This window comes from Chlorocebus sabaeus, chromosome X (genome assembly GCF_047675955.1).
Source record: "Chlorocebus sabaeus isolate Y175 chromosome X, mChlSab1.0.hap1, whole genome shotgun sequence".
Classification (NCBI taxonomy): domain Eukaryota; kingdom Metazoa; phylum Chordata; class Mammalia; order Primates; family Cercopithecidae; genus Chlorocebus; species Chlorocebus sabaeus.
In genome coordinates, this window is record NC_132933.1 from 86622006 (window position 1) to 86766184 (window position 144179).

The window sequence follows — 144179 nt, forward strand, 5'->3', positions numbered from 1 at the left end:
TTGTGGTTTGAGAGTATGTTAGGTATGAATTTGATGTTTTTTTTACATTTCTTGAGAATTGTTTCATGTCTAATTTTGTGGTTGATTTTAGAGTATGTGCCATGTGGTGATAAGAATATATATCCTGTTGCTTGGGGTTGAGGGTTCTGTAAAGGTCTATCAGATGCATTTGGTCCAATGTTGAGTTTAGATCCTGAATATCTTTATTTTTTGCCTTATGATATATCTAACACTGTCAGTGGAGTATTGAAATCTCCCAGTATTATTGTGTGGGGATCTATGCCTCTTTGAAGGTCTCTAAGAACTTTTTATGAATCTGGATGCTTATGTGTTAAGTGTGTATATATTTAGGATCATTATTTCTTGTTGTTGAATTGAACTCTTTACCATTATGTAATGCCCTTCCTTGCTTTTTAAATTTTTGGTTTGAAATCTCCTTTGTCTGAATTAAGGATTGCAACACTTGCTTTTTTGTTTTGTTTTGTTTCCCATTGGCTTGGTATATTTTCCTCCATCCCTTTATTTTGAGCCTATGAGTGTCCTCACGTGTTAGATGGATCTCTTGAAGACAGCATACCATTCAGTCTTGCTTCTTTATCCAGCTTGACACTCTGTACCTTTTAAGTGAGGCATTTTGCCCATTTATATAAAAGATTAGCATTGATATGTGTGAATTTGATCCCGCAATTGTGCTGTTAGCCTTGTTTGTGCAGTTGCTATGCATTGACACTGCTCTGTGTTTGAGTGTGTTTTTGCATTAACTGGTATCAGTTTTTCCTTTCCATATTTAGTGCACCTTTCAAGATCTCTTATAAGGCAGGTCTGGTGGTAATAAGTTCCCTCAACATTTGCTTGTCTGAAAAGGACATTCTTTTTCTTTCACTTAGGAGGCTTAGTTTGGCTGGATGTGAAATTGTTGGTTGAAGATTTTTTTTTCTTTAATAATGTTGAATGCAGGCCCCAAATGACTTCTGGCTTGTAGAGTTTCAGCTAGCAGGTCTAATGTTAGCCTGATGGGGTTCCCTTTGTAGGTGACCTGCCCTTTTCTCCTAACTGATTTTAGCATTCTTTCTTTCATTTCAACCTTAGAATTTCTGAAAATTAAGTGTCCTGGAAATGATTTTCTTGTGTAGAATCTTGCAGGAGTTCTCTTCACTTGCTGAATTTGACTTTTGACATCTCTAGCAAGGTTAGTAAAGTTTTCATGGATGATATTCTGAAATATGTTTTCCAAGTTGTTTGCTATCTCCTCCTCCCTTTTAAGGATGCCAATAATTTGTAGATTTGGCTTTTTTACATAATCCCATACTTCTCAGAAAGATGCAGGTCAGCAATAGCTCAGTGCAATCAGCCCAGGATGGGGTACCTGTGCTGTGGGCCCAAGCTAGGAGTTCTCTGGTGATGAGCAGTAGCTGTGTGTGGGGGACTATGGGGGACAGACTTGCCTCCTCTCCTGTGGATAGGGGACTTAGAGTCTTTGCTCCTTCATTAGTCCATAAATGGCAGGAGCAATTCCACTGCAGAAGCAGTGGCAGAAAGGCTTTCAGTTGCTCCTGGAGACTCTGTCCAGAGAGTTGCTGAGTTGTTACTGGCTCAATAGCTCTGGCAGGAAGTGGCTGGAGGCCCAGGTCTGGAGGACCTGTCTGATGAGGAGAAACAGGAACAGGCAGTTATGTAACACTCTGGCCACTTTTCCACAGGGTTGCTGCAGTATGCTTGGAACTTGCTCCAGTCACCTCAGATTTTCCAGTACCTGGAAGTATCACCAGTAAAGGTGGTGAAACAGCAACAACGGCAGTCTGTTCCTCCCTCTGGGAGCTCTGTGTCAGGGAGATATGGGCCTATTTCTGGCCCAAACACACCTGTAGGAGGTGGCTGAAGACCCCAGTTGGGGGGTCCCACCCAGTGAGTAGGAACAGGATCAGTGATCCACTTTAAAAAGCAGTCTGGCCACATATTGGTAGAGCAGCTGTGCTGTGCTAGGGGTATGCTTAAGCACACAAGTTGCCTCAGATACTCTGAAGCCTGAAGGCTGGAATAGATATGTCACCCAGACAGAAAAGATAGTGGCCCACCCCTCCCTCTGGGAGCTCCATCCCAGGGAAGGTACAAACCTCTGTTTGCTGTAGAATACCAACAGCAAAGGCTGGAGGCTCCAGTTAGATGTTCCCAAACCAGCGAGGAGAAATGAGATCAGGCACCGGATTAAAGCAGCAGCCTGGCCACGTTTTGGTAGAGCAGCTGGGCTGTGTTGATGGATCCCTTCTGCCACCAATCAGCTTGGACTCTACAAAGCCTGAAGGTTGGAATGGCTAAGGCACCCAAACAGCAAAGATGGCAGTCCACCCCTCCTCCCAGGACCTCCTTCTTAGGGGGTGCAATGCTGTTACTGGAGGCTGGCTGGAATTACAAGCCAGTTGATCTTATCTTGTGATGTGCCATGTGCCATGGAAGTTGGGACTGCAGGCTGTTGCTGCTCAGTCCTGTAAATTTAGCCTCTTTCCCAGGGTCAATCAGTTATCCACCGATTTCCCTCATTTTCAGGTTATACACTTGACCAAAACTATGTCAAAGCCCACTTTGCCATTATATTTATAGGTGTAAATTTAACCTTCTTTCCGCAGCATTTTCTCGGCTTATCTGGAATACTCCAGCGTTATTTCGACTACCCCGATGTATGGGGGTCTAACCTCCCACTTTGCCCAAGTTGCAGCTATTTTGCCAAAAAAAAAAAAACCCAAATAACTAAGGCTCCAGGGTCTCCAAGCATACCTGAGCAGATGCCCTGCCAAGACTCCATGTAGCCCTGCATGTTCAGGCTGAAGGTCACAGTGGAGTGGCTTCACCAGGTGATATCCTGACCTGAGGGCTGTAAAGATCCTTGGGAGAACCATGGTACCTCGGGGACAAACATTCACCCACCACTTCCCTAGGTGGGAGAAGTTCCCCTGGCTCTTTGTCGCCCCCAGGTAAGCCATTGTTCTGTCTTGCTTTTCTTCATTCTCCATGGGTCAAGTTGTTTCCTTGATTAGTCCCAATGTGAGTACCTGGATATTTCAGTTTAAAGTACTGTATTTCCTCGCCCCTTCCATTCCTCTCCATGAGAGATAGAGCCATACACACTAGCTGCTTCTAGTGAGCCATCTTGGCCACTCCCTAACTTTTAGGCTTTTTTTTTTTTTTTTTTTTCTTTTTCATAAGTTCCAAACAGTTCTCTACAGTGGTTATACTAATTTACATTCCTACCAAAAGTTATGAGGGTTACCTTTTCTCCACATCCTTGCCAGCATGTTATTGCTTATCTTTTGGATATAAGACATTTTATCTTGGGTGAGATGACCGATGATGTTGAGTACCTTTTCACATGACTGTTTGCCATTTATGTGTCTTCTTTTGAGGCATGTCTATTCAAATATTTTGCCAATTTTTGATTGGATTACTAGATTTTTTTCCTGGAGACTTGTTTGAGCTCCTTATATATTCAGGTTATTAATCCCTTGTCAGATGGATAGTTTCCAAATATTTTCTTCTATTCTGTTTGGTGTCTCTTCACTTCATTGATTGCTTCCTTTGCTTTGAAGAAGCTTTTTAACTTGATGTGGTCCCATTTGTCCATTTTGGCTTTGGTTGTCTGTGCTTGTAGGGTATTCCTTGAGGTATTTCTGCCCAGACCAATGTCCTGGAGATGTTGCCTAATTTTTCTTGTAGTAGTTTCATAGTTTGGGGTCTTAAATTTAAGTCTTTAATCCATTTTTATTTGATTTATATATATGGCAAGTGATAGTGGAACCAGTTTCATTCTTCCCCATAGGGATATCCAGTTTTCCCAGCACCATTTATTGAAGAGATTTTCTTTTTCCCAGTGTATGTTCTTGGCACCTTTGTTGAAAATGAGTTCACCAGAGGTGTGTGGATTTGTTTCTGAGTTCTCTATTCTTTTCCAGTGGTCTATGTGACAACTTTTATTCCAGTACTATGCTGTTTTTGTTACTATAACTCTGTAGTATAATTTGAAATCAGGTAACGTAATTCCCCCAGTTTTCTTTTTCCTCGATAGCTGTGGGTATTCTGTGTCTTTTGTGGTTCTGTATAAATTTTAGGATTTTTTTTCTATTTCTGTGAGGAATGTCATTGGTATTTTGATAGGGATTTTATTGAATCTGTAGATTGCTTTGGGTCAGATGGTTGTGTTTTAAAGTTAAGTGGTAGCAATGGAGATGGAAACAAATGGATAGCAATGGAGATAGAAAAAATTAATAAGATAAATATATTTTGGAGATAAAAACCAAGACTCACTGATGTGTTACACTGATAATTTCCAGCTTGAGGGGGCGGAGCACGATGGCCAAATAGGAACAGGTCCAGTCTCCAACTCCCAGCGTGAGCAACACAGAAGATCGGTGATTTCTGCATTATCAACTAAAGTACTGGCTTCATCTCACTGGGGAGTGCCAGACAATCGGTGCTGGTCAGCTGTTGCAGCCCGAACAGCGAGAGCTGAAGCAGGGTGAGGCATCGCCTCACCTGGGAAGCGCAAGGGGGAAGGGAATCCCTTTTCCTAGCCAGGGGAACAGACACACACAACACTTGGAATATCAGGTAACTCCCACCCCAATACTGCACTTTAAGCAAACGGGCACACTAGGAGATTATATCCCACACCTGGCCGGAGGGTCCCATGCCCACAGACCCTCCCTCATTGCTAGCACAGCAGTCTGCGATCTAACTGCAAGGCAGCAGCGAGGTTGGGGGAGGGGCACCCGCCATTGCTGAGGCTTAAGTAGGTAAACAAAGCCCTGGGAAGATCAAACTGGGTGGAGCTCACAGCAGCTCAAGGAGGCCTGCCAGTCTCTGTAGACTGCACCTCTGAGGACAGCGCACAGCTAAACAACAACAACAACAACAACAACAAGAAATAAATAAATAGAAAGCAGCAGAAACCTCTGCAGATGCAAGCAACTGTCTGACAGCTTTGAAGAGAGCGGTGGATCTCCCAACATGGAGGTTGAGATCTGAGAACGGACAGACTGCCTGCTCAAGTGGGTCCCCTGACCCCTGAGTAGCCTAACTGGGAGACATCCTCCACTAGGGGCAGACCGACACCCCACAACTCACACGGTGGAGTACACCCCTGAGAGGAAGCGTCCAAAGCAAGAATCAGACAGGTATACTTTCTGTTCAGCAGTATTCTATCTTCTGCAGCCTCTGCTGCTGACGCCCAGGCAAACAGGTTCGGAGTGGAACTCAAGCAATCTCCAACAGACCTACAGCTGAGAGTCCTGACGGTTAGAAGGAAAACTAACAAACAGGAAGGACACCCACACCAAAACCCCATCAGTACGTCACCATCATCAAAGACCAGAGGCAGATAAAACCACAAAGATGGGGAAAAAGTAGGGCAGAAAAGCTGGAAATTCAAAAAATAAGAGTGCATCTGCCCCTCCAAAGGAACGCAGCTCATCGCCAGCAACGGATCAAAGCTGGACGGAGAATGACTTTGACGAGATGAGAGAAGAAGGCTTCAGTCCCTCAAACTTCTCAGAGCTAAAGGAGGAATTACGTACCCAGCGCAAAGAAACTAAAAATCTTGAAAAAAGAGTGGAAGAATTGATAACCAGAATAATTAATGCAGAGAAGGCCATAAACAAACTGACAGAGATGAAAACCATGACACGAGAAATAAATGACAAATGCACAAGCTTCAGTAACCGACTCGATCAACTGGAAGAAAGAGTATCAGCGATTGAGGATCAAATGAATGAAATGAAGCGAGAAGAGAAACCTAAAGAAAAAAGAATTAATTAATAGCCTACCAACCAAAAAAAGTCCAGAAACACATGGATTCACAGCTGAATTCTACCAGAGGTACCAGGAAGAGCTGGTACCATTCCTTCTGAAACTATTCCAATCAATAGAAAAAGAGGGAATCCTCCCTAACTCATTTTATGAGGCCAACATCATCCTGATACCAAAGCCTGGCAGAGACACACACAAAAAAGAGAATTTTAGACCAATATCCCTGATGAACATCGATGCAAAAATCCCTAATAAAATACTGGCAAACCGTATCCAGCAGCACATCAAAGAGCTTATCCACCATGATCAAGTGGGCTTCATCCCTGGGATGAAAGGCTGGTTCAACATTCGCAAATCAATAAACATAATCCAGCATATAAACAGAACCAAAGACAAAAACCACATGATTATCTCAATAGATGCAAAAAAGGCCTTAGACAAAATTCAACAGAACTTCATGCTAAAAACTCTCAATAAATTCGGTATTGATGGAACGTATCTCAAAATAATAAGAGCTATTTATGACAAACCCACAGCCAATATCATACTGAATGGGCAAAAACTGGAAAAATTCCCTTTGAAAACTGGCACAAGACAGGGATGCCCTCTCTCACCACTCCTATTCAACACAGTGTTGGAAGTTCTGGCTAGGGCAATCAGGCAAGAGAAAGAAATCAAGGGGATTCAGTTAAGAAAAGAAGAAGTCAAATTGTCCCTCTTTGCAGATGACATGATTGTATATTTAGAAAACCCCATTGTCTCAGCCCAAAATCTCCTTAAGCTGATAAGAAACTTCAGCAAAGTCTCAGGATACAAAATTAATGTGCAAAAATCACAAGCATTCTTATACATCAGTAACAGACAAACAGAGAGCCAAATCATGAATGAACTTCCATTCACAATTGCTTCAAAGAGAATAAAATACCTAGGAATCCAACTTACAAGGGATGTAAAGGACCTCTTCAAGGAGAACTACAAACCACTGCTCGGTGAAGTAAAAGAGGACATAAACAAATGGAAGAACCTACCATGCTCATGGATAGGAAGAATCAATATTGTGAAAATGGCCATATTGCCCAAGGTCATTTATAGATTCAATGCCGTTCCCATCAAGCTACCAATGAGTTTCTTCACAGAATTGGAAAAAACTGCTTTACAGTTCATATGGAACCAAAAAGGAGCCCGCATCTCCAAGACAATCCTAAGTCAAAAGAGCAAAGCTGGAGGCATCACGCTACCTGACTTCAAACTATACTACAAGGCTACAGTAACCAAAACAGCATGGTACTGGTACCAAAACAGAGATAGAGACCACTGGAACAGAACAGAGTCCTCAGAAATAATACCACACACCTACAGCCATCTGATCTTTGATAAACATGAGAAAAAACAAGAAATGGGGAAAGGATTCTCTATTTAATAAATGGTGCTGGGATAATTTGCTAGCCAGAAGTAAAAAGCTGAAACTGGATCCCTTCTTATTCCTTATATGAAAATTAATTCAAGATGGATTAGAGACTTAAATGTTAGACCTAATAACATAAAAACCCTAGAAGAAAACCTAGGTAATACCATTCAGGACATAGGCATGTGCAAGGACTTCATGTCTAAAACACCAAAAGCAATGGCAACAAAAGCCATTTGTTAAACATCTAATTTGTTTAATTAGATCCCATAACAAATGGGATCTAATTAAACTAAAGAGCTTCTGCACAGCAAAAGAAACTACCATCAGAGTGAATAGGCAACCTACAGAAAGGGAGAAAATTTTTGCAATCTACTCATCTGACAAAGAGCTAATATTCAGAACCTACAAAGAACTCAAACAAATTTACAAAAAAAACCCAAACAACCCCATAAAAAAGTGGGCAAAGGATATGAATAGACATTTCTCAAAAGAGGACATTCATACAGCCAGCAGACACATGAAAAAATGCTCATCATCACTGGCCATCAGAGAAATGCAAATCAAAACCACAATGAGATACCATCTCACACCAGTTAGTATGGCAATCATTAAAAAGTCAGGAAACAATAGGTGCTGGAGAGGATGTGGAGAAATAGGAACACTTTTACATTGTTGGTGGGATTGTAAACTAGTTCAACCATTATGGAAAACAGTATGGCGATTCCTCAAGGATCTAGAACTAGAAGTACCATATGACCCAGCCATCCCATTACTGGGTATATACCCAAAGGATTATAAATCATGCTGCTATAAAGACACATGCACACGTATGTTTATTGCAGCACTATTCACAATAGCAAAGACTTGGAATCAACCCAAATGTCCATCAGAGACAGACTGGATTAAGAAAATGTGGCACATATACACCATGGAATACTATGCAGCCATAAAAAAGGATGAGTTTGTGTCCTTTGTAGAGACATGGATGCAGCTGGAGACCATCATTCTCAGCAAACTATCACAAGAACAGAAAACCAAACACCTCATTTCTCACCCATAGGTGGGAACTGAACAATGACATCACTTGGACTCGGAAGGGGAACATCACACACCGGGGCCTATCACGGGGAGGGGGGAGGGGGGAGGAATTGCATTGGGAGTTATACCTGATGTAAATGACGAGTTGATGGGTGCTGATGAGTTGATGGGTGCAGCACACCACCATGGCACAAGTATACATATGTAACAAACCTGCACGTTATGCACATGTACCCTAGAACTTAAAGTATAATAATAAAAAAAAAAAAAGAAATTTCAGCTTGAGCAACTGAATAAATGGCAATGTCGCATGACTATCAAAAATAGCTACTTGCATCCCTACTTGGAGCAAACTTACAAGAGAAATACATTTCTTTCTTAAATACATGGGCTCTGAGTTTCTATTCCTTGCCTGGAGTAAGATTACAAAATAAGAAGAAATGCATTCCATCTCATCTACCACTCCTAGTCTCTTAGATTTACAACTGAGACCAAGCTAAGAACCTCCCAGTTGCATGTAAAATATAACCATTAATTGACTGGAATTCCTAGCATGTACTTGGTCTTCATTAACATCCATGTTAACTGCAGGCCAAAAGAGTTCTGCTGCTGTTAAATGCATTGATTCTGCAATGGCTTAAATACTAACCCTTGGATAACTAGCCATCTAAACCCCCTTCCACTCACATTGCATTTCTGAGATTTTCAGTAAAGCTCTCCAGGAACCCACTGACCATGGAAAAATAAGAGGAATAACACCCTCTGGATTGTGTTTTCCCCTCCAAACTTTAATATTATATTTTAACTGAACACCAGCTCTGTGGGTTTCTACATTTTATCTGCAAGAGGTTGCTATCTAGGCAGACAGATTGCTGGACAGACAGAAAAGCTGGAATCAATATGGGTAAGGTGGATGGAGATTAGTGGGTACTTTCATGATATAGGAGGATGAAATAGGTATTTGGACTCAAATAAATGAATATTTGAATCCCTGTTCAACTTCCAGCTGAGGGGTCTTGGATGAAGTTACTTAATGTCCATAAGTTTTGTTCATTCAAATGTATTAAGTGTATAACATTACTCAAATGTAAAATGTCTTGCTTGAGGTAATCTCAGTGCAATCAGGAATTAAAATGCTTTTTAAAGTGTAAAACAGTGCATAATTGAATTATCATCTTTACTCTCCTTGATATCTCTTCTATTCTCCACTTGCCATGTGGTACAGTATTATGGATACTGCAGTGGGGTGGGCCATCTTACCCAATTTAAAATTTATCACTTATCTGTGCTCTCTAACAAATATTTTACAGAGGCTCAAATTTGCATGTAACAAAGGAATATTGCTGTAAAATACCAGAAAGAATGACTCCATCCTATAAGGAAGCCCCCAAAGTTGCAACTAGACCTTTCACACCACCACTACCAAAAAGGCCCCACAAGATATGGTACTACTTCTGCTGTCCCACTGAACAAGTTTGAGTCTCGTCTCAGACTTCTATTTCCCTCTGACAAATTTTCTTGGCATGCAGAAAATTTTTGTCATTTATGCGATAGCTCCTTTTCTAGGGTGGTACCCAACACTCTTTGATGCTTCCTCTGGAACAGTTTCCTCATTTCTAAAACAAAAATTTGTAGGTTCTACAAAGGCTAGACAAATGCATACTATACTCACTCACCCCCTAAGTGTTTTCTGTTTCAATCACAGAGACAGAAGTCACAGACACCATCAAAAATCACCAAATTCAGTCTTTCAGGGTTCTAACAAGTACTTTAATGGATAGGGTTGGCTGTCTAAAACTTGAAGAGGTGACTCAACATTCCTTTCAGTGCCACTGTTCAGGAACCTGGAGGACTACCTTTCTTGAGGAGCTTCTGGCTCCAGAGGTTGTATGTGCTCACAGCAGCAACAACCCATTCACCACTTCTCCAAAGTAGTTCACTGCCAAGGGGAATCAAAATTCAGTTTGGATTCCCAGTCCTCAGACTACCTTCAATTTCCCATCAAGCCTAAATTCTTAGCCTTTAGTTTAAATGTGGGTTATCTTAACAGCTCACTTGGCCTCAGTTCAAAGTGAACTTTCCTGAGTCCTTGAAAGAAGTAGAAACCCAATCAATGAGTTTTTCTCTTGGTATCCACTTTGTGAGAAGGATACAGTTCTAGAAATTTCAAGACCTTCCAAGTGTCAGAAGGCAATATAATGTAGCTGTTGAAATTTGTGATGTAAGATACTAAGGTATTCCCTTAGCCCCAGGTGCCCAAGTAGAGCAAAGAAACTAAAGAAAAAGTAAAATCCTATTATTTCCATGGAAAATAAATAAAGAAAGAAATATCCAGATAAGCTTAATTCCCCCCCCCCAACCCATGCCCCTTTGACACTGGGGTTAGTGATTAGTCCATGGCCTGCTGGGAGTGCATTACAGATGTGCTTCCTGAGAATATCCCCAGGCTCCAGATGTTACTGCTTGAAAGACAGAAGCTTGAAGCTGTCATCCAGGATGGACCTCCTATTGCGTCGTAGCTTTCTCTGTCGATGTTGGTACCAAACCATACCACCAAGAGCCAGAGCAACAAGCAGGAGGGTGACACCAATGGCAACCAAAACAGAGGCCAGTATCTCAACATTCTTTATGGGGATCTGCATGCCCAGCATCTTCACATTGCCTTCTTCAATGTCTCTGGGGATCACTGCTGAAATGGAGAAAGAAAAATTGGGCATCCTGAGATGGAGAGTACTCTAAAAGGTAACTTTCTGTAGTCATCACCTGACAAAACAAGTCAATCCAAATAGGACAGGAGACCTGTCCTTATCCTTCACAAAACCAGCTGATGAAAATGGATTTAGAGGTTAAAGAATCAAGGAAACATGATGTTACAGCTATAAGGGTCCTTGAGAATCACTGAGGCCCCAGTCCACCCATGGAAAGAGCTAAGACTCAGATTGGGAAGGCCCTTGATACATTTTCTCAAATATCTAAAGGACTGTGATATAAAAAAGGATGAATTTTACTTGTTCTGTATGGTTTCAGAGGGTAGAATTGGAAGCAATAAGGGAAACTTCAGAAAGAAGTTTGACTCAATCATCCTCCTTATCAATAGCAATTTTGACCATTAAACTATGACAAGAACCTGCTACTAGGCTGTCCAGTCTTACCTCTTTGGGTCATATTAACACTGATGTCACATAGACCTTTCCAAGTGAAATACTGATTGTTAGTTCTTGGCATACAAATTTTTGATGATTCCCAATTAGCCTACAGAGAAAAGCTCAGACTTTTAAATCAGACATTCCAACTCTCACTATCAGGCTCTAATCTATCCTTCTAGTCCTATCTACTACTTTTCAGCCATAGTAACTCATTCTTTCCTCCTCATAAACAGTGATCCCCTTTCAGGCTTCTAAGACTTTGCTTATGGTAATCCTTTTGTCTGAACACACTTTACTCCTTCTTATCTTTCTAGCCCTACCTTAAATGTTACATGTCTCTGCAATGTTTTATTTGACTTCATTAGAAAATTAATTGTTCTTTCCTTTATGTTTTCCAAGCACCTGTACCTTGCACTCCCATAATATACTTATTGTGTGACCTTGGACCAAGTGACCCAATCCCTCACTTCCCATCTAAACCTCAGTTCTCTCTTTTATAAAATTAGAATAATAACCATACCTAATACAGAGGCATATTGTAAAATTTAAGTGAATTAATACTTATAAAATATCTAGTATAGCACCTAGCAGACAGGAAGTGCCCAATAAATGTTAACTGTTGTTATTGTTTGCCCTTTTTATACAGCACACAGCATCCAGCATTGCAACTATTATTTCTCTGCCTCATTCCATTTTTAGATGCTGAAAAATAGTGACTATGTCTTACTTGTTTTGATATCCCTGGTACCTGACACTTCTTTGATGATTGTATAACTGGATGAATTAATGTTATAACACAACTGAGAGAAGACAGAATATAATGAGTTCAAATAGAAGCTCAAAACTTCCTGGTTCTGAGTTTACATTCTACCAAATACTCCTTTTGTGACACTGAATAAATCACTTTCAATTTCTCAGCTTCTCATGTAGAAAATTATTGGGTTTTATTAGAACAACAGTTTCAAAGGCTTTTTTCCCCATTGTGAAAACTTTTAAACAAATGATAGCTTATGAGTAATATATATATGTACACAAAATAAGTATGTATATATACAAATATACACACAAAGTATGTATGAATGCAAATATATATGTAAAATATTTAAATATATATAAAATAATTGAGTTGCTCAGGTTGAAAGAGATATGGCCTTAAGGTCCACCCACACAATCACACCTTACCTCTCCCCAACCCCCCCAGGACATATCCTGGTCCCCTGGTTAACAGTCCATGTGATATTTAGATCATTAAGACTTCTCCAAAACAGCTGTAAAACGTCAGACTAAACTACTAATTATCTCTAATGTTCCTTTTAGCTCTCATAACTTTCTGGATCTTTCCTAGTCCAGAGACAAATGAGGTGGAGAATAACACACTATTAGGACCAGGGCTGTGCAGAAAAATAATCTCTATAGTATTCAATGTCAGAAATGGCTGGTTCCAAAAGTTTAACTCCTTGGTATTCCATAGATGAAAGGGAAAGAGGCAAGAATAAAAACAGCTGTTGAAGAACATGTGGCATTTCACCTAGTTTCACACTGTCCCTGGGGGGAATTCATATTCGTGCTACAACTTTTCCATGTCCAACCCAGCAGGACCTAGATTTTACATATATATATATATATATTCAACAGCTTTAGGAGTACAAGTACAAGTGGTTTTTGGTTACATGGATGAATCGTATAGTGGTAAAGTCTGAGATTTTAGGGCACCCATTACCCAAGTAGTGTACATTGTACCTAATAGGTAGTTTTTTATTCCTCACTGCACTACTACTCTCCTTGCTTCTGAGTCTCCAATGTCCATTATGCCATTCTGTATACCTTTGCATACTCATAGCTTAACTCCCATTTATAAGTGAGAACATGCAGTATTTGGTTTTTGACTAGCATCTAGAATTTTCTTCTCCTGTCACATGTTAGATGAAAAGCTAAAATAGCAGCCTTTAAACGGGAAGGAGGCTGTTTTCCCCAACTCAGGAGGTTTGGGGTGAAAGCCAGAGAGAATTAACCTGCTGAGGGAAGTTAAACCTTCATTCTTTGGCTTCTGAAGTCTTGCGGACATCTCAGGATACTTTCTGCTGATGTATTCTAACTTTCAGTCACATAAGTCCCGTTCCCTAAATGTACCTCACCCAACCCTATACACAGACACACTACGTATAACTACCCAGTCTGTGCATCATTTTACGTACCTTTTTCAGCCTCTTTGGTGATGGTGGTGATAGTGCTTAAGTGCTCTGGTTGGGGGGAAAAAAGACAAGAGGTTAGCCTTGTTGTTCTTCCTACCAATTCATAGGCCCCTATGAAAGGTCAACATTGGTTGCAGAAATTTCCCTGTGATAAAGTAAGCAAAATAAAGGTAGAATTTACTACTTTATAGTCAAAGTCAATATTAGCATGTTGATTTGATTTTGAACAGTGACATGAAATATGGGCAAGATAACAGGCTTGGAGTCCAAAATGTAAATCACCCCTCTGCTATTATTTACATATTTCTTGGCACTTCCTCTATCCCCATTATTGCTCTTTTTCCCACCATTTGCCACACTTCCTTCAGGAAATCCCTGCTCCTTGTCAAACATACTTCCCTACACATTCAACATCTTCTCAGAACACTTCTTCCTCTCCTTGATTTAATAAAGCTGAGTTCTTCTCTGAGGACCATACTTCATTTACATCCCCTCAATGCTTCTTTGAGATAATTGTTTCTCCTCCTTTTGTAAAGATATATCTCTTTTGAGGCTCATATTATTTGACTAGAACTACAATCATTTCTTATTATTGTTAGCTAGCAGTTCTCTTCATTTATGGAAGTCTTTAGTAGCTGGCTCAGTCTTCCTCTCCCTCAATTTCAACCATGGGTGCTGACCCATCAAATACTCAAGCCTCACAGTTTCTGGACCTTTTAACTCCAATAACTTTGATGTCTACTCCAATTCTACCCACCACTCAAATGATCACATTAACCTTTTTGTCAAGAATTGTTACATCTCAGAAATCTAAAATCTAACAACAACCTCCCATCCTTTCAGTGCTCTCATACACTGTATTTCAAAAACTTGTTATCCTCCCCTGCCATGAGACCTCTAGCTTTCAAACCCTTCAATTTTTTTCCTCAACCTAATAGCTTCATCCTATCTTTTCTTCCCTTCCTGACCAAGTGAGACTCCAAGGTCTATCTATCACTTCAACTCCTAATCTACCAAGAGTGTTGCAATAATCTACCCAAACTCCAGTAACTGTAATTTCCCTGTATTTTGTCTGGTATGCTGAATGCTGCCAGAGAAAATCACACAATTGTAAAGATTAATATTCTTCGTGTCCAGTTTCAACTAAACCATCAATGCTGCCTGGCGATAATTTATCTCCCATTCACCAGAGTGGCTATTTCAAACTTTTGTCCACTTTTCTCAAACCCTGTACCCTATCACCCGCCCTTCATTCTCAGCAGATGACTCTATTTGCTCCATCAGAAAGAAGAGAAAGACCATAGGCTGAAATTCTCTGTCAGTTTGTCAAACCCCCTGGTCAAACCTACACATTGATCCTTATATTTTCTGTCTTCTTTCTTCTTACAGTAGAAGGATTACTTTCCTCCACTCTTGCACTAATCTTTCATGTTAGCTCTGATTCTCATTCCCTGCTGCCTTATCAGAAACCTTGTTTCAAGAATTAGTCTTTTCCCTCTATCTTTTCAACTCTTCCTTCCTGTTGACCTGTGAACGCATATGGAGTTGAAACAACATGAAATTAGGCCATAGTGGGTTTTAAAAAAAACAAAAAGGCAAATAGAAAATATTTATGGGCTGGCTCATTGTCACAGAGAGATATGAGCTATACTTCCTCATGGAAGTACCCTGGCAATATGTATTGAAATGGTCTCATATATTGGATGGCTCATATTTGGGATAACCCATTACTACATATAGAAAAAACCTATTGTCTTGGATCTATATCTCCCTGATGATGTATCAATTGATCACTTGACTTTTGTTCTATGTACTTACAACAAAACAAAGACGTTTCTGTAAATCTGGGTGCTAGGGAATAGCTCCTGAGTAGTTAAGTGGAAGCTGCATTCTAGGAGTATTAGTTGACAGAGAATAAATCTTTTAAATGATATAGGAAGTCATAATGTACAATCATTCATCTCCCTCCCTGAGGGTAAACAGAAGATTTGTATTCTCTACCCTCATTTGCTAAGTTTATTTGAATATTCAAAGACATTTTCCCATTCACTATTCCTGTTGATAGCATGCCAGTGACTGACAACCCCAGAATACCATTTTTGTTTAAATAGTGTCTATATATTCTTTAAAAGCATAGAAAAAAAAAAAAGTCTTGATTTCTGTGGACCCCAAAACGCTCTATAGGGCTTCTTGGAAGGCAAATAGTGTTGGCAGCTGGACTCAGGTCAGGAACCTTAAGAAGTAAGATATTTGACCCTTTAATTACCCAAAGACGCAAAAGCCAACACAGCCTACCCATCTACATTTTTTGGTGAAGAACAAAGAGTGGCTGGTAATGAAATTGCCCCAGCTGCTCCCTCTCCATATAAAATATAAAGAAAAAGTTTTTTCCACCCTTGGTAGTAACTCTGAGATAAGCTGTAATTGAAGGTCAATAGCTCTTTCTAGCCTTAGATGAAGATATTCAAAAACCAAAAAGAACTGTCTTGCTAGATATGGGGGCTCATTCCTGTAATCCCAGTGACTTGGGAGGCTGATGTGGAAGGATGGTTTGAGCCCAGAAATTTGAAACCAGCCTAGGCAAAACCCTGTGCCTAAAGATAAAAGCTAGGCCAGGTGCAGTGGCTTATGCCTGCAATCCCAGCACTTTAGGAGATCAAGGCAGGAGGATTGCTGCTTCAGAAGGAGACCAAGAGTTTGGAACCAGCCTGCGTAACATAGGTAGACCCTCTTCTCTACAAAACGTATAAAAATTAGCCATGTGTGGTGGCACATTCCTGCAGTCCCAGCTACTTGGGAGGCTGATATGGGAGGATCGCTTGAGCCTAAGAGTCTGAGGCTCCAATGAGCCATGATTGCACCACTGTATTCCAGCATGGGTGACAGATCAATACCCTGACTCTAAGAAAAAAAAAAAAAGAAAAGAAAAGAGAAGGAAAGAATTGCCTTTCACAACCGCACAAAAAAATATCAATTTAATGGGTGACAGTTAGACTTATTTTTATTCTCTTTTTAGAAAGACTAATTAGCAATATTCCTTGAAATAATCAGTTACTCTAATGCAGTCAAGTAATACATTTGTATATAAGTTATATTTATTTGAAAAGAAGCAGACCTGCACTAGACTTCAATGCATAGAGCCAAACCAGTTTCAGGCTGGGTCAACCCATGCAAGCTCAACAGGTTTTGAAGTAATTAGGAGAGGGACAGGTGTCAGGGGATTAGAAATATCAGTTGGGGCAATGGAGGGACAGGTGGAATGGAGAATTAGAAATATTGGTTGGGGCAATATCTAGAGGGAGTCTATGCTCTGTCTTAAGACATGCTTATTCTGGGATCAGAAGGAGACAATCAAGAGGCTTTTTGTATTATCTGGTTCCTATAGGCTAAAGTGTTAAAAGATGACCGTTTTGGGGAAGTTAGGACTTACCTGTTCGAGAAAAAACAGTGAAGAGGGTCTCCATGCCAGCATGGACATGGTCAGTCACATGGCAGTGCATCAACCATGTCCCAGGGTTGCTGGCCACCATCTCTACCACCTCAAAAGTCCCTGGGAACAGATCCACCACATCTGCCCGGTAGTTCTCACCATTCTGCAAGAGAGATTGGGAATGAGGAAGAGGAAATGAAGGATATAAAGATCATCTTAGAGCTTTCAGGAACTAAAAATTTGTGATGTCCACATTAGGGAGCTGAGACTCCAAGATTCCTAGACCAGTGAATGGCTTTAAAAGTCCACTTTATCGAAACCATCCTGGCTAACGCAGTGAAATCTCGTCTCTACTAAAAAATACAAAAAAAAAAAAAAAAAAAAAAAAAAAAAAAAAAAAAAAAAAAATTAGCCTGGCGTGGTGGCAGGCGCCTGCACTCCAGCCTGGACAACAGAGTGAGACTCCATCTCAAAAAAAAAAAAAAAAAAAAAAAAAAATCCACTTTATTCGTATCTCCAATGAACCCACCCACAGAAACTAAATCAACAGAGGTGACTTTCTCTTAAAGTGTCCCAAAGTAAGATAATTTCTAGGTTACTTTAGAGAGTTCAAAACAAGTATCTTTATAAGATTCAGCAGGCTAAAATATGAGGAATTTGGTGTAAGCTTTGACCCTTATGAATGAGGCATATATTTCCTTTAGAAATTGATTCAAATAGGCCGGGCGTGGTGGGTCAAGCCTGTAATCCCAGCACTTTGGGAGGCCGAGATGGGCGGATCACGAGGTCAGGAGATCGAGACCATCCTGGCTAACACGGTGAAACTCCGTCTCTACTAAAAAATACAAAAAAAAAAAAATATTAGCAAGGCGAGGTGGCGGGCGCCTGTAGTCCCAGCTACTCGGGAGGCTGAGGCAGGAGAATGGCATAAACCCGGGAGGCGGAGCTTACAGTGAGCCGAGATCCGGCCACTACACTCCAGCCTGGGCGACAGAGTGAGACTCCGTCTCAAAAAAAAAAAAAAAAAAAAAAAAAAAAGAAATTGATTCAAATAAAGTTATCTTTGCCATTGTCTTTTTCAGCACTTCTAAATCTCAAAGTCTATGTCAGTGCCCCCAACTCTTCCTCCTTTACCTAAGACTAAAGTGTTTTCAAATTCTACATATTGTTCCATGTGCCCTCTAAGTTGAAGCTCTTCTTTTAATAGATTAAGGACTTTCAGCAATTCTGAGATGCCACTCTGAAATTCCTTGTTCTTAAAAATCACTGCTCATTGAGTCTCAAGTCCTTGACATTGATTCCTTGACATTGATTCCTTGACATTGAGTCTTGATATTGATTCCTTCAGTCTCCTTACCAATAAATGGACCATTTTTTCTCTTCCTCATCAGAAGAGAAAGCTAGGGCCTAGCAGGAAGTTATTGACCCTGGGATATACAGCCAGACTAAAATTTCCAGCTCAGTGCTCCATGTACTAGACCTCTGCTCTTTTAACTAATTGTTACCTTGTTCCACGCTATTACACTTTTTCTCAATTGCTGATAAACCACTGTTCTAATCATCCTTGAGGGACTCAGCCCACTTTCCAGCTCACCCGATAGAGGAAGCTCTCTGCATGAAAGTGGATGGTATGCAGGTCCACATCTTGGCCCATGCCCAGCATGTACCAGGCCACTCGTTCTCCTTGGTACATGGTAAGACCCCTAAGGTTGGCATAGAGTTTCCCATTGATTGCTGTCAAAAAAAAAAAAAAGAAGAAGAAGAAGAAGAAGAAGAAGCAGCTTCTTACATCTCTCCTTTTGACTTCCCATTGCCACTGACCTGGTCCTAATCTTTTTTCTCGAAGATAGCAATGGGCTCCTAATTTGTCTCATCTTTATTCCACCTGTCCCTTTTCAAGGTATTTTCTTACATTGATATTATCAAAATTATCTCTCTAAATAACTGAATGTGATGACATAATTCTGCTGCTTCAAATATTTTAATTACTCTCTCCTGCTCCAAAGAGCAAGTCCATGGATCCTTACTTCACCCAACAAGATCCTTCAAAATATAACTTCAAACCACCTTCCCAGACTTAACTACCACTACCCAACACGCTTATTCTAATTAGGGTGATTTCTTCACCATCCCTCAAATGGTCCATGCATGTTCTTTTTGTCCTTGTGTTTCTAAGATTCCCTACTAGAAATCCTGCCTTCTTTTATAAAATTTTTAAAGCCTAGTCAAGTCTTCACTCCCCCAGGAAGACTTTCCTGATCTCCTAGTTCCTCTCCATACCTCTCATTCCCTGCATGCCCTTCCACCTGTTAACTCCTCCAGTACTGTCTCATGACTCATTGGAACTCATAAGAAATTGTCTTCTACATTTACCTGTCTTTTCATGTGTGAAAGCTTACATCTCTAATTAGACTATAGGTTCCTAATATGCAAAAAAGGATGTATGTATACACTGCATTACTATGGCTTCCTTGTATTTTTTCAGAACACCCAGTAGACAGCTGAGTCAACAGTAAATGTTAAAAAAAAAAGACCTGCCACATTCATGGAATCAATAACATTAATGCATAGATAAGTGATATTAATGCCTGGGATTAATAATGATATTAATGTATGGGTCTCTTCCCAGGCCACATCTTATGCTCCAAGGTCATCAAAGTACTTATTGTTACAAAAATTCACACTTCCAAGACTTTTCCCTGGACAATTTTCCCCCACTTCTCATGTTCTTACAGAGGGAAGATAATTTCCACTTTATTCCTCAAGAGAGGAAGCAATCATTTATAATCCGTCTCTGTGTCTACCAAACTGTGGATTTCAGAGAGGAAACTAAACATGATCAACTCATCCTCTTATTGATCTTTTCTCTCACTCATCAGTCGGGCCACAGAAATGGGCAATAGCTGATTCGTTATTTCACTGTGGGTATGATTCTCCCTCTGCCAAAGAGGAGAGTATTGCTGTCCACCTATGTCAATGACAAGGTGGAAATGTCTATCTGTTGCCAGAGAAGTGTTAGTAAGCCTATTTAGTTGTAGAACTGAAATCAGTTTTTCCATTAGCCTTCTTAGTAATAAGGTTCACATTTGATCTTAAGCATCTGTCTTTCTCAGTTGGTTCAGGAACCTGAAAAGGAAGAGAGGGATATTATTTATTTACCCCTCAGATGCAAATATCTCCAGTGCTAGCACTCAGAAACTGCACAACAAATACCTGCTAGGTGGAAAGGTAGGTATATTTATACCTGAAGAGTGTGGATAGACACATAAACAAACAGAAGAAAGTAAGCATTAGCCAAACCCCTGCATTAACAGGATGTAACTGTGCCCTCTTTCCCTTTTTGTCCTGGGTCATTTCTTTGATTTGACAGGTGTTAAAATGTCTGCCCTGTGAAGTGTGTGAATCATCTGTTGTAATGTGAATCATTCATCACTCCATCAAGGAACAATAGCTAAAATCTGTGGGATAATAATATACTACTTTTTAGTTCCATTAGAATCACTATCAAAGGTAGACATCCTCAGATCAAAGAAATCTTGGGCTAGAAGGAATAGTGAGAGATCACTTCATTCTACTGCACTTATGCTTTCCCCTTTTTCTCTTGTTTTTGAAAAGCTACACAGATCTCTCGAGCAAAGGAAGGCTTTGATGCACAATTTCTCTCCAAAATCCATTCAAGTACCAAAAAGTTCTTCCCTGTATCTGACATAAATCCAGTATGCTTCTCACTGAGGCTGTCTTCTTCAATTCTTCCATCTATAAATTGAAACTATTTTAAAAAGAGACTAAAATACAAGCTTTCATCTGGCTGTATTGGAATCCATTGAGATAACTGGTCCCAAATTTAGAGCAGTAAATAAATAAGATGATATTGGGAGACTAAACTCAGGGTTTTAAAAGAGAGAAGCACTAAGCAGTCAGCTTGACAAGTACATTGAAGGTCATACATGTACATTTTGCCTTCTCTAATATGTTAAAATTTGCTGGTATCACCATGGCAACTTTACACAGTCAACTTCCCGCTTTCTGGGCACCCAATCTAACCTGGACCACATATCTGCCTTTGTATATGTAAATGTACGATAGTAGGAAATGCTTCTTCTGACTCATTCTCATTTCACCTTACCATGTTCGTGTCCTTTCTGGGATTATGTTCCCTTAGATAGTAATAGGCCTATTCGATATCCCCATGTAACCAGTAGGGACTGCTTTGGAAAAAGAGTAGGTTTTTTACTACTGACCATGCATTTTATTACTCTCCAAGAAAGTTTCATCCTGTAGATTAATACTGCCTGGATCCTGGGACCCATGGGTCGCCACATTTTCCTCCAAATACCAAGACTGATTTTCATCAAAAATCAAAAACAACAACGCAAATTCCCGATCCATGTCACTCCGTCCTCCGTGGGGCTCCAGGATGCCCTTTCGGCAGATAGTTAAGGGCCCCACCAGGCCACTATACATGTCCTGAGGAAGGGAGGAAGTGGGAGAGACAGAAAGAGATGGAGTTGTTTCTGGGTAGCAATACTCTGCAGGGAGCCAGTTTCTCATACAAGCCCACTGTGCCTCTCAGCATTTCCTCATGATATCTTACATTTATAAGTACCCCACTATGTTACTTGAATTCATTCTAACAATTATCTTGGGACTTAGTTAAGATGCACTATCTGACCTATGCTTTATCTAGGCTAAAGTATTTATTGACCTCTTAGCCTACCGAGCATTTTTACAACCTAGTGTCTTTTTTGTGCTGTTTCCTCTGCCTGCAATGCCCTCCCCATCATCATATCACTTATCTGATGGCATAATGTGACTCAGCTTTTAAGGCCAAGAGTACATGCACCTCCCATTGTGATGCCTTCTCCAGGTTCTCTCTTGCTTAACTAGACAATAGTCTTTGAAGGTGGAAATGTATCTTAAATTTATATCAACCAAAGCACCAAGTAAAATGCCTAAAATGTGGTAGGCACTCAATAAATGATTGTTAATGGCTGGCTGTAGATGGATGGCTAGATTGATAAATCCATTTTCCAGATGAGGAAACAGAGGCAGAATGACTTATTTAAGGTCATTCTAAAAGCATGCTATAACCAAATTTGGGACTAGAGCCTCAATCTCTGTACAACCAACCCCAGGTTTCTTTTGTGTTTTCTGTTTGCTTGTGTGTTTGTGTTTTTTTTTGTAATGAGAGCATGTTACTATATAGGATCCAAAATGAAAATATAAGAAAGAAAATCTCGTGACAAGTATCTGGTGCTGCCCATTCCCTTCCTCCCTCCTCCTGTCTATTAAAATAAGTCCAGCTTTTGAGGAATGTTCCCCAAATTCTAGGCTGTAGTATCTCAGGAGCAAGCTTCTTACTACACCTGGTTAATAGCTTCTTTTTGCCGGGAGTTTGACCCACTTCCAGGTAGCCAATCTTGTATTTACCTTGATGGGATCCACTGCAGAATAATAGATCCAGGAAACACAAGCAGAGTCATTGGGCCCAGGGCCAGATCTCTCTGGGATGTTCCACTGATAAGTGAGCACCTCACCTAGGAAGTATAACAAGGAACCTCCAGTTGCACTGGGTCAGAAATTTCTCTCAATTCCCAGGTCTCCCCAAGAGGCAGTGGTGGGTGAATCCCATCCTCTTTAAGATCTTTCTTCATCCTTTCTCCATCATTTTATTTTTGTGACCTTGCGCTTCTCCCTCCTGGGACACCCTCAACCTTTCTTTTCTGCTTTCCCTTTCCTCAAAGGCCCAGGTCCAATACTCTGGTAAGGCAGCCTTGCTACTTTTTTTTCCTGCTTTTAATATCCTCTTTATCTTTACGGGGAAGGCAGGGGATGGGGGGAGGCAGGGTGAGGTTCTCTGCTTTGGTTTATTTTTTCCAGCTGCTGTCTCCTAAATGCAGTTGTTTGCACAAAGTTCTGTCTCAGTTCTCTTCTCTCTTTCCATACTCTCTCCTTGGAACCTTTAGTCACCTTTCTGATGTCAACTATGATCTGTGCATCGATGACTCTTAAATACTTAGTTCCAGCCAGACTCACCTAGTTACTCAGCTCCAACTCCAAATATTCTATTATATACTGAATATATTTTAAAGATTGTCCTGACAGCACCAGGAAAATAGATTGTATGAACTCACCTCCCTCCGTTGAAAAACCACCCTCTTTCCCAATCTGTGCTCCCAGTGTCTATCTAGAAATAACACTATCACTCTTGTACTTACTCAGACTCAAAATTTTAATCTTCTTTACTTCTTCACTTTCGTAATTCAACATCTAACCAAATGGCAGGTCTTATTGATTCTACCTGTACATTATATTTTAGAACCATTCTCTTCTCCTTTCAATTATCATTACTCTTGCCCTAGTTTAGACCCTTGTTTTCTTAACTGAACCTTTACAAAGCCTCCTAACATGTTTCTCTGCCTCCAGTCTTGCCCTCTCCAATTCATCTTCCAAATAATGTTACATTAATCTTTTCTAACAACTTTATTGAGATATAATTTGCATACAATACAATTCAACCATTTAAAATGTTCAATTCAATGTTTTTTAGTATATTACCAGAAGTTTGTAACCACCATGATTCATTTTGCATTTCATCACCACCAAAAGAACTCCTGTACTGCCCTCACCCTCTCATCCACCCACCCACCCCCACCACACCCCACCCAAGGTAATCAATATTCTACTTTCTGTCTCTATAGACTTGTCCACTTTGGGCATTCCATAGATATTGAATTATATCATACATTTCATTTTGTGACTGATTTTTTATTTAATATATTTTCATTGTCCACCCACGTTGTAGCACATATCAATACTTAATTGTGTTTATTGACAAATATTCCATTGAATAGATATACCACATTTTATTCATTCATTCTTCAGTTGATGAACATTTGGGTCATTTCCACTTTTTAGTTATTATGAATAGTGCTGCTATCAGCATTTGTTTACAAGTTTTTATGTGGATATATGTTTTCATTTATTCCTGAGTTGTATGGTAACGCTGTGTTTAACCACTTAAAGAATTGCCAAACTGCTTCCAAAGCACCTGCACCATTTTGCATTCTCACCAGCAACATATTAAGGTTCCAATTTCTCAACATCTGCATGAACACTAGCTATTGTCTGCTTTTTAAAAAAATTATTTTCGTTATCCTAGCATGTGAAAAGTGTCATCTCACTACAGTTTTTATTTCCAATTCTCTGATGGCTAACAATATTGAGCATCTTCTCTTGTGCTTAATAGCCATTTCAACATCTTCTTGGGAGCAATGTTTATTCAAATCCTTTGCCCATTTTAAATTGGGTTATGTGTTTTTTGATAATAGCATTGTCAAATAACAATGACATCAAGCAATAGTTCCTTATGGATTCTGGATACAAGTCCCTTATCAGACATATGATTATGGAATTATTTCACATCCTGTGGATTGCCTTTTCACTTTTTATGGTGTCCTTTAAAGCATACTTTAAATTTTAAGCTATTTCAATTTATTTTTTCACTTGTGCTTTTAGTGTTGTATAAAGGAAACCATTGCCTAATCCAAGGTTATGAATGTTTGCTCATTTATTTTCTCCTAGAAGTACAGCTTTAGCTTTTATATTTAGGTCTTTGATCCATTTTGAGTTGATTTTGATTTTTCTGTATGTTGTGAGTTAGAGGTCCAATTTCATAGTTTTGTATGTGGATATTCAATTGCCTCTGCACCATTTATTGAAAAGACTCTTTTTTCCATTGAAAGGTCTCGGCACTTTTGTTGAAAATCAATTGACCAAAATGAGAGGGTTTATTTCTGGATCTTCAATTCTATTCTATTGATCTATCTGCCTATCCTTATGCCAATGCCACACAGTCTTGAGTTCTATGCTTTGTAATAAGTTTAGAAACCAGTAAGTATGAGTTCTCCAACTTTGTTCTACTTTTGTGACATTGTTTTGGCTGTGCGATATTAATCTTTCAAAAATCTTTCTTTGTTCATGTCACACCTTTTGTCAAAGACCTGTAATGGCTCCCTCATATTCAAATAATAAATTCCAAAAATTTCCCCATCAGCTAAGCCCTCTCTAACTCAGCCCTGGCCTGCCTTTCCAGCAATGTCTCTTACTCTTTCTGGTTCTACAAAATATATACTGGTCAAACCTAACCACTTGCTCACCTCTGGTCATACCTCATACTTTCATAGCTCTGTATCTTTTGTCATGTTGTTCTGTTTACATAACTTCTCTCCAACCTCTCCATCGAGTTCAAGACTTATTCAACAGTCTTCTTGGCACCTCCATTTGTCTAATTTTTATCTCAGACTCAACATATTAAAAATAAATATTTGACCTCTCACCCAAACCTTCTCCTCTTCAGTCTTCCTTTTCTCACTAGAGAGTGCCACCAGTTATGAAAGCCAAAACCTCAAGAGTTATCTTTGATTATTCTCACTCCCTCACATCTCATATCCATCATCAAAATTCTGAGGGATCTACCTGAAAAGTATATGCTACCACCATAGTCTGTGCCATTATCTTCTGTCACCTGAAAAACTACAATCGTCACCTATCTTGTTCCTCTCATAACATGTGATTCACATAACAACAAGTGTAACTTTTTAAAATACAATGTAAGCCATGCCACATCTCTGCAACAGCTCCTCACTGTGAGTAAAACTAAATAAAAATTCCCTACCATGGCTTGCGAGATTCTACATGATCTTACTTATCCTTCTTTATATCTACAAACTCATTTCTTATTATTCTTCATCTTTCTTAGTATACTACAGCCACACTGTCTTCTTCTTATTCCTTAAATACACTGAGATCATTCCTGTTCCAAGGTATTTACACCTGCAGTTGAAGCTGTCCTGTAGCTTTCTTAATATGGTTGATTTCTATGCTACATTCAAGTATCAGCCTAAATATAATTTCCTCAGAGAGCCTGGGACTGAACGTAGTAGTCAGGGCTTCACTCTTGTATCCAAAATACATAAAGAACACTTAAATTTTAACAAAATAAAAGCAACCCAATTAAAAATAGGCAAAAAATCTGAACTGATATTTCACAACACAAGATATAAGAATGACAAATAAACATATGATAGATGTTAAACATTATTAGCCATTTAGAAAATGCAAATCAAAATTACAACGAGATATCATTACATACCTGTCACAATGGCCTTTAAAAATCAGTGATAACACCAAATGCTGGCAAGGATGTGGAACAACTAAATCACTCACACTTTGCTGATGGGAATGTAAAATGGTTCAGACACTCTGGAAAAAAGTTTGGCAGTTCCTTATAAAGTTAAATATCCCCTTACTGTATGATCCAGAAATCCTAGTTCTAGGTATCTACCATAGAGAAATGTGAACGATGTTCACACAAAAGCTTCTACACAGCACCTGTAATCCCAGCACACTAGGAGGCCGAGGCAGGTGGATCACTTGAGGTCAGGAGTTTGAGACCAGCCTGACCAATATGACAAAACGTATCTGTGCTAAAAATACAAAAATTAGCTTAGTGTGGTGGCAGGCACCTGTAATCCCAGCTACTCAGGAGGCTGATGCACGAGAATCACTTGAATCTGGGGGGCAGAGGTTGCAGTTAGCCAAGATCGTGCCACTGAACTCCAGCCTAAGTGACAGAGCGAGACTCTGCCTCAACCAATCAATCAATCAATGCCTCTATACACATAGTCGTAGCAATTTTATTAATAAGAGCCAATAACTGGATAAAATCTAAATTTCATTTAACAGTGAAAAGTTGTGCAAAATGTGATACATTCATACCATGAAATGCTACTCAGCGATAAAAACAGTAAACTATTGACACATACAACAACTTAGAAGAATCTCCAGAGAATTATGCTGTGTGAAAAAGGTTAATCCTGAAGGATTGCATACTGTATTATTCCATTTATATGTAGATATCACTTACGTAAATCACAGAATATGTATACATATATATGCATCTTTTTTTCTAGGAAAGATGTAATAATAGGGATTGAGAACAGATCAGTGGTTCAAAGAGGGTGGGAATAGCAAGAAAGTTAACTGCTCTAATTCCTAATTGCGGTGGTGATTATACTAATCTATACATCAAAAAAGTCAATTATACTGTAAGACTTTAACAACTATAGGAGTTTAGATTTATTAATCACTGGAGAAAGTGTTATAGGAGAGTTTAGGCTTGGTCTGAATCTCAAGGAATGAGGAGAGCTTAAAGAAGAGTCAGAGGTGAAAGCATGCAATATTTTTTTTCACCCATACAATCAACAAAGCTGTATTGAACACATACTACATGTTGAGTGTTGGAAAGAGTCATAAACAAAACAACATAGTGCCTGTCCTCTTAGAATCTAGTCGAGAGAGGAAACAACATACAAGTAAACCAACAACAACAACAACAACAAAAAGAAAACATGTAGAATTACAAACTGGGATAAGTGCTATGTCCTTGTGAAGATCCCTACCCTCCTTTACCTTTTTATATCAGGTCCCTCCTGACTCCATCCTTTTCCCTATCTGGTCCAAATTCCCTCACTGCCACGGTCAGCATTTGAACTACTCTTTTACAAATATCCTGTACTCTCATGTATTCTTGCCTGTTACTCTATTCTACACAATGCATCCCCTTCACCACTCCCACTCCATAATAACTTCATGGAAATCAGTGGTCCTCAAAGTATATTGCTTCCACCAGCAGCATCAGAATCCACTTAGCAGTTTGTAGAAATGCAAATTATTGGGAATCTCTCCACACCTGAAGATTCAGAAACTCTGGGCGTGGGCTCAGCAACCTATGGGCAATATAACAATCCCTCCAAGTGATTCTCATGTTCACTAAAGTTGGGTACCAGTAACCTCCCTAGGTGTATCTTATAATCTGCCTCTTCTGATCTTAAACTGTGGTTGAACACAGCTGGAGAAAATTGTACAGCCTTCTGTAGTGCTGCTTCTTCAAATTTCTATTTTCCAGTCTTATTGTGTCCTCAGTGCTATTTGGTTCAAGAGCTTTCAATCCTGTTCCTCTTGGTGACAATTCCAAACTTTCACTACACTCCTCAAGCCTCATTTGTTCCTTACCTCCTCACTCTGAAAAACTGAATTCAACTCAGATTTCACAGAATAAGAATAATATTGTCAAAAATTTGCATAGCATTTATAAGACATTAACTCAAAATCCCTATGAGACAGATATTACTATTAATTTCATTATATATATGAAATAACTAAGGCTTCAACTCATATATATTATATCATTTTCTAAGGATCACACATCATAGCTGAAATTTGAGCCCATGCAGTCTAGCTTCAGAATTCCTTTTACCACTACTCTACAAAGACTCTCATCCTTTAAAATTCCATTCTTTATCCACATCTACCAAGCCCTGCAGCCTCAGAGGGGGAAGTGCTCCTACTCCAATTCAAGGTTCATACTTTCTCCTACTTCCTGACAGATTTGAATTTCCTCTTCCTCCTGGATCTTCTACTTCTCCTCTGCTTGTTCCTTTCCCCATGTAAGCCATGATCAAGTCTCTCCTTTCTCTCTCCTGTGACCCTCAAGCTACTGCAATCCCTTGTTCTGTCTTCTTCAATGGCAAAACATTTTTAAAGTCCTGCCGACATCTACTTTCTTTACTTCCTCATTTCCTGTATACTCCTTAATGAGTCTTTCTTCATAGTCAAAAAACAAACAAACAAACAAACAAACAAAAACAAAAACAAAAAACAACAAAAAACTGCTGACATCTTGATTTGGAATTCTGTCCTCCAGAATTATGAGACAATACATTTATGTTGTTTAAGTCACTCAGTTTATGGTACTTCATAATGGCAGCCCTAGCAAACTAATACAGCCTCCAACACTTTCATGCTATCTGATGTAGTTTGAATTTTTGTCCCCTCCAAATATCATGCTGAAACTTGATCCCCAGTGTTGGAGGTGCCACCTAATGGGAGGGTCATAGGAGTAGATCCTTCATGAATGGCTTGGTGCTGTCCGCTCAGCAATGAGTGAGTTCTTAGTCTATTACTTCACACAAGAGCTGATTGTTTAAAAGATCATGGCACCCCTCCTCTCCTTATCTCTTGCTCCCTCTCTCATCATGTAACACGCTTGCTCCCCTTTCACCTTCCATTACAACTGAAAGCTTTCTTGGGCCTTCAGTAGAAGCAGATGCTGGTGCCATGCTTCTTATATAGTGTGAAGAAACATGAGCCAAATAAATCTCCTTTATTTATAAATGACCCCGCTTCAGGTAATCCTTTATAGCAAGCAAAATGGACTAAGACACTATCAAAAGAGATAGATAATTTAAATCCTTTCTTTCTTTCCCGATCTTGTGCCCCATTCCTGAAAGCTTAGCTAAAACAATATGCTAACACACAATCATCCAAAAATATGCAAATATTTGATACCATAAAGGTGTCTCCAGCAACTACTCAGAAACCTCCTCTCTTAGCTCCTGATGCTCTCTTACTCTGATTCAAGTCTCTTTCTCCACTTCACTTCTGCATGTTAGGTCCGTCTCCCATTGCAGCTTTGCTCCTGTACTTTAGAATCTAGCTTTTACAATTGAATGAATGGAACTAGCAGTGCCTGACCACTTCCATTTTCACTGAAGGTCCCAAACCTGATATCACATCTTCATTTGCTCTGAGCTACTTCTTTACTAAATGTGCTCCAACCTAAGAAGTTAGCCATATGAAGTTTATGAATCATCTACTGTAATGTCAAGCATCCATCTCCTCATTAAGGAAAAGTAGCTAAAACCTGTGGAGCAATATGATACTGAGTCAGACTGCATTAGAGTAAATATTACAGATACGTTTTGTTTTCAGATTTATAAAACAAGCAAACAAACAAAAAAAACTTTTGTTCATTCTTTCAAGAATCAGAGGTTAATTAAAGAAAGTGAGTTCCAAACTGTATCTCCTCTGGCACTTCCCATATTGGGCTGTCTTCCAGTCTACAGTAGAACCTTCTAGCTATAGCATCTCAAAACAACTTCCAAGCCAGTCTGCCTAGCTGGTCAGCCAGATGAAGACTTCCTAGCTGTTCAAGGGTGAGGAATGGAAATATGGATGGGATTCAGACACTATTCTTATCATTTGCACTATCTGACCCCTTAGACCATCCTTTTCTTAAAACTCTATTTGACTTCCAAACACCATTGCCTCCTGGTTCACTCACCAATCTTGCATTCCCTTTTCATTGCTTTATTTTTCTCTACTCATCTTTTTCTTTTTATTTTAAAATAAAGTTAACAAATAACAATTTTTAGTTATTAAAGTAATATATTTATATGAAAGTGTATGCAAATACAGAGAAAGAAGTCTAGATGGAAACGCACCAAACCAATAAGAAGTCTAGATGGAAACGCACCAAACTTTCAAGAGTGGTGCACATTACACTGTATTCCCAGTAACAGGATAATTTTTTAAATCTTTGCAAATTGAAACTCAAAAGACAAAACAAAACAAAACAAAACAAAACAAAAAACAAGAAAATTGACTTTTCTTGGAATTCATTATCTGAAACCTCACGTGGGTCCTCTGTGCTGTTCATCAGTCTTATTCCATTTCTCAGAAAAGTTTGTTTTTCTACCCTTTGAATCAACAATTTCATACATTTTTTCCTTTCCTTCAAACCTCCTACCCCAGCGCACCCATCTCCACAACACTAATGGCCTTTACTCAGATCTGAATCAGAAAATTGAAACCATCAGACAAAAACTCTCATTACACTATTGTAAAATCCGCAAACTTCTCTCACTATACGGTAGTCCCCTCTATCCATGCAGGATACATTCCATGCAGGATACATTCCAAAACCAGTGGAAATCTGAAAGCACAGATAGTACTGAAGCTGATTACTGTCAATTGAAACACATTTCTGTTTTTATCTTCCACCCACAAACGTAATGCCTTTTTCGTCTTAACTAAGCACTTATCATACATTGTGGCCATAGCCTTTGTAGTTTGAGGTGCTACAGAAAAACTTGCATGAATTTATTTTTCGGTCTTCACAATTCCATAGACAGAATATTCATTCTTACCATCAATCTTGGCAACCTTAGCATACAACTTTTTTCATTATTAATTCAAGAATTTTCACCTTTTCACTAAAAGCAGCACTATATGGCTTCTCTTTGGCACATACAAATTGCCAGCATCACTACTCTAGCACTTTGGGGCCTTTATTAACTAAAATAAAAGCTACTTTAAAACAAGCATTGCAAAACTGTGACAGTTGATCTGATAACTGAGACAGCTGAGTGCCAAATGGGCAGGTAGCATATCCAGTGTGGATATGCTGAACAAAGGAAAGATTCACATCCCAGGTGAGATAGTATGAGATGTTATCACACCACTTATAATGATACAAAATTTAAAACTTTTAAATTGTTTATTTTTGGAAGTTTTCACTTAATATTATCAGATTATGATTGATCATGAATAATTGAAAGCATAGAAAGTGAAAACCAGGAATGAGGTAGTACTACTGTACTAGGATGTGTCGATCTAGCAGAGAGGGAGAGACTGATAATTAGGTGGGAGAGAGAGAGAGATAATAACCATAGGACTTAGGTAAGTTAAAAAAAAAAATGGAGAGGGAATGGGATCCAGAGCATGAATGATAGGAATTAATATTTAATTACAGAAAAGATGCCTTATTATCTGTAACTGGAAGAAAGAAAGGGAAGATGGTGCAAATTAGAGGAGTTTTCAGTGCTGTCCAATACAGTAGTCACATGTAGCTAATATAACTGAAGAACTTAATTTATAATTTAATTATAATGAATTTAAGTTTATATAGCCATATGTAACTAGTGGCTGTGGTATTGGGCAGTTCAGCCCAAACTATGCCATTTAAAAAACCTTCCTTAGTCACACATTTCTATCGAACTACAATATCCCATTTTTAAATACCCTTTAAAATAAGCCTTGAGAAAAGTTGTTGATACTCCCTATTTTCATTCCCACAACTCCTTTTCACTCTTTGGTTCATGTAACTTGACTTTTGTTCCCATTATTTCACTGAAATAATTACTTATAACAGCTGTTTAAATATGCTTAAAGAACTGAAAACATAAATAAAAAGTAAAGAAAAGCTCCTAAAACTGTATCTGAACAAAATTCAAATATAAATAAAGATACAGAAATAAAAAGGAACCAAACAAATTCTGGAATAGAAAAGTAAAACTGAAATTTTAATTCACTAGAAGAGTTAAACAGCGGATTTGAGCAGGCAGAAGGCAGAGTCAGATAACTTGATGATAGGACAATTTAAAATATCTAGTATGAGGAGCAGAAGAAGAGAATAATGAAGAAAAGTGAACAGAGCATACGGGACCTGTAGGATAACATGACAAGCGGATTAATACATACATTATGGAAGTCAAAGAAGGGGGAGAGAGAAAGGAGAAAAAACATCTGAAAAAATAATGGCTAAAAATGTCTCACATTTGACAAAACATATGAATCTATACATCCAAGAAGCTCAACTGACTAAAAGTAGGCTTAGCAAAACTCTACCCACACCAAGGAGCATTGTAATTAAACTATTTAAATAAAGATAAAGAGAACCTGAAAAGATGCAAAACAAGATTTGTCACAGAAAAGAAATTCTCAATAAGATTAATAGCCAATTTCTTCTCTGAGACCATGGAGGTTAGAAATAAGTCAATTGACATATTTAAAGTGCTGAAAGAAAAAAAAATACTCTTCATCAAAGAATTCTATATTTGACAAAATGGCCCTTCAAAAACGAGAGAGTGGGAGGGGCCAATATGGCAGAATAAAAGCAGCAAATGTACTCCACTCTCACAGAGAGGAAACAAAAAGGTTAGTAAACACTGTCCCTTTGGGCCAACCAACAGAGAAACCATGTCAGGATTCATCAAGGCAGTAGAGCTACAGAGATCAGGGAAGAGGGAAGCTGAGCACCGGGCTGTATGGGCACAGCAAAGAGCCAGAAGAACCTCTCCAACAGGGGGAAGGGTGAGTAAGTGAGAATCTTCTGGGAAATTCACATCCTCCACAGGAAACTATGCAAGACTGGGAACAGCAGAATCACCCTGGCCCCCCTACACCGCCACCACCATGCCTCTAGACTGAGGCAGAGAACCACCTGGATGTTTTGCAGGGGAAACTCTTGACTCCAAGAGGAACTCTACAAGTCTTAAGCCACAGAATAGACCAGTACTGACACCACAGCCCCAATAGAGACTAAAGTCATGGTGCCTAGAAGGAGTAAGATTGCTCTACTGCTCCTCATCAGACAGGGCTCAGCATCAGCTTCTGACACAGTGGTCTCACTTCTACCTAAACTCAGCCAACATCTGTAGCCTCTGCTGTCTTAAAAAGCACCCAGATGGCAGGAATGACAATCCTACCCACTCCTGCCACTGGTAGCCAGGCAGGTAATGCCTGCTAAATTTTCTAACCCAACAGTCTCACTCTGTCTGAACTCAGTCCTGTTCAGCTTCCTGCTCTCTCAGGAAATACCCGGACAACAGGGCAATTAATTCCATCTACCTCCTCTCATGGCCAGACAGGCCACATCTGCTAGAGCTTCCAATCCAGTAGTCCCACTTCTGCTGGAACTCTGTGGGCAGGCACAACCCCAAGTTCCCCCAGGACACATTCTGACAGCAGATTACAGCTGACCCGGCAAGGATATGGCCTGTCTGCAACTGCAGCGTTTGCCTAAGGGAGCTTCATGGACAAGAACACCCAACAAAAGAAACACAGGCACAGAGACAGTAATCAGAGGGAGTTATTTAAAGACCAAAGAGTGGACTAGAATCAAAACCATTTCACTGAACCCACCTTGCACCACAATCAAACCCCCAAAGGCATCAAAGAATACAAAAGCAAGAAAAACCTATCCGAAAGACAGCAACTTCAAAGACTGAAGGAACATCAGCATACACAGATGAAAAAGAATCAGCACACAAACTCTGAAAACTCAAAAAGCCAGAGGTCCTCTTACCTCCAAATGACCACACTAGTTATCCAGCCATGGTTCTTAATCAGGCTGAAATGGGTAAAATGTCAGAAATAAATTTCAGAATATGGATAGGAATGAAGATCAACATTCAGGAGAAAGTAGAAACCCAATTTAAATAATCTAAGTAATACAATAAAATGATACAGGAGATAAAATAAAATAGGCATTTTAAGAAAGAACCAAGCTAATCTAATAGAACTGAATAATTCACCTCAATAATTTCATAATAAAATTGCAAGTATTAACAGCAGAATCAACCAAGCTGAGGAAAGAATCTCAGAGCTCAAAGACTAGTTCTCTAAAGTAACCCACTAAGACAAAAATAAAGAAAAATAGAAGAATGAATAAAATCTCTGAGAAATATGAGATTATATAAAGATACCAAATCTATGACTCATTGACAACCCTGAAAAAGGGAGAGAGCAAGCAACTTGAAAAACACACTTGAAAATATCCGTGAAAATTTCACCTAGCTCACTTGAGAAGCCAGCATTCAAATCCAGGAATAGCAGAGCACACCTCAAAGATACCATACAAGATTACTATTCCTAGTGTGCACAGTCTTCAGTTTTCTTCAAGGTCAAAATGAAGGAAAAAAATGTTAAAGAAAGATAGAGGAAAGGGGCAGGTCACCTGTAAACGAAACCCCATCAGGCTAACAGTGCACTTCTCAGCAGAAACTCTACAAGTCAGAAGAGATTGGCGGCCTATATAAAGCATCTTTAAAGAAAAGAAATTCAAACCAAGAATTTCATAACCAGTGAAACTAAGCTGTATAGGAGAAGGAGAAATGAGATCCTAAGATCCTTTTCAGGCAAACAAATGCTAAGGGAATTAGTTATCATCACACTTGCCTTACAAGAGGTCATTAAGAAAGTGCCAAACATAGAAAAGGAAAGACCCTTACCAGTGACCACAAAAACATGCTTAAATATATAGACCATTGACACTATAAAGAAAGCACACAATCAAGTCTTCGTAATAACCAGGTAACAACACAACGACAGGATCAAACCTATATGTATCAATAATAACCTAATGTAAACGGGCTAAATGCCTCAATGAAAAGGCATGTAGTGCCAAGTTGGATAAAGAAGCAAGACTCAACTGTATGCTGTTTAAAAGACATCCATATCACATGTAATGACACCCATAGGGTCAAACTATAGAGATGAATAAAAATCCACCAAGCAAATGGAAAACAGAAGAAAGCAGGAGTTGCTATTCCAATTTCAGACAAAACAGACTTTAAACCAACAATGATCAAAAAAGACAAAGAAGAGCATTCCGTAATGGTACAGGGTTCAATTCAACAAGAAGACCTAACTAGCTTTTTGATCCTTAGCTTCCTGGCATGCTCCACCCTCAAGTACGCCCTGTGCTCACTTGTACTCAAAGTTTAGCTCCCACTTGTGAGTGAAAACTTGCAGTATTTGGGTTTCTGTTTCTGCATTAGTTCACTTAGGATTATGGCCTCCAGTTCCATCTATGTTGCCTCAAAATTATGTCATTCTTTTTCATGGATACCTAGTATACCATAGTGAATAGTACCACTTTTTTTTTATCCAATACACTGTTGGCATGAAGATTGATTCCATGTCTTTGCTATCATGAAAAGTGCTGTGATGAATACACACGTCAGGTGTCTTTATGATAGAATTATTTATATTTCTTTGGTTATATACCCATTAATAAAACTGCTGGGTCAAACAGTAATTCTGTTTTAATTTCCTGGAGAAATCTCCAAGCTGCTTTCTACAATGACTAAACTAATTTACATTTCTCCCAGCAGTGTATGAGCATTCCCTTTTATCCACAATCTCATTGGCATTTGTTAGCTTTTGACTATTTAATAACAGCTACTCTGACTGGTGTGAGATGGCATATCATTGTGGTTTTGATCTGCATTTCTCTAATAATTAGTGTTGCTGAGAATTTTTTCATATGCTTTTTGGCCACAGGATATAACGTCTATGCCTTCAAGAAGTATCTGTTCATGTCCTTTGTCCGTAAGGTTGTTTGATTCTTGCTTGTTGGTTTAAGTTCTTTACAGATTCTGGATATTAGACCTTTGTTGGATGCATAGTTTGAAAATATTTTCTCCCATTCTGTAGATTGTCTGTTGGCTTTGTTGGTAGTTTATTTTGTACAGAAACTTTTTAGTTTTATTAGATTCCACTTGACAATGTTTGTTTTTGCTACAATTGCTTTTGGAGTGTTTGTCATAAAATCTTGCCACGGCCTATGTGCGTAATGATATGTCCTAGGTTTCTTCTAGGGTCTTTATAGTTTTAGGTTTTACATTTGAGTCTTTAATCCGTTTTGAGTTGATTCTTGTATACGATTAAAGAAAGGGTCCAGTTTCAATCTTCTGCATATGGCTAGTCATTTATCCCAGCACCATTTATTGACTAGGGACTTCTTTTCCCATTCCTTGCTTTTGTCATATTTGGAAAAGATCAGATGGTTTTATGTGTGCAGCTTTATTTTTTCATTCTCTAACCTGATATATTAGTCTATGTGTCTGCTTTTGTACCAATACCCCACTGTTTTGGTTACCATAGCCTTGTAGTATAGTTTAAAGTTGGGTGACGTGATGTCTTCAGGTTTTGTTTTTGTTTTTGTTTTTGTTTTTGTTTTTTTTCTGCTTAGGATTGTCTTGTCTACTCAAGGTCTTTTTTGGCCCCATGTTTATTTTCAAATAGTTTTTTTCTAATTCTGTGAAGAATGTCCTTAGTGGTTTGATAGGTATACCATTGAATCTACAAATTGTTTTGGGTGGTATGGCCATTTTAACAATAGTGATTCTTTCTATCCATGAACATGGAGTCTTCTTCCATTTGTTTATGTCATCTCTGATTTATTTGAGCAGTGTTGTGTAATTCTGTTGCAGACATCTTCCACTTCCCTGAATTGCTCTATTCATAAGTATTTTATTCTTTTTGTAGCTATTGTGAATGAAATTGCATTCTTGATTTGGCTCTCAGCTTGGATGCTACTGGTGTGTAGAAATACTACTAATTTTTGCACATTGATTTTGTATCATGAGATTTTACTAAAGTTGTTTATCAGTTCTAGGAGTGTTTGGGCAGAGACTACATGATATTTTAGGTATAGAATTATATCATTTATATGATAGCTTGACTTGTCTTCCAAAGTGAATGCCTTTCTTTCTCTTTCCTAATTTCTCTAGCTAGGATTTCCAGTGCTATGTTTAATAGGAGTAGTGAGAGTGGGCTTCCTTGTCTCGTTCCAATGCTCAAGGGGAATGCTTCCCTTTTGTTCATTCAGTATGATGCTGGCTGTGGGTTTATTATACATGGCTGTTATTTTTAGGTATAATCCTTCAAAGCCTAGTTGTTGAGGATTTTTAACATGAAGGGATACTAAATTTTATCAAAAAGCCTTTTCTGTATCTACTGAAATAATCATGTGGTTTTTGTTTTTTGTTCTCTTTATGTGGTAAATCACATATATTGATTTGCACATGCTGAATCAGTCTTACATACCAGGAATAAAGCCTAGCTGATCACGGTGGATTAGCTTTTTGATGTGCTGCTAGATTCTATTTGCTAGGATTTTGTTGAGTATTTTTGTGTCTAAGTTCATCAGGCATATTGGCCTGAAGTTTTCTCTTTTGTTGTGTTTCTGCCGGGTTTTAGTATAAAGATGATTATTGCCTCATAGAGTGAGTTAGAGAGGTTTCCCTCCTTTTTGATTTTTTGGAATAGTGTTAGTAGGATTGGTACTAGCTCTTCTTTGTATATCTCATAGACTTGGGCTGTAAATCTGACTATTCCAGGGCTTTTTCTGCTTCATAGGTTTTCTTTCTTTCTTTTTTTTTTTTTAATTGCTAATTCAATTTCAGAACTCATTATTGGTCTGTTATCACTTTCCATTTATTTCTGATTCAATTTGGGAGCTTGTATCTTTTCAGGAATTTACCCAATTTCTTGTAGGTTTTCTAGTTTGTGTGCACAGAGGTAATTGTAATAGCCTTTAAGGGTTTTTTATATTTTTGTGAAGCTAGTGGTAATATCCCCTTGGTCTTTGCTGTTTGCACTTATCTGGAACTTCTCTCCTTATTATTAACCTAGATAGTAATCTATCCATTTTATTTGTTATTTCACAGACCCACTTTTTGGTTTTATTGATCTTTTTATGGTTTTACCCATCTGCATTTCATTCTGTTCAGCTCTGATTTTGGTTATTGCTTTTCTTCTGCTAGTTTTGTTGTTAGTTTGCTGTTGTTACTCTGGTTCTTCTAGATGTGATATTTGGATGTTACCTTGAGATATTTCTTTTTAATGTGGGCATTTAGTGTCATAAACTGTACTCTTAATACTGCCTTACCTGTGTCCCAGAGATTATAGTAAGTTGCACTTTTGTTTTCATTAGTTTCAAAGAATTTGATTTCTGCCTTTATTTCATTGCTTACCCAAAAGTCCTTCAGGAGCAAGTTGTTTAATTTTTATGTAATTGTATGGTTTTGAGATATCTTCTTGGTATTGATTCCCGGTTTTATTTTGCTAAGGTCTAAGAATGAGGTTGGTATAATTTTGGTTTTAATTTGTGAGAATTGCTTTATGACTGAGTATGTGGTCGATCTTAGAGTATACGCCATGTGCAGATGAGAAGCATGTATATTCTGTTGTTGTGGGTGGAGTGTTCTGTAGATTTCTGTTAGGTACATTTGGTTGAATGTCAAGGTTATGTCCCAAATGTCTTTGTTAATATTATCTCTTGATAATCTGTCCAACACTGTCATTGGGGTGTTGCAGTCTCCCACTGTTATTGTTTGGTTATCTAAGTATCTTCATAGGTCTCTAAGAACTTGTTTTATCAATCTGGGTGCTACAGTGTTGAATGAATATATGTTTAAAATAGTTATGTCTTCCTGTTGAATTGAACCCTTTATCATTATGTAGTACCCCGTTTGGCCTTTTTGATTGTTGCTGGTTTAAAGTCTGTTTTATCTTGAATAATAATAGCTACCTCTGCTCTTTTTTGTTTTCTGTTTTCTTGATAGATCTTCCTCCATCACTTTACTTTGATCCTATGGGTGTCATTGCATGTGAGTTGGGTTTCTTGAAGACAGCATAGAGTTGGGTATTGCTTCTTTATCCAACTTGGCATTCCATGTCTTTTAATTGAGGTGTTTAGCCCATTTTCATTCAAGGCCAATACTGATATGTGGAGATAAGATCCCATCATAATGCTGTTAGCTGGTTTTTATTTAGGCATGATATGATAGTTGCTTAATAGTGTCCATGGACTATTCACCTAAGTTGGTTTTTGTCATGGCTGGTAGTGGTTTTTTATTTCCATGTTTAGCACTTCCTTAAGGACTTCTTGTAAGACAGGTGTGGTGTTAATGAATTCCCTTACCAAATGCTAAGTGCTTGTCTATATTTTTAGTAGAGATAGGGTTTCTCCAAGTTGGCCAGGCTTATCTCAAACTCCTAACCTCAAGCAATCTGCCTGCCTTGGCCTCCCAAAGTGCTGGGATTACAGGCATGATCCACTGTGCCTGGTGTAATATTTTTTCTTTTACGATGACCTTGCCGAATCTGATGACTATGTGTATTAGAGGTGTTCATTCTGAAGTAGTTTATTTAACATGTTTTTTAGTATAGGTGTGTAGGTAATGAATCCTCATAGACTTTTTTTTTTTTCTGAAAATGTGTTTGTGTTTTCTTTTTATTTTCAGTGTACAGAATTCTGAGTAAACTATTTTTTCTTTCAGCCCATAAAAGATTTTTGCAACATTATCTTCTGGCTTCTATGGTTTCTGATGAAAACATTGCTCTAATTTTTGTTTCTTTCTATATTTAGTTTTGTTTTCTCGGTTTTTAAGATTTTCTGAATGTCTTTGGATTCAGTAGATTTTACGTTGTATGCTTAGGGGTGGGTATATTTATTTGTTTATTTTTAAAATAATTAGTCAAGTTGTGGTTCTTTGAGTTTTTTGGGTCTGTGGTTTAATATTTGTCAACAATTTTGGAAAATTATCAGCCATTTTATTTGAAATCTTTCTTCTGTCACATATTTCTTTTCTTTATACAATTAGAATTTCATTTATGTTAGGGAGTTTGATATTATCTCACAGATCCTGGATGATATATTTCATTTTCTTCCTTTTTTTTCCCCCTAGTGATTCAGTTTGGATGAGTTTTATTGACATACCTTTAATGTCACTAATGATTTTCTCAGCTGTGCCAAGTCTCCTGATAAGGCCAATAAAGAGACTATATGTATTATTGTGTTTTTAATTTCTAGCATTCCATTTTATTCTGTTATATTTTCATCTCTCTAATGAATTACCCAGCCCATTTTGCAAGTGGTTCACCTTTTCTATTAGAGCCTTTAACGTTTTAATTGTAGTAATTTTTACTTCCCTTTCAGGCATTACTAACATCTATATCATTATCAGAATCTAGTTTGTTTGATTTATTTGTTTCTCAGAAGTATGGTCTGTATTATTCTATTTATACGCCATTGTGAAGAAGATAAAGCTTAGAAATATAGAAAATAGTGGCAGTGTTTACCAAGGGTGAGAAAGTGGGGGAAGGGCTTGACAACAAAGGGACAGCATAAGGGATAATTCTGAGGTGATTTAATTTTTCTTTATCTTGATTGTTATGGTAGATATATGACTCATTTTGTAAACTCATAAAAACACTACATTATGAGAGAATTTTACTAAATATAAAGTTTTAATTTAAATGTTAAAAATCTTAGAAGAGTGTGTCCTTTCTGCTCTGGAACCATAGGATTTGGCCAGGCCATGCTCTGTGCGGTCAGGGTCTAGATCCTGCTTGGTTTCACATTTTTCTCTGTCTATGAATCATGCAAATCTTCACGTGATGAAGTAAACAACAATTAAAATATCTGGGAACCCAAAGCGATTATGTGGAAGTAATTATCACATAGAGGATGGTCTGTTCCATCTATGAACAAGAAATCTTAACCATTTAAAAAACATGTGTCAGGTAAAGCGGCCGACGAGACACAGCCAGGTGGAACAGATGCCACCGAGGTACTGAGACAAATGGCATGCTTCTAACAAGTATTCAAAGGGAAGATATCGAGAATGGATGGAGGGAAGACACAGAAGCTGGGTTGAAGTGGGAGGAAGCTGTGGACTCTACAAGGGGCTACCATGCACCCGGACTCATTCCTGGTACCCAACAACTCAGGGGGAATGGGTGAGTTGAACCGACAAGCAGCAACCTCCTGTCACCATGGGCCTCTGAAATCCCAGCAGAAAGAGACCCTTCAACCACCAGGGATACTGGACTTGGCAGGGAGAAATGCTTAGGGAAGTGGTGGGGGCAGCAAGCCAACTGACGTGGAGCCCAGAGGATTGGTGCAGGAGTGTCTGTAGCAGAACATGGCCAGGATGGCCATTCCCCTAGACTCAATTTGCTTCCATAGGAGACTTTAGCCCTATGGGAATTGTCAGACATAAATTCTGCAGTGTAATCTTGCCTATCAGACAAAATTGGCCCAATCTGAGAACGGTTTGGTTTGCTGGCCTCTACCAAGGGCCCAGCCTGGCTGTGCCTGCTTCCAGGGCAGCCTGAAGTTCCCTGGGGACAAACAGAGTTCCTCTATGGAGGACTGTGTCTGGCAGGTGGAGAGCTACAGCGGGATGGCCCTAATGGCCATACACCAGCCCATCTGCTCCCTTCTCACACTGCAGCTATGTCCCCAGACCCACAGCAACCCCCACATCACTTTGCTGGCACAAGTGTACACAAGTGAGTTTTGCCTTTCTTGCCCCAGTGGAGTACATGTGTGGGTGCACCTTGCCATGCCACTGCTTCAGCCAGAGAACAGTCCAATCGCTGTACCCCCACTGGGCCATCAGTGAAAAGTTTTAGTGAGCACAGAGCCAGCCAGCCCTACCCCTGCCAGGGCATCACCCCTGTGCCAACAAGGCCACTGGAATGAAACTAGGTACAGATGACAGTGGACTCTTCTCCACCCTGAGTGACCACCTCTGTCTGTGGTGTTTAGAAAGTGCACGCAGACATGCACCTGCAACTGTCCCAACCCTGTGCTAACACCACAACCAGCACAATCACACACACAGTCACTAGAAAGGGCCCCCACTCCACCCGAGCCAGACTACCTCTACCACTGTGGTGAATGGCCACATGGAGGCAGGCACCCTGGCATTCAGTAGCATTCTGCCACAGTCAATGAGTGTGCTCCCTGCTACACAGTTGCTGCTACAGCTATTGGCACACGCGAACAAGAACAGATCCTACTGCCACCGCACTATGAAACACTTTGGCTGACACCACTCATCAGTGTAGTGACCAGTGGTCTGGGAGTAACTTGGCCCTATCAGCACAGTGGATTCCTAACCTTGAGAAGCAAGAGAACAAATTAAAGGCCCAATACAATTCCCCCAGAGTTAGAGCACACAATCCAAGAGTTGGGAGCTCAGCTGGCCCCCTAAAGTCTCCCATATAAGAAGCCAGTCAGTTGAATTTAGCTTTTACCACAATCAAACCCTCAAGGTCATCAAACAGGATAAAAGAAAAAAGAATATCCAAAGGTCACCAACTTCAAATATTGAAAAAGCATATACCCACAAAGATGAGAAAAACACATCACAAGAACTCTGACACTTTAAAAAGACTAAGTGGCCGAGTGCGGTGGCTCAAGCCTGTAATCCTAGCACTTTGGGAGGCCGAGACGGGCGGATCACGAGGTCAGGAGATCGAGACCATCCTGGCTAACCCGGTGAAACCCCATCTCTACTAAAAAATACAAAAAAAACTAGCCGGGTGAGGTGGCGGGCGCCTGTAGTCCCAGCTACTCGGGAGGCTGAGGCAGGAGAATGGCGTAAACCCGGGAGGCAGAGCTTGCAGTGAGCTGAGATCCGGCCACTGCACTCCAGCCTGGGTGACAGAGCGAGACTCCGTCTCAAAAAAAAAAAAAAAAAAAAAAAAAGACTAAGTGCCTTCTTTTCTCCATACTATCATAACACCTCTCCAGGTAGAGTTATGAACTGGGCTAAGATGGCTGAAATTACAGAAATAAAATTCAAACTATAAATAGGAGTGAAGATCATTAAGATATAAGATTACACTGAAACCCAATCCAAGCAAGCTAAAAATGACAATAAAACATTACAGTAGCTGGTAGACAAAATAGCCAGTATAGTAAAGAATGTAACTGATATGATGGACCTGAAAAACATACTATAAGAATTTCATAATGAAATCACAAGCAGTAATAGCAGAATAGACCAAGAAGAGGAAAGAATCCAGAACTTGACTAGTTTTCTGAAATAAGACAAGCTACAGCCATACCAACCAGAATGTGCCCGATCTCATCCGAAATAAGACAGTCACAATGAATGGAAATGAAAAGAATAGCAAAAAAAAAAAAAAAAAAGACAGAAAAAAGAATAAAAGGAACAAAGCCTTCAAGAAATATGGAATTATGTAAAGAGACCAAATCTATGACTAATTACTGTCTCTGAAAGAAATGGAAAGAATGTAAGCAACATAAAAAAACATATTTCAAGATATCATCCATAAGAACTTCCTTAATCTAGCTAGAGAGGCTAACATTGAAATTCAGGAAATCCAGAGAACTCCAGCAAGATACTTCACAAGAAGATCATTCCCAAGACACACAGTCATCAGATTCTCCAAGGTCAAAATAAAAGGAAAAAAAATGTTAAAGGCAGCTAGACAGAAAGGGCAGGTCACCTACAAAAGGACGCCCATCAGACTAACAGTGAACTTCTCAGCAGAAACCCTACAAGCCAGCCAATATTCAACATTCTTTTTGTTTGTTTGTTTGTTTGTTTGTTTTGACAGGGTCTCACTTTGTCACGCAGGCTGGAGTGCAGTGGCATGATCATAGCTACATGCAACCTTGAATTCCTGGGCTCAAGGGATCCTCACACTTCAACCACCCAAGTACAACATTCTTAAAGAAAATAAATTGCAACTCAGAATTGCATATCTCGCCAAGCTAAGCTTCGTAGGCAAAGGAAAAATAAGATCCTTTTCGGACAAGCAAATGTCAAGGGAATTTGCTCCCACCAGAACTGCCTTACAAGAGCTCCTGAAGGAAACACTACATATGGAAAGGAAAGACCATTACTAGTCACTCCAGAAACATACTGAAGTACACAGACTAGTGACACTATAAATCAACCACACTAATAAGTCTGCATAATAACAAGCTAATATGATGACACATTCAAATCCACACATACCTATACTAACCTTGAATGTAAATGGGCTAAAGGCCCCCATTTAAAAAGCACAAAGTGGCAAGTAGCATAAGGATCCAAGACCCTACTGACGTGCTGTCCTCAAGAAACCTACCTCACATGCAATGACACCTACAGACTTAAAATAAAGGGATGAAAAAAATCTACCAAGCAAATGGAAAATACAAAGAAGCAGGGGTTGCAATCCAAGTTTCTGACAAAACAGACTTTAAACAAACAAAGATCAAGATAAAAAAAAAGAAAGATGTTACATAATAGCAAAGGGTTCACTTCAACAAGAACACCTAACTATCCCAAATATATATGCATCCAACACAAGAGCACACAGATTCATAAAGCAAATTCTTAGAGACCTTCAAAGATATTTAGACTCCCACACAATAACAGTGGAAGACTACAACACTCCTCTTACAGTATTAGACTGATCACTGAGGCAGAAAAAACAAAGATATTCAACATGTGAACTCAGCACTGGATAAAATAGACCTGATGGAAATCTACATTAACTATCCACCCAAAACAACAGAATATACATTTTTCTTGTCACCACATGGTACATCAAAATCAACCACATAATCGAACAGAGGACACTGCTAAGCAAATGCAAAAAAACTGAAATCATAACAGTCTCTTAGAACACAGTCCAATCATATTAGAAATCAAGACTAAGAAATTCACTCAAAACCATACAATTACATGGAAACTGAATAACCTGCTTATGAATGACTTTTTGGTAAATAATGAAATTAAGGCAAAAATCAAGGCCTTCTTTGAAACCAGTGAGAACAAAGATGCAGCATTACAGAATCTCTGGGACACAGTTAAGGCAGTGTGAAAAGGGAAAGGGAAAGTTTACAGCACAAAATGCCCATATCACAAAGTTGTAAGGATCTCGATTTAACAACCTAACATCACAACTAAAAGAACTAAAGAAGCACACCAAAAAAACAATCCCAAAGCTAGCAGAAGATAAGAAAACAAAAAAATCAGAGCTGAACTGTAGGAGACAGACACACACACACACACACACACACACACACACACACAAAATCAAAAGATTAATGAATCCAGGAGTTTATTTTTTGAAATAACTAATACAATAGATAGACTTCTAGTTAGATTAATAAAGAAGAAAGAAAGAATATCCAAATAAACACGATTAGAAATGACAAAGGGGATATTACCATTGACCCCACAGAAATGCAAGTAACCAACAAAGAATATTATGAACACTTCTATGCACATAAACTAGAAAATCTAGAAGAGATGGATACATTTCTGGACATATACACCCTCCCAAGACTAAGTCAGGAAAAAATTGAATTTCTGGAAAGACCAATAAAAAGCCCTGAAGTTGAATCAGTAATAGCCTACCAGCCACACCTCCCATAAAAAAAGAGCACAGGACCACACTGATTCACAACTAAATTCTACAAGATGTACAAAGATCTGCTACCATTCCTACTAAATCTATTGCAAAAAAAATTGAGAAGGAGGGACTCCTCCCTAACTCACTCTATGAGGCCAGCATCATCCTGATACTAAAACCCCGCAGAGACACAACAAAAATAGAAAACTTCAGACCATATCCTTGATGAACACTGATGCAAAAATCATCAACAAAATACTGGCAAACCAAATTCCACAGCACATCAAAAGGCTTATCCACCATGATAAAATCGGCTTTATCCCTGGGATGCAAGGTCAGTTCAACATATCCACATCAATAAATGGGATTCATCTCATAAACAGAACTAAAGACAAAAGACAAAAACCACATTATTATCAAAACAGATGCAGAAAAGGCTTTCAATAAAATTCAACACTCCTTCATGTTAAAAACTCTTAATAAACTAGGTAATGAGGTAACATATCTCAAAATAATAAGAGCCATCTATGACAAACACACAGCTAACATCATACTGAATGGACAAAAACTGGAAACCAGCACAAGAAGAGGATGCACTCTCCCACAACTCCCATTCAATATAGTATTGGAAGTTCCAGCCAGAGCATTCAGGCAAGAGAAATAAAGAAAGGGAATATGAATAGGAAGAGAGGAAGTCAAACTATCCCTGTTTGCAGGCAACATGATCCTATATCTAGAAACCACATAGTGTCAGCCCAAAAGTTCCTTAAGCTGATAAGCAACTTCAGCAAAGTCTCAGGAAAATCACTAGTATTCCTATACACCAACAATAGTTAAGTCGCGAGCCAAATCAGGAATGCTATTCCATTCCATTCTATTCTTAAAACACTACCCGGAAAAATCAGAGATGATACTAATGCAAATATGGGATCATGAATAGAAAGAATCAATAACATTAAAATGGCCATACAGTCCAAAGCAATGCATAGATTCAATGCTATTCCTATCAAACTACAGATGGCATTCTTCAAATAACTAGAAAATACGATTTTAAAATTCATGTGGAACCAAAAAGAGCTCAAATAGCGATCCAAAGCAATCCAAAGAAAAAGAACAAAGCTGGAGGCATCACAATACCTGATTTCAAACTATAATACCAAGCTACAGTAACCAAAGCAGCATGGTACTGGTACAAAAACAGACACATAGATCAATATAACAGGATAATGAGCCCAAAAAGAAGGCCTACAACTATCTGATCTTCAACAAAGCTAAAAATTAAACAAGCAGTGGGGAAACAATCCCCTAATTCAATAAATGGTGCTAGGATAACTAACTAGCCATATGCAGAAGACTGAAACTGGACGCCTTCCTTACACCTTGTTCAAAAATCAACTCAAGATGGATTAAAGACTTAAATGTGTAATCCAAAAGTATAAAAACGCTGGAAGAAAACTTAGGCAATACCATCCCAGATCTACAAAAAGGCAATGATTTCATGACACAGACACTGGAAGCAATTGCGACAAAAGTAAAAATTCACAAATGGCACCTACTTAAACTAAGGAGTTTCTACACAGTAAAAGAAACTATCAATGGAGTGAACTGGAAACCTACATACAGAATGGAAAAAAGTTTTGCAAACTATGCATCCAAGAAGGGTTTAATGTTGAATATCGATAAGGAACTTAAACAAATTTATAAGGTAAAAACAACCCAATTTAAAAGTGGGCGAAGGACATGAACAGACCCTTCTCAAAAGAAGACATACATGCAGCCAACAAACATAGACCAAAAAAAAGCTCAATGGCTGCATATGGTGGCTCACGCCTGTAATCCCAGCACTTTAGGAGGCTGAGGCAGGCAGACTACTTGAGGTCGGGAGTTTGAGACCAACCTGCCCAACATGGTGAAATCCCATCTCTACTGAAAATACAAAAAAAAAAGAAAAGAAAAAAATAGCCAAGTGTGGTGGCATGTGCCTGTAATCCCACCTATTCACAAGGCTGAGGCATGAGAATTGCTTGAACCCAGGAGGCGGAGGTTGCAGCGAGCTGAGATCATGCAACTTCAGTCCAGCCTGGGCGACAGAGCAAAACTCCTTCTGAAAAAAAAAAAAAAAAAAAAAAAAAAAAAAAAAAAAAAAAAAGTTCAACATTACTGATCATTAGAGAAATACAAATCAAAACCACATGAGATAACACCTCATACTCGTACAGCTATTCCTAAAATGTCAATAAATAAATAAATAAATAACAGATGGTGGCAAGATTGCAGATAAAAGGGAATGCTTATACACTGTTGGTGGGAGTATAAATTAATTCAACCGTAGTGGAAAACAGTAGGGCGATTCCTCGCAGACCTAAAAACAGAACTACCATTCAAGTCAGCAACCCCATTACTGGGTATATACCCAAATAATATGAATTGTTCTATCATAAAGACAGATGCATGCATGTGGTCATTGCAGCACTATTTGCAATAGCAAAGACACAGAGTCAACTGAAATGCCCATCAATAGTAGACTGGATTTTTTTAAAAAGCGTTATAAGTACACTGTAGAATGTTATGCAGCCATAAAAAATAATGAGATCATGTCCTTGGCAGAAACATGGATGGAGTTGAGGCCATTATCCTTAGCAAACTAATGCAGGAACAGAAAACCAAATACTGCATGTTCTCACTTACAAGTGGGAGCTAAATGATGAGAACACATGGACACATATCGGGGAACAACAGACACTGGAGCCTACCTGAGGGTGAGCAGTGGGAAAAGGGAAAGGATCAGAAAAAATAACTCTTGGGTACTAGGCTTAGTACCTCAGTTAGATAATAGTCTGTACAACAAATGTCCATGACACAAGTTTACCTATATAACAAACTCGAACATGTACCCCTGAACTTAAAATAAAAAATAAAAAATTAAACTAACTAAATAAAAATAAAAACATGTTTTGACAGCCTTGGTCTAGAATCATGACTGACCAGTGAATTCTGAAAATCAAGACTTTGGTTAAGTACATGAATTTGATGAATGCCTTAATTTCCATGTTATGCTTTTTAGAAATGTATATATTCAATTTAATTTTAATATATAGTATGGTCACTAATAATGTTTCCTTGAGAAAGACAAAAATCTAATACTAGATGCACAGATTAGCCATTGTTAAAGAAGATTTTCTTCACTGAGTTACTTAAATTTTTTTTTATGTTGATGGTTTTAATGTTTAATGTCGGCAGTGAAGTAGTTAAAACTTTAACATTGGGCAAAAGAAAATATTCTGTCCAAACAGATTGCTCAGTAAGTCCAGTGCTCATAAATCCACTGTAGGAAAGCTCCTCCCAAATAGCTGGCAATTAAGGCAGACACAAAGAGCAACCCTATCAACCAAAGCACTACAAAGCCTCCTCACAGACCCAGAACTGTTATTATTACCAGACATGAACAAAGCATCTAATTTGACATCTGTTGTCTGGGGTCTCAAAACAGACTTGAGGTTTGGTAATGCAGTTACGGATGCCTTTCAGGAGACTGGTGAAGCATACCTGGTGGGTTTTTTCAACATGCTCACCTGTGTACCATCCTTTCTCAATAATTAGTTCATCATACACATACATATCCACTTGGCCAATTGGTTATGAAGAGAGGCAGTTCATATGGTGTTTTGTAATTAATTGTGTAAACTATGTTAATTTTAATGCGTGATGTATTTGTAAAAAATTGTTTATAAGATGCTGCATTTTTACTTAAGTAAGACCATTTTTTGCTTAGATCATAATCATGCTTCTGTAGGTTAATGATTTGTTGGTTAGCTCTTAAGGTACTATAATTGATATACTTGTATACAGGCTCCTTATAAAATACAACTTATAACTAAATCCAGATATTTAATAATTGGGCCCATTAAGTCCAATCACACATCACTATATAGAGCAAAACCTTTTCCAAGGGTATAATTTTTCTATGTAATAATTTATGTTATCCTATAAAAAGTAAATCTGGCATCTGGTTTACTGATAGAATATATCATATTTATCATAACTATTTTATGTATTTTGGTGCTATTTATGTATTTTTTATGTATTTTAAAATTAAATATTGTACATTGATACACAGGAGAGCTTATCATTAAGGTGGGTATAAAGATAGTTTTCTCCTGATTAGACTGTAATTGTTTTCATAAAAATAAGATGTTATGCCACATTATAACTTGCATATGTCCCCATTGCACCATATATTAACCAACCTTATAACTGACAATACTAATACTACACTAGGATTTAATAAGGACATTATATTAAAATATAAAATTGCTCATGCCAGCGTTCTGAAGCAGATACTGCAGATTTTCAATAGTGGTATGGTTGATGTCATAACTAGGTTGGATTTTTATTTTCTATTAAGAGAAAACTAAATACAGGAGAAGCTGTATGCCTTCTACGGTATTATTGTAACAACCCTTAGAGTAAATTTTCTTTGGAGAGTAGGATGAAAGGGACAAATTCCAAGCTTATCAAAGCTTATCAGAATCTATGCCATCTAATACGATTTAGAGATTAAGATATGTCTGGTATAAATATCTTGGAAAAGGTACCTTATAGAGGTAGTCTTCAAAATGCTTTATTTTTATTTCAATAGGTTTTTGAGGAACAGGTCATATTTTGTTACATGAATGAGAGTTCTTTAGTGGTGATTTCTGATACTTTTGTGCACCCATCACCTGAGCAGTGTACACTGCATTCAATGCGTAGTCTTTTATCCCTCACTTACCTCCCACCCTTTCCGCTGAATCCCCAAAGTTCATTATATCATTCTTATGCATTTGCGTCCTCATAGCTCAGCTATCACTTATGAGTGAGAATATATGATGTTTGGTTTTCCATTCCTGAGTTACTTCATTTAGAATAACGGTCTCCAATGCCATCCAGGTTGCTGCGAATGCCACTATTTCATTTCTTTTTCTGGCTGAGTAGTATTCCATGGTGCATCTATATCTATATCTATATCTATATCTATATCTATATCTATCTATCTCACATTTTCTTTTTCCTCTCTTTGATTGATGGGCATTTAGGCTGGTTCCATATTTTTGCAATTACAAATTGTGCTGCTATAAAAATGCATGTGGAAGTATCTTTTTTGTATAAGGACTTCTTGTCACTGGGTAGTTACGCAGGAGTGGAATTGCTGGATCAAAGGGTAGTTCTACTTTTAGTTCTTTAAGGAATCTCCACACTGTTTTCCATAGAGGTTGTGTTAGTCTACATTTCCACCAACAGTTTAAAAGTGTGCCCTTTTCACCATATCCATGTCAACACCCATTACTTTTTTGATTTTTTTGACTACGGCCATTCTTGCAGAAGTAATGTGATATCACACTGTGGTTTTGATTTGATTTTCCCTGATCATTAGTGGTGTTGAGCATTTTTTTCATGTTTTTGGCCATTTGTATATATTCTTTTGAGAACTGTCTATTCATGTCCTTAGTCCACCTTTTGATGGGATTTTTTTTTTTCTTGCTGATTTGTTTGACTTCCTTGTAGATTCCAGATATTAGTACTTTGTCAGATATATAGATTATGAAGATTTTTTCCCACTCTCTGGGATGTCTGTTTATTCTACTGATTATTTCTTTTGCTGTGCAGAAACCTTAGTTTATTTAAGTCCCATCTATTTCTCTTTGATTTTGTTACATTTGCTTTTGGGTTCTTGGTCATAAAGTCTTGGCATAAGCCAATATCTAGAAGGATTTTTCCAATGTTATCTTCTAGAATTTTTATGGTTTCAGGTCTTAGATTTAAGACTTTGATCCATCTTGAGTTGATTTTTGTATAAGGTGAGTGATATGGTTTGGCTGTGTTCCACAAAAATCTCATCTTGAATTGTAGCTCCATAATTCATGTTGTGGGAGAAACCCAGTGGGAGATCATTGAATCATGGGCATAGTTTCCTCCATACTGTCTCGTGGTAGTAAATAAGTCTCACAAGAACTGATGGTTTTATAAGAGGAAACCCCTTTTGCTTGATTTTCATTCTCTTCTCTTTTCTGCTGCCATGTGGGACGTGACTTTCACCTTCCACCAAGATTGTGAGATCTCCCCAGCTGCATGGAACTGTGAGTCCATTAAACCTCTTTCTTTTATAAATTGCCCAGTCTCAGGTATGTATTTGTCAGCAGCATGAAAATGGACCAATATAGTGAGAGGTGAGGATTCAGTTTCATTTTTTTTTTACATTCAATGCAATTTCCATCAAAATACCAACATCATTCTTCACGAAACTAGAAAAAAAAAATCCTAAAATTCATGTGGAACCAACAAAGATCCCATATAGCCAAAACAGGGTGAAGCAAAAAGAAGAAATCTGGAGGCATCACATTACCTAACTTTAAACTACACTATAAGGCCATAGTCACCAAAAGAGCATGGTACTAGTATTAAAAAAAGGCACATAGACAAATGGAACAGAATAACCCAGAAATAAAGCCAAATATTTACAGCCAACTAATCTTCAATAAAGCAAACAAAACCATAAAGTGTAGAAAGAATACCCTATTCAACAGAAGGTGCTGGGTACTGATATGACAAATGGTACTGATTTGTGTACATTAATTTTGTATTCTGAAACTCTGCTAAATTCATTTACCAGTTCTAGGAGCTTTCCGGATGTGTCTTCAGGGTTTTGTAGGTATACAATCATGTCATCAACAAACAGTGAGTTTGACTTCCTCTTTACCAATTTGGATGCCCTTGATTTCTTTCCCTTGTGTGATTTCCAGTAATTTGTTGAATAGAAGTGGTGAGAGTGGGAATCCTTGTCTTGTATTAGTTCTCAGGGGGAATGCTTCCAACTTTTCTCCATTCAATATAATGTTGGTTGTGGGTTTGTCATAGATGGCTTGACATATCTTAAGGTATAGCTTGTGAAACCTTAAGGTATGCACCTTCTATGCCAATTTTAATGAGGGATGCTAGATTTTGTCAAATGCTTTTTCTGCATCTATTGAAATGGCCATGTAATTTTTGTTTTTAATTCTGTTTATGTGATGTATCACATTTATTGACTTTCAGGTGTTAAAACATCCCTGCATCCCTTGTATGAAACCCACTTGATCATGGTGTATTATTTTTCATATGCTGTTGGATTCAGTTCACCAGTATTTCGTTGAGGATTTTTGCATCTATGTTCATCAGGGATATTGGTCTGTAGTTTTCTTTTTTTGTTGTGTCCTTTCCTGGTTTTGGTATTAGGGTGATACTGGCTTCATAAAATGATTTGAGGAAGATTCCATCTTTCTCTGTATTTTGAAATAGTGTCAATAGGATGGGAACCAAATCTTCTTTGAATGTCTGATAGAATTCAGCTGTTGTACCCTGGGCTTTTTGTTGTTGTTGACAATTTTTATTGCCATTTCAATCTCATTGCTTGTTTTTGGTCTGTACAGGTTTCTATTTCTTTCTGCTTTAAACTAGGAGTGTTGTATATTTCCAGGAATTTATCCGTCTCCTCTAGGTTTTCTAGTTTGTGCATGTAAAGGTGTTCATAGTAGCCTTGAGTGAACTTTTGTATTTTTGTGGTATCGGTAGTAACATCTCCTGTTTCTTTTCTAGTTGAACTTATTTGTTTCTTATTTTCTTGGTTAATCTCCATTATGGTCGATCAATTTTGTCTTTTCAAAAGAACCAGCTTTTTATTTCATTTATCTTTTGTATTATTTTTGTTTCAGTTTTATTTAGTTCTGCTCTGATCTTGGTTATTTCCTTTCTTATGCTGAGTTTGGGCTTGATTTGTTCTTGTTTCTCCAGTTCCTTGAGGCGTGACCATAGATTGTCTATATATGCATTTTCAGAATTCTTGACGTAGGCATTTAAATGTATAAACTTTCCCCTTAGTAAGGGAGGAGACCACCCCTCATATTGTCTTATGCCTAATTTCTGCCTCCAAAGAAACAAGAAGAAGTAAAAACTAAAAGGCAGAAATGAAATCCACAAGCAAACAGCCCGGCACCACACCCTGGGCCTGGTAGTTAAAGACTGACCCCTGACCTAATCGGTTATGTTATCTATAGATTACAGACATTGTATAGAAAAGCACTGTGAAAATCCCTGTCCTGTTCTGTTCCATTCTAATTACTGGTGCATGCAGCCCCCAGTCACATACCCCTTGCTTGCACAATCAATCATGACCCTCTCACATGGACACCCTTAAAGTTGTGAGCCCTTAAAAGGGACAGGAATTGCTCATTCAGGGAGCTCAGTCATTGGAGACATGAGTCTTGCCGAAGCTCCCAGGTGAATAAAGCCCTTCCTTCTTTAACTCAGTGCCTGAAGGGTTTTGTCTGCGGCTTGTCCTGCTACATTTGCACCACTATTGCTGCATCCCAGAGGTTTCGATAGGTTGTGGCACTATTACTGCTCATGTCAAAAGGTTTTTTTAATTTCGATCTTGATGTCACTGTTGACCCAATGATCATTCAGGAACAGATCATTTAACATCTAGGTATTTGAGTGGTTCTGAGGGTTCCTTTTGGAGTTGATTTCTCATTTGATTCCACTGTGGTCTGAGAGAATACTTTATATAATTTCAGTTTCGTTAAATTTGTTGAGACTTGTTTTGTGTATCTTGAACTTTGTCTGTCGTATAGTGTATCTTGGAGAACATTCCATGTGCTGATGAATAGAATGCATATTCTGCAGTTGCTGGTAAAATGTTCTGTAAATATCTGTTAAGTCCAATTGTTCTAGGAAGAGTTTAAGTCCGTTCTTTGTTGACTTTCTGTCTTAATGACCTATCTTGTGCTGTCAGTGGAATATTAAAGTCCCCCACTATTATTGTGTTGCTGTCTACCTCATTTCTTAGGTCTTGTTTTATAAATTTGGGAGCTCCAGTGTTAGGTGCACATATATTTAAGATGATTATATTTTCCTGTTGAATTAGTCCTTTTATTATTATATGATGCCTGTTCCTCTTTGTCTTTTTTAACTGCTGTTGCTTTAAAGTTTGTTTTGTCTGATATAAGAATAGCTACTCCTGCTCACTTTTGGTGTCCTTTTGCATGGAATATCTTTTTCCACCCTTTTACCTTAAGTTTATGTGAGTCATTATGTATTAGGTGAGTCTCTTGAAGACAGTAGATACTTCGTTGGTAAATTCTTATCTACTCTGCTATTCTGTATCATTCAAGTGGAACATTTAGGCCATTTACATTAAATGTTAGTAGTGAGATGTGAGGTATTGTCCTATTCATTATGCTGTTTGTTGCCTGAATACCTTGGCTTTTTTTTTAATTGTTGCTGTTTTATAGGTCCTGTAGGATTTATGCTTTAAGGAGATTCTATTTTGGTATAGTTTGAGAACTGGTTTCAAGTTTTAGATTTCCTTTTAGCAGTTCTTGTAGTGCTGGCGTGGTAGTGGCAAATTCTTTTCACCATTTGTTTGTCTGAAAAAAAAAAAAAAACCTGTATCTTTCCTTCATTTGTGAAGCTTAGTTTTGCTGGTCAAAAAATTCTTGTCTGATAATTGTTTAGTTTGAGGAGGCTGATGATAGGACACCAAACCCTTCTAGTTTTTAGGGTTTCTGCTGAGAAATCTTCTTTTAATCTGATAGGTTTTCCTTTATAGGTTATCTGGTGCTTTTGCCTCCCAACTCTTAAAATTCTTTCCTTACTTTTGACTTTAGATAACCTGGTAGATATGTACCTAGGGAACGATCTGTTTGAGAGGAATTTCTCCCAAGTGTTCTTTGAGCTTCCTGTTTTGGGATGTCTAGATCTCTAGAAAGGCCAGGGAAATGTTCCTCTATTATTCCCTTAAATATGTTTTCCAAACTTTTAGGTTTCTATTCTTCCTTCTGAACACCAATTATTCTTAGGTTTGATCGTTTAACATAATTCCAAACTTCTTTGAGGCTTTTTATATTATCTTTTCTTTATCTTTGTTGCATTGAGTTAATTTGAAAGCCTTGTCTTTGAACTCTGAAGCTCTTTCTTCTACTTCTTCAGTTCTATTGCTGTGACTTTTCAGTGTATTTTGTCATTCTGTAACTATGTCCTTATGCTATCTATTTCACTGGAGATTTTTTCATTTATATCCTGTATCATGTTTTTAATTTCTTTAAGTTGATATTTATCTTTCTCTGTTGCCTTTTTGATTAGCTTAATAGTCTACCTTCTGAATTCTTTTTCTGGCAATTCAGAGATTATCTTGGTTTGAATCCATTGCTGGTAAGGTAGTGTGATCTTTGGGGATTGTTAAAGAATTTGTTTTGTCATATTACCAGAATTGGTGCTCTGGTTCCTTCTTACTCAGGTAGACTATGTCAGAGGGAAGGTCTGGGACTCAGCAATTGCTGTTCAAACTATTTTGTCCCACAGAGTGCTCCCTCGATGTGGTGCTCTCCCCTTTCCCCTAGGGATAGGGAGAGCACCATATCCTGAGAGGTAAACTGCAGTGATTGTTATTTCTCTTCTGGATTCAGCCACCCAGCAGAGCTACTGGGCTCCAGACTGGCAATGGGGAATGACTGCAAAGAGTCTTGTGATATAATCCATCTTCATGTCTCTCAGCCATGGATATCAGCACCTGCTCCATTGGAGGTAGCAGGGGAGTGAAGTGGACTATGTGAGGGTCCTTGGTTGTATTTTTATTAAGTGCATTGGTTTTGTGTTGTTTGGACTCCAATCAGGAAGTGATGCTTTCAAGAACACATCAGCTGCAGGTGTATAGGGAGGATACATGGTTCTCGTAGGGTCGCCTTTGGATAAGTGTTCAGTTTTATCAAGTGGTACTGAGGGCCATAGAGCTCCCCAGGGATTATGTTCATTGTCTTTGGCTAACAGGAGCGCAGAATTAGGCATGCCTGAACTCAGACTCTCTTTGGGCAGGGCTTGCTGTGGCTGCTTTGGGGGATGCGAGTGTGTTTCCCAGGCCAATGGAGTTATGTTCCTAGGGGGATTATGGCTGCCTCTGCTACATCACACAGGACACCACGGAAGTGAAAGAAAGATGGCAGCCCACAGCCGAAAAGGCCAGTCTCAATAGCATCGTGCCTCCCCAACAGCACTGAGTTTATTTCCAGGCAGTTGGTGAGCAGGACTAACAACCTTCCCCAGGCTACAAGCCTCCCAACTGAGAAAGCAAGACAACTCACAGTCCCTCGGCTGTCCCATGGAGCTTACAGTGGCAATGCACCTCCTTCAAAGGGTCTGTGGATTCTCTCAGTGGTATGTTTCTACGGTAGTTCCTGGAGCAAAAGTTTATAATATGGATCTCCACATGCTGCTCTGTCCAGCCCAGTGGGAGTTGCAAGTTAGTCTACTTCCTATCCACCATTTTCTCCTCCACCACCAAAATAGTTTCAAAATTATTCTTCTATTGAAGGTTTTAGATCAGTTATCTTGATTAAAAATTTAAATAAATTTTTGTTCTCTTAGAAATTTAAATAAATTTCCAAAAAAATCATAGCAAACAGAGAGAAACTTTGCATGCATTCCCTTGAGATTGGTAGAGAGTTGAAGATGACCACTACCATCACTAGTATTGGTGATCCTGGCAAAAATATATGGAAATGGAAAGAATAAGAGATAGAATAAAACTCTCAATATTTCTGGAATCAACAAACTAGTAAAACTAACAATGGAGTTCAGGAAGACTACCAGATACAGGTTCAACTTACACAAATGAATAGCATTTCTCTACATTATAAATAATCTATTAGAAATAAAATTTAGGGGGCGGAGCAAGATGGCCGAATAGGAACAGCTCCAGTCTCCAACTCCCAGCGCGAGCGACACAGAAGACCGGCGATTTCTGCATTTTCAACTGAGGTACTGGGTTCATCTCACTGGGGAGTGCCAGACGATCGGTGCTGGTCAGCTGCTGCAGCCCGACCAGCGAGAGCTGAAGCAGGGCGAGGCATTGCCTCACCTGGAAAGCGCAAGGGGGAAGGGAATCCCTTTTCCTAGCCAGGGGAACTGAGACACACAACACCTGGAAAATCGGGTAACTCCCACCCCAATACTGCGCTTTAAGCAGACAGGCACACCAGGAGATCATATCCCACACCTGGCCGGGAGTGTCCCACACCCACGGAGCCTCCCTCATTGCTAGCACAGCAGTCTGTGATCTACCGGCAAGGCAGCAGCGAGGCTGGGGGAGGGGCGCCCGCCATTGCTGAGGCTTAAGTAGGTAAACAAAGCTGCTGGGAAGCTCGAACTGGGTGGAGCTCACAGCAGCTCAAGGAAACCTGCCTGTCTCTGTAGACTCCACCTCTGGGGACAGGGCACAGTAAATAATAACAAACGCAACAGCTCTGCAGACGCAAACGACTCTGTCTGACAGCTTTGAAGAGAGCAGTGGATCTCCCAACACAGAGGTTGAGATCTGAGAAGGGACAGACTCCCTGCTCAAGTGGGTCCCTGACCCCTGAGTAGCCTAACTGGGAGACATCCCCCACTAGGGGCAGTCTGACACACCACACCTCACAGGGTGGAGTACACCCCTGAGAGGAAGATTCCAAAGCAAGAATCAGACAGGTACACTCGCTGTTCAGAAATATTCTATCTTCTGCAGCCTCTGCTGCTAATACCCAGGCAAACAGGGTCTGGAGTGGACCTCAAGCAATCTCCTACAGCTACAACCTACAGCTGAGGATCCTGACTGTTAGAAGGAAAGCTATCAAACAGGAAGGACACCTACACCAAAACCCCATCAGTACATCACCATCATCAAAGACCAGAGGCAGATAAAACCACAAAGATGGGGAAAAAGCAGGGCAGAAAAGCTGGAAATTCAAAAAATAAGAGCGCATCTCCCCCGGCAAAGGAGCGCAGCTCATCGCCAGCAACGGATCAAAGCTGGACGGAGAATGACTTCGACGAGATGAGAGAAGAAGGCTTCAGTCCATCAAATTTCTCAGAGCTAAAGGAGGAATTACGTACCCAGCGCAAAGAAACTAAAAATCTTGAAAAAAAAGTGGAAGAATTGATGGCTAGAGTAATTAATGCAGAGAAGCTCACAAACGAAATGAAAGAGACAAAAACCATGGCACGAGAAATACGTGACAAATGCACAAGCTTCAGTAACCGTCTCGATCAACTGGAAGAAAGAATGTCAGCGATGGAGGATCAAATGAATGAAATGAAGCGAGAAGAGAAACCAAAAGAAAACAGAAGAAAAAGAAATGAACAAAGCCTGCAAGAAGTATGGGATTATGTAAAAAGACCAAATCTACGTCTGATTGGGGTGCCTGAAAGTGAGGGGGAAAATGGAACCAAGTTGGAAAACACTCTTCAGGATATCATCCAGGAGAACTTCCCCAACCTAGTAGGGCAGGCCAACATTCAAATCCAGGAAATACAGAGAACGCCACAAAGATACTCCTCGAGAAGAGCAACTCCAAGACACATAATTGCCAGATTCACCAAAGTTGAAATGAAGGAAAAAATCTTAAGGGCAGCCAGAGAGAAAGGTCGGGTTACCCACAAAGGGAAGCCCATCAGACTAACAGCAGATCTCTCGGCAGAAACTCTTCAAGCCAGAAGAGAGTGGGGGCCAATATTCAACATTCTTAAAGAAAAGAATTTTAAACCCAGAATTTTATATCCAGCCAAACTAAGTTTCATAAGTGAAGGAGAAATAAAATCCTTTACAGATAAGCAAATGCTTAGAGATTTTGTCACCACTAGGCCTGCCTTACAAGAGACCCTGAAGGAAGCACTAAACATGGAAAGGAACAACCGGTACCAGCCATTGCAAAAACATGCCAAAATGTAAAGACCATCAAGGCTAGGAAGAAACTGCATCAACTAACGAGCAAAATAACCAGTTAATATCATAATGGCAGGATCAAGTTCACACATAACAATCTTAACCTTAAATGTAAATGGACTAAATGCTCCAATTAAAAGACACAGACTGGCAAACTGGATAAAGAGTCAAGACCCATCAGTCTGCTGTATTCAGGAGACCCATCTCACACGCAGAGACATACATAGGCTCAAAATAAAGGGATGGAGGAAGATTTACCAAGCAAATGGAGAACACAAAAAAGCGGGGGTTGCAATACTAGTCTCTGATAAAACAGACTTTAAACCATCAAAGATCAAAAGAGACAAAGAAGGCCATTACATAATGGTAAAGGGATCAATTCAACAGGAAGAGCTAACTATCCTAAATATATATGCACCCAATACAGGAGCACCCAGATTCATAAAGCAAGTCCTTAGAGACTTACAAAGAGACTTAGACTCCCATACAATAATAATGGGAGACTTCAACACTCCACTGTCAACATTAGACAGATCAACGAGACAGAAAGTTAACAAGGATATCCAGGAATTGAACTCATCTCTGCAGCAAGCAGACCTAATAGACATCTATAGAACTCTCCACCCCAAATCAACAGAATATACATTCTTCTCAGCACCACATCGTACTTACTCCAAAATTGACCACGTAATCGGAAGTAAAGCACTCCTCAGCAAATGTACAAGAACAGAAATTATAACAAACTGTCTCTCAGACCACAGTGCAATCAAATTAGAACTCAGGACTAAGAAACTCAATCAAAACCGCTCAACTACATGGAAACTGAACAACCTGCTCCTGAATGACTACTGGGTACATAACGAAATGAAGGCAGAAATAAAGATGTTCTTTGAAACCAATGAGAACAAAGATACAACATACCAGAATCTCTGGGACACATTTAAAGCAGTGTGTAGAGGGAAATTTATAGCACTAAATGCCCACAAGAGAAAGCAGGAAAGATCTAAAATTGACACTCTAACATCGCAATTAAAAGAACTAGAGAAGCAAGAGCAAACACATTCGAAAGCTAGCAGAAGGCAAGAAATAACTAAGATCAGAGCAGAACTGAAGGAGATAGAGACACAAAAAACCCTCCAAAAAATCAATGAATCCAGGAGTTGGTTTTTTGAAAAGATCAACAAAATTGACAGACCACTAGCAAGACTAATAAAGAAGAAAAGAGAGAAGAATCAAATCGACGCAATTAAAAATGATAAAGGGGATATCACCACCGACCCCACAGAAATACAAACTACCATCAGAGAATACTATAAACACCTCTACGCAAATAAACTGGAAAATCTAGAAGAAATGGATAATTTCCTGGACACTTACACTCTTCCAAGACTAAACCAGGAAGAAGTTGAATCCCTGAATAGACCAATAGCAGGCTCTGAAATTGAGGCAATAATTAATAGCCTACCAACCAAAAAAAGTCCAGGACCAGATGGATTCACAGCTGAATTCTACCAGAGGTACAAGGAGGAGCTGGTACCATTCCTTCTGAAACTATTCCAATCAATAGAAAAAGAGGGAATCCTCCCTAACTCATTTTATGAGGCCAACATCATCCTGATACCAAAGCCTGGCAGAGACACAACAAAAAAAGAGAATTTTAGACCAATATCCCTGATGAACATCGATGCAAAAATCCTCAATAAAATACTGGCAAACCGGATTCAGCAGCACATCAAAAAGCTTATCCACCATGATCAAGTGGGCTTCATCCCTGGGATGCAAGGCTGGTTCAACATTCGCAAATCAATAAACATAATCCAGCATATAAACAGAACCAAAGACAAGAACCACATCATTATCTCAATAGATGCAGAAAAGGCTTTTGATAAAATTCAACAGCCCTTCATGCTAAAAACGCTCAATAAATTCGGTATTGATGGAACGTACCTCAAAATCATAAGAGCTATTTATGACAAACCCACAGCCAATATCATACTGAATGGGCAAAAACTGGAAAAATTCCCTTTGAAAACTGGCACAAGACAGGGATGCCCTCTCTCACCACTCCTATTCAACATAGTGTTGGAAGTTCTGGCTAGGGCAATCAGGCAAGAGAAAGAAATCAAGGGGATTCAGTTAGGAAAAGAAGAAGTCAAATTGTCCCTCTTTGCAGACGACATGATTGTATATTTAGAAAACCCCATTGTCTCAGCCCAAAATCTCCTTAAGCTGATCAGCAACTTCAGCAAAGTCTCAGGATACAAAATTAATGTGCAAAAATCACAAGCATTCTTATACACCAGTGACAGTCAAACAGAGAGCCAAATCAGGAATGAACTTCCATTCACAATTGCTTCAAAGAGAATAAAATACCTAGGAATCCAACTTACAAGGGATGTAAAGGACCTCTTCAAGGAGAACTACAAACCACTGCTCAGTGAAATCAAAGAGGACACAAACAAATGGAAGAACATACCATGCTCATGGATAGGAAGAATCAATATCGTGAAAATGGCCATACTGCCCAAGGTAATTTATAGATTCAATGCCATCCCCATCAAGCTACCAATGAGCTTCTTCACAGAATTGGAAAAAACTGCTTTAAAGTTCATATGGAACCAAAAAAGAGCCCGCATCTCCAAGACAATCCTAAGTCAAAAGAACAAAGCTGGAGGCATCACGCTACCTGACTTCAAACTATACTACAAGGCTACAGTAACCAAAACAGCATGGTACTGGTACCAAAACAGAGATATAGACCAATGGAACAGAACAGAGTCCTCAGAAATAATACCACACATCTACAGCCATCTGATCTTTGACAAACCTGAGAGAAACAAGAAATGGGGAAAGGATTCCCTATTTAATAAATGGTGCTGGGAAAACTGGCTAGCCATAAGTAGAAAGCTGAAACTGGATCCTTTCCTTACTCCTTATACAAAAATTAATTCAAGATGGATTAGAGACTTAAATGTTAGACCTAATACCATAAAAATCCTAGAGGAAAACCTAGGTAGTACCATTCAGGACATAGGCATGGGCAAAGACTTCATGTCTAAAACACCAAAAGCAACGGCAGCAAAAGCCAAAATTGACAAATGGGATCTCATCAAACTAAAGAGCTTCTGCACAGCAAAAGAAACTATCATCAGAGTGAGCAGGCAACCTACAGAATGGGAGAAAATTTTTGCAATCTACTCATCTGACAAAGGGCTAATATCCAGAACCTACAAAGAACTCAAACAAATTTACAAGAAAAAAACAAACAACCCCATCCAAAAGTGGGCAAAGGATATGAACAGACATTTCTCAAAAGAAGACATTCATACAGCCAACAGTCACATGAAAAAATGCTCATCATCACTGGCCATCAGAGAAATGCAAATCAAAACCACAATGAGATACCATCTCACACCAGTTAGAATGGCGATCATTCAAAAGTCAGGAAACAACAGGTGCTGGAGAGGATGTGGAGAAATAGGAACACTTTTACACTGTTGGTGGGATTGTAAACTAGTTCAACCATTATGGAAAACAGTATGGCGATTCCTCAAGGATCTAGAACTAGATGTACCATATGACCCAGCCATCCCATTACTGGGTATATACCCAAAGGATTATAAATTATGCTGCTATAAGGACACATGCACACGTATGTTTATTGCAGCACTATTCACAATAGCAAAGACTTGGAATCAACCCAAATGTCCATCAGTGACAGATTGGATTAAGAAAATGTGGCACATATACACCATGGAATACTATGCAGCCATAAAAAAGGATGAGTTTGTGTCCTTTGTAGGGACATGGATGCAGCTGGAAACCATCATTCTTAGCAAACTATCACAAGAACAGAAAACCAAACACCGCATGTTCTCACTCGTAGGTGGGAACTGAACAATGAGATCACTTGGACTCGGGAAGGGGAACATCACACACCGGGGCCTATCATGGGGAGGGGGGAGGGGGGAGGGGGGAGGGATTGCATTGGGAGTTATACCTGATGTAAATGACGAGTTGATGGGTGCAGCACACCAACATGGCACAAGTATACATATGTAGCAAACCTGCACGTTGTGCACATGTACCCTACAACTTGAAGTTTAATATTAATAAATAAATTTAAAAAAAAAAAAAAAAAAAAAAAAAAAAAAAAAGAAATAAAATTTAAAAGTAGTATGAAAAACTAAGAAGCATTAATGGATTAACTTAACCAAGCATATGTACAACCTTTATGATGACATTTTTACAACACTATAAAGTCGTAGAAGACCATCTGAATAAATGGAAATCCATTCCAACAAATAATGCAAAGATGCAAATTATCTCCTAATTAATCTATAAATTTAATACAATGTCAATCAAAATTTCAGCTGTAGTTGAGAAACTTGAAACTTACTCTAAAATCTATATGGAAAAATAACATACACCTAAGTAAATCCTGAATAAAAGAGGTTTGTTCTTCAAATATTAAGACAACTTTCAAGCCTATGATAATAAAAATAATATGATATTGTTTCAGTAACTGAATAGACAAATAGAATAGATTGGAGACTGATTAATGTATTTAAAGAAACTAAACATGAAATAATGATGGCAAAGCAACTCAAAGGAGGGATCGTCGAATGGTTTAGAAGATGGTATTAATAACAATTTCTATATAAAGAAAAATTAAAAATGGATCTCTAGCTGATAGCATATAAAAATGCAAACTCTGGTCTGATTACAGATTTGAATGTGAAAAAGGAAACTTATAAATTTAACAGAAGATAATGCAGCAGAATGTCTTTGTGTCCAAGGGTTGGGAAGAACTTGATAAACAAAATTTCAAAAGCACAAACTATGAGGCCAAAATTCCATCGATTTGATCACATTACATCAAGGATTTCTGTTCAACAAAGGATATCACACACAAAGTTAACAAACCGGGAAAAGATATCTGCCATGTTTAAATCATAGAAGGGATTAATGACTAAAATATAGCAACTACGGAAAATAAAAAGGACAGCATCTAGAAACCCCAATTCACCAGCTAATTTCTTAACCATCAAAATAAATACAGAATTAGAAAACTACTCACCCTTTCCACTTTATCGGGCTGGTCCAAGCTACCATCATCTCTTACCTGAATTAATCCAGCCACCTTTGCCACTACTTACTGTATAACTCACTCCTTGAGTGATCTCATCCATATTATGACTTTAAATATCATCTACATGCTGATGACTCTCAAATTTCATTAAATTAAGATAGCTAGATCTGCAGCACAGACCCTCTACTAACTCACATATCCAGCTTACCCAGTTGCAGGCATAGGTCAACTTACCACATGGAAAGGGGCAGTGCAATAGGGAGTGCTGAGATAAAAGAAACAGTAATCCTGCCCACTGGTAAGACATTTCCAGAGAACATTTTAGGTTCTGACTAATCAAATTAACATCTTTCTTGTCTCAAGCTGATGGAGGTAGAAGGCAGATGTGTGCAGTTAGTAATAGACTAGCATTATCTGTATTCCCATTGCTATTGACAAAGGCAGAAGCGTGGGTCTGTTTCATGAATGTTTGTTTTGTCCTATTGATTTTTATTTACAGTATCATGTCACTTTAATTATTGTATCTTCATCTTCATAATATGCTATACTACTGGGTTATGCTAGTATGATTTCATTAGTATTTTTTTAAGTGTTTTGACTCTTCTTGCTCAGGTATTCTTTATTTTTCCAAATGAACTTTGCATACAATAATTTCATTGCAGTACAAAAATATATCCAGTTGTAGTTATACAAAATAATAAAATACCTAGGAATAATAAAAATACCTAGTAAAAATTTTAACCAAAGAGATGAAAGATCTCTACAATGAAAACTACAAACACTGATGAAAGAAATTGAAGAGGATATAAACAAATGAAAAAAATCAAAATAATTAATATCATTAAAATGACCATATTGTCCAAAGCAATCTGCAGATTCAATGCAATTCCTCTAAAAATATCAATGTCATACTCAACAAAACTTTTCAAAAATTTGAACATTTATATGACACCAAAAAAGAGCCCAAATAGCCAAAGCAGTCCTGAGCCATAAACAAATAAACAAATAAACCACTGGAGGCATTACATTACCTGACTTCAAAATATATTAAAAGGCTATGGTAACCAAAACAGCATGGTATAAAAATAGACACATAGACCAATGAAACAGAATAGAAAATCCAAAAATATTGCCACATATTTACAATCAACTGATCTTTGACAAAACTGACAAAAAGTTACATTGGAGAAGGAATATCCTCTTTAGTAAATAGTGCTGAGAAAATTGGATAGCCACATGCAGAAGAATAAAACTGGACCTCTCTCACCATATACAAAATTATCTTACAATGGATTAAAGACTAAAATGTCAGATGTGAAACTATAAAAATAGCAGAAGAAAACTGGAGAGAAACTCTCCTGAACATTGGTTGAGTCAAAGAATTGATGACCTCAAAAGTACAGTTAATAAAAGCAAAAATAGGCAAATGGGACTATATTTAACTAAATATTGCACAGTAAAGGAAATAACAGAGTGAAAAGACAACCTGTTGAATGGGAGAAAACAATTACAAAGTATTCATTTGGCAGGGGACTAATACTAGAATACCAAGAAACTCAAGCAAGTTAAAAGGAAAAAAAACACATTAAAAAGTGGGTAAAAGACATGAATAGACATTTCTCAAAATAAGACATACAAATGGCCAACAGGTATATGAAAACATGCTCAACATTACTAATTATCAGAGAAATGCACATTAAAACCACAATGACAGATCATCTTATCCTAGTCAGAATGGCTATTACTAAAAAGACAAAAAATAATAATAATAACAGATGCTGGCAAGGATGCAGAGAAAAGGGAACTCTTACACACTATTGGTGGAAATGTAAACTAGTGGAGGCACTATAAAACATGGTACAAAAGCTTCTAAAAAAACTAAAAATTACTATTCAATCCAGCAATGTCACTAATAGATATTTACCCAAATGAAAAGAAATCAATATATCAAAGGAATACCTGCACTTATATATTTCTTGTAGCATTATTCACAATAGCAAATATATGAAATCAACCTGTGTTCATCAAGGGATGAATGGATAAAGAAAATGTGGTATATATACACAATGGAACACTATTCAGCCATAAAAAAGAATGAAATCATATCATCTGCAGCAACATGGATGGAAATGGAGGTCATTATCTTAAGTAAAATAAATCAGACCCAAAAAGACAAATATTGCATTTTCTCACTTATATGTAATAACTAAAACCTTTGATCATATGGAAATAAAGAGTGGAAAGGTAGATAACGGAGACTGGGAAGGGTGGTGAGTGTTAAAGAAAGGGAAAGATGAAGAAAACTGATTTAAAGGGTAAAAATATACAGTAAAATGGAATGAATTCAATGTCTGATAGCAGATTAAGATTACTATACTTAATAAAAATATATTATACTCGGATGATGGGCACTATACATATTCTCACTTGATCATTATACGTAATATACATGTAACAAAATTTCTCACATACTCTTTAAATTTGTACAAATAAAATAAAATATCCAACTGTGATTGGATATAGTAGTTAGAACTACTTTAAACCTATACATTATTTAAGATAGATTACCTCCTCTTAAATAGTAGTATGTTCCAAAGTTTCATTCTCAGCTAATATCATTGTCACTTTACACACTATCTCACTGGGTGATTACATACATATCATGATTTCAACTATCATCCATTGTAATTACTTACAACTGCTAAACCTCTATGTCTATCCCAGGTGTCTCTTCCAAGTTACAGATCCATATCTCAAACTGATGATAATCTCCTATCCATACAGCTGTCTCATTTCCACCTGGAGTGTGTTGGCATGACCTTGGCTCACTGCAGCCTCCATTCCTGGGTTCAAGAGATTCTCCTGACTAAACCTCCTGAGCAGCTGGGACTGCAGGTGCACGCCACTGCACCCAGCTAATTTTTGTATTTTTGGTAGAGATGAGGGTTCACCATGTTGACCAGGCTAGTCTTGAACTCCTGACCTCAAGTGATCCACCCGCCTCAGCCCCTCAAAATGCTGGGATTATAGGAATAAGCTACCACTCCAGTCTGAAGTACATAATTTTTAAAGGAATAATCCAGAAGCCTGAAGCAGAGGTGATGCATGTCCTTTGTTCTTTCACTAAGTGTCCCCACTCACCAGGCTCAGCAGCCAGTGGCCAGCCGGTAGTAGATTCTAGCACTCCATGAGCATGAACAGAGTAGGGGCGGCTGGCATTATTCTTGAATACCACAGTCAGGATATCACCAACTTCTCCTTTGATAAGTGGACCTAATGTAAACAAAAATAAGTAAATAAAGTTTCATTAATGAAGGAGTAGGACAGGGAACATTAAAGAAAGGGACATACATGGGCACTTCATAGAATTAGGAGTTTACCCTGAAAAAACATCCTTCTAAGACCTAGAAGGCATGGCTGGCTCCATTTTTAGATTCAGAAGTCCTTAAACTGTTACTATTACCCACAGGATGAAGGTACTTCAACGACAAGATTATACTTTCAATTACCTCCACTTTTCCCACCCCTACCCTCTATCTATAACAGCCCTAAGGTCTAAAGAATCAAGGTGCTGTGGAATCATTGATGATAAGCAGTGATAAGTTTGGCAGACAATATAGAATTGAGAGGATCTCTTCAGGAGTCAATGAGTCCCTTCTGTACCATAACCAGAATAAGGGGGAAAACACCTAAAGCAATAGTTAAACAGGGGTACAATGAAAAAACTGATTCCTTGTATATATATATTTTTTTCACTTTTTGATGTTCCTAAGTTCTCCTGCCCCTAGCATTTATTACAACTTATCATCCTCAGAAACTCATACCTTGAAGATATAGAAAACCCAGTAAAACCTGGTTCATGTTGCAGCAGAATTCATGATTTCCTTCCTCCTCCTTCACTGTTTATTGTTGTGATTGCTTCATAAAATATTCCATAATTCCAGTGTATCATATGAAAACACTGAGAATGGGGAATAGTGAGGCCATCCTGGTACAACATAGCTGCCCTAGGTGCAGATCAGGCTGTTAAACATTAGGAGGGAAGTGGAATTCCCTTACCCAAGATTCCCAAGTGTTCTTCTGGTCCAGTCCTTGGCCGAGGGATCCTGAATGTACCATCAGTGTATTCCCTGAATACAGCTTTCTTGTATCTGGAACCCAGGAGCCCATCCTTGTTGTTCAGGAAAATGTAACCATAACTAGAGGAATCCAAAGAGTACTATCAGCACCTGGCCATCCACCCCTCATTTTCATTTGAATATTTATGGGGAAGCTAAGTCAGAACCAGCTTCATGTCACAGATAGAAAAAAAAAAGGGGGGATATATTTCTTTTTTTCTTTTTAAAAAATTTTATTTATTATTATTTTTTTTTTAGAGGGAGTTTCGCTCTTGTTGCCTAGGCTGGAGTGCAATGGCACGATCTCGGCTCACCACAACCTCCGCCTCCCAGGTTCAAGCGATTCTTCTGTCTCAGCCTCCAGAATAGCTGGGATTACAGGCATGCGCCCCCATGCCCGGCTAATTTTTGTATTTTTTAGTAGAGATGGGGTTTCTCCATGTTGGTCAGGCTGGTTTTGAACTCCTGACTTCAGGTGATTCACCCACCTTGGCCTGTCAAGGTGTTGGGATTACAGGCGTGAGCCACCACGCCTGGTCCCTATTTCTTCTAATGTCAGACTTCTCACCACATTGGCTGCATAACCACAATTAAAGATGGCAGGTATGCCATACACGGTGGCTCATGCCTGCAATCCCAGCACTTTGGGATGCTAAGGCAGGTAGACTGCTTAAGCTCAGGAGTTTAAGACCAGCCTGGGCAACATGGCAAAACCCCATCTCTACTAAAAATAAAAATTAAAAAAATTAGCTGGGTGTAGTGGCTTGTGCCTGTAATCCCAACTACTTGGTTGACTGAGGCACAAGAATCCCTTGAACCTGGGAGGCAGAGGTTGCTGTGAGCCAAGATCATGCCACTGCACTCCAGCCTGGGCAACAGAGTGAGGCTTTGTCAAAAAAAAGAAAAAAGAAAAAAGGATGGCAGGTTTCCTTGTTTGCCATCATCCAGATAGAAATTTGGTATATAATTAATACTACAAGAGAACTGAGCTAAGAATCAGAAGCCACAGGCTTTAGCTGCAGCCCTAATGATGTCTTGATGAAATTAGTTTTACAAAAGGGCAAGGTACAAGGTGGCAGGAAAGCATTAACTATGGTGAGACATAGGAAGGGAATGAAATCTTACAGATTTTATCCTTATAGGATTCTGTCTAGTTTACAAACAGATTTATCATTTGACATTTCTAATAGGCCTATGGGGTTTAGGTACGTGCCAGAGGTGTAATCAGTTGCACAGAGATGACAGGATTTATTCTACAAGAGACATTGTTAGCCAGAAAGTGAGCCAGGATGTAGATTCAAGCCTGCTGCTCCTTCCCTCCCTCCTTTTCTAGTCCTGTTCTTTCATCTTATACAGCATAATTTTCAAGATGAGTATACCCAGGCTCAGAGAGAGGAAGTCACTTTTTAAAATTTCCAAAAACTGAAACAATTCAGAAGCAAAATCAAATAACCCCATTAAAAATGGGCAAGAAATGGGTGTGGCGGGGTGTGCCTGTAGTCCCAGCTACTTGGGAGACCAAGGCAGGAGAATTGCTTGAACCCGGGAGGCGGGGGTTGCAGTGAGCCAAGATCAAGCCACTGCACTCCAGCCTGCGTGAGAAAGTGAGACTCCATCTCAAAAAAAAAAGGCAAGAAAAATAAATCATTCTACCAAAAAGACACATGCACTCATATGTTCATCACAGCACTATTCACAATAGCAAAGACACAGAATCAACCTAGGTGCCCATCAATGGTGGACTGGATAAAGGAAATGTGGTACTTATAAACCATGGAATTCTACACAGACTTTAAAAAGAATGAAATTATGTCTTTTTCAGCAACATGGATATAGCTGGAGGCCATTAATTTCTCAGCAAATGAATGCAGGAACAGTAACCAAAAATGTTCTCACTTATACATTGGGTACTTATGGACATAAAGATGGCAACAATAGAACCTGGGATGGGGGGCAAGGGTTGAAAACCTATTGGGTACTATGCTTACTACCTATGAGATGGGATCTGTACCCCAAAACTCAGCATCACATAATACACCCATGTAACAAACCTGCACAGGTACCCCCATACCTAAAATAAAAGTTGAAATTAATTAAAAGAAAGATTTAACAAGAGACACTAGGGATTACTAAAGGGGGACGGGAGGATGGGGAAAATGGTTGAAAAACTAACTATTGGATAGTATGCTCACTACCTGGATGACAGGATCATTTATACTCTAAAACAGCATTGCACAATATACCCGTGTAACAAACCTACACATGTACTCCCTGAATCTAAAATAAAAGTCCAAATAATTTTAAAAAGTATTCTCACTTGGCCTTACCAGAATGCTAGCAACTAATAATACATTTTTTAAAAACTGATGTAAATATCTCTTTTCCGGTTTCTTTATTTTTTTAATTAAAGGATCGGAATAGGAACAGCTCCAGTGTCCAACTCCCAGCGCGAGTGACACAGAAGACCAGTGATTTCTGCATTTTCAACTGAGGTACTGGGTTCATCTCACTAGGGAGTGCCGGACAATCGGTGCTGGTCAGCTGCTGCAGCCCGACCAGCGAGAGCTGAAGCAGGGCGAGGCATTGCCTCACCTGGGAAGTGCAAGGGGGAAGGGAATCCCTTTTCCTAGCCAGGGGAACTGAGACACACAACACCTGGAAAATCGGGTAACTCCCACCCCAATACAGCGCTTTAAGGAAACGGGCACTCCAGGAGATTATACCCCACACCTGGCCGGGAGGGTCCCATGCCCATGGAGCATCCCTCATTGCTAGCACAGCAGTCTGTGATCTACCAGAAAGGCAGCAGTGAGGCTGCGGGAGGGGCGCCCGCCATTGCTGGGGCTTCAGTAGGTAAACAAAGCCACTGGGAAGCTCGAACTGGGTGGAGCTCACAGCAGCTCAAGGAAACCTGCCTGTCTCTGTAGACTTCACCTCTGGGGACAGGGCACAGTAAACAATAACAAACGCAGCAGAAACCTCTGCAGATGCAAACGACTCTGTATGACAGCTTTGAAGAGAGCAGTGGATCTCCCAACACAGAGGTTGAGATCTGAGAAGGGACAGATTGCCTGCTCAAGTGGGTCCCTGACCTCTGAGTAGCCCAACTGGGAGACATCTCCCACTAGGGGCAGTCTGACACCCCACACCTCACAGGGTGGAGTACACCCCTGAGAGGAAGCTTCCAAAGCAAGAATCAGACAGGTACACTCGCTGTTCAGCAATATTCTATCTTCTGCAGCCTCTGCTGCTGATACCCAGGCAAACAGGGTCTGGAGTGGACCTCAAGCAATCTCCAACAGACCTACAGCTGAGGGTCCTGACTGTTAGAAGGAAAACTATCAAACAGGAAGGACACCTACACCAAAACCCCATCAGTACGTCACCATCAGCAAAGACCAGAGGCAGATAAAACCACAAAGATGGGGAAAAAGGAGGGCAGAAAAGCTGGAAATTCAAAAAATAAGAGCACATCTGCCCCGGCAAAGGAGCGCAGCTCATCGCCAGCAACGGATCAAAGCTGGACCGAGAATGACTTTGACGAGATGAGAGAAGAAGGCTTCAGTCCATCAAATTTCTCAGAGTTAAAGGAAGAATTACGTACCCAGTGCAAAGAAACTAAAAATCTTGAAAAAAGAGTGGAAGAATTGATGGCTAGAGTAATTAATGCAGAGAAGGTCATAAACGAAATGAAAGAGATGAAAACCATGACACGAGAAATACGTGACAAATGCACAAGCTTCAGTAACTGATTCGATCAACTGGAAGAAAGAGTATCAGCGATTGAGGATCAAATGAACGAAATGAAGCGAGAAGAGAAACCAAAAGAAAAAAGAAGAAAAAGAAATGAACAAAGCCTGCAAGAAGTATGGGATTATGTAAAAAGACCAAATCTACGTCTGATTGTGGTGCCTGAAAGTGAGGGGGAAAATGGAACCAAGTTGGAAAACACTCTTCAGGATATCATCCAGGAGAACTTCCCCAACCTAGTAGGGCAGGCCAACATTCAAATCCAGGAAATACAGAGAACGCCACAAAGATACTCCTCGAGAAGAGCAACTCCACGACACATAATTGCCAGATTCACCAAAGTTGAAATGAAGGAAAAAATCTTAAGGGCAGCCAGAGGGAAAGGTCGGGTTACCCACAAAGGGAAGCCCATCAGACTAACAGCAGATCTCTCGGCAGAAACTCTACAAGCCAGAAGAGAGTGGGGGCCAACATTCAACATTCTTAAAGAAAATAATTTTAAACCCAGAATTTCATATCCAGCCAAACTAAGTTTCAAAAGTGAAGGAGAAATAAAATCCTTTACAGACAAGCAAATGCTTAGAGATTTTGTCACCACTAGGCCTGCCTTACAAGAGATCCTCAAGGAAGCACTAAACATGGAACGGAACAACTGGTACCAGCCATTGCAAAAACATGCCAAAATGTAAAGACCATCAAGGCTAGGAAGAAACTGCATTAACTAACGAGCAAAATAACCAGTTAATATCATAATGGCAGGATCAAGTTCACACATAACAATATTAACCTTAAATGTAAATGGACTAAATGCTCCAAATAAAAGATACAGGCTGGCAAACTGGATAAAGAGTCAAGACCCATCAGTCTGCTGTATGCAGGAGACCCATCTCACATGCAGAGACATACATAGGCTCAAAATAAAGGGATGGAGGAAGATTTACCAAGCAAATGGAGAACAAAAAAAAGCAGGGGTGGCAATACTAGTCTCTGATAAAACAGACTTTAAACTATCAAAGATCAAAAGAGACAAAGAAGGCCATTACATAATGGTAAAGATATCAATTCAACAGGAAGAGCTAACTATCCTAAATATATATGCACCCAATACAGGAGCACCCAGATTCATAAAGCAAGTCCTTAGAGACTTACAAAGAGACTTAGACTCCCATACAATAATAATGGAAGACTTCAACACTCCACTGTCAACATTAGACAGATCAACGAGACAGAAAGTTAACAAGGATATCGAGGAATTGAACTCATCTCTGCAGCAACCAGACCTAATAGGCATCTATAGAACTCTCCACCCCAAATCAACAGAATATACATTCTTCTCAGCACCACATCGCACTTATTCCAAAATTGACCACATAATTGGAAGTAAAGCACTCCTCAGCAAATGTACAAGAACAGAAATTATAACAAACTGTCTCTCAGACCACAGTGCAATCAAACTAGAACTCAGGACTAAGAAACTCCATCAAAACCGCTCAACTACATGGAAACTGAACAACCTGCTCCTGAATGACTACTGGGTACATAACGAAATGAAGGCAGAAAAAAAGATGTTCTTTGAAACCAATGAGAACAAAGACACAACATTCCAGAATTTCTGGGACACATTTAAAGCAGTGTGTAGAGGGAAATTTATAGCACTAAATGCCCACAAGAGAAAGCTGGAAAGATCTAAAATTGACACTCTAACGTCACAGTTAAAAGAACTAGAGAAGGAAGAGCAAACACATTCGAAAGCTAGCAGAAGGCAAGAAATAACTAAGATCAGAGCAGAACTGAAGGAAATAGAGACACAAAAAACCCTCCAAAAAATCAATGAATCCAGGAGTTGGTTTTTTGAAAAGATCAACAAAATTGACAGACTGCTAGCAAGACTAATAAAGAAGAAAAGAGAGAAGAATCAAATTGACGCAATAAAAAATGATAAAGGGGATATCACCACCGACCCCACAGAAATACAAACTACCATCAGAGAATACTATAAACACCTCTATGCAAATAAACTGGAAAATCTAGAAGAAATGGATAATTCCCTGGACACTTATACTCTTCCAAGACTAAACCAGGAAGAAGTTGAATCCCTGGATAGACCAATAGCAGGCTCTGAAATTGAGGCAATAATTAATAGCCTACCAAACAAAAAAAGTCCAGGACCAGATGGATTCACAGCTGAATTCTACCAGAGGTACAAGGAAGAGTTGGTACCATTCTTTCTGAAACTATTCCAAACAATAGAAAAAGAGGGAATCCTCCCTAACTCATTTTATGAGGCCAACATCATCCTGATACCAAAGCCTGGCAGAGACACAACAAAAAAAGAGAATTTTAGACCAATATCCCTGATGAACATCGATGCAAAAATCCTCAATAAAATACTGGCAAACCGGATTCAGCAACACATCAAAAAGCTTATCCACCATGATCAAGTGGGCTTCATCGCTGGGATGCAAGGCTGGTTCAACGTTCGCAAATCAATAAACATAATCCAGCATATAAACAGAACCAAAGACAAGAACCACATGATTATCTCAATAGATGCAGAAAAGGCTTTTGACAAAATTCAACAGCCCTTCATGCTAAAAACGCTCAATAAATTCGGTATTGATGGAACGTATCTCAAAATAATAAGAGCTATTTATGACAAACCCACAGCCAATATCATACTGAATGGGCAAAAACTGGAAAAATTCCCTTTGAAAACTGGCACAAGACAGGGATGCCCTCTCTCACCACTCCTATTCAACAGAGTGTTGGAAGTTCTGGCTAGGGCAATCAGGCAAGAGAAAGAAATCAAGGGGATTCAGTTAGGAAAAGAAGAGGTCAAATTGTCCCTCTTTGCAGATGACATGATTGTATATTTAGAAAATCCCATTGTCTCAGCCCAAAATCTTCTTAAGCTGATAAGCAACTTCAGCAAAGTCTTAGGATATAAAATTAATGTGCAAAAATCACAAGCATTCTTATACACCAGTAACAGAAAAACAGAGAGCCAAATCATGAATGAACTTCCATTCACAATTGCTTCAAAGAGAATAAAATACCTAGGAATCCAACTTACAAGGGATGTAAAGGACCTCTTCAAGGAAAACTATAAACCACTGCTCAGTGAAATAAAAGAGGACACAAACAAATGGAAGAACCTACCATGCTCATGGATAGGAAGAATCAATATCATGAAAATGGCCGTACTGCCCAAGGTTATTTATAGATTCAATGCCATCCCCATCAAGCTACCAATGAGTTTCTTCACAGAATTGGAAAAAACTGCTTTAAAGTTCATATGGTACCAAAAAAGAGCCCGCTTTGCCAAGACAATCCTAAGTCAAAAGAATAAAGCTGGAGGCATCACGCTACCTGACTTCAAACTATACTACAAGGCTACAGTAACCAAAACAGCATGGTACTGGTACCTAAACAGAGATATAGACCAATGGAACAGAACAGAGTCCTCAGAAATAATACCAAACATCTATAGCCATCTGATCTTTGATAAACCTGAGAGAAACAAGAAATGGGGAAAGGATTCCCTATTAAATAAGTGGTGCTGGGAAAATTGTCTAGCCATAAGTAGAAAGCTGAAACTGGATCCTTTCCTTACTCCTTATACGAAAATTAATTCAAGATGGATTAGTGACTTAAATGTTAGACCTAATACCATAAAAATCCTAGAGGAAAACCTAAGTAGTACCATTCAGGACATAGGCATGGGCAAAGACTTCATGTCTAAAACACCAAAAGCAATGGCAGCAAAAGCCAAAATTGACAAATGGGATCTCATTAAACTAAAGAGCTTCTGCACAGCAAAAGAAACTACCATCAGAGTGAACAGGCAACCTACAGAATGGGAGAAAATTTTTGCAATCTACTCATCTGACAAAGGGCTAATATCCAGAACCTACAAAGAACTCCAACAAATTTATGAGAAAAAAACAAACAACCCCATCAAAAAGTGGGCAAAGGATATGAACAGACATTTCTCAAAAGAAGACATTCACACAGCCAACAGACACATGAAAAAATGCTCATCGCTGGCCATCAGAGAAATGCAAATCAAAACCACAATGAGATACCATCTCACACCAGTTAGAATGGCAATCATTAAAAAGTCAGGAAACAACAGGTGCTGGAGAGGATGTGGAGAAATAGGAACACTTTTACACTGTTGGTGGGATTGTAAACTAGTTCAGCCATTATGGAAAACAGTATGGCAATTCCTCAAGGATCTAGAACTAGATGTACCATATGACCCAGCCATCCCATTACTGGGTATATACCCAAAGGATTATAAATCATGCTGCTATAAAGACACATGCACACGTATGTTTATTGTGGCACTATTCACAATAGCAAAGACTTGGAATCAACCCAAATGTCCATCAATGACAGACTGGATTAAGAGAATGTGGCACATATACACCATGGAATACTATGCAGCCATAAAAAAGGATGAGTTTGTGTCCTTTGTAGGGACATGGATGCAGCTGGAAACCATCATTCTCAGCAAACTATCACAAGAACAGAAAACCAAACACCGCATGTTCTCACTCATAGGTGGGAACTGAACAATGAGATCACTTGGACTCGGGAAGGGGAACATCACACACCGGGCCCTATCATGGGGAGGGGGGAGGGGGGAGGTATTGCACTGGGAGTTATACCTGATGTAAATGACGAGTTGATGGGTGCTGACGAGTTGATGGCTGCAGCACACCAACATGGCACAAGTATACGTATGTAACAAACCTGCACGTTATGCACATGTACCCTAGAACTCAAAGTATAATAATAAAAAAGAAAAAAAAAAGAGGCTTCGGGTGTACAAAACCTGTGAAGACTCTCTTTGAGGAAGTAATTGCCTCATCAAACTCAAGGTATGAGAGGGAGCATAATTCTGAGTAACAGAAAATCCTAGAAGTAACATAGAAGCTAATATATTACAAAATATGATTCTGACACATATGGTAAGAGAGCAGCACTAATGCTTTTTATTTGTGTTAAAGAAAAATTGTAAGAATTAAGACATACTTTATCCCAATTCTTATCTTCATTTCAGGATATCTCTGACTAGTGAATTATTTTCAGAACTAGACAAGCTTTAAGGAGGTTATATACTGTTATGTAAAGGGCCTTCAAAGCTCTGAAGGTTGTAAATATTTTTTTTTAATTCAATAAGAATAAAAATAAACTTTTATTTCCAAAAAAAAAAAAATTAAATTAAAAGATCTTGTTAGATGTTTCTCACGGGTTTCTGATCAGAAACAAATGAGAGGAACTAAATAAATAACTGATTTGATACCATTCCTTCTGAAACTATTCCAATCAATAGAAAAAGAGGGAATCCTCCCTAACTCATTTTATGAGGCCAACATCATCCTGATACCGAAGTCTGACAGAGATACAAAAAAAAAAAAGGGAATTTTAGACCAATATCCCTGATGAATATCAATGCAAAAATCCTCCATAAAATACTGGCAAACCGAATCCAGCAGCACATCAAGAAGTTTAGTCCACCAGGATCAAGTGGGCTTCATCCCTGGGATGCAAGGCTGGTTGAACATACGCAAATCAATAAATGTAATCCAGCATATAAACAGAACCAAAGACAAAAACCACATGATTATCTCGATAGATGCAGAAAAGGCCTTTGACAAAATTCAACAGTCCTTCTTGCTAAAAACTCTCAATAAATTTGGTATTGATGGAACATATCTCAAAATAATAAGAGCTATTTATGACAAATCCACAGCCAATATCATACTGAATGAGCAAAAACTGGAAGCATTCCCTTTCAAAACTGGCACAAGACAGGGATGCCCTCTCTCACCACTCCTATTCAACATAGTGTTGGAAGTTCTGGCTAGGGCAATCAGGCAAGAGAAAGAAATCAAGGGTATTCAGTTAGGAAAAGAAGAAGTCAAATTGTCCCTGTTTGCAGATGACATGATTGTATATTTAGAAAACCCCATCGTCTCTGCCCAAAATCTTCTTAAGCTGATAAGCAACTTCAGCAAAGTCTCAGGATATAAAATTAATGTGCAAAAATCACAAGCATTCTTATACACCAGTAACAGAAAAACAGAGAGCCAAATCAGGAATGAACTTCCATTCACAATTGCTTCAAAGAGAATAAAATACCTAGGAATCCAACTTACAAGGGATGTAAAGGACCTCTTCAAGGAAAACTATAAACCACTGCTCAGTGAAATAAAAGAGGACACAAACAAACGGAAGAACATACCATGCTCATGGATAGGAAGAATCAATATTGTGAAAATGGCCATACTGCCCAAGGTAATTTAAAGATTCAATGCCATCCCCATTGAGCTACCAATGACATTCTTCACAGAATGGGAAAAAACTGCTTTAAAGTTCATATGGAACCAAAAAAGACCCCGCATTGCCAAGAAAATCCTAAGTCAAAAGAACAAAGCTGGAGGCATCACGCTACCTCATTTCAAACTATACTGTAAGGCTACAGTAACCAAAACAGCATGGTACTGGTAATAAAACAGAGATAGAGACCAATGGAACAGAACAGAGCCCTCAGAAATAATACCACACATCTACAGCCATCTGATTTTTGACAAACCTTACAAAAACAAGAAATGGGGAAAGGATTCCCCATTTAATGGTACTGGGAAAATTGGCTAGCCAGAAGTAAAAAGCTGAAACTAGATCCTTTCCTTACTCCTTATACGAAAATTGATTCAAAATGGATTACAAACTTAAATGTTAGACCTAAAACCATAGAAACCCTAGAAGAAAACGTAGGTAATACCATTCGGACATAGGCATGGGCAAGGTCTTCATGTGTAAAACACCAAAAGCAATGGCAACAAAAGCCAAAATTGACAAATGGGATCTAATTAAACTAAAGAGTTTCTGCACAGCAAAAGAAACTACCATCACAGTGAACAGGCAACCTACAGAACAGGAGAAAATTTTTGCAATCTACTCCTCTGACAAACGGCTAATATCCAGCACCTATAAAGAACTCAACCAAATTTATAAGAAAAAAACAACCCCATCAAAAAGTTGGCAAAGGATATGAACAGACATTTCTCAAAAGAAGACATTCATACAGCCAACAGACACATGAAAAAATGCTCCTCATCACTCACCATCAGAGAAATGCAAATCAAAACCACAATGAGATACCATCTCAAACCAGTTAGAATGGTGATCATTAAAAAGTCTGGAAACAACAATAGTTGGAGAGGATGTGGAGAAATAGGAACACTTTTACACTATTGGTAGGACTGTAAACTAGTTCAACCATTGTGGAAGACAGTGTGGCAATTCCTCAAGGATCTAGAACTAGAAATACCATTTGACCCAGCCATCCCATTACTGGGTACATACCCAAAGGATTATAAATCATGCTGCTATAAAGACACATGCACACGTGTGTTTATTGTGGCACTATTCACAATAGCAAAGACTTGGAATCAACCCAAATGTCCATCAATGACAGACTGGATTAAGAAAATGTAGCACATATACACCATGGAATACTATGTAGCCATAAAAAATGATGAGTTCATGTCATTTGTAGGGACATGGATGCAGCTGGAAACCATCATTCTCAGCAAACTATCACTAGAATAGAAAACCAAACACTGCATGTTCTCACTCATAGGTGGGAACTGAACAATGAGAGCACTTGGATACAGGAAGGGGAACATCACATACACCGGGGCCTTTTGTGGGCTGGGGGGAGAGGGAAGGGATAGCATTAGGAGATATACCTAATGTAAGTGACGAGTTAATGGGTGCAGCACACCAACATGGCACATGTATACATGTGTAACAATCCTGCACGTTGTGCACAAGTGCCCTAGAACTTAAAGTATAATAAAAAATAAATTTAAACAAAAAGTGATGTATACAACTTCCATGCTGTGTCCTTATAAACAAAGCTGCTCGCCCTAGACTTCTTTCTTTCTTCATGATAGCTGGGAATAGCTACAACTGTAACAGACATCTTGGCCCCAGAAAGGAAAGCAAGTGCTGAGGATGATAAGGTTCACCTGCCAGCCCTGAATTGCTCATATTTGTATTATTATGTGAAAAAGAAATAAAATTCTATCATATTTAAATCACTCTGTTTTAGACATTTTCTGCTACATAGCTTAGTCTGTACCTTAATAAATGCAATGCCATTTTGTCAAGGGGCAGCTGAGCTTGAGACATTCAGTCCCTTGAGTAAATCCTGTAAAATTTAAGTCCCAGGGTAAATACTTCAGTTAACTGAAAGAAGAGAGACAAAGATTAAGAGCGTGAAAGTGTGGGCAAGCTTTATTCCCTCACTATGTCAATATAGAAGCGGCACTGAGCTAGAATTCATAAGAGCTGCATTATAGCCTCATCTCCCAAATCTGTTGGTATCATATTAGGAGACCTGAGATAAGAGTCTCCTCATCTCAGAACTTCAGTATTCTCATTTGCAAAACACTTTTCTAAAAGTGTAATCTCTCCATTTCTGAAGCCTTACCTGTCCTTCTCAGACTGGTTGTGCCATTCCAATTCCCAGCTCCTGTCAGGGCAATAGTCCCACTCTACTTCTTCTGCCATGATATAGTAGATTCTTGCGGCTTGGTAGCGTTGGCGAGGGGTGGCTTGGTGGCCAGGACACTGGGAGACATTATAGATTGCCCTCATCCCTGCTTCTCGATGGCTGCCTGCCTGGCAATAAATCTCAAATGTCCCTAAGGGAGAATCAGAGAGAAAAATCTGACTCAGAACACCCCTGGGTGGTACCTGGGGGATTTCCTGCCTTTCCCTAGGCATACTGTAGAAAATTATTAGTCTCAGATAGACTCAGATAAGGCTTTTGTCTTAACTACACATAGATAAAAGAGTATTAAAAGTTTATTGAGAGTAATGAGCTCAAAGGTTAAGAGTTCCAGCTCCAAAGCTACATACACTGGGTTTATTAAAACTAAACTCGGCCACTAGAATAACCAACTTCTTCCAGGGTGTTTCTAGTTTTAGCACTGTAAGTCCCATATTCCTAGAAACCCCGTAGTACTAGGCAAACTGCCATGATTAGTAACCCTATCTTTCATTTATTATATATAAATCATATACATACATATATAATATATTATATATGTGTGTGTGTATATATATACACACATAAAACCTTGTGGCAATTGCTAAACCTCTGTGTTTTTCAGTTCCCTCATCAGTAAAATGAGGATTATTTTACTTTATTTGGTTGTTTTACAACTAAACCCAATAATTTGTGAACAGTGCTTAGTATAGAACATATTCAATGCTCAGTTAAGTGATGCTATAAATAAGTAAATATAGCTATAATAATACTTATTCCAAGAAAAACAATGATGAGCTGTTTCCCACCAAGTACCAAAGAAATAAAATAGAATTTAATAGTTAGCTAAAAAGAAAGAGAACGTCTTGATTGCAGAGGGATGCTTACCTAAGACAGCTTTAGAAGGTATTTCACTCTTTTTTTACAATGGAATGTGCAGGTAACAGTCTTAAATGTCTGTGTTGTGGAGTTGCCGCGACCGAATCTTAAGCTCCAAATTTCTACCTCAAGGATACTCAAACTCAATGTCGATCAAAGCAGCTAACTTTCGTAGAACATTACTCTCATCGTTTCCTTACTTTGCTGCTCAGTGCTTATCCCATCACTACAAACTCTTCTTCCTGGCTTTCAAAGCCTTTTATGAGTTGGCCCCAAACTACCAATCCAGTTCTACTTCCCACACATTGTCTCAAATTCAACTATCACTCCAACTACACGGAACTCTGACTGCTTCTCTCACACATTTCATTCATTCCTACCTTGAAATCTTCATTCATTTTGTCACCCTCTTTGTGGAACTTACCTGTCCACCCAATCCCCAAGTATCAATGAGAGTCCACTCATTATCCAAGACCCAATTCATGTTTCTTTTCCAGAAAGCCCTCCCTGACTATTTTGGCCCAAACCGAGTTCTACATTCTTCGCTTCTCCACCCCTAATGCACTTTATATCTAAACCATATGTTAAAGGGCTAAGTGCCCCTCTCTTTTAAAATGATCCCTTCTACTAGTTTATAAACACCTTGAAAGAAAGGGTCTATTCATTTCTTTCCACATCTACTTCTTTTATTTCCCTTACCACCCTTATCTATTGCATCAGTAAATCCTATCAGCAATTCCTTCAAAATTATTTTTTCATTTCCACTGCCTCTTCCCTAGTCCAAGCCACAAGCTTCTCTCACGAGAAAACTATAATAGCCTCCAAACTGTCCTTTCTATTTCTGAAGAGACCAGCTTTATGTCAAGTGTTTGTCAAACTCAGGACTAGGTTAAATTTATTAAAGTGTTGAAGACACTTGTTCAAGGATGTTTTTGCCCCGAAATATGCATGGAATTTACAGGAGTAAAACAAAAGTTTAATAGGATCTGTGTGGAGCTGACAGGTTGTTCTTACAAACACTATTGTCATCTAATGGCTGGAAAAAAAAATACACCATAGGGACAAAAGAAAAGATAACTGCTCCATTATGAAATGCTAGAAATACCTAGCATCTGAAGAAACGTTATAGTCAAACATCTTCATAAAAGGAAGAAAAAGGATATGGAGGGAAGGAGAGATGGAGGGAGGACAAAAGGACAGAAGGAAGGAAGGCAGAAAGGAAAGAATCAAGGAAGGAAGAAATCTAGCTAGAGAGAAAGGAAGTAATTAGACCAAAGTTCGCAGCAAGTTAATGAAAGAGCCTGAACTAGGGCTCCTGTGTTCTGATTTCCAGGATGAAATTGTTACATCACCACACACACATACAAACACACACAACGGGGTGGCTGGGGGCAGCAGGGGAGGAGGGGTGTGTCACAGGGAGAAAGAGAGAGAGGGAGAGACCAGAAATGCGAAAGTCTGTAGAAATCCTCAGAGTATCAATTTGATAGCACTTATAAGTGCATTTTATTTACCTTCCTCCCAATAAAAGTACTATATCTAAAAAATCTCTATGTGGTCAAGTCCACTCCCTGCCATGTAGGAACTGCACTAAAGCTGATCAACATCCCAACTTTCCTTCTGTTGTTCCAGAAAAGAGCTTCCTCTACCTTCTACTAACTCTATTCTGCCTGCAGCTGAGTAGGGAACCCAAGTAACCAGAACATGGAGAGCACATTGAAGAAGAAAAAGACAAAAGTGTTTTTAAAAACTTCCTAGAACCGTCAGCATGCCTCTTCTTTTCTCTTCACCATCCCTCCCTCATCCCGACCCCATTCCTGGCCCTATACCCAATAAAGCCTCTAGGGCCAGCTGCTAAGGCACTTACCAAGGTTGTCAGGCTGCATGATGGCCATGACAAAGGTATGAGGAAAGAGCATGGCTGCACCCTTCCTCATGCCCTGAAGCTGCACAGTGTTGCCCTGGAACATGACTCCGTGCACATCAGTCTCTGTGCCCAGGCCGAGCAGGTGCCAGGCCACTGTGTCACCCTTGCACATGTCCAGCCTGGGCAGGTTGGAGAACAGAAACCCATTAATGGCTGGAAAACAAAAACACAAGACAAGATGGGGAGATGAGACCAGACTACTCCAGCACTGGCCAGCAGCATGGTATCAGCTATGTACTATGGTTTCACACAACTTGAAACTGCTGAGTCAACCTCAACACCTTTGCCTTCTTCTCTAATCCACTTTAACTCTACTCGTGATTATCTGCGTCTTTGGGATGAGCACTCAACTGTCCTTTCTTGCCTCACCTCCACCATGATCCACATCCTGACAACATTGAACCACTACCACACACACACACACACACACACACACACACACACACACACACCAATCTCTCCTATTCCCTATTTCTTGAAACTCTCCTTCCTTGGTTTCTGTGGCAACATACTTTCTGGTCCCTTTACAACCACTCTGATTGTTCCTTTTCTACATTGATCCCATTTTCCACCCCTCCATAATGTGTTGGGGATCTGAAAATTCCATCTTCAGCTCTCGATCTGTTTCCTCCTCTTCATCTTCACTGCTACTGCCTAGTTCTGGCCCTCATCCTCCCTGGCCTGAACTCCTACAATAGCCTCCTCTCTGGTACTCCTACCTGAAGTCTGTCCTCCCATCCTCTTACACACACACACACACATACACACACACACACACACACACACACACACACACACACACACCATTGTCCTTATCTATGAGCTCTATTTTTCTCTGCATTACCGAAACTTTAAACATTGTAGGTGCTTTGATAATACCTGTTGACTTTTCACATAGTTTCCTCTTTCTGGAATAAACGTCCCTTATGGTCTCTTTCTATGGCATCCTACCACTTACCCATCGTATCTTTGTTCAGATATCCTCTGTAAATCAGTTATAACTCTCTCTTTGATCCATGAAACTTTTATCCCACAAAATTCTGCAGTATCAGTTGCCGTGGAATGTAATTGATATACTTTCTGGTGATTTACTTACAAATCTATTTCCTGCACTGGATTGACATAACAAGAAGCATATCATTTTTTTTTCTATATCTATGTGACTGCCTGAGCACCTAGCACATTACCTAGTACCAATTAGGCACTCAGTAAATTCTAACTGGAATGAACTTTGCTCATGAGACAGTTTTACTTTTTCCAAATGATGAAACTAACTAGTAATGGGAACCAAGAGACGGAGCATTTCAAGTGAAAGGAACAGCACTGCAAAAGCATGACATCAGCATGTTCACAAAGAAAAATAGCCCCAGTTGGCTGGAGTATGGGGTGGGGGAGCAAAGGTACTAAAATATAAGGAAGAGGGAGATAAGATTGGAAAGGTATCATCTGGCTTATTCTTCACAATCCCTTGTAGATTTCTTGTGCACAATCCTCATTTTGCAGTACTTTCTTCCAGTGTCCCCCATACTGTGTAACACAGGACACAGCACCCAAAGGTACTAAGTATAAGATCTGTTGTGTTTGGTTTAACCTCTCAATCTATCTCGCCTCTTGGACAGAGATGACCAATAAAATCAGTGTTTTCAGGATTGGTCATGATTATGGTTAAAGTTAGATTTTACTTGGGACCCCTCTATTTAGCCCAGGGCAAAAGTACTCCCAATACCATGCATCCGATTGGAGTCTTGGAAGCCCTCAATATCCTCTGAAAGCAGTCGGAAATCCAACATAGCAGCTGCTTGATTGGCATTGCTGTACCAGCTCTTGTTCTCATCCAACACAGTGAAGAGAAGAAAGAATTCTTTATCCACCCCTTTCTGCAGACCCAATAGAAGAAAGTAGAGGGAAAAATAACAATGGTTTCAGCAGTTGTGGACTGTGTTGTTACAGATCAAGGGATGCCAGATTCTTTCCCATTTCCTTTTCCCATTTTGAGCCCATACCTCCTATCCAGAGCTGCGGCAGTTTTTCCTTAGGTAACCTCAAATTGCAGATGAGAGAAGAAGATCAGAATAAAAGGACAAGCCTGACAGGGAAGAACTTATGAAAGTGGGCAGGGAAGGAGCATAGGATAAGACATAAGAGGTATAGAGTGTAAAAGAAGAGAGCTGGGAATCACCTGGGGAGCAGAATGAGGGGAGGTGGCTAGAAAAGCAGGGGGGCATCTTGGGGGAAAACCAGAAAATAAAAGATAAGTAATATCAGTATTAATTATTGTTACCACTAACATTTACTGAGTGCTTACTACGTGCCAGACCCTGTGCTAAGCACTTTATATGGATTATTTTAATTAATCTTCACAGAAACCCAAGGTGTCTTCTTCCATTGTTATGCCATTTTTACAAATGAGGAAATGGAGTCAAAGAGAAGTTAAGTAGCTCAACCAGTGTTACACAGCTAGAAATCGTGGGCTGAATACAAAAGAAGACAAGCAAACATTAAAGCAGATTTACCAATCAGGAGCAAGGTTTAGGGGCCACCGAGGTGAGTGAGAGGGAGAGGGAGAAGGAGAGGGAGAGGAAGGGAGGGAAGGAGGGAAGGAAGGAGGGAGGAAAGAAGGAGATGATGAAAGGATATCGTGAATTATCTGCAAGGCTAAAGAAGATATATATTTGTCAGTACAAAAAATAACATGCAAGATAGCATGAGGTCACCAACTATTAATTTCTGATGGACCAGCTTGATTATTTTTCCTCTATTCCATAAACTTTAGAACCCAGTTCCATGCTTAACTCCTATCCAGCAACCCAGCTTCATCCTTCTCCCAGCAGGCTTCCTAGCCAGATAACCCCGACAATACCTGCTTGCCATCTGCACCCAAGGCACCAGCCCTGCACACAAGCAGCGGGCCTACCAGGCCAGAATTTGTGTCTCTTATGGGATCTGCGGCAGAGAAGTACATCCAGGTGAGACAAGCAGGATCCTGAGCAGTGGGACCGGCATGCGGGGGGACTGTCCAGCGGTATGTTACTTTCTCAAAGGGCTTGGCAACCAAGCCAGGGTGAGATGAGCCTGTAGGGAAAATATGGGACTAATTACTTAGATTGACTAGAATGAGAATCATCAGCTCCAAACAGTGAAATAAAGATTATGAACTACAAAGGCATTTTGGAGCAGCAGTAGCAGCAACATGGAATATTGAATATTGAGGAGAACTCTGGTCAAGGAGTCAAGAGATGAGTTTATTTTCTCGTTCTGTCACTACTTGCTATATGAAATGCAGCAATTTAATCTTCCCTATGTTTCAGTTTTCCAAAATCATAGGACCTTGGGACTAAAAGGGACTTTAAGTCTTATTTGGAACATCTCTCACTTGAAAACATACATTAATCTGCTCTTACATCCCTACTTCTGCTTAAAACTCTCCAGTGATGAGGGACTCACTACCTGCCATTATAGCCCATGTCATCTTTGAACAGCTCTGATTATTTAATATTTTTTTATTTTAATATGTATTATGTACATGTGGGTATGTATATGTTATGTATGTATGTGTGTGTATATATATATATACATATATATCAAAAACCTTAAGGCTGTAATTTCTAAATGGACACAAGACATGGTCAAGCAATGCACAGACATTTTTCAAATTTTCACGCCATCAGTAATCAAAGAAGTACAATTGAAAATAGCTAGATAACTTTTTTACAAATTAATTTAGCAAAGATTTTACAAATTGTAATAATGCATGATGGTAAGAAGTGGTTTAGATGGCAACTGCCCTACTCACTCACCTATAAAGAGTGTAAATGTAAAAAGGAATAGCACTTTTGAAAAAAATGTAGACAAAATTTGAAAAAAAAAATGTAGACAAAAGTGTAGACAAAGCTAGTTATTTAAAAGGTTCATATCCACAAGTAGAATAATATATGCAATAAATATTGAATGTTCAACATAAAATAATCAAACAAACATAAATCAAATCAACAGTGAGTTTTGTTGATGTTGTCATTTGCCTACAAGACTGCCATTTCGACAATATTGAAAAGATTTCCCCATTGCTGATGAGGTTGTAAGAAAAGGAGCCCTCCTCAGGTACTGCTAATGGAACTCTAAACTGATAGGGCTGCAAATCTTTCCAGAGAGTAATTTGGGTGTAGGTACCAAAAATTTTAATGTACATATCCTCTGATATAGCAATTCCTCATCTTAAAAATATATTCTGAAGAAAGGTTTATAAAAATGTTCAAAGAAACATATGGAAGGATATTTGTAGTATAGCTTATAACAAGGGGCTATAATTTAGGATGGTTTTAACCTATCTTTTCTTATTCATTCATTATTTCTTACTCTTCAAATTTTCAAATACACAGAAAACTTTAAAAAGCAGTGCAATGATCACCCTGTCACCTAGAATCTATTGCTAACATTTTGCCATCTTTATCCAATCTACGTATATGTGCATCTACACACACATACACAGTTTTTGTTGGTTTGCTTTTGTTGAATCATTTGGAAGTAGAATGCAAACATCATGATATTAGCAAGCATCTCCTATGTCACTATAATGCCATTATTCCACCTAAGAAAATTCCCTAATAACATCTAATATCCAGTCTATATCAAGAATTTTGCAATCATCTCCAAAATGTCTCCTGAAGCTATTTTTACAAGCAAAATCAATCAAAATTTGCACATTCCATTTGTTATGTCTCTAATTCCCCTATTGATGGTATTGACTTCTTGAAGAGACTAGACCAGTTGCCTTATAGAATGTTCATTCTAGCTTTGTCTGCAACTTTGCTCTTTATGCTTTCAGTTTTTACTTTATATTTTAGCTAGAATTAGCATGCATTAATATTCTCAGATAAAGTTAAAAATTAATTACACAATACTCTTATTTCTAAGATTCTTTCCTGATACAGTAATCCAAAATGCAAGCTAAGATATATGCATTCATTCATTGCAACCTGACTTACAATATTCAAAAATACTGATAAAACCTACATGTCCAAGCAATAGAGGAAAAAGTAAATAAATTATGACAAATCCTTGAGACAAAATGTTATATAGTCATCAAAATATTTGTAGCATTATAATGGCATGGAAAAACAAACACAATACAATGGTAAGTGAGGATAGTAGGATGCGAAACTGTATAAACCATATGATCACATATCTCTATATACAGACTTGTATAAACATATAAAAATATTTAAAGGTATATCAAAATTTATATAACTGTCTATAAATGATGTTTATTTACTTTGTAATTGTCTGCTTTTCAGAGTTCTATAATACACTTATGTTTAGAATTAAGATATATTTAAAAGAAATTTTATCTTATTATTGAAGCCTAGCTCTGTTTTACTATTATATTTTTCATTCATTCAACAACATCCACATAAGGCAACTATTTCTGCCTACTTCGTCCTCCCCATCCCCCATTTATTTGTTTTCTAGAGACATCTGGTACCACCTAGAGCCCACATTTACTAGAAACCCTGTTGACTCACCATCATTGTACACAGTGCCTTCATAGTCTTTCTCATAAAATACCCCATGGGGCTGCATGCTGAATGGCTGGGAGGCACGATTGTAGAAGACCACCTGAATGGTGTCACCCACCTCAGCCCGGATCACTGGCCCTGGAAAATGGGAAGGAGAGATAATGAGAATGACGAAAGGGATAAACAGGGAGGAAGGAAATGGAAGAAGAAGGAGGGAAAGAAAAGGAAAGTGAAAGTGAAGAAGAAAATAAAAAACTCTTTTCTTTGTAATAATAAGAATAATCCCTTTCAAGTGTACTGCAATTTACAGTTACAGAAAACACTGGAAAACCCATTATCTTATTTTGATTCTCAAACATCATTTTAAGGCATATAGGGTAGGAATTATTAACTCCAATTTACAGATGAGAAAATTTCAGCTGAGAGAGGTGGAATTTACCTACGCAAATTTAAATGGTTGATTAGCCATTCAGCCAGGACCAGAGGCCAGGAATTTCTCATCCCACTGTCAGCCCCAATCTAATTTTCACTTACTTTATTGTCCCAGATCCCATAGCTACATCTCTTGGTGGACCTATCTAAGATCTGTGCTCGCCTCAATCTGAAACCAATTCTGAGCAAAGAGAATTATTATATCTTCTATTCAGGCACTGGGCTAGGTAATCTAGCCACAACTCCTGGACTCTTCTGAATTCACTACCCGCCACATATAATCTAGCTTAGGTTACCTTTGAAACAGACCAAAAGTACCAAAACTGGGCACCTATTCTGGCTCTAACCTTTGGTCAGAGTTTCTACCTTGGTTTCCTATTCAATTTCCACATCTAATGTTTCACCTCTTCTCAAAGACTGGGCACCCATACTGAAGTCCAGCCAATGATAATTCCTTCACGCTGACCACCATCTCTCTTTCCTGTGGTGGATGTCTCCTCATTATATCTGCCTATCCAGTTGATGTAAGATCTATTGTCCATTATCAGATCTAGAATCAACTGGCACACACCTATCCCAAGTATGGTCCATTATATTAATTTCTCAAGTTTTTTCCATCTGGCCTATTTTATTTTCTGGTTCCATCATGTTACTAACCCACATCTAACCGTGGTTTAGACCTTCTAGATACCTTCTTCAAGTTCAGACACTAAGCCTATTTCACATTCCTCCTATTTCAAGTATGTCTGTATGTCATGCCAATCTGCTACTGTCCCCAGATTGCTGAGAACCTATACAGTCTTAATTCCTCACATAGCCCTTTAGGAATATTTCTAGACAAGGAATTCTAAAAGTGTTTACTGTACATCAGTGGTATTGGAAGACATTCACTGAAAAAATGTGGAGATTCATGATAAACAAAAATAAACCTAAGGCTCTTAGAAATCCTGTAGCATAAAAAGCACTATTTAACTGCTTAATTTAGTGGCTTTACAAACACATTCAGACTCATAACCCTTTTTCACAAAACAATCGTCTCATAAGACTCACTTTGGGAGATACTAGTCTACACCATGCTCCTAAGTGATATCCAGGCCTCAGCTTCAAAGTCTTCCTCAATTCAATTCTCTGGCTCTAGTAAATGAATTTCAGAATTAAAAAATTCCTCACCCAGGATTCCAAGATGCCTATCTTCCTCCAACTGCATCTTCTCTTGGAATGTCTCATCTTGAAAGGCTTCATATCGCACTTTCCAGTAAGTGCCCCCAATTCGGCTGGAGCTCTTCTGGAAAAACTTATCTGAGATACTGATGTATAAAAAGGAAAATATGATACAATTTCATTTGGTATCAAATAGACTCCCACCTCACCCTTAGTCTCATCAAGTTATGAATCTTTATGTTTAGGAAGGACCTCAGAGCTCATCTAAGTTAACTCCCACCAGTGAAGATATCTTCTTTGACAACATCACTAGAAAGTTATATACAGCTTCTGCTTGAGCCTTTCCAAAAATAGGAAACTCATATCCAGAGGAGAAAATCTCCCTTACTGTTGGGTATTTTAAATTATTGGAATTCTATGTTAGCGTAAATTGGAATATTCTTGCTTATAATTTCCAGGCACTGGGACCAGTTCTGCCCCCCAGTGATTCATAGTCTACATCTGTCCTTAATCATCCTTAGGCATTAATAATCTTTTCACTCCAAAATGAAAGCCCACTATGTTAATAAGCCCAGTTCTAAATCTTGGAATCCATGCTGAGACTCAAACACCAACTTTCCTAAGTTTTCTCCAGATTTACTCTATTATTTCCTGCTAGAAGTATAACCATGAAGGACCTTCTCCCAACCCCTCTCTTAGTTGTCTATCAAGCGCCTCCTCTGTGGAAGACCTATCATCATCAATTGCCCAGTGAGTGGTATGACTTAAGACCCAGCAACTGAGTAGGGCACTAACCTCCTACTCTTTCTTGCCCACATCTGGATCATGAATGAGGCAGGAGAACTTGGAGAAATTCCTTGAAAAGAATGGGCATGCGATAGCCAAAAAGCAGGTTGCCTCTCTTCCTACATTCCTCAGAGTGCTTTTTATACCCCTGCTCAAACGCCTCATTCAGACTATAGAAAAGAAATGAAGGAGCAAGGAGGTAAATAATGGGTAAAGTGAAGAAACCTGGAAAAACAGCTATTTCAACTGATACAAGAACTGGTCCCACCTGGACTTTCCTTTATGAAAATGGCCAGGAATTATAGTAGGACCAACTTCAAACTCTGCTTGGACCCATTGTGGGGATATGGAATAATCCCACAAAAAGCTTTGTTACCTGTATCTCCCCAAGAGCAAGCTCTCCAGGGGCCACAAGAACTTGGCTAACAGTTGGTTCATGTAATCCCAGTCAGACAATGATTTGGATCCCCAAGTAAAGTGAGAGATTTCTAGAAGAAAGATAGTAAGTGTTTGGAGTTGGACCCAGAAGTAAAGAGAGGGATCCCATTGCCTCTTACCTGCCTGGCTCTCTCAAATTCTTCCCAGTACTCCCATCATGCCCCATTGGGCCATAGTTCCATTGAATCTCATGGGCTTCAATGAAGTACTGTCGAACTTTGCCTGTGAGCAGGTCCACAGGATGGGCCATGGAGCAAGACTTGACCTTGTAGAGTGCCTGCATGCCATCTGAAGGAAGAACATTATGGCTGACCCCATTCTATCCAATAGGATTTTAACGCAGAGGACTCACCTTTCTCCTTCTGTTAGTGTTTCCTCCTCCCACCCTCCACTAATTTCTACTCCTGCTCCAAAAAGGGCCACTTTCTCTCACTCTTAAAATGCCTGACTGAGAGAGAGAGTCCAGGTTAGAATTCAAGTACCTCCACTTGCTTATACCACCACTGATGCATTTACTAGATCTTCATTCCTGCCTCTGAATAAAGACTCACATTGTAGCAACATCACAGAGACGGAAGTAAGGAAATGAGTTCAAGCCCAAGCTTTAAGCACTATCTATAGGACCTTAGGCAAGTCACTTCCTCAATCTGAGCTTCCCTCTTTTGCCAAAGGAGAGAATAGGAAAGTCTACCTCATGTGGCCGGTAGGAGCATCAAATTTAAAATAGGGGTTAATTATTTATAAATTGGGAAGCTCCCAAAATAATAGAACATCTTCTATCAGTGGAGATAAAGCTTCAGACTTGGGACTGTAAGGAAAATGTAAATTCTAAGTAGTGTTTTCAAATGTGGAATATACTACATTGAGTCATAACGGCAATGGATAGTACTGTCTTATATTGGCTTAGCAACTTATAGAGATAACTTAGTATATTATTTTATTAGAGTCCCACAACATCCCAGGGAGATTTGAAATCTGTAAATTAGAAACCTGAGGTATGATGAAGGGAGTGGAAAAGATATTCTTTTTCTTCAACATGTATTATGTTAGGTAGGTTCTGTGTCAGGTGTTTTACATATTTTTTAAAATTTCAGTCCCAGGGAGTACATATGTTACCCCTATCAATCTTTACAACCATTGTATGAAATATACTTTTAATGTCCCCTTTTGCAGATGAAGAAAACTAAAGGTCAGACAGGTTAAATAACTTGCCAAGGTTGCACAGCTAGTCAGAGGTGGAGTTGAGACTTAAATTCCCATCTTTCAACTACAGATCTTAAGTGTTCATTTTATTTTCTTATATCTACTCTCTTGGTTACATCATCCCCCTATTCTCTAAGACTCAAAATCACATTTTTACTCTAAAACCTCATTACAATTTTATACATCACTACTGCTATTAAGAGGCTCAGAGAAGTGACATGATTTATCAAAGGTGGCTAAACAAGTGATAGAACCAGGATTTGAATCCAGGCATGTCTGTCTCTAAGGTCCATGCTTATTCCACTATCATGCTGCCTCTCTAACCCCAATTCATATTTATAGTCTCTTACCTAAGAAGCTTTGGGATTAAGACATACCCTGGATAATGGAGCACATGTAACTAGCCCCTATTGTGTCAAACCTAACACCTAAGATTTATTATCCTATTAGTCTACGACTCCTAACCTACTCAAATCCACTTCAAGAACTCGCATGTCATTTTTGTGACACCCATTCTAATTTACCATAAATCAAATAATTCTAGAAAATGAAAGCTGAATAGGATTTAAGAGGCTATTTAGACAAACTTTCCCATTTTACGGATGTGGCAAATGTGACCTAGATATGGAAAGGCACCTGTCTAAAGTCATATAAAGTTTTTCACAAACCTGAGACTACAATTCAAACCTAATCACTTATCTACTATTCTTTCCATTGCCTCATATGCTCTTCCTCTCCTCTGACGCATCTGATGCTCCTCAATACATTGCTCTGCAATAACATTACTTTAATGTTTCTCCCTTTGAAAATGAAACCTTCCACTCCTATTGCTATTGAGTTCCAACCAGAGTGTAACTATGTACCCACAATACACCATGATCTCCTACAGAAATGTTACTCTCTTTTAATTAATCTCTCCTTCACTCCCTGTTCAATATGTTGAAAATGTCTCCAGGTATTAATTGTTTAGAATTCTAAGCAAATAACAAAAAGCTGATTAAAAGTTTACCTATTCATCCCCAAGCTATCTTATGTTCAAGGTGGGGAAGATTAAACACAGAGAGATGTGCCCAAAGTTATCCAGCAAGTTTCACAGCAGATTCAGGAAAAAACCTGGGTCCCCTGACTTCTAATCTAGTGTGCTATCCTTTATCCCAAGATGCCTCAACTGGAAGACTTATCTATGGCTTCAGGCCAGAAGCCCAGCCTCCTTTGACCATTATCATACCTCTGTCTTACAACCCAAGGGTCAGAAATCTTGGATCTCACCTCGAAAGTGACTGTTCACTTGACAGCTAACTAACCAGGTACCAGGTTCCCAGGGCACCATCTCGGCAGTCACAAAGGTGGCTGGAAAGATCTGAGCCACATCAGTGTGGTGTCCACGGGTAGTCAGTATCTGTCCATGGAAAAATGCTGTGTGAACATCAACTTCATTGCCCATGCCAAACAAGTGCCAGGCCACACGTCTCTGTGCACACATGTTCAGCTCTGGTAAATTCCCAAAAACAAAGCCATTGATTGCTGCAAAACAAAATCGAAGGAAAATATCAAGATTAGGAAAGGACACCCGAATGGAAGAAGCCTTACCATTTGACAATAATAGATAACATTTAAATGAGGTTATAAAGAGCACACTGTGTTGACCATATCTTCTTTAAATCTCAAAAACATCCCTGAGAAATAGGCAGATATCATTAGTCTCATTAAAAAAAGAGAGAGAGAGAAAAAAAAAAAAAAAAACAAGGCTTAGAGAGGTGAAGTTACTTCTTTCCCAATGCCATAGAGCTAATAAATTCTTAAAGCCAATATTCCAAACTAGAAATGTGAAGAAGCTCTCTAAGGAATTTAGTTATTTTGCAGGCTATTATTTCAGGGTGGTTTCATTCCAAAAATTTCAACAGGACAATTGTCAAATTGGCTGACTAATTAACATGGCTATTATAATCAATTGGTATAAAATTCAAGAGAAAGTTGAGCTGTCCAAGCCATCCTTTACATCTTCCTTCTGAATTTCCGCCTCGTTTTGGGGCTGTATGGTTTTTAGCCCACCCCTGTCACCAGTGGCCAGTAAATGACTTCCTTAATGAAATAAAAACAAAATCGACTTGTTTATATTCCTAAAATCAGTTCACTATTCATGCCTCAGATCTTCTGTGCCTTTAGTTTCTTTTTTAATTTAATTAATATGGTCAATGCCCTTATAGACATAAGCACAGAGTAGGATGGAAGATATAAACAAGGTAGCTTGAAAGCAACCATTTTTCTCCTCAAAGTGGATAATTTTGCTAACTTCTTCCTTTTTTAAAAAAATCAATATTAATTAATTGTATCAGTGGGAAACCCACAGCAAAGTAATTGAGTATATACTATATAACTTTAGGCTGTGTGCTATTCCACAGGCCGTCATCAGCCTATGTGCTATTCTACATTATGAGACAGAATAACCTAATGGCAAGAGCACAATCTATGCAATCAGAGAGATCGGGGTTGGAATTTTAGCTGTGCCATTTATCTGCTGCATAATCTTAGGAGCCTTGGTGTCCTCACATGTAAAACAGGGAAGAGCCATCTACAACTCCTTGTCCTTGTGATGACTAAAAAGGATTATGTATGTGAAAGCATCCACCAAATACTACGCCCAGTGGATACCCTCCAACAATGTTCCCTGTCACAATGTGGCCACCTTTTCCCAACTCACCATGCATCTTATTGCTCTCCTGAAATGTTTCATCTTCTTTGTCCACTGAAGCAGGATCTGAGCAGTAAGTGGCAATGTTCTCATCAAGATGCCAACTGAGGTTCTCATCTACCACACTGAAGAGCAGGAAGAAACCATGGTCTACATCCCGCCGTTGAGGAGGGGAGTTCCCATCCAGGGCTCCTAGAGCAAGTAAGAAAGTTTCCCTTGAGAAAATCCTTTCCTTAGCAATAGTAAGCTGAAAGGGGTACTCATAAGAAAGGAATAGAAAGAGAGGGGCCTTAAGAATCTGTAAGCAACAGAAAAGCAGATATAACCTTCTTGGGTTAATTTCTATTTCCGAACTCCCCATTTAAAACCACCAATTCAGTTGAACCTAGGACTTGATGTTAAGACACATAGAATCTACAATAATTTCTTCCCACCATCCCTGCCTATGTCTTCAACCAAGGGACTAAACCTGACCACATTCCTGCCACCCTCTGGTCTTCAAGTCTGACTCTTTCTGGAGCATGTCCTATTACCAGCAAAATCCTCCCAAACCCTAATGACCACACTTTCAATCTTATCCATATCTAAACTCTTACCACATATCTCATTTCAATGTGACTTGACTCCTATAATGACTAATTTGAGATTTAAAAGTGAAGCAACAAAAAATAAAAAGGAGAAAAGTTTGGTGTTTTGTTGTTTTTAATAACAATAATTTTTAAAAAGGTTCCTACGATCATCATGGTGGACAAGAGTCAGGACTAGATTGCAGCTCAGACTTGGACGGACAGAGCAGCATGTGGAGGCTTGCATCATGAATTTTATCTCCAGCACCCTGTATGAACACACCAGGAATCTCAAGAGGACCCACAGACCCTCTGAAGGAAATGAACTGCTCCTGCAGTACTCGGGAGACACCCCAAATACTGCGCTGATATTCACAGCAGAGAGACCCATACACAGTTCGCATCACAGGACTCTGTGCAGACAACCTCCAGTATCAGTCTAGAGTCAGGTAGACTTGCTGGGTGGCTAGACCCAAAAGAGAGATAACAATCACTGGAGCTCAGCTCACAGGAAGCCGCATCCATAAAAAAGAAGGGAGAGATAAAGGGAACACCCTTTGGGACAAAAGAACCTGAAGAACAGCCTTGAGCCCTAGACCTTCCCTCTGACAGAGCCCACCCAAATGAGAAGGAACCAGAAACCCAACTCAGGTAATATGACAAAACAAGGTTCTTTAACACCCCCAAAAAATCACGCTAGCTCACCAGCAATGGATCCAAACCAAGATAAAAAAAAAAATCCCTGATTTACCTGAAAAAGAATTCAGGAGGTTAGCTATTAAGCTAATCAGGGAGGCACCAGAGAAAGGTGAAGCCTAATGAAAGGAAATAAAGAAAAAACAACAACAACTACAAAAATAAGAAGTGAAGGGAGAAATATTCAAGGAAATAGATAGCATAAAGAAAAAACAATCAAAACTTCAGGAAACATTGGACACACTTATAGAAATGCGAAATCCTTTGGAAAGTCTCAGCAATAGAATTGAAAAAGTAGAAGAAAAAAATTCGAAGGCTGATGACAAGGTCTTCAAATTAACCCAATCCAACAAAGACAAAGAAAAAAAGAATAATAAAACATGAACAAAGCCTCCAAGAAGTCTGGGATTATGTTAAATGACCAAACCTAAGAATAATTGCTATTCCCGAGGAAGAAGGGAATTCTAAAAGTTTGGGAAACATATTTGGAGGAGTAATAGGGGAAAACTTCCCTGGCCTTGCTAGAGACCTAGACATCCAAATACAAGAAGCACAAAGAACACCTGAGAAATTCATCACAAAAACATTATCCCCTAGGCACATTGTCATCAGGCTATATAAAGTTAAGACAAAGAAGGAAAGAATCTTAAGAGCTGTGAGACAAAAACACCAGGTCACCTATAAAGGAAAACGTATCAGATAAACAGCATATTTCTCAGCAGAAACCCTACAGGCTAGAAGGGATCGTGGCTCTATCTTCAGCTTCCTCAAACAAAACAATTACCAGCCAAGAATTTTGTATCAAGCAAAACTGAGCATCATATATGAAGGAAAGATACAGTCTTTTTCAGACAAACATATGCTGAGAGAATTTGCCAGTATCAAGCCACCACTACAAGAACTGCTAAAATGAGTTCTAAATATTTAAACAAATCCAGAAAATACATAAAAATGGAATCTCTTGAAAGCATAAATCAATCACACAGGACCTATGAAACAAAAATAAAATTTAAAAAGCAAAACCAAAACAAAACAAAACAAAAACCCAAGGTACACAGGCAACAAATAGCGTGATGAGTGCAATGGTACTTCATATCTCAATACTAACATTGAATGTAAATGGCCTAAATGCCCCACTTAAAAAATACAAAAATGCAAAATGGATAAGAAGTCACCAACCATCTCCTGCTTCAGGAGACTCACCTAACACATAAGGACTCACATAAACTTAAAGTCAAGGGGTGGAAAAAGGTATTTCATGCAAAAGGAAACCAAAAGTGAGTAGGAGAAGCTATTCTCATATCAGACAAAACAAACATGAAAGCAACAACAGTTAAAAGGGACAAAGAGGGACATTATATAATGGTAAAAGGCCTTGTCCATCAGGAAAATATTACAATCCTAAACATATATGCACCTAACACTGGAGCTCCCAAATTTATAAAGCAGTTACTAATAGACCTAAGAAATGCCATACACAGCAACACAATAATAGTGGGAGACTTCAATACTCTACTGACAGCACTAGACAGGTCACCAAAGCAGAAAGTCAACAAAGAAACAACGGACTTAAACTATACTTTGAAACAAATAGACTTCACAGATATATACAGAATATTTCATCCAACAAACGCAGATTACACATTCTGTTCAACCGCGCATGGAACTTTCTCCAAGATAGATAATATGATAGGCAATAAAACAAACCTCAATAAATTTAAGAAAATTGAAATTATATCAAGCACTCTCTCGGATCACTGTAGAATAAAACTGGAAATCAACTCTGAAAGGAACCTTCAAAACCATGGAAATAAATGGAAATTAATCTGCTCCTGAATGAGCATTGGGCAAAAAATGAAATCAAGATGGAAATTTAAAATTTATTCGATCTGACTGACAATAATAACACAACGTATAAAAGCCTCTGTGATACAGCAAGAGTGATGCTAAGAGGGAATTTCATAGCTCTAAACGCCTACATCAAAAAGATTGAAAGAGTGCAAACCGACGTTCTAAGGTCACACCTCAAGGAACTAGAGAAACAAGAACAAACCAAACCCAAACACTAGAGATGAAAGGAAATAACCAAGATCAGAGAAGAACTAAAGGAAATTGAAACAAACAAAAAAAAAATACAAAAGATAAATGAAACAAAAAGCTGGTTCTTTGAAAAAAAATAAATAAAATTGATATACCACTAGCAAGATTAACCAAGAAAAGAAGAGAGAAAATCCAAATGATCTCATTAAGAAATGAAAGGGGAGATATTACAACTGACACCACAGAAATACAAAAGATTCAAAGCTACTATGAACACCTTTATGCACGTAAACTAGAAACTCAAAAGAGATGGATAAATTCCTGTAAAAATACAATCCTTCTAGATTAAACCAGGAAGAATTTGATACCCTGAATACACCAGTAACAAGCAGCAAAATTAAAATGGCAGTTAAAAAATTACCAACCAAAAAAGTCCAGGACTAGATGGATTCACAGTGGAATTCTACCACACGTTCAAAGAAGAATTGGTACCAATCCTTTTGACACTATTTCACAAGAGAGAGAAAGAAGAAACTCTCCTTAATTGATTCTATGAAGCCAGCAACACCCTAATACCAAAACCAGGAAAGAACATAACCAGAAAAGAAAACTAGGACCGATATCTCTGATGAACATAGGTCCTAAAATTCTTAGCAAAATACTAGCTAATGGAATCCAACAACATATCAAAAAGATAATCCACTGTGATCAAGTGGGTTTCATACTAACTTGATGGGTATGAAAGGGATGCAAGAATGGTTTAACATATGCAAGTCAATATATGTGATGCACCACATGAATAGAATTTTATTATTATTATTATTATTATTATTATTATTATACTTTAAGTTCTAGGGTACATATGCATAATGTGCAGGTTAGTTACATATGTATAATTGTGCCATATTGGTGTGCTGCACCCATCAACTCATCAGCACCCATCAACTCATCATTTACATCAGGTATAACTCCTAGTGCAATCCCTCCCCCCTCCCCCCTCCCCATGATAGGCCCCGGTGTGTGATGTTCCCCTTCCCAAGTCCAAGTGATCTCATTGTTCAGTTCCCACCTATGAGTGAGAACATGCACCACGTGAACAGAATTTTTTAAAAATCACATGATCCTCACAATAGATGCAGAAAATGCATTAGACAAAATCCAACATTCTTTTATGATTAAAACTCTCAGCAAAATTGGTATACAAGGGACAAACTCCAATATCATAAAAGCTACATATGATAAACCCACAGCCAATATTATACTGAATGTGGAAAACTTGAAAGCATTCCCTTTGAGACCTGGAATAAGACAAGGATGCCCACTCTCACCACTCCTCTTCAACTTAGTACTGGAAGTCCTAGCCAGAGAAATCAGACAAGAGAAAGAAATAAAGGGCATCCAAATCTGTAAAGAAGAAGTCAAACTGTCACTGTTTGCTGATGATATGATAGTTTACCTTGAAAACCCTAAATTGGGCTCCTCCAGAAAGCTGCTAGAGCTGATAAAAGAATTCAGCAAAGTTTCTGGATATAAGATAAATGTACACAAATCTGTAGCTCTTCTATACACTACCAGTGACCAAGCAGAGAATCAAATCAAGAACTCAACCCCTTTTACAACAGCTGTAAAAACAAACAAACAAACAAATAAATAAATAAATACTTAGGACTATACCTAACTGAGGAAGTGAAAGACCTCTACAAGGAGAACTACAAAACACTGCTGAAAGAAATCATAGATGATGCAGACAAATGGAAACACATCCCTGCTCATGGTTGGTTAGGATCAATATTGTGAAAATAACCACACTGCCAAAAGCGATCTACAAATTCAATGCAATTCCCATTAAAATACCACCATCATTCTTCACAGAATTAGAAAAACAATTCTAAAATTCATACGGAACCAAAAAAGTGTCCGCATAGCCAAAGCAAGACTAAACAAAAAGAACAAATCTGGAGGCATCACACTACCTGATTTCAAACTATACTATAAGGCCATTTCACCAAAACAGCATGGTACTGGTATAAAAATAGGCACTTGGACCAATGGAACAGAATAGAGAACTCAGAAATAAACACAAATACTTACAGCCAACTGATCTTTGACAGAGCAAACAAAAACATAAAGTACAGTAAAGACACCCTTTTCAACAAATGGTACTGAGATAATTGGCTAGCACATGTAAGAGAAAGAAACTGGATCCTTATCTCTCACCGTATACAAAAATCAAATCAAGATGAATTAAGGACTTAAATATAAAACCTAAAACTATAAAAATTCTAGAAGAAAACATTAGATAAATCCTTCTAGACATTGGCTTAGACAAGGATTTCATGAGTAAGAACCCAAAGGCAAATGCAATAAAAACAAAGAAAAATAGTTGGGACTTAATTAAACTAAAGAGTTTTTGCACGCTAACAGAAACAGTCAACAGAGTAAACAGACAACCCACAGAGTGGGAAAAAATCTTCACAATCCATACGTCTGACAAAGGACTAATATCCAGAATCTACAGTGAAGTCCAACAAATCAACAAGAAAAAAACAAACGAACAATCTCATCAAAAAGTGGGCTAAGAACAGGAATATACAATTCTCACAACAAGATATACAAATGGCCAACAAACATATGAAAAAATCCTCAACATCACTAATGATTAGCGAAATGCAAGTCAAAACCACAGTGCGCTACCACCTTACTCTTGCAAGAATGACCATAATCAAAAAATCAAAAAACAGTAGATGTTGGCTTGGATGTGGTGAACAGGGAACAGTTACTTCTATACTGCTGGAGGAAATGTAAACTAGTAGAGCCACATGGAAAACAGTGTGGAGATTGCTTAATGAACTAAAAGTAGAATTACCATTTGATCCAGCAATCCCACTACTGGGTATCTACCCAGAGGAAAAGAAGTCATTATACAAAAAAGATATTTGCACATGCATGTTTATAGTGGCACAATTCACAATTGCAAAATCAATCATGGAACGAACTCAAATACCCATCAATCAACAAGTGAATAAAGAAACTGTGGTGTATATATATATATACATACACGATGGACTAACTCAGCCATAAAAAGGAATGAATTAATGGCATTTGCAGTGACCTGGATGAGATTGAAGACTATTATTGTAGATGAAGTAACTCAGGAATGGAAAACTAAACATTGTATGTTCTCACTGACATGTGGGAGTTAAGCTATGAGGGTGCAAAAGAATAAGAATGATACAATGGACTTTGGGGATTTGGGGAAATGGCTGGGAGGTGGGCGAGGGATAAAAGGCTACAAATAGGGTGTAGTGTGTAGTGCTCAGGTGCACCAAAATCTCACAAATCACCGCTAAAGAACTTATTCATGTAACCAAATACCACCTGCACCACAATAACCTATTGAAAAAAAAAAATTCCTCCTAACCCACAAACAAAGAAAAAAGTAATGAAATTGAAAAAAAAAAAAAATAGTGGAAAGTGAGTTTAGCAGAGATTTTCCTTGCTAATAAACAAGAGTGCTGAATTAGCACTCCTCAAGCTGCTGCCCAATATGTAGGTGGTTCAACCATATCACTGCTACCCCTAGATGTCCCAAACTGCACCTCATAGCTTATCCTTGGGACCTGTACCTCTTTTACAGGTGATGAGAGGCCCAATTAGGCCAGTTGCAATGTCTCGTGGAGCATCTACATGAGAATGGTAGATCCAGGTGAGGCACGCTGGGTCAGCATCGGTGGGTGCATGGCTTTCTGGAATGGTCCAGTTGTAGATATGGCTGCCTCCCGGGGGAACAGAGTCATCGGCTTTCAGTGGCCCAGAGGAGCCATCTGGGTATAGGGAACCTAGAAATGAAATTGCACATGCCCAGGCCCAGAATAAGTGAGGGACCATGGCAAATACATAAATTAAGACACAGCTGACATGTAGAACCCTAGGTCCGGTCTTATAAAATGTAGCATTCTAATGACCTGCACAGTGTTCCTCACAACCTAAGGAGAGCACAGATTTAGGTAACATCTAACCTAAAAAAATCCAGTCCTCACATTAACAATGGGTGGAAAGATTGTAGCCACTTGAAAAGTTCTGTGGCTAGGAAAAGTACAGCTCGGCCTGATCTGGTAATGCCATAGCATAAAGCTGGTGGCATAGAAGCAAGGAAGAAGACAGGATTCCCTCTCTTCAAGCACTCACTTAAAAAAAAAAAAAAAAAAAAAAAAAAAAAAAAAGCAGGCAATCACATAATTTCAGTCTACAGTCAACTGAATGAATAGTTGGTTCACTTCTCCATTGTATGGAAGAGAAAACTAAGGAAAAGCAACTTGTCCGGGATCATACAGGGATTTAGTGGCCCAGCCACTAAATCCCTTTCTATTCCTTTCTATTCCTCTCACTCACTGACTTCCCTTTCTATTCCTCTCACTCACTGTTGTCAGTATTATAAATCACTGGGCCAGGAATAAGGGAAGTAGAGATAAATAAGCTGAACTCCCCTTTAGGGAAAAACGAAATGGAACTTTCAGAAGACTGTGACACTAGGATGACAATCCTTCACATTTATAGCATTCTCTTTTCTTTTCATAGAATATTCAAATATTCTATGGAAATGCCATTCAAATAGTTCCTTGTGTTAAGAGGTAGACTGTGTCTTCATATTTCTGAGAAGGAATCTGAGACCCGGAGAGAGACAATGACTTGTCCAAGTCACACAATATATGAATGGCAGAGCTGATACCAGTGCCCACCCTTGTTTACTCTGAGGAGAGTCTTTGCCACCTCAGATAAATGGGAAGAAAAGACAATCTTCACTGCCAACTCTTCTCCTTCAAATGGCAGTAAAGGAAAAGTGATAGTTGTTGGGCATGGGGGAAAGAAACGGCAAAATGGTTTACCTTCGGAGTCCTTTTTGTAGAAGACACCATGAGGGTGGATGGTATAGGGACGAGTGGCAAAATTCTTCAGGTGGATAAGAATGACATCCCCCACTTCAGCCTGCAACACTGGCCCCAGGAAGCCCAACCAGGCAGGCTGGGCCACTTCATCTGTGTATGAGTCATCCTTGTATTCCTTATAGATGGTCTTCTTGTAGATTCCCCCTATCCGGTTCCTGTCAGACTTTAAGAAGCTGGAAGCCACTCTGGGAAAGAAGAAAGAGAGTCATAATTTTGCCCCCCATCTTCAAGCCTTGGAAGGTTCCTTTTCCAGGGGAGACTGGCCAAAAAGTGAATATCTTTGTTTAGGACAAAATAAGAGGAAATGGGATTGTATTGATCAAAACACTAAAGTTATAGATTTAACTGTTAAAAATTTCAAATATCAGCATATGAAATTGCTGATATTTGACCACTTTAAACCCACATAAAAGGCAATTTCACATAGTTTGACACAATATATAGTAACAAAGAGACAACCAACTGTGGACTGACTCTTTAAGTGATCGACTCCTCGTCGACGTAGCCTGACTTAACATCATTCTGAGACATATGGGAGACTTTAGGGCATAGTGGTTATAACTCCAAACTTTGGAGCCAAGCCACTTGGACTGATTGCTTACTCTGTCACTTCCAAATTAGTGGGATGTTGAACAAGTTATTTAACTACTCCGTACACAATTTGCCCATCTGTAAAATGAAAATAATCATAGTTCCTAACTCAGATAGCTTTTATTGGTGACTAAAAGAAATTCAAATACACGAAGAACTTAGGACAGTGGCAAATAGTAAAAGCTCAATAAATATGGACTATTACTTCAAAGTATTAGGGATGGAAGATAATGAATTTATTCCCTCAAAAAAATTAATACAAGGACTCTGACTCTGAAACTAGATGAATACTTTGTGTCAAAAAAGACAGAATTGTTATTCCTACTATACTCTAATTCTTCTCAGAGAACTCAGTGATGTTACAATCAACTTTGGAAAACTCCAAAGCTTTGGAGAGAAAAAATGAGTCACGGTCACAAAAGATTTTTTCATACATTCATTTATTATCTAACAGATATTTGTGGAGCACTTGCTATTTTCTAAGATCAGGAAAGGTTAATCCTGTGGGATCTATGAGGGACAGAGTGGTGAGAAGAGCATTAGTTTACATTCACATTATCCAGGTTCAAATCCTATCTCTTTCATTTACTAGTTATAGGACTTGGATAAGTCACTTGCCCTCCCTGAGCCTCAGTTTTCTCATCTATAAAATAACTACACACATACTTACCTTCTAGAGTTTTTGTGAGAGTTGAGACAAAGAATGTAAATTTCTAGTATGGTCTGTATCACAGAGTATTACATAAGTGAGAGCTATTACCATTAATTCCTTGGTTCTAAGGTTTACTTTCTTTTTTTACATTTTCACATATCTGAAATAAATATACAGTAGCTTCACCAAACTATAGAAGCATAGCTCTCACACATACATCTTATAAACACTGTATATATTTCATTATTCTTTTTTAATTTCAAACAGCTGTTATTAAATAAGTAAACATTGTGGGTATCAGATTAGAAAACAGCAAATATGGAACTCTCTTTAAGACTCTAAAAATGTTATGGCAAACTCCAGATGAAATACTGGCTTCTGAGTCAACTAGCCTTCTTCCCAGGAAATATGCCATTAAGTATGCACAGCTCGGAGTGATCAGGAGTTGGAGGCTACCACATCCAGGGAAAGGGGCCACAAGAGGCTACTTCCTGACCTCAAGGGTGCTCCCACAACTTCCCCACAAATACCATAAGAAATTAAACCTACATGTCACTGTCCAGAGGCTGGTTCGTGATGACATTTCTTCCCTTGGGAGCATAGTTCCACTGCACATCCCGGATGCCCAGGTAGTAGACTCGAGTGGCTCCATCAGTCAGTTGAGGCCACAAGGACTGCATGAACAGCAGAGCCCAGAGGAGGTGGCCTGACTCCATGGCCCACATTACTCTGGGAAACAGGCAAATAAAAACTGCTGGTGTAGAAGAAAGAGAACAAAGGGGCTTTCTACGTGTCCAGAAAACTGAAGAGGCATGAGCCAGATTGAGTGACTGAGAAAGCAAAACCCAATTAGCCCAGTTTCTTTAGCTTACCTGATTCCTTCTGGTTCAATAAGTGTTCAGTGATTGGATTTTGAAGGGCATAGTTAAAAAGTCACCCATGCTGCTAATCATGTATTACTAGTTCCTTCAGAAGAGAGATCTGGATCCAGTTTTTTCAAAGGTGTAGCAGGAAGAATGTTCTCTCTCCCAAGAATCAGGAAACAGGCACCAGAAGCCTTATTGGGCCGCTAACACTAATTCTCCCTTTGCCTCTGTTTTCCCATAGGCAAAAGGGGAACACTCATTGTTGCCACTTCCTATCCTCTCTAAATTGTACTTAACAACAAGTGAGAATTTACCAAAAAATATTTACTAAAATATTCATAAACCCAAAATAGAAACAGTCAAAATGTTCACGAACACTATAATGAATGAACACATTGCATTTTATTCATAAAATGAAATTCTTTATAGCAATAATAATGAACAAACTACAACTACACACAATATGAATGACTATGACAAATGTAATGTTTAAAAAAATAGACACAAAATAGTACATATTTATGATTTCATTTAAATAAAGTACAAAATCAGGCCAACATAATCTATACTGGTAGAAGTAAGGATAATGTTTGCCTTGGAGTAGGACTCTGTGACTGGGAAGGGAAGAGGAGGGCTTCTAAGTAATGCTCTGTTTCTTGATCTACATGCTGGTTGAAAAAGCATGCTCAGTTTATGAAGATACATTGAGCTATAAACAAGATTTGTGCACTTTATGTGTATTATACTTCAAAAGTTAACAATGAACCAAAAATAAATGATAGTATGTGAGGGAAGTATTTTGAACTTTTCAGAAGAAATGTTGTCTGCTGATTCCCAAGGCTATTCATAAACTCATTTCATAGGTCTAATCCTGAGTCAGAATCAGACCCAAGATTCTAACCTCTCACTTCAATGCATAAGTCAGGACGTTAGATTTCCTGGGACTAGGACGAAGCACTCAGTGATACCATACACAGTTACAGTCAAACACAGAAACATGGAGAGCATTACATAAATACATAAACTTGCACACACAGGTACATGTAGTCTTACCTAAAAGCGGAGATGCACACACTTCCATTTACACATAAAATCACTCTGTTACATAAAATCTTAGTCAACTTCAGGACAATAATAATAATAATAAAGCTATATTTATTGTATGTGCATGGTGCACCTGTTCCAAGTGTTTTACACAGATTAAATCATTTATTCCTCACAACCACCCTATGAAGTAGACACCATTATTATCCCCTTATTACAATAGAGAAACTGCAGAACAGAGGTGTAAAGTAGTTTGCGCAAAGCCATCTAGATAAAAATCGGTAGAGTTGGGATTTGAGCTCAGGAAGTGTGGCTCCAGGATAATCACCATGCTGTATTACCTTCCACAAAAATATACTTGCACACTCACATGTATATACACAGAGAACATACATATGCCCATAGCTACAGCCATATTTGTGAAAAAACACATACATTCTGAAACAAGCAATTACATGCAGTTATAATCATTTTACAAACAGACACACATACTCATGTAGGCAAAAATATACCTAATAGATTGTATTAATGATAATGGCTACTATTCACTGAGAGATTATTACATAGTAGCACCATGTCCAGTGCTTTATATAAATTATTTCACTAAATCTTCAACCCAAGCACATGAAATAGGCATTGTTAATAAAAAATAGAGAATCAAATGTATGCACAGATTTACATATGGATAGAAAATGCCCAGATATTTACCCTTTTTAAGAAACAAACTTATGGACTACTTCACAAACTCCCAGTCCTCTCCATATGCAGCAGTGACCCAAGTGTTAATCCCTAGATTCCATATTATATTTGGCAGAAAGCCCTTGATGTAAGAGAGGATCTGTTTGTGGTTCTTTATTCCAAAACCTGGCTCTCCTACTGACCAGCTGTGTAGCCTTGAGAATTTCTTAACCACTCAGAACCGGTTTTCTCATCTGTAAAATGGGTATAATAATACCAGCCTTGGAGAAATAAATCAGAAAGCTTACATGAAAGGGACAAGTATAATCCATGTTTGGAACATAGTAGGCAGTAGTAACTACTGGTTGCCTTCCTCTTCCTTTTCCCTCCTGGCTACAGTTTGCTAATTCATCTCTACAGCCTCCCATGCATCATACTTTCTATATTCCTACTCCAAGGGTTAATTTGAATACTTACTGCTCCAGAAGGCCACCTCTAGCCTCTCCATATCACTATCCTCTGAAGGGCTACTTACTAGCACCCAATTGGATTAAGTCAGACTCTGTATTATTGTTACCTTTCCATCTCATGACCTGCTTCGTGAACTGTCTTCATTTCTCAGATTGGACTACACACTCCTTGAGAGAGAATGTCATTTTTTAGAGGTCGCTGTGTATCTATTACCAGACATGGTGATGGAGGCCAAGTAGATGGGCAATAACAGCTATTGTTAAAGTGACATAAAGAAACACAAGCATACATTTTTCCATCAGTTGGGTCTGGTTCAAGTTCTAATACTTGTTCAGGGTGAATTTAGGCAAGTTTCTTCACCTCATTTTTCCCATCTATAAAATAATTGACTATATAAAGCTGGACTATATAGTTCTTACTTTTTGAGGAAGTCACAGCAGTTTGGTAATCTAAGTGCAGAACCATAAAAATGTGGTACATAATGAGCTCTCAAAGAGTCCTTCCAGCTTTCACATGCTGCCAATACTCACATTCACTGATGAAACACAGGCATACTCATATACACCTACATATAGCTCTATATATGGTCACACAAATAGTCATGTCTTGGAATCCTCAACAGGGAGGGAGTGTCCTTGGTTCATTCCAAGTCTGAATGCAACATGGAACCCTTTCAATCTTCTTCCTCAGAGAGGTGTCAACAAAGCAGTTGTGCCTTGAACTCATTTACCTAGACAGAAAACTGTCCCAGGCAAGAGCTCCACAACTGGAGAAATACAAGATAAAACTGAAAATATTCCTAGAAGAGACTAGTACAGGCCTTCAGCATACAGTGAACAAGCATTCAACAGTGGTGACTTATGATCCAAATTGCTTAGACAATAGAATCTGGGGAGTAGGGGGAAGTGCCACCTAACATATCCCTAGCAGTTTCCAGATTACAATGTGTTTTTTGTGTCTTCCATCTTACATAATTCTCAAGATCTAGAGAGATAAGGAATACTTACTCGATTTTGCATCCAGGGCACAGGCTTTGGTATCAGGCTACCTAAGTGAATCTTGGCTCCAATTTTCCTAGCTGTATGACTTGGGAAACTTCTTCATTTATTTAACCACAGTGTCTTTATTTTTTAAATGGTATTAATACTATTAGCTACCTCATAGAGTTTTGTGGGGATTAAATTAATTAAGATCTGTAAGTACTTTAAGGGCATATGTAAGTGATCAAAAGGTATTAGTGGCTATTACTATCGCAAGTAAGGAAATCGTTTGGAAATGAAACTTGACAGGGCCATAAATATTTTCCATTTTATGAATAGCAACAAATATGTGCACACTCATAAATTCCCATATATAGTAACACATTCTAAGCATACGGGAATATATACACAGGTATGAAAACACACACAGCCCAAGCTGAACTCTCTTCTTGGAAACAACATGCTATAATGTAAAGAACTAGAACTTTTGAGTCAGATGAACTTAGGTTTAAGTACTGTTTTACTCTGTATTTAAATAAGATAACTTTTTGCAGTATCTGGGACTTAGTAGACACCTGATAAGTATTTTTCTTCCTTCTAATTATTGACATATTTCTTTCCTCCTCAAATCTGAATTTGTCATTGTTATTGCTGCTATTTAATTTGGTTTTATCATATACTATAAGAGCAGAAAAAATGGAAAATCCATAAAATCCTTTGTAACCACTTAGATATTAGGTCGGGTGTGGTGGCTCATGCCTGTAATCCCAGCACTTTGGGAGACCAAGGCGGGCGGATCATCTGAGGTCGGGAGTTCGAGACCAGCCTGAACAACATGGAGAAACCCCGTCTCTACTAAAAATACAAAAAATTAGCCGGGCATGGTGGCACATCCTGTAATCCCAGCTACTAGGGATGCTGAGGCAGGAGAATCGCTTGAACCCGGGAGGCGGAGGTTGTGGTGGGCTGAAATCGCTCCATTGCACTCCAGCCTGGGCAACAAGAGCAAAACACGGTCTCAATAAATAAATAAATAAATAAATAAATAAATAAACAAACAAACAAAATAAAATAAAATAATAAAATAAAATAAAATAAAATAAAATAAAATATAACCACTTAGACATTTCATGGTAAAGTGGACTGCGTTCAGGTACCAGAAAAAAGTAAGTTCTAGCTCTGGATTCATCATTTATTGGTTATATGATTTGAACAAGTCCCTAACTTCCTAAGCCTCAGTTTCCTCATGTCTTAAATGAGGATTGTCTCTACTTTCGGCCCCTCATTAGTTTGTAATAAAGGTCAAATAATATGAAAGATGTGAAAACCCTGTGTAAGCTTTTCACTTCGGCAAGGCTATTTTTTTTTTCTCAGCTAAGCCAATAGAGAAGAACCAGACTGCATCTATTGAGATAATCATGTGGTTTTTGTCTTTGGTTCTGTTTATATGCTGGATTACATTTATTGATTTGCGTATGTTGAACCAGCCTTGCATCCCAGGGATGAAGCCAACTTGATCATGGTGGATAAGCTTTTTGATTTGCTGCTGGATCCGGTTTGCCAGTATTTTATTGGGGATTTTTGCATCGATGTTCATCAGGGATATTGGTCTAAAATTCTCTTTTTTTGTTGTGTCTCTGCCAGGCTTTGGTATCAGGATGATGTTGGCCTCATAAAATGAATTAGGCAGGATTCCCTCTTTTTCTATTGATTGGAATAGTTTCAGAAGGAATGGTACCAGTTCCTCCTTGTGCCTCTGGTAGAATTCAGCTGTGAATCCATCTGGTCCTGACTTTTTTTGGTTGGTAGGCTATTAATTATTGCCTCAATTTCAGAGCCTACTAAAGGCCTTTGACAAAATTCAACAGCCCTTCATGCTAAAAACTCTCAATAAATTCGGTATTCATGGAACGTATCTCAAAATCATAAGCGCTATTTATGACAAACCCACAGCCAATATCATACTGAATGGGCAAAAACTGGAAAAATTCCCTTCGAAAACTGGCACAAGACAGGGATGCCCTCTCTCACCACTCCTATTCAACAGAGTGTTGGAAGTTCTGGCTAGGGCAATCAGGCAAGAGAAAGAAATCAAGGGGATTCAGTTAGGAAAAGAAGAAGTCAAATTGTCCCCGTTTGCAGATGACATGATTGTATATTTAGAAAACCCCATTGTCTCAGCCCAAAATCTCCTTAAGCTGATAAGCAACTGCAGCAAAGTCTCAGGATACAAAATTAATGTGCAAAAATCACAAGCATTCTTATACACCAGTAACAGACAAACAGAGAGCCAAATCATGAATGAACTTCCATTCACAATTGCTTCAAAGAGAATAAAATACCTAGGAATCCAACTTACAAGGGATGTAAAGGACCTCTTCAAGGAGAACTACAAACCACTGCTCAGTGAAATAAAAGAGGACATAAAGAAATGGAAGAACATACCATGCTCATGGATAGGAAGAATCAATATCGTGAAAATGGCCATACTGCCCAAGGTTATTTATAGATTCAATGCCATCCCCATCAAGCTACCAATGAGTTTCTTCACAGAATTGGAAAAAACTGCTTTAAAGTTCATATGGAAGCAAAAAAGAGCCCGCATCTCCAAGACAATCCTAAGTCAAAAGAATAAAGCTGGAGGCATCACACTACCTGATTTCAAACTCTACTACAAGGCTACAGTAACCAAAACAGCATGGTACTTGTACCAAAACAGAGATATAGACCAATGGAACAGAACAGAGTCCTCAGAAATAATACCACACATCTACAGCCATCTGATCTTTGATAAACCTGACAAAAACAAGAAATGGGGAAAGGATTCCCTATTTAATAAATGGTGCTAGGAAAATTGGCTAGCCATAAGTAGAAAGCTGAAACTGGATCCTTTCCTTACTCCTTATATGAAAATTAATTCAAGATGGATTAGAGACTTAAATGTTAGACCTAATACCATAAAAACCCTAGAAGAAAACCTAGGTAATACCATTCAGGACATAGCCATGGGCAAGGACTTCATGTCTAAAACACCAAAAGCAATGGCAACAAAAGCCAGAATTGACAAATGGGATCTAATTAAACTAAAGAGCTTCTGCACAGCAAAAGAAACTACCATCAGAGTGAACAGGCAACCTACAGAATGGGAGAACATTTTTGCAATCTACTCATCAGACAAAGGGCTAATATCCAGAACCTACAAAGAACTCCAACAAATTTACAAGAAAAAAACAAACAACCCCATCAAAAAGTGGGTAAAGGATATGAATAGACATTTCTCAGAAGAGGACATTCATACAGCCAACAGACACATGAAAAAATGCTCATCATCACTCTCCATCAGAGAAATGCAAATCAAAACCACAATGAGATACCATCTCACACCAAGAATGGCAATCATTAAAAAGTCAGGAAACAATAGGTGCTGGAGAGGATGTGGAGAAATAGGAACACTTTTACACTGTTGGTGGGATTGTGAACTAGTTCAACCATTATGGAAAACAGTATGGTGATTCCTCAAGGATCTAGAACTAGATGTACCATATGACCCAGCCATCCCATTACTGGGTATATACCCAAAGGATTATAAATCATGCTGCTATAAAGACACATGCACACATATGTTTATTGCGGCACTCTTCACAATAGCAACGACTTGGAATCAACCCAAATGTCCATCAGAGACAGACTGGATTATGAAAATGTGGCACATATACACCATGGAATACTATGCAGCCATAAAAAAGAATGAGTTTGTGTCCTTTGTCGGGACATGGATGCAGCTGGAAACCATCGTTCTCAGCAAACTATCACAAGAACAGAAAACCAAACACCACATGTTCTCATTCATAGGTGGGAACTGAACAATGAGATCACTTGGACTCGGGAAGGGGAACATCACACACCGGGGACTATTGCAGGGACGGGGGAGGGAGGAGGGATTGCATTTGGAATTATACCTGATGTAAATGACGAGTTGATGGGTGCTGATGAGTTGATGGGTGCAGCACACCAACATGGCACAAGTGTACATATGTAACAAACCTGCACGTTATGCACATGTACCCTAGAACTTAAAGTATAATAAGAAAAGAAAAAAAAAGTTCCAGGTGAAAAAAAAAAAAAAATACAAGAACCAGACTGATGAGGAAAAAGAACAGGAAGAAATAAAAGGAGAAATGAAGTAAGTAAGTTGAGAAAGATTCCTGGGAAAAAGTAAAAAAATAATAATAATAATTAATTAATTAAAAAGGAAGGCAGAAGGAAGAGGCACTCAAAGGAAGGAAAAGAGAAAGAAAATTTCTAGGCTATTTGGATAGTTTAGTTAAGATATAACGAAACCTTGCGCCAACCTGGAGAGAAGATCAGCCAATATAAAGTTAAGCCTCCCTTAGCTTTACCTTACATTCCTGTCATCCCAATGTCACCTGGGTCTGGTCCCTATTATTCATAACAATTTGCATTGCTGTGTTCCCTGGAATTTGCAAACTGTTCCTTTATTGTGACAATGCTCTTTTCTCTTCCTCCATCTCCCTTTCTCAGTTATAGTACTTTGGGCTAGACAGGTTCATCCTAAACAAAGGATTACTCCACTGAGTAAAGGAATGCTGAGCCAAATTTGGGGCCCTGTCTCCAATCTCTCAGCAGCCTTCCTAATAAACCCTGCATCAAAATTCACCTTTTGGTCCTCTGCTTTCTTAACTCTGTGATAGAAAACATAACGATTTGAAGTTAAAGACCTTGATTCAAATCCCATCTCTTGTCTGTGATAGCTATGTGACCTTTCAATAAATTATTTTAGCCTAAGTCATCTCATCCAAAAAATGGGATGATATTTATTTCACAGGATTGTCTTGAGGCCCAAACAAAACCATGGATATTTGAGTCCCTAGCAAAAGGATTGCTTGTCATATAACAGATGCTGAGTAATGAAAAACTGAACGTGTTATAGATTCGCACATGGATGAAACCTTTAGAAACGATCTTTTTCAATCACCCTCATGTGATATATAAAAAACTGAGACCAGAGAGGTGCAGGGATTTGCTCAAAGTCAGGGAGCCGTTTGTTAAAAATAGCAAGAATTTGAACCAATGATTTCTAAAAGATTTTTGCTATTTAGACACTAAGACTACTCAAATTCAGATGTTTAGTTTAGTTCAGCTATCATTTATTGGCTTACTCTGTGCCAATCTGGTCTCAAAATATGAAACCAAATATGGTTATTTTTAAGTATTTGAGTTCCCACTTATATAATCCTCAGATCCATCACCTCAATAAATTCCTCAACCTGTGAGACAGAAGATGAGCAAGCTGTTTCGACAGGAAAATGAACTATTCTGTATGGCTCCAGGATTGGCCCTGAAACAGACAAGCCAGTGTGGTCCTGGCTACGTTGGCGAGAGGAACAAAAGGAGCCTATTGTCTCCTTTAACTTTCCTGCACACAAGCCAAACCTCCTCCAACTTTTGGCCACGGACTTTTTCTCTCAATGGCCAGGACTCACCTAAGCCCAACTAAATAAACGTTTTTGCACAGGAAGGCAGGTGAAGTAGGGTTTGAAAAGAGAAAATAAAGCTTACCTTTGCTAGAGAAAACTACTCCATATTCATGTCAGCGGCCCATTAATGCTGCACTGCAGACTCCAGCCTGAGTCCGCCAGCCATGTTCAGTCAGTATCTTGGTTACAGGGCCTTTCTCCTAAATTAAGTCCAGGATTCCAATTTGGCAGGGGTTACTGGGATGGGAGGATGAGGGAGGGGGAAGGGCTGGGTGCCCTCTTTTCCAGAAACAAAACTACTGGAATGTACTGTTCCTCTGGGGCCTGGTTTGATACAAAACCCGGGATGGTTCTTTACCCATATCCGGGTGTTTTACAAATCCTGGTTAGGATCTCAGGAGGAATTACAAGGGGGTGGGTTGTACTTCTGTTTTCAGAACTTGTTAATTGGTCTTTGCTGAGAGGAGGACACTGTCAGTGTGGCCAGCCAAAGCTCATGGGTAGATTTCAACAGCTCCGTTTAAGAAATGAGGTAGAAATGGAAAGAGTCTCCATGTCACCAGTTGTTTCCCTTCTTGCTTTGAAGCACAATTGTCAGCCCTGACTATTATTCTGAGGTCATGGCTGCTTGGTTATAAGTAAAAATAAAACTGGCAGTAAAACAAAGAGCTTGTTTTTTGTACATTCTAAGTCCTATGTTAACCATTTTACATGCATTCTCTTATTTAAGTCTCACAATTATCCTGTGGGATGAATACTCTAATTCTCTCTATTTTACAACTGAGGAAAATTCAGCTGTGAGAGGGAAGGTAGCTTGTCCAAGGTCACACACTTAGGAAGTAAAAGAGAAGAGAAATTTACTGGGCCTGTCTAAACTTTTAACCATGAAACCACCACATACACTGTGCTGCTTAGGGGAGAAACACAGTCCTTTCGAGGGGGTAGAAGGGACTTCACAATTATTGAAAGTCTACTGGCCACCAGGCACTGGTGAATTTTTTGGTTTTTTTTTTTTATGTACATTAACTTTGCCTCTGTCATTTCTAACAGATTCTAGAGTGAAATTTTATATTAGCTATATTTAACATTTTCCACCTGAGGAAACCAGATATAGCTAGAAGATAGCCTGGATTAACACAGATCAACACCCTAAAAACTAAGACACGGAAGAATTGAAAATACTAAAAAGAAAAAAAAAAAAAAAAAACCTAAACGTTCTCCCAAAAATTCAGGGTAAAACTGAGGTCTGTATTTGTTTAAAGTCAAAGGTCATTCCCGTTCCTGGTGGAAAGAGAGAGCAGTGAAAAGTCACCGTCCTGAGTCCAGTGACCAAGGTTCTCGTCCCACTTGCTCTAGCAGTAATCAGCTATGTGGATTTTGTGGATTTGGCCCACTCCCTTCTCTTCTCTAGGCCTTTTTCTATTTTCTACAATGAGGGTCTTAAACTAGATATGGACCCTCCTAGCCCTGTAAATTTACATATTTAGAATTCCATGAAGAAAGTATAGTCTAGCTATTAAACATAGAAGATGAAGAGGTTTCAAAGACACAAAGTATAGGAAAAGAATGAGTGGGGAGCAATTTGTGGCGACAGGTCTGAGAATACTATGCCTCTCTAAAAATGACTGCATCTACCCAACAGACCCAGGTATAGGAAGGGGACAGGTATGATGGAGGTTCCACCACCTGATATTCTTACTTTGTGATGAGGAGATCTTGGCTAGGAGCAGATGCTTTTCTCCAGGCAGGCTGGGCACATTTTCCTCTTGTGAATTTAAAGTGTCTGGAGCAGGGTCCAGGGAAGAGAACATTCAGAAGTCTGAGCTGGTAGGGCAAAGTCTGCGTCATAAACCACTAGAGATTCTTAAGTTAAGTGCGCTCAGACACTTAGGCGCTGCCCCATGGACTGCAACTCAGACCAAGGCAGGTGGAAGCACCCGTAGAAAGGAGGGAGGAGCCACCAGCCTCAACTCCCTTAGAAATGCTCAGTGGTCAAGGGAAGCTTAGCCAAGCCACGGCAGCCCCTAGAATTATCGGCCTGGCACACATGTGAACCTTGAAGCAAGAAAGGGGAAGTGGAGACAAAACTCATTAAGCTGAGATCCAAGTCCAAGCTCTAAGGCATTTATGACAGGGAGGGGAAGGGGTAAGGCCTCTGCTCTGACTCATGAAAGACAACAAGAACAGGTCATAATAGACTTGAATCAACACAGTGAAGACTGCAGGAGGCCAGGTAGGCCAGGTTTCCAGGCTTGTATTATTCATTCACCAAATTCACTGACAATACAAACAGCACCCACCTCTTCTGCAAATCCAGGGTATATTTCTGGTTCCTTCTCCTGGAGGTCACTTGAAAAACATTTTAAAGTTGATGTCTACGGACCAGAGGTTGGAAAACCTTTTCTGTAAAGGGCTAGTTACTAAATATTTTATTTCCAGAACATACAGTTTCTGTTTGCCATAACTACACATATTTGTCTTTGTAGCTCGCAAGGTATATCATTGTTCCAATAAAAATTTATTTACAAAACAAGCAGCAAGCTAAATAATAGACCTTTTTTTCAATATAGACATTTGAAATATGGCATCACTATTAAGAGCATGAAAAGTGAAATCAGATATTCTGAACTGAAATCCCAACTGTGCCATTTCCTGATTCTATGATTAAAGTAATTTAATCCCCTTAAACCTCAGTTTTCACCTCTTTAAAATGGAGATAATAATATTACCCATTTTATAAGGCTGTTATAAGAACTTAAATAAGGCTATACATATTAACTATTTAGCACAATAACTGGAGCATAGTAAAGGCAAAAATTAGAGTTATAATTTTTAATATTTCAATTCTAAATAATTGTTTAAATCTAATTAATTGTTTCTTCATTAGGACACAAACTGTATTAATTTGTGTTAAAAAAAGAAGAATGTTTCAAGAATCCTAGCTTCATGTTCTAGTTATGCTACTAAAGAGCACACAGTGACCCTGGACAAGTCTTTTTGCCTTTCTATCACTCAGTTTCTTCACCTATAACATGAAAAAGGTGGTCTAGATTTGGATTTCTCAAAATTAATTTTGGCAGCAGAACCCTTTCCCCAAACAGAATCTTAGTAAACACCCACTACTTATGGAAGATGAAAGTGGATTTGTTCTAGGTAAGGCAGGGAAGGAGATAGGAATGGGCAAGGGTGAAGGGACAGAGGAAACTGTCCACTGGTTATGACTGGTTTCCCAGACAGTGTGATTATGTCCAGAGCACCAGTAAGAAATGTCTAGTACACTAAAAACATATTTGAAACCCATAAGACCAGAATATCCGTAAGGGGCCTTCACATGTTAAAATCTGTCACTAGAACATCTTTTCATTTAGTCATTCAACCAATATTTCCAGGTTACTCATCTATGGGCCATCACTAACACATGGCCCTGGGGTGGCTATAAAGAGGAGAGGACCCCAGGGACCTTCACATTACAGTCAACATGGTCTAGTGTGAGAAGCATGGTGTTTGGAGTCGGAAAGACTAAGGATTGTATCTTGGCTGCCTTTTTCTGAGCTATGTGACCTTGGGCAAATCACTTAACTTTTTCAAGCCTCTGGTTCCTCATCTGCAGAATAGGAATAATAACACTTCCATGACTGAAATATTGTGAGGATTAAATCAGCTGGCATTTGTGTGAACCCTTAGCACAGTGTTCAGCATGTTGGGAGCCCAATAAATGTTGTTTTCCTTCCCATATTTTCCACAGTAAAATTTTGTGACAGTATCAGGTAGCAGGAGAAAATTAAAGTGCCTTGGCACAGACAGTCTAACTCCTTTACCTCAGAATCCTCTGATGAGCTTGCTCTTAGCAGTTTCTTAGAAAGAAGACCTCTGGGGAAAGGTGGAGGGGTGCAGGGAAGAGGGGGTTGTCCCCCAGAGACCACATCTCTGAAGCCACTCCCCATCACCACTTCTGACCAGCAGACTCTGTTATGCTTTGGAAAGGTTGTTCTGCTTTGCTGTGATGTGCGACAGTCCCAGGCTTGCTCTGGGTATACTGTTTGGCTCTTGTACTCTGGCTCTTGAACTCTACTCGCTGCTTTCCCTAGTCCTCTAAGACTGTAGGTCTCAAACTTAAACATGTATCAGAATCCCTTACAGGGGTTGTTAAGACATTGAGTTTTTGCTTCAGTTAATCTTGGGTGATGCCCAGGAACTTGCATTTCTGGCAAGTTCCCAGGTGATGCTGATGCTGCTGGTCTGAGGACCACACTTTGAGGACCACTGCTCTAAGGGATGCTTGCTCTGAAGCTCACCTCCCCCACCCCCCAACACTACCAGCTTACTTGCGTCTGCAGACTGATTCTTTAGCTCCAGACTCCCCTGGTCTTTGAGTATTCACTCTTTGGCCCTAGATCAAAAATATATTTTATTCATCTTCCTGGTACCTCATTCATGTGGCATCTCCCTGAGAGTCCTCCCAACACCTATTTCCCCACTTCCCTTGCCCAATAATCGTTCTGCTTGCCTGGGTGAAGCTTCCTCTCCTCTCCCTGTGCAATTAACATGTTTTCCTCTACACTGCCTGCCTGGAGCAGCTCTATGCATGGCATCAGCTCCTCCTCCCAACTCTTCTATACTTTGTCATTTGGCTTCCTGATGGTGGACTCTGGGCATGGACAAACCTGGTTTGAATATTAGCTCTGTCTCTCCCTAAAATGTGTGATCTTGGGGAAGTCACTTGAGTTCTCTGAGCCTCCGTTTTGTTATTTGTAAAATCAGGCTGTGAAAATAAAATGCAATATCTGAAAAAGGGCCCTGTGCAGCACCTGTTACATAGTAAATGATCAGTAAATGTCAGTTTTTTTTCTTCTTCTATTTTCCTCATGCCTTCCTACTTCAAGCCACACTACTAAGGAGTACATAGCATGTAAGAAGGCTAAAACAATGTACAAATAAAGTGTTTCATTACTATAAATGGACATAGTAAGTAAGAGAATAGAGGTCTGTACAATGTGATGCAACATTTTAGAGTAGGAAGAGGATATTTTCAATGGGTGTCATTCAGAATAAGCCTCCTGAACGACTGAATGATATAATTAGGATTCTCATTCCTATATACCAAGCCAGAGACTTGAATGTCATCTGAGATTACTCCCTTCTCTCTCACTCTCTACAACCATTTCATTGATAAGTCCTGTCATATTTATATTTTACATCTTTTCAATCCAGCCACTTCTCTCTATTTCCACTGCCATGAACTTGGTCTAAGCCACCACAATCTTTTAATTGGACCAGCATAATAGCCTCCTTATAATTCTTTATGACTCCACTCTTGACCCCCCATAATCTGGTCTTCAAATAACAGCCAAAGCTATTTTTCCCATAACACAAAAGTGGTTGTAAACCCTTATTGCTTAAAATCCCCCAGCAATCCCTCCCTTATTGACTAAAGTTGGAATAATAATGAGATTAGTAAGACTCCCTAGTAATGACGGCATTCAAACTGATGAAATATTTCGTGTATATATGTGTGTGTGAATGCACATATGAAAATATTTTCAATATATGTCATTAAATAAAGAGCAAGGTGCAGAAGAGTGAGCATCTTGTGATTGGTTATATATAGAGATGTAGATAACTCCATATATATATACACACACACATATACACACACACACACATACACACACATATATATACAGACTTACATGAGGGAAGAAGGGATACTTCTTCTGGAAATAACACAAAATATTCTTAATAGTGGTTTTCCTTGGGGAGAGCAACTTGGTTGGGAGAAGCGTGACTTTCATTTTTCATTTTGAACTGTTTAGATTTCAAGCCTTATACATTAGTTACATTTACAAAAAAAACAAAAAGTCATCTGGAAAGTGAATATGAAGCCACTTTTGTTTTCTTCTTTGTATTTTTATTCTCTCAAGAAAGAAACTCATATCTGTTACATTAAGAAAATAAATTCCTTATTATTTCACTAGTATAAAGATCAAACTTCTTAACATGGCCTATATGATATTTTATGGCCCAGACCTTCCTAATCTTTCTAGGTCACTGCTTGCCCTTCCTCATCTCACACTCAATGCGTCCCACTCATGCCAGAGCCCTGTCAGTTTGTCAGTTTCCAGTGTGCATGGTGCTCTCTCTTCCCTCCAACAGATTCTGATATGTTGTTTCATCTGCCTCAATCACTTTTTCACCTGTTCATTCACCCACTCATCTTGTGGGTCTCAGTTTAGAAGTCCCTTCCTCCAAGAGGTTTTCCCTGACTTTCTATGTTTCTGGGCGAGGTCCCCCTGTGATGTGCTCCCAAGTCACCCCGTACATCTAACCACAATTTGTTGAAATTGTTTGCTTAACTACTTCTCTCCTCACCTTACAATGGAAGCTCTGTGGGGTCAGGGATTACATTTTTCTTGCTCCCTACTGTAGCCTCAATGCCTAGCACAGCACTTGATACAGAGTTGGTGCTCAATAAATAGATTCTGGATGAATGAATACATGAATGATTAGTGAAAGAATAAGACAGCAACCTTAGAGCTGACCTTTAAGGTAAGCAAGATCCTACTAGAAAAAAAGTGTTTGCTAACTTCACATTTCAGAAGATGACTTGAGACTTTTCTAGTTGAAAGGTTGACTTGATTGTACCTGACAGTTTCATTGTTTGATCAAGTTTGTTTCTAAAAGGCCTGTGTGTATGTCACTACAAATCCCTGTGCTATTCCAATCAATCCATCCACTGGCCCAGCCCTATTCCTCTAAGCACCTAATCCCCAAATTATCTTAGGTTACCTTGGGTTAGAAGAATAGTGAACAAAATGAAGCCTCAGAAGGCATGGTTGTCATTTGCTTTCAAATTATGTTGCCTCATAGGGCTCTTCAGAAGGCTGCATTTATCCATTTAATAGACTGGATACATATTAAATGGGTAAATGCAACCACATAGACCTTCATTTGAAGGAATAAATTTTGGTAAAATTAACTTGAAAACTCCCAAATGTACCCACAGCATTATTTCCAAATGGCTATATGAACTCTGCTTGGATACATGTAATAACTGAGAACTCACTCAATTATCTCTTAAGAGTTAAGAGTTAAGTTAAGAGTTAAGAGTTAAGAGTTAAGTTAAGTTGCCTTAAGGCAACTCTAGATTATCTTTTCCCATATTAAATAGCCAAACATATGCCGCCTTCAATCTTCTGTTCATTGGTTCCTTTTTCTAGTGAATTTAGAATTCCTCAGCAAAAATGCCAGTTAGTGCCATCTTGCCCTCCTCTAACAGCAAAACAACTAGCTCTCTTTGTGAGAGTGTATTTTTTTTTCTTGAGCACCTACAATGCAGTTCTGACTTTCAAGTCCCATTCTTCTTTGTTTTCATGCCCAATACTTTCTTCATCCCCACAGAACTGTGTTAGAAAATGCCTCTATGATGGCTGGCCTAACCACTGGTTGAAGGAAGTGATCATGTTCATGATATTATTTAAGGGACTAAAAAAATCCCATGCTTCCTCTCCAAAATCACAACTTAGTTTGATATAATTGGGCACAATAGTGAGGACTTCATTCCAGTCCTCTCTGCCACAAACTTATGTGTTACCTGGAGTAGGCTATTTCCCTTCTTTGGACCTCAGTCCTCTCACATGGAAAATAAGAGCCTTGTATTAATTGGCCTTTGAGGTCCCTTTCAGCTCTCATATTCCAAGGTTCTGTGACTGAGGCTTTTGGATTAGCACCCACAAACATCCAGAAGGCATGCACATGTGTCTGAACACAACTTACAGACTCTGTGTTTGCATGACTCTATGGCAAGTTCACCATTATGAAAAAATGAACTGTGTGCAATTTCAAACTCTGACTCTGTTTATATACAGAACTCCAAGACATTCTTAAAATACAACTGCTCTTCTAAGAAATAATGTGAACACAATCAAAGGTATATCCTAAGTAGTGGCAGTTGTGTCCCTTCTCAACCCTACTTTCCAAACCCATTGATCTTAGCCCTACTACTCCTCTGGCTACTTGTTAGTCTGTTAAGTGAAAAAGACAGTGGATTAAGGGTTGAGGTAGACAGAATAATGCTTCTCCCTAAAATGTCCATGTTCCAATCCCTGGAACCTGTGAATGTGTTATATTACATAGCAAAGTTCCAGTTAAAGCGGAAGAGAGAAATAGGAGAGAAGGTTGGAATAATGATGTATGAGAAGTACTCAATTCACTGTTGCCAGCTTTGAAGATAGAGGAAGAGGGCCATGAAGTGGGGAATTTATGTCTCTAGAAGCCAGAAAAGTCAAGTAAATAGATTGTCCCTAGACATTCCAGAAGTAAGCACAGTGAGACCCCATTTTAGACGTCTAACCTATTAAAACTACAAGATAAAAAATACATGCTGTTACATGGAAGCATGGGAGGGAAACAACACATACTGGGGCCTGTTGGAGGAGGCAGGGTGGGGTGGGGGGAGGAAGAGCATCAGGAAGAATAGTCAATGGATTCTGGGCTTAATACCTAAGTGATTGGATGATCTGTGCAGCAGACCACCATGTACCAATGTAACAAACCTGCACATCCTGCATATGTACCCCTGAACTTAAAATAAAAGTTGAAGAAAAAACCCAAATAAATAAATATGTGTTGTTTTAAGAAATCAGGTTTTTACTAATTTATTATAGTAGCAATAGGAAACTAACACAGGAGTCAACAGACCTAACTCTGAGTCCTGCTATTGAAACATACTAGCTGCTTGTTATTGGACAGGATTTTTTTTTTTAATCTCTCTACAATTTAGAGTCCTATTCTATAAAATGAGGATAAAACCATCTTGCTTGTGAACTTCACAGGTAGCCCTGAAGATCAACTAAAAGTGCCATATAAATGTAAGATGGAATAGTTCTGTACACAAAAACATAAGTAAAGTGGAAAGATGAGCAATAGACAAGGAAAATTATTCACCACATATATAACAGATAATTACTATTTAGAATATATGTGGAAAAGATAATCCAATGAAACTGTAGCCAAAGGATAAGAATAAAAACAAGAACCAAAGTGGACAATCAAACATGGAGAGAAGTTCAAATCACTAGTAATGAGAGAAATACAAATTGCAAATAAAAGCAGCAAAATCCATCACCAATCCACTATATTGACTAACATTTTTAAAACACTTTAGAAATTGACGAAGGCTTGTGAAATTATGTGAGGAAACAAGCCTCTCATATGCTAATGAGAACTATAAATTGGTAGAACTACTATGGAAAGTAATTTGTTAATATCTACTAAATATTTAAAATATATTTACTATGTATATTACAGAAATCCCTGCTCCTAATTATTCACTGAAATGGGCACAAATAGACCATAATATTAATTGCAGCATTGTATGTAATAGAAATAAACCTCAGACAAACTATGTTATCACAATTCTACAAAATGTTACGTGACAATTTAAAACAAGGCAAAAAATTTAAGATGCATTTATGGCTAAATACAGCAATTCATAGATTCATAGATGTGATAAAGGAAGCATAGTAACATGTTAATGGTAGAATCTACGTAGTATGTATATGGACATTTCCTGTTAGATTCTTTCAAGTTTGCTGTTTATTGAAAATTTTCATAATAGAATAATAGGAAAAAAAATAATATGCTGATTAGATTAAAAAACAGCATCAACAATGAAACACAGTAAGTCAATTTTGTGTTACAAAGATATACATTTAAGACCGACTGGAGCAGGCACAAAATGATATACCACTTATGTTCAAAAATATGCTAATTAATATTGCATATTTTCTTTAGGTAAAACACATGTACTTGTACAACTATAAACATACGTACTTGTACAGCTATAAAACAACACATACACTGCATAAATACACATTCCATTACACAAGTTACATCATTTATGTAAAACATATACATAAGCACACACATACGAAGACACAAATTAATACAATCATGTAAAGAACCTAAGGGGTAGAAGACAATGTATGTATGTACACTGTCTGTGCACCATTAAATCTATAATGTTTTAATAGTTTACAAAACTAATGTTACCAGAAATTACTTTAAAAATAAAAACAAAATATTAATTCTAATTCATGAACATGGAATATCTTTCCATTTATCTGTGCTTTTTTATTCCTATTTCTTTCATCAGTGTTTTATAGTTCTCAGTTTTACACCTAAGTATTTAATGTTTTGTTTCTATTGTAAATGGGATTGCTTTCTTAATTTCCTTTTTGTATCGTTCATTATTACTATATAGAAACATTATTGTTTTTTGTATGCTGACTTTGTATTCTACAACTTCACTGGATACAGTTCTAATAGTTTTTTGGTAGAGTCTTTAGTGTTTTCTATATATAAGATCGTGTCACCAGCAAATAGAGACAATTTGATTTCTCGTTTTCCTATTAAGGTGCATTTTACTTCTTTCTCTTGCCTAATTGCTCAGCTAGTTCTAGCACTTTGTTAAAAAGAAGTGGCGAGAGTGAGCATCCTTGTCTTGTTCCTTAAAGGAACGTGCCTTAGAGGAAAATATTTCAACTTTTTACTGTTGACAATGACGTTATCTGCAGGTTTGTCACATAAGGCCTTTCTTGTATTGAGGTACATTCCCTCTATACATAATCTGTTGAAAGTTTTTATCATGAAAGGGTATTAGATTTTTTCCATTTTTTTTTCTATTGAGATGATCGTATGATTTTTATCCTTTATTGTTTTCTATGTTGTGTATTATATTAGTTGATTAGCATTTGTTGAACCATCTTTGTATCCCCTAGATAAATCCTGTTTGATCATGAAGTAATTATTTTTAATGTGTTCTTGAATTCACTTTGCTAATACTTTGTTGAGGATTTTTGCATCTATGTTCATTAGGGATATTGGTCTATAATTTTCTTTCCTTGTAGTGTCCCCGTCTGGCTTTGATATCAGAGTAATGCTAGCCTCTTATAATGAGTTTGAAAGTCTTACCTTTATTTTAATTTTTTGGAAGTGTTTGAGAAGAATTGGTATTAATTCTTCTTTAAATGTTTGGTAGAATTTAGCAGTGAAGCTGTCTGGTTCTGGGCATTTCCCTGGTGGAAAACATTTTATTACTGATTCCATCTCCTTATTCTTTGTCTGTTCAGATTTTCTATTTCTTTCGTGATTCAGTCTTAATCGGTTATATCTGTCTAGGGATTTATTCATTTTTCTAGGTTACCTAATTAATAATGTGAAACTGTCCGTACTACCCAAAATGATCTACAGATTCAATGTAATCCTTGTTGAAATTCCAATTTTAATTTTAAATAAATGAAAAAAATTCCAAAAAACCGTGAATAAATGAAACCTTTTTTTTTTGACAGAGTCTTGCACTCTCACCCAGGCTGGAGTACAGTGGCGCGATCTCGGCTCACTGCAAGCTCTGCCTCCCGGGTTCACGCCATTATCCTGCCTAGGCCTCCCAAGTAGCTGGGACTACAGGTGCCTGCTACCACTCCTGGCTAATTTTTTGTATTTTTAATAGAGACCGTGTTTTAATTCACCGTGTTAGCCAGGATGGCCTCGATCTCCTGACCTCGTGATCCACTTGCCTTGGTCTCCCAAAGTGGAAACAATCTTTACATAAATAACAAATCTGGATGCATCACACTCACTAATTTCAAAACATATTATGAAGTGATTGCAATCAAAATAGCATAGTACTGGCATAAAAACAGACACATAAACCAATGGAATAGAATATAGAACACAAAAATAAACCCATGTATTTACCATCAGCTTACTTCAACAAAGGTGCCAAGAACACACAGTGGGGGGAAGAACAGTCTCTTCAATAAATAGTGTTGAAAAAAGTGAATATCCACATAAAGAAGAATGAAATTAGACCCTTATACTATATACAAAAATCAACTAAAAATGAATTAAAGACTTAGATATAAGACCTGAAACTGTAAAACTACTAGAATAAAACATAGGAGAAAAGCCTTCACAATACTTGCCTGGGAAATGATTTTTTGAATATGACCCTAAAAGCACAGACAACCAAAGCAAAAATAGATAAATGGAATGGCATCAAACTAAAAAGCCTTTGCACAGCAAAGCAATCAATCAACAAAGTGAAGACATTACTTCCAGAATAGGAGAAAATATTTGCAAACCATACATTTGATAAAGGATTAATATCCAAAATATATAAAAAGCTCAACAACTAAATAGCAGGAAAACAAATAACCTGATTTTTAAAAGGGAAAAAGATCTGAAGAGACACTACTCCAAAGAAGACCTACGAATGGCCAATAGGTATGTGGGAAAAAAATCTTTAAAATCACTAATCATTAAGGAAATGCAAATTAAAACCACAATAAGATATTAACTCACAACTGCTAGAATAGTTTTTATCAAAAAGATGAAAGATAAGAGTTGGAGAGGACGCAGAGAAAAGGAAACTCTTATGCATTGTTGGTGGGAACATAAATTAATAGAACCATTATGGAAAAAAGTATGACAGTTCCTCAAAAAAACTAAAAATGGAAGTACCATACAACCTAGTAATCCCACATCTGGGCATATACCCAAAATAACTGAAATCAACATGTCAAAGGGATATCTGCACTCTCATGGTCATTGCAGCACTACTCACAGTAGCCAAGCTATGAAAAAAACTTGATTGTTCATCAATGGATGAGTAGATTAAAAAAATGTGGTATAGGCCTGGTTTAGTGTCTCACACCTGTAATCCCAGCACTTTGGGAAGCTGAGGCGGGTGGATCGTGAGGTCAGGAGTTCGAGACCAGCTTGGCCAACATAGTGAAATCCTGTCTTTACTAAAAATACCCCCCTCAAAAAAATTTAGCCAAGTAGCCTGTAATCCTAGCTACTTGGAAGGCTGAGGAAGCAGAATCATTTGAAACTGCGAGGCAGAGGTTGCAGTGAGCCGAGATTGCACCACTGCACACCAGCCCAGGCGACAGTATGAGACTCTACCTAAAAAAAAAAAAAAAAAGAAAATATGGAAATGTGGTATATATACACAATGAAATACTAAACAGCTTTTACTTTTAAAAAGGGGGTGGGATCCTGTCATTTGTGACACCATGGATTAATCTGTAAGACTTTATGCTAAGTGAAATAAGCCAGGCTCATAAAGACAAATACGGCATGATCTCTCTTATGTCAGGAATCTAATGAAGTTGAACTCACAGAAGTGAAAAGGAGAACGATGGTTACCAGAGACTGTCGTGGGGTAGAGGGACTGGAGAGCTATTGATCAAAGGCTACGAAGTTTTATATAGACTGGTAGAATAGGTTTTGATGTCTATTGAACAGTAAGGAGACAACAGTCAATAATAATGTATTATATATAATTAAAAATGAGTAAATTTCAAATGTGTAACCATAAAAAATGATAGGTAAGCATGGTGATGGATATGTTAATTAACTTGATTTAATTATATTTTTATTGTATACATATATCAAAACATCATATGGTACCCATAAATGCATATAACTATGATTTGTCAATAAAATACATATATGTAATCATTCTCTAAATGCCAAATGTAAGTTAGCATTATCTGTGAAGTCTCCATAATTTTGACCAAGAGTTCTGACTGCTATGTTTTAGTCAAAGAAAGCTATCATTCTGCTTTTCGGATTTATTTCAATTTTTATAAGAACTTTTTTGGACATTTTTTATCTCCAGCAATGGTTAGTTGTAAAAATAATGTAAGGCAAAAGAACATTATAGATGCCAAAAGGCAATGTCAGTTTACACCCAGAGCCTAGTTTAGGGGTATAAACATATTTGACCCACCACCACCATTCCACTTAAAATGCTCTTCTCCTCAATTTCCATTAATACAAGTCTTTCCTATCTTTCAAGGACAAATCGAAGTCCCACCTTGCCCAAAAAGTCTCCTCTGAAAACTCCAGCCTTCATGAATTACTTTCTCCTCCTAAATCCTGAGCATTTTTAATTGGAATCAAGCAGCATAGCTTTTAGTTCCATAACCTCTTAAAACACTTTCTGGTAATTCAATGCGGGAGTTTTGTCTTAGGTGTGAGAGTAACCTCACTGAGATATCTATCATCTCCCTAATCACCAGGAACAAACTACATGACTCACATGGCATTTTATCTTTCCTTCCTGACTCACACTGGCAGTGGACACTTAGAAGTCTGATTCCCAAGTCCAATGTGAATGAAAATATGAGTATTGTTTAAAAGCAGGATTACTGGGTTTGTTACTGGGATCTCTTACAGCCTGGCATAATGTTCTGCAGATAAGTAAGTACCTGTTGGATAGATGCATCAAAGGATAGTAATGCTGGCACACACTACAAAAAGTATAAAGTAGATCCACCAAAATCTAATCACTTGATGGATGCTTAGATTTAAATGGCTATTCTGGCAAAAACCAAAAACAAACAAACAAACAAAAAACATGGTTTCAGGAAAACTGAAGACTTAGCTACACTCTTAAAAACAAAGACTTTTTACTACATAAATCTTGATCAATAGAAGTTTTGATGAATAAAGTGAAATTTCTAGGAGTGAGGCTCAATCCCTGTTATGTGATATTTTTGATCAACAAGGGAACTTTCTGGAAGGAAGAGCCCTGTTATGTGATCTGAGACAGGTAAATTCATCAGGGTAAAATACAGAATCTAAATTCCATCATGCACTGAAATGGCTTATTGCTAAAGAAAACACTTCATTCCGTTAGGAGACTGAGAGAAAAATAGTAATACAGTGTTTAAATACATGTAACCATGACTTGCATTTTTACACTAGTTTTCTTACAAGGTCCCTGTAAATTCACTTTTTGTTTCAGAGTTCTCAGCTAGAAGAGAATAAAGGAAAAAGGTTATAAAGTCTGGGCATCCTAAATAAGTCATTTCTATGAGATAATGTATTTGAGGGGCTTTGTAAATTTAAAAGTGATAACTTACAGAGATATATACAGGCAAGAAACTTTCGTAAGAATTCTTCCACTGCTCACCACCATCAATTGCCTATATGCCATTCTGTAGCCATGGTTATGACCACAACTCAGTACCTGATTGCACAGCTCCATGTCTGAAATGCATTAAAAAATAAAAATAACTAAGATAACCTCTTTTGTGTGTGTGTCTTATAGTCTCTTACTTAAAAAAAATTTTCTTCTTTCTGCATCTGTCTCCTCTCCTTTTTTCTCATTCACTTCTCTCTCATATTAAGTCCATTTCCTTGTACCATTTTCTACTCACATTTTCTTATCTCTTCATCTTTATTCTCTTCTCCCTCACTCCTCATTCCTGTTTTTCTCTGTTCTTCGATCTTTTTTCTATTTCACTCTTCCTTCTTTGTCTCACAACTCTCTTCTTTTTCTGTTTCCAGCTTCTGTATGTGTCTCTGCCTTTGTCTTTCTGCATCTTTGGTGGTCTCTGTCTCTCCTTATCTGTTACTTACTTTCTCTTTAACACAACCCCAACTGAGCTCAAATCTCTCTTATGCTAGACTACCCACTATGAATGTTATTCCTCAAACTCTCTAAAATGTAACTTTTCATCCATTTGTAAGGCTTTATGGCAATTCCCATGCCTCATAGAGCCACTTGCTCTTATTTATGGTGATTTTTAAATAATTTCTCTCTAGAAAATTAACTTTATATTCTTGCAAAGTTGATGACACTAAATGGAATCGCTCTGGGTTTTGCAACAACAGAGCAGGAAATAGTTGCCCAGGCTGAAACAAAATATACTTTTGTTCTTTTTTCTTCCTTTCCCTTAAATGTATGTTGTCATCATTATTAGAAAGCAACAATTATACATCTTGTTCTTCCTGGTGCCATGTCAATCCTGGTACAGATGTAACTGCCCTCTGATCACTTACAACCTAAGACAAACAACACAAATGAGTTTTTTTAAAAAACATATCGACATTTGAAGATAATAAAGAATGTTGATGAGAGGCAGAATGGTTTAGTGAAAAGGGCTGGGGGTTCAAATGACTAGTTTCTAGTTTTGGTACCATTTCCAATTTGCTGTGTGATTTAGAGCAAGTCCTACCATTTATTTTGAACCTTGTTTTTTCTACTGTAAAATGAGAAAGTGAAACTATATTATGTAAGACTCCCCTTCAGCCTGGAAGTTCAATGAGTTAATGACAAGATGAAGCATTTTAGTTGAACTGATTTTTGGTTTTCCTTTCAGGACCTGAAATGATAAGGATGCAATGAAACAGTTTTTCCTAGAAAAGAGTAAAGATAACTTCCAATTTTGCCAAGATTGAGTAACTCATTTCTCCTAGGTCCTCCTACTTACAACTAAAAAATCCTGTACCTAACAAAGAACAAGCATAGGAAGGCTCTGAAAGATAGAAAGAAGAAGGTAGGCTGCTATAGACCTCGGAACTTGAGGAATGACAAGGTGGCAAGTTTCCTGAGCTTGCTGATTGTCCCCACATATTCTAAATAAGCCACTCCAAAAGCCTCCTACCTAGAACTATCAATGGGCAGACATAGAAATACTACCAGAAAAGTCCATTTCCCATATTCAAAGACCTAGGAAAAGAATAATCTAACAAAAGGAAATATTTCTGATAATTCCCACCCTATTCTAGCAAAAAATCAATGAAAAATACACAACCCTACTTCCAGCTGATATTCCAGCCCACTGAACCCCCTTTACTACTCCCCAAAGAAGCAGATGGTACAGCAGGGCCAAGCAGGGAATTAATCTTCTTATCTCCTGAACAGGAGACTGTTGTTCCATCTCCACTTGACAGGAGCAGAACTGGGATTCTCTCATTTAGTGCTGTCAGTAGGGTCCAGTAGAAAGCTGATGTTCCACTTCTACCTAAAGGAAGCAAGTAGTGCTCGACTGATTCCGTCATCAGGGTAGTGCCAATGTCACCCAACATCAGGGAGGCAGAATGAGATGGAGGGAGATCGAATGGCAGTAAATAAGTGTAAAATAAAAATTTTAAAATTCCACTTACAATATCATTAAAAACTTAAGCGTTAATTTAACAAAAGGAGTGCAAAACTTATACCCTGAAACAACAAAATTGTCGAAAAATTAAAGACCTAAATAAACAGAAAAACATCCCATGCTGATCATGATATCTAGTATTTTAAGAAGGCAAAACTCCCCAGAATTGACCTACACATTTGTTTTAGTCCGTTTGTGCTGCTGTAACAAAATACCTGTGACTGGGTAATTTACAAGAACAGAAATTTATCGCTCACAGTTCTGGGGGTTGCAATTCTGAGATCAAGGCATTGGCAAGTTTGGTGTCTGGTGAGAGCCCCATCTCTGCTTACAAGATGGTGCTTTGTTGCTGCAGATTCTGGAGAGGAAGAATGTTGTGTCCTCACATGGCAGAAGGTCTGCAAGGGGCAAAAATGGACTAAACTCCCTTCCTATCTAACTATCTACAGTCTATCTCTCCAGCTGATTTTCAACTAAGTGCCAAGGAAATTTGGTGAGGGAAGGATCATCTTTACAATGAAGGTTGCTGAGACAACTAGATATTCATGTGCAAAATAACTAATAATAACAATTAAACAATACCATATACAAAAATTAACCCAAAATGAATCAAAGACCTAAATATGTGAAATAAAACTATAAAATCCTTAGAAGAAAATATGGGTTTAAATTTTCATGACTTTGGATCAGTTACTTCTTACATATGACAAAGCACAAGAGACAAAAGAAAATAATAGATACATTGAACTTCATCAAAATTAAAACATTCAGTGCTTCAAAGGACACCATCAAGAAGTGAAAAGATAACCCACACAATGGAAGAAAACTTTTACGAATCATGTATCTGATAAGAGACTTGTATCTAGAATATCTATCCAAGCAACTACTAAAATTCAATAATGAAGACAAAAAGGAAAATCATGCAATGAAAAAAAGATGGGGGGGTAGTGATTAGAAGGGTACACAAGGGCTTCCAGGGTTCTGAAAATGCTGAAAGTATTCTGTTTCTTGACATGCCTAATGCTTCTATAGGTTTGTGAAAATTGTTTTATGAAAATTTACTGAGCTTCCCATCTATGATCTATGCACTGTGCACTTTTCTGAATGTATATGCCAATACATTTGTTTGTTAAAAACAAAAACAAGAAAATAAATGCTGTTTCAATCCAATCAAACAAAACCTGAAATTTTGAAATAAGAAGTATGGGAAAGTCTAGTTAGGTTAGTGTGTGACATCTCCCCAGTTTGAGACTATCCTCACAATACCTGGTTTTAATTGGTTTGTCAAAAAAAAAAAATTAATACTGAATTTAGCACTCTGGATAGAACTCTCCTGAGGATTCCGTAGTACTTTTTTTTCCAACTAATGCAGAGCCTTCCTGGCTCTCTAATAGTTAATAAGATTGGATTAGGAAAAATATAAAGATAGAAGCTGTTTGACTTCCTGTGGAACTTCAATTTTATCTTGAGACAACCCTGGAATTTCCAGTCTACATGAAAAAAAACTACATCTTTTAGTGTAAGAGCTCACAAATTATCTTCTTGCTATGTTGATATAAGTGTGGCCTACTCAAATACTCTCAAATTTCTCACTTAGAGAGTGAAAATAGGCGAGTGAAGTCAGCAAGATGGCAGAATATGTGTTTTCAGTGCTTTTTCCCTCACAGAAACATCAATTTCAACAACCATCTATTGCAGGTCTTTTCCTCAGTTCACCTAAAGACAGGTCCTTGTCCCATGGCCATCAAAATTTAGGTTCACAGACTATTTGAAGGGTGAGTAAGGCAGGGTTTTATTAGGTGAAATGGAAAAAAAAATAGGTTGGGGGAACAGATACTCTCCACAAGGTCAGAGTTCCTGTTAGTGTATTTTCTGCCTTGCAGCTTGAATCCCAGATTTCACACAGGAAGAGGAGGGGCGGGGCTCCTCCCCACTGCAAACGGCACGAACTTCTGTGGCTCTGCCACAGTGTGTGCTCCCTCCAGTGTGCAGGTCAGTCGGAGACTCTGCCAGGGAGCCCTTTTCACCTGACTGTCTCACATCCATGCATGAAAATCCTTTCACGAAAGCTAAAGAATCCAGATGAAAGATTACAGTACCTAGATAGAGCATGGAAATAAAAAAGGGTATTGAAATAATGTACAAAGGACGGTTTCACACTACTCACTTCTCCCTTCCCCCAAGCCCATACAGCACACTGCAGAGACAGATACCCTCCCCGTGAGAGAAGAAGAGTAAAGTGGACACTCAACTTTACCATGGACCCCAGAAACAAGCACACCAGCTTCTATGAACTATAGCACCAGGCCATTCCCCAAGGCCACAGGCTTCAGGCCTACCTCAGCAACAGGACAGGCTCTGTGGACCCAGCCTCCAGACTGACCCCCATAGTTCCAAGCTCCAGGCCTACTCTAGCACTAGGATAGCCCAGCCTACAACAGCCCCAGTCTCCAGGCCAGCCCCTGCAGACCCAGGATCCAGGCTGACCCTAGAATAAGGACAGTGCCAATGGCCCCAGGCACTAAGTTAAAAATTCAGACCCAGGCCACAGCTTGTGGACCCAGGCATAAAGTCACTTGCTGCAGAACCAGGTGCCAGGCCCAACACTACTGACCTAGGCACCAGGTCAGCAATCCTGAGGAATCCAGCAACAGGTCCTCCTGTGGACTCCAGCAGCGAGCCCACACAGAATTTCTAAACAGGCTGACAGAAAGTCATTTACCTGCCATAGCCAGCCTGAAAAGACTAGAGAAGGTGACTGTTTTCTCAAATGTGCAAATACTAGCTGGAACAGCTAAGGAGGCCTTGTGCCACCTTCCCCCAAACCCCCATCTTTTGGCTCCAAAAGAGACCTTTTCCCTCCACTTTAAGAGATAAGAGAGAAGAGTAAAGAAGACTTTATATTCCCTCTTGGATACCAGCTTAGCCACAGTAGTTTGGGGCAACAGTCAGAGTCATGTGGCCCCCTTTCAAGGCCCTGGCTACTAGAAAACATTTCTAGGAATATGCTGGGCCAAAAGGGAACATACTGCCTTAGACAGAAGGATACAGTCCTGGGAGAACCCATCACCTGCTGACCAAAAGGACTTTCAGTCCTGAATAGCAAACAATAATACCCAGGTAGTAGGCCATGGGCCTTAGGTAAGACTCTGAGACTTTCTGGCTTCAAGTGGGACTCAGCACATTCCCAGCTGTGATGGCTATGGGGAAAAGTCCTTCTGCTTGAGAAAAGCAGAGAGAAATGTAAAGGAGACTTTGTTTTACACCTTAGGTACCAGCTCAGACACAGGATAGTAGAGAACGAGGTGGGCTCTTGGAGTATGCGATTCAGACTTTGGCTCTTGGACTGCATTCTGGACATGTGCTAGGCCACAAGGGAGCCCACTGCCATGAAGGGTGAGTCCCAGGCAAGGCAGCATTCACCACAAGCTGAATTAACAGCCCTTGAAGCTTTAGTAGTCTGGCAGTACTTGTCATGCTCTGTGATGGTAGTGGCTACTGGGGGAGGCTCCTCTGCCTTTGCAAAGGTGAGGGAAGAATGGGAAGGACTGCATCTTATGGTTTAAGTGTCAGCTGAGCTTCAGTGCAATAGAACATCAGGTAGACTTCTAAAGTTTGTGACTGTAGTCCCTGACTCCAGGATGGCATTTCTGGACACTCCTGGGGCCTAGCGGGCCTCGCCATCATGAAGGAAAGGAAACAGGCTTCACTGGCATTGCCACCTGCTGGTTTTAGAGCCCTGAGGTCTTGAGCAAACATAGCCAGGAAGTGGTTACAACAGGCCTTGAGTGAGACCCAGTGCTATACTGGCTTCAAGTCTAAATCAGAGCAATCATAGTGGTGGTGGCCACAGGGGTGCTCATGTCACTCCACCCCCAGCTTTATATGGCTCAGAACAGAGAGATAAATACTCCATTTATCTGGGAGGAAGTAAGAGAAGAGAACAAGAATCTGTCTGGTAATCCACATAATTCTCACTGATTTTGTCCAAGACAGTCAAGGCAATACCTCAATGAGCCTCCAAGAAAAATATGACCTCACCAAAGGAACTATATTAAAGCATCAGTGACCAATCAAAAACAGAGATATATGACCTTTCAAACAGAAATTTCAAAATAATTCTGTTGAGGAAACACAAAGAAATTCAAGATAACACAGAGAAGGAATTCAGATTTCTATCAGAAATTTAACAAAGAGTTTAAAATAGTAAAGAAGAAGCAAACAAAAGTGTTGGAGCTGAAAAAACGCAATTGGTATACTGAAGAATGCACTGAAGTCCTTTAATAGCAGAATTTATCACACAGAATAAAAGAATTAGTGAGCTTGAATTAAACTTAAGAACTTCTACACAACAAGAGAAACTATCAACAGAGCAATCAGACAACACACATAATGGGAGAAAAATTTTGCAAACTATGTTTCTGTCAATGGTCTAATATCCAGTGTCTATAAAGATCTTAAACAAATTTAGAAGAGTAAAACAAACAACCCCATTAAAAAATGGGCAAAAAACAAGGACCCTTTTCAAAAGAAGCATACATGCAGTCAACAAGTGTATGAAAAAAATCTCAATATCACTTATCATTAGAGAAACACAAATCATAACCACAGTGAGTTACCATCTCACACCAGTCAGAATGGCTACTATGAAAAAGTGAAAACGTAACAGATGCTGGCAAGATTGTGGAGAAAAAGGAATGCTTGTATGCTTTTGGTGGGATTGTAAATTCGTTCAACCATTGTGGAAAGCAGTGTGGCAATTCCTCAAAGAGCTAAAAGCAGAACTACCATTTAACCCAGCAATCCCATTTCTGGATATACACCCAGAGGAATATAAATCATTCTACCATAAAGACATGCACATGAATGACCATTGCGACACTACTCACAATAGCAAAGACATAGAAACAACCTACATACCCATCAATAGTAGACTGGATAAAGAAAATATGGTACATATGCACCATGGAATACTATGCAGCCATAAAAAAGAATGAGATTTTGTCTTTTGCAGGAACATGGACAGAGCTGGAGGCTACTATCCTTAGGAAACTAACACGGGAACAGAAAACCAAGTACCGCATGTTCGCACTGATAAGTGGGAGCTAAATGATGAGAACTCATGAACACAAAGAAGGAAACAACAGAAACTGGGGTGTATTTGAAGGAGGAGTGTGGGAGGAGGCAGAGGAGCAGAACAATAACTATTGAGTACTGGATTTAATAAGTGGGTGATAAAATAATCTGCATAACACCCCCCCTCACCCCTGTGACACGAGTTTAGCTGCATAACAAACCTTCACATGTACCTTAAAACCTAAAATCGAAAATTTTAAAGGTCAGGTGCAGTGGCTCATGCCTGTATTCCCAGCACTTTGGGAGGCTGAGGTGGATGGATCGCTTGAACTCAAGAGTTTGAGACCAGCCTGGGCAACATGCTGAAAACCCACCTCTACTAAAAATACATAAATTAACTGGGTGTGTTAACACATGCTTGTAGTCCCAGCTACTTGGAAGGCTGAGGTAGGAGAATGGTTTAAGCCCTGGAGGTGGAGGTTATAGTGAGCCAACATCATGCCACTGCACTCCAGCCTGACCAACAGAGTCATACCCTGTCTTAAAAAAATATAGTGAGCTTTGAGGTCAAGAGATCGAGACCATCCTGGCCAACATGGTAAAACCCCGTCTCTACTAAAAATACAAAAATTAGCTGGGTGTGGTGGCACACACCTGTAGTCCCAGCTACTCAGGAGGCTGAGGCAGGAGAATCACTTGAACCCAGGAGGCGGAGCTTTCAGTGAGCCAAGATCACACCACTGCACTCCAGCCTGGTGACTGAGGAGACTCCATCTAAAAAGAAAAAGAAAAAAAAGAAAAAGAAAAAAATAGTGAGCTTAAAGGTGTGCTATGTGGAAATACACGTTCAGAGAAGACAAAACAGAAAGGAATAAAAAACAATAAAGGACACCTACAAGGAACTAGAAAATAGCTTAAATGGGAAATATCTAAGTTATTGACTTTAAAGAGGAGGTAGAGAAACAAATAAGGGTAGAATGCCTATTGAAAGGAATAGTGATAGAAAACTTCCTAAACCTAAAGAAAGATAGCAATATCCAAGTACAAGAAGGTTATAGAACACCAAGCAGACTTAACCCAAGAAAGACTACCTCAAGGTGTTTAATAATCAAACTCCCAAAGATCAAGGATTTAAGAAGGGATCCTAAAAGCAGCAAAAGAAAATAAACAAATAACACACAATGGAGTTCCAATACATCTGGAAGCAGATGTTTCAGTGGAAATCAGGCCTGTAAGGTTTCCACTGAAAAGAAAAGTGGAATCGTTTATTTAAAATCTTGAAGGAAAAAAGATAAAAACTTCTACCCTAGAATAGTATATCCAGTAAAAATGTATTCAAACATGGAGAAATGAACTGTTACCAGAATAACAAAAGTAAGGTATTTAATCAACACCAGACCTGTCCGACAAAAAATGCTAATACTTCAATCAGAATACTTCAATCAGAAAGAAAATAACATTAATGAAAAATAAGTAATCACTTTAAGGTACAAAACTCAATGGTAATAGTAAGTACACAGAGAAACATAGAATATTACAACACTGTAACTGTGGCCTTAAAACGATGCTTTTCCTAAGTAGAATGACTAATTAACTAATCATGAATAATAACTACGACAACTTTTCAAGAGATAGACAGATAAAGATAGAAATATCTGTTCTTGCGATAGTTTGCTGAGAATGATTGTTTCCAGCTGCATCCATGTCCCTACAAAGGACACAAACTCATCCTCTTTTATGGCTGCATAGTATTCCATGGTGTATATGTGCCACATTTTCTTAATCCAGTCTGTCACTGATGGACATTGGGGTTGATTCCAAGTCTTTGCTATTGTGAATAGTGCCGCAATAAACATACGTGTGCATGTGTCTTTATAGCAGCATGATTTATAATCCTTTGGGTATATACCCAGTAATGGGATGGCTGGGTCATATGGTACATCTAGTTCTAGATCCTTGAGGAATCGCCATACTGTTTTCCATAATGGTTGAACTAGTTTACAATCCCACCAACAGTGTAAAAGTGTTCCTATTTCTCCGCATCCTCTCCAGCACCTGTTGTTTCCTGACTTTTTAATGATTGCCATTCTAACTGGTGTGAGATGGTATCTCATTGTGGTTTTGATTTGCATTTCTCTGATGGCCAGTGATGATGAGCATTTTTTCATGTGTCTGTTGGCTGTATGAATGTCTTCTTTTGAGAAATGTCTGTTCATATCCTTTGCCCACTTTTTGATGGGGTTGTTTGTTTTTTCCTTGTAAATTTGTTTGAGTTCCTTGTAGGTTCTGGATATTAGCCCTTTGTCAGATGAGTAGAATGCAAAAATTTTCTCCCATTCTGTAGGTTGCCTGTTCACTCTGATGGTAGTTGCTTTTGCTGTGCAGAAGCTCTTTAGTATAATGAGATCCCATTTGTCAATTTTGGCTTTTGTTGCCATTGCTTTTGGTGTTTTAGACATCAAGTCTTTGACCATGCCTATGTCCTGAATGGTATTACCTAGGTTTTCTTCTAGGGTTTTTATGGTTTTAGGTCTAACGTTTAAGTCTCTAATCCATCTTGAATTAATTTTTGTATAAGGAGTAAGGAAAGGATCCAGTTTCAGCTTTCTACTTATGGCTAGCCAATTTTTCCAGCACCATTTATTAAATAGGGATTCCTTTCCCCATTTCTTCTTTTTCTCAGGTTTGTCAAAGATCAGATGGCTATAGATGTGTGATATTATTTCTGAGGACTCTGTTCTGTTCCATTGGTCTCATCTCTGTTTTGGTACCAGTACCATGCTGTTTTGGTTACTGTAGCCTTGTAGTAGAGTTTGAAGTCAGGTAGCGTGATGCCTCCAGCTTTGTTCTTTTGACTTATTATTGTCTTGGAGATGCGGGCTCTTTTTTGGTTCCATATGAACTTTAAAGCAGTTTTTTCCAATTCTGCGAAGAAACACATTGGTAGCTTCATGGGGATGGCATTGAATCTATAAATGACCTGGGGCAGTATGGCCATTTTCACGATATTGATTCTTCCAATCCATGAGCATGGTATGTTCTTCCATTTCTTTAAGTCCTCTTTTACTTCACTGAGCAGTGGTTTGTAGTTCTCCTTGAAGAGATCCTTTACATCCCTTGTAAGTTGGATTCCTAGCTATTTTATTCTCTTTGAAGCAATTGTGAATGGAAGTTCATTCATGATTTGGCTCTCTGTTTGTCTGTTACTGGTGTATAAGAATGCTTGTGATTTTTGCACATTGATTTTGTATCCTGAGACTTTGCTGAAGTTGCTTATCAACTTAAGGAGATTTTGGGCTGAAACAATGGAGTTTTCTAAATATACAATCATGTCATGTGCAAACAGGGACAATTTGACATCTTCTTTTCCTAACTGAATCCCCTTGATTTCTTTCTCTTGCCTGATTGCCCTAGCCAGAACTTCCAACACTCTGTTGAATAGGAGTGGTGAGAGAGGGCATCCCTGTCTTGTGCCAGTTTTCAAAGGGAATTTTTCCAGTTTTTGCCCATTCAGTATGATATTGGCTGTGGGTTTGTCATAAATATCTCTTATGATTTTGAGATACTTTCCATCAATACCGAATTTATTGAGAATTTTTAGCATGAAGGGCTGTTGAATTTTGTCAAAAGCCTTTTCTGCATCTATTGAGATAATCATGTGGTTCTTTGGTTCTTTTTTTATGCTGGATTAAGTTTATTGATTTGCATATGTTGAAGCAGCCCTGCATCCCAGGGATGAAGCCCACTTGATCATGGTGGATAAGCTTTTTGATGTGCTGCTGGATCCGGTTTGCCAGTATTTTATTGATGATTTTTGCATCGATGTTCATCAGGGATATTGGTCTAAAATTCTCTTTTTTTGTTGTGTCTCTGCCAGGCTTTGGTATCAGGATGATGTTGGCCTCATAAAATGAGTTAGGGAGGATTCCCTCCTTTTATATTGATTGGAATAGTTTCAGAAGGAATGGTACCCGCTCCTCCTTGTACCTCTGGTAGAATTCAGCTGTGAATCCATCTGGTCCTGGACATTTTTTGGTTGGTAGGCTGTTAATTATTGCCTCAATTTCAGAGCCTGCTATTGGTCTATTAAAGGATTCAGCTTCTTCCTGGGTTAGACTTGGGAGAGTGTCAGTGTCCAGGAGATTATCCATTTCTTCTAGATTTTCTAGTTTATTTGTGTAGAGGTGTTTATAGTATTCTCTGATGGTAGTTTGTATTTCTGTGGGGTCGGTGGTGATATCGCCTTTATCATTTTTTATTGCGTCTATTTGATTCCTCTCTCTTTTCTTCTTTATTAGTCTTGCTAGCAATCTATCAATTTTGTTGATCTTTTCAAGAAAACAACTCCTAGATTCATTGATTTTTTTGGAGAATTTTTTGTGTCTCTTTCTCCTTCAGTTCTGCTCTGATCTTAGTTATTTCTTGCCTTCTGCTAGCTTTTGAATGTGTTTGCTCTTGCTTCTCTAGTTCTTTTAATTGTGATGTTAGAGTGTCAATTTTAGATCCTTCCAGCTTTCTCTTGTGGGCATTTAGTGCTATAAATTTCCCTCTACACACTGCTTTAAATGTGTCCCAGACATTCTGGTATGTTGTATCTTTGTTCTCATTGGTTTCAAAGAACATCTTTATTTCTGCCTTCATTTCGTTGTGTACCCAGTAGTCATTCAGGAGCAGGTTATTCAGTTTCCATGTAGTTGAGCGGTTTTGATTGAGTTTCTTAGTCCTGAGTTCTAGTTTGATTGCACTGTGGTCTGAGAGACAGTTTGTTATAATTTCTGTTCTTGTACATTTGCTGAGGAGTGCTTTACTTCCAATTATGTGGTCAATTTTGGAATAAGTGCGATGTGGTGCTGAGAAGAATGTATATTCTGTTGATTTGGGGTGGAGAGTTCTGTAGACGTCTATTAGGTCTGCTTGCTGCAGAGATGAGTTCAATTCCTGGATATCCTTGTTAACTTTCTGTCTCGTTGATCTGTCTAATGTTGACAGTGGAGTGTTGAAGTCTTCCATTATTATTGTATGGGAGTCTAAGTCTCTTTGTAAGTCTCTAAGGACTTGCTTTATGAATCTGGGTGCTCCTGTATTGGGTGCATATATATTTAGGATAGTTAGCTCTTCCTGTTGAATTGATCCCTTTACCATTATGTAATGGCCTTCTTTGTCTCTTTTGATCTTTGATGGTTTAAAGTCTGTTTTATCGGAGACTAGGATTGCAACCCCTGCTTTTTTTTTATTCTCCATTTGCTTGGTAGATCTTCCTCCATCCCTTTATTTTGAGCCTATGTATGTCTCTGCATGTGAGATGGGTCTCCTGAATACAGCAGACTGATGGGTTTTGACTCTTTATCCAGTTTGCCAGTCTGTGTCTTTTAATTGGAGCATTTAGTCCATTTACATTTAAGGTTAATATTGTTATGTGTGAACGTGATCCTGCCATTATGATATTAACTGGTTATTTTGCTCGTTAGTTGATGCAGTTTCTTCCTAGCCTCGATGGTCTTTACATATTGGCATGCTTTTTCAATGGCTGGTACTGGTTGTTCCTTTCCATGTTTAGTGCTTCCTTCAGGGTCTCTTGTAAGGCAGGCCTAGTGGTGACAAAATCTCTCAGCATTTGCTTATCTGTAAAGGACTTTATTTCTCCTTCACTTATGAAACTTAGTTTGGCTGGATATGAAATTCTTGGTTTAAAATCCTTTTCTTTGAGAATGTTGAATATCGGCCCCCACTCTCTTCTGGCTTGGAGAGTTTCTGCTGAGAGATCTGCTGTTAGTCTGATGGGCTTCCCTTTGTGGGTAACCCGACCTTTCCCTCTGGTTGCCCTTAAGATTTTTTCCTTCATTTCAACTTTGGTGAATCTGGCAATTATGTGTCTTGGAGTTGCTCTTCTCGAGGAGTATCTTTGTGGCATTCTCTGTATTTCCTGGATTTGAATGTTGGCCTGCCCTACTAGGTTGGGGAAGTTCTCCTGGATGATATCCTGAAGAGTGTTTTCCAACTTGGTTCCATTTTCCCCCTCACTTTCAGGCACCACAATCAGACGTAGATTTGGTCTTTTTACATAATCCCATACTTCTTGCAGGCTTTGTTCATTTCTTTTGCTTCTTTTTTCTTTAGATTTCTCGTCTTGCTTCGTTTCATTCATTTGATCCTCAATCGCTGATATTCTTTCTTCCAGTTGATTGAGTCGATTACTGAAGCTTGTGCATTTGTCACATATTTCTCATGTCATGGTTTTCATCTCTGTCCATTCGTTTATGGCCTTCTCTGCATTAATTATTCTGGTTATCAATTCTTCCACTCTTTTTTCAAGATTTTTAGTTTCTTTGCGCTGGGTACGTAATTCCTCCTTTAGCTCTGAGAACTTTGATGGACTGAAGCCTTCTTCTCTCATCTCGTCAAAGTCATTCTCCGTCCAGCTTTGATCCGTTGCTAGTGATGAGCTGCGTTCCTTTGGAGGGGCAGATGCGCTCTTATTTTTTGAATTTCCAGCTTTTCTGCCCTGCTTTTCCCCCATCTTTGTGGTTTTATCTGCCTCTGGTCTTTGATGATGGTGACATACTGATGGGATTTTGGTGTGGGTGTCCTTCCTGTTTGTTAGTTTTCCTTCTAACTGTCAGGACTCTCAGCTGTAGGTCTGTTGGAGATTGCTTGAGTTTCACTCCGACCCTGTTTGCCTGGGTGTCAGCAGCAGAGGCTGCAGAAGATAGAATACTGCTGAACAGCGAGTCTACTTGTCTGATTCTTGCTTTGGAAGCTTCCTCTCAGGGGTGTACTCCACCCTGTGAGGTGTGGAGTGTCAGTCTGCCCCTAGTGGAGGATGTCTCCCAGTTAGGCTACTCAGCAGTCAGGGACCCACTTGAGCAGGCAGTCTGTCCATTCTCAGATCTCAACCTCCGTGTTGGGAGATCCACCGCTCTCTTCAAAGCTGTCAGACAGAGTTGCTTGCTTCTGCAGAGGTTTCTGCTGCTTTTTGTTGTTGTTGTTGTTGTTGTTTAGCTGTGCCCTGTCACCAGAGGTGGAGTCTACAGAGACTGGCAGGCCTTCTTCAGCTGCTGTGAACTCCACCCAGTTCGATCTTCCCAGGGCTTTGTTTACCTACTTAAACCTCAGCAATGGCGGGCGCCCCTCCCCC

At 38.7% G+C, this 144179-nt stretch overlaps 1 protein-coding gene across 2 annotated transcripts; it reads right to left on the reverse strand.

Moving 5' to 3' along the window:
• Positions 1 to 9990: 9990 nt before the first annotated feature.
• HEPH (hephaestin) lies at positions 9991 to 115376 on the reverse strand. Of its 2 annotated transcripts, none has more exons than XM_007991929.3 (21): positions 115093 to 115376; positions 106023 to 106202; positions 104171 to 104415; positions 102911 to 103123; positions 95992 to 96174; positions 94560 to 94814; positions 92207 to 92375; positions 90873 to 91009; positions 89277 to 89408; positions 86618 to 86829; positions 85484 to 85634; positions 83698 to 83910; positions 80892 to 81105; positions 68574 to 68713; positions 67656 to 67787; positions 22441 to 22547; positions 21252 to 21477; positions 18605 to 18744; positions 17011 to 17173; positions 13584 to 13628; positions 9991 to 10928 (listed from the first exon to the last, which is right to left on the reverse strand). In XM_007991929.3, the coding sequence occupies exons 2-21, from the start codon at positions 106196 to 106198 to the stop codon at positions 10699 to 10701; spliced, it is 3483 nt and encodes a 1160-aa protein (XP_007990120.1). In that variant the 5' UTR covers positions 106199 to 106202; positions 115093 to 115376; the 3' UTR covers positions 9991 to 10698. The 2 variants fall into 2 exon arrangements, with proteins under 2 accessions (XP_007990120.1, XP_007990119.1); XM_007991928.3 differs by having other exon boundaries at positions 9991 to 10931; positions 115093 to 115375.
• Between the last annotated feature and the right edge of the window lie 28803 nt (positions 115377 to 144179).

Coding starts and splice junctions, on each gene's coding strand:
- HEPH (XM_007991928.3), bottom strand. CDS start 106,198: ATGTGGGCCATGGAGTCAGGCCACCTCCTCTGGGCTCTGCTGTTCATG. Junction 81,106..83,697: donor CATGCAGCCTGACAACCTTG/GTAAGTGCCTTA, acceptor ATTCTCCCTTAG/GGACATTTGAGATTTATTGC. Junction 10,932..13,583: donor CACCAAAGAGGCTGAAAAAG/GTACGTAAAATG, acceptor TCTCCATTTCAG/CAGTGATCCCCAGAGACATT.